This window comes from Ranitomeya imitator, chromosome 1 (assembly GCF_032444005.1).
Source record: "Ranitomeya imitator isolate aRanImi1 chromosome 1, aRanImi1.pri, whole genome shotgun sequence".
NCBI classification, from domain to species: Eukaryota; Metazoa; Chordata; class Amphibia; order Anura; family Dendrobatidae; genus Ranitomeya; species Ranitomeya imitator.
In genome coordinates, this window is record NC_091282.1 from 855,096,708 (window position 1) to 855,240,886 (window position 144,179).

A 144,179-nucleotide genomic window follows, 5' to 3' on the forward strand; every position below is an offset into this window, starting at 1 on the left:
GACCGGCAAGGGCAAAAGCAACCCACTGGCACGAGAACAGCAGGGCTTAGCCCGAGCACAAATCCCACAGGACTGCACAAAAGTACGCACATCCCGCGACAGAGATGGCCACCAAAAGGATCTAGCCACTAACTCTCTGGTACCAAAGATTCCAGGATGACCAGCCAACACCGAACAATGAACCTCAGAGATAACTTTATTCGTCCACCTATCAGGGACAAACAGTTTCTCCGCTGGGCAACGATCAGGTTTATTAGCCTGAAATTTTTGGAGCACCCGCCGCAAATCAGGGGAGATGGCAGACACAATTACTCCCTCTTTGAGGATACCCGCCGGCTCAGATACACCCGGAGAGTCGGGCACAAAACTCCTAGACAGAGCATCCGCCTTCACATTTTTAGAGCCCGGAAGGTATGAAATCACAAAGTCAAAACGGGCAAAAAACAACGACCAACGAGCTTGTCTAGGATACAACCGCTTGGCGGACTTGAGATAAGTCAAGTTCTTATGATCAGTCAAGACCACCACGCGATGCTTAGCTCCTTCAAGCCAATGACGCCACTCCTCGAATGCCCACTTCATGGCCAGCAACTCTCGATTGCCCACATCATAATTTCGCTCAGCAGGCGAAAACTTCCTGTAAAAGAAGGCGCATGGTTTCATCACCGAGCAATTAGAACTTCTCTGCGACAAAACAGCCCCTGCTCCAATCTCAGAAGCATCAACCTCGACCTGGAACGGAAGCGAAACATCTGGTTGACACAACACAGGGGCAGAAGAAAAACGACGCTTCAACTCTTGAAAAGCTTCCACCGCAGCAGAAGACCAACTGACCAAATCAGCCCCTTTCTTGGTCAAATCGGTCAATGGTTTAGCAATACTAGAAAAATTGCAGATGAAGCGACGATGAAAATTAGCAAAGCCCAGGAACTTTTGCAGACTTTTCAGAGAAGTCGGCTGAGTCCAATTATGGATGGCTTGGACCTTAACAGGGTCCATCTCGATAGTAGAAGGGGAAAAGATGAACCCCAAAAATGAAACCTTCTGAACACCAAAGAGACACTTTGATCCCTTCACAAACAAAGAATTAGCACGCAGGACCTGAAACACCGTTCTGACCTGCTTCACATGAGACTCCCAATCATCCGAGAAGATCAAAATGTCATCTAAGTACACAATCAGGAATTTATCCAGGTACTCTCGGAAGATGTCATGCATAAAGGACTGAAACACTGATGGAGCATTGGCAAGTCCGAATGGCATTACTAGATACTCAAAATGGCCCTCGGGCATATTAAATGCAGTTTTCCACTCATCGCCTCGCTTAATACGCACAAGATTATACGCACCATGAAGATCTATCTTGGTGAACCAACTAGCCCCCTTAATCCGAGCAAACAAATCAGATAACAATGGCAAGGGGTACTGAAATTTAACCATGATCTTATTTAGAAGGCGGTAATCTATACAAGGTCTCAGTGAACCATCCTTCTTGGCTACAAAAAAGAACCCTGCTCCTAATGGCGACGATGACGGGCGAATATGCCCCTTCTCCAAAGACTCCTTCACATAACTCCGCATAGCGGCGTGCTCAGACACAGATAAATTAAACAGTCGACCTTTTGGGAATTTACTACCAGGAATCAAATCGATAGCACAATCACAATCCCTATGCGGAGGTAGGGTATCGGACTTGGGCTCATCAAATAAATCCCGGTAATCAGACAAGAACTCAGGAACCTCAGAAGGGGTGGATGACGAAATAGTCAGAAATGGGACATCACCATGTACCCCCTGACAACCCCAGCTGGACACAGACATGGATTTCCAATCTAATACTGGATTATGGACTTGTAGCCATGGCAACCCCAACACGACCACATCATGCAGATTATGCAACACCAGAAAGCGAATAACCTCCTGATGTGCAGGAGCCATGCACATGGTCAGCTGGGTCCAGTACTGTGGCTTATTCTTGGCCAAAGGCGTAGCATCAATTCCTCTCAATGGAATAGGACACTGCAAGGGCTCCAAGAAAAACCCACAACGCCTAGCATACTCCAAGTCCATCAAATTCAGAGCAGCGCCTGAGTCCACAAATGTCATGACAGAATATGATGACAAAGAGCAGATCAAGGTAACAGACAGAAGAAATTTTGACTGTACCGTACCAATGGTGGCAGACCTAGCGAACCGCTTAGTGCGCTTAGGACAATCAGAGATAGCATGAGTGGAATCACCACAGTAGAAACACAGCCCATTCAGACGTCTGTGTTCTTGCCGTTCAACTCTGGTCAAAGTCCTATCGCACTGCATAGGCTCAGGTTTAAGCTCAGGTAATACCGCCAAATGGTGCACAGATTTACGCTCGCGCAAGCGTCGACCGATCTGAATGGCCAAAGACATAGACTCATTCAGACCAGCAGGCATAGGAAATCCCACCATGACATCCTTAAGGGCTTCAGAGAGACCTTTTCTGAAAATAGCTGCGAGCGCACCTTCATTCCACTGAGTGAGTACGGACCACTTTCTAAATTTCTGACAATATACCTCTATTTCATCCTGACCCTGACACAGAGCCAGCAAATTCTTCTCTGCCTGATCCACAGAATTAGGCTCATCGTACAGCAATCCGAGCGCCAGGAAAAATGCATCGATATTACTTAATGCAGGATCTCCTGACGCAAGAGAAAATGCCCAGTCCTGAGGGTCGCCACGCAAAAAAGAAATAACGATCCTAACTTGTTGAACTGGGTCACCAGAGGAGCGAGGTTTCAAAGCCAGAAATAGTTTACAATTATTTTTGAAACTCAGAAATTTAGTTCTATCTCCAAAAAACAAATCAGGAATAGGAATTCTCGGTTCTAACATAGAATTCTGAACCACAAAGTCTTGAATACTTTGTACTCTTGCCGTGAGCTGATCCACACATGAAGACAGACCTTTAATGTCCATTGCTACACCTGTGTCCTGAACCACCCAAATGTCTAGGGGAAAAAAAGGCAAAACACAGTGCAAAGAAAAAAAAATGGTCTCAGAACTTCTTTTTTCCCTCTATTGGGAATCATTAGTACTTTGGGCCTCCAGTACTGTTATGAAAGGTAATTCAGTACCACAATGGACATAGAGGTCAGCGCACATACAGTAACCTGGCAATAACCCAAAAAACAAGAACGAGCTCTGAGACGTGGGAACTCTGTTGACCGCAATCCCTAATCCTCTCCAACCACAATAAAGGCAGCCGTGGATTGCGCCTAACGCTCCCTATGCAACTCGGCACGGCCTGAGAAACTAGCTAGCCTGAAGATAGAAAATAAGCCTACCTTGCCTCAGAGAAATACCCCAAAGGAAAAGGCAGCCCCCACATATAATGACTGTGAGTTAAGATGAAAAGACAAACGTAGAGATTAAATAGATTTAGCAAAGTGAGGCCCAACTTTCTGAACAGAGCGAGGATAGGAAAGGTAACTTTGCAGTCAACACAAAACCCTACAAAAACCACGCAAAGGGGGCAAAAAGACCCTCCGTACCGAACTAACGGCACGGAGGTACACCCTCTGCGTCCCAGAGCTTCCAGCAAGCAGTAAAAAAACAAATTGACAAGCTGGACAGAAAAAAACAGCAAACAAATAGCAAAGAGGAACTTAGCTATGCAGAGCAGCAGGCCACAGGAACGATCCAGGAAGAAACAGGTCCAATACTAGAACATTGACTGGAGGCCAGGATCAAAGCACTAGGTGGAGTTAAATAGAGCAGCACCTAACGACTTCACCACATCACCTGAGGAAGGAAACTCAGAAGCCGCAGTACCACTTTCCTCCACCAACGGAAGCTCACAGAGAGAACCAGCCGAAGTACCACTTGTGACCACAGGAGGGAGCTCTGCCACAGAATTCACAACAGAATCCAGGATGGGATTCCAATTACGGCAATCCTGGAATTTCTGCAGGAAGGGTTAGAATGAGGCCTGGTGACCAGCACCTTAAAAGTCCGGGTGGCAGCTCTAGGGGCCCCATATAATCGACATAGCAGGCAATCCATGGGTAGCGCAATTTATTAGAGCCTCTGCAAGATCTAGGCCCATTGTTAGCCAGAAATTAGCGCCATGGGATCTAAATCTAGTCCTATCTGCCCTAACAGGTTCTCCATTTAAAGGGACACTGTCACCTGAATTTGGAGGGAACAATCTTTAGCCATGGAGGCAGAGTTTTTGGGTGTTTGATTCACCCTTTCCTTACCCGTTGGGTGCATGCTGGCTGCAATATTGGATTGAAGTTCATTCTCTGTCCTCCATAGTACACGCCTGCGCAAGGCAAGATTGCATTGCGCAGGCGTGTACTACGGAGGACAGAGAATGAACTTCAATCCAATATTGCAGCCAGCATGCAGCCAACGGGTAAGGAAAGGGTGAATCAAACACCCAAAAACTCCGCCTCCATGGCTAAAGATTGTTCCCTCCAAATTCAGGTGACCGTGTCCCTTTAAACGTCTGGATTCGGTCCCTCTCAAGGTCCTGTCAGTTAAAATGGTTAAAGCCACATGGAGGACATCAGCCCAGAGGGTAAGCGACATACAGGACTTATCTGCATGGCTCCCGTTCACTACAATCCTAGAGGATAGAGTTATTTTAAGACCTGACCCTGCTTACTTACCCAAGGTAGCATCTCGATTCCACAGATCCCAAGATGTAGTCCTTCCTTCCTTTTGTTCTAACCCCAAGAATATATAGGAAGAAAAATTCCACACCTTAGATGGTAGAAGATGTTTGGTTTAGTACCTAGAGTCCACCCAGCGGTGTAGGAAGGAAGGATCTCTGTATGCATTCAGCGGCTTAGGAAGGGACTCAAGGCATTCAAAAGTACCTTGGCGAGATGGATAAAAGATGCAATTGCTTTGGCCTACTCATCTAGTGAGAATATCGCACCAGAGCATCTGAGAGCTCATTCTACAAGAGCGGTGGCAACCTCCTGGGCAGAAAGGTCGGAGGTATCAGTAGAGCAGATCTGTAAGGCTGCCACTTGGTCATCACCTTCTACCTTTTTCAAGCACTATCGGCTAGACCTAGCCTCTTCTTCTGACCTAACCGTCTGGAGAAGGGTTCTTCAGGCTGTGGTCCCTCCCTAAGTTACAATTCTCTGTAATTCCATGATGCTGTCATGGGGGAAGGAGAAAGACATAGTTACTTACCGGTAACAGAATTTCTCAGAGCCCATGACCGCACCCGTTTATTCCCTCCCATCACGTGTGGGTGAGCACGTTTCCACTGATTGTATTGTGATTCATGTATAGACATGGTGTGTTTTTCTGATAAACAGTATGATAAAGATATATACAATGGGGAAAAAAGTATTCAGTTGGCCACCAATTGTGCAAGTTCTCCCACTTAAAAAGATGAGAGAGGCCTGTAATTGACAACATAGGTAGACCACAACTATGAGAGGCAAAACTGAGAAAACATCCAGAAAATCACCTTGTCTAATTTGGCAAGATTTAATTTTCAAATTATGATGGAAAATAAGTATTTGTTCATCTAAAAACATGCAAGATTTCTGGCTCTCACAGACCTGTAACTTCTTCTTTAACCCCTTTACCCCCAAGGGTGGTTTGCACGTTAATGACCGGTCCAATTTTTACAATTCTGACCACTGTCCCTTTATGAGGTTATAACTCTGGAACGCTTCAACGGATCTTGGCGATTCTGACATTGTTTTCTCGTGACATATTGTACTTCATGATAGTTGTAAAATTTATTCGATATAGCTTGCGTTTATTTGTGAAAAAAACAGAAATTTGGTGAAAATTTTGAACATTTTGCAATTTTCCAACTTTGAATTTTTATGCCCTTAAATCACAAAGATATGCCATGTAAAATACTTAATAAGTAACATTTCCCACATGTCTACTTTACATCAGCACAATTTTGGAACCAAACTTTTTTTTGTTAGGGAGTTATAAGGGTTAAAAGTTGACCAGCAATTTCTCATTTTTACAACACCAATATTTTTTAGGGACCACATCACAGTTGAAGTCATTTTGAGGGGTCTATATGATAGAAAATAACCAAGTGTGACACCATTCAAAAAACTGCACCCCTCAAGATGCTCAAAACCACATTCAATAAGTTTATTAACCCTTCAGGTGATTTACAGGAATTTTTGGAATGTTTTTTAAAAAAAATAACAACTTTTTTCACAAAAAATTTACTTCAGCTCCAATTTGTTTTATTTTCCCCAAGGGTAAGAGAAGAAATTGGAAGCCAAAAGTGCCATTTGTTCTGAGTACCCCGATACCCCATATGTGGGGGTAAACCACTGTTTGGGCGCATGGCAGAGCTCGGAAGGGAAGGAGTGCCATTTGACTTTTCAATGCAAAATTGACTGGAATTGAGATGGGACACCATGTTGCGTTTGGAGAGCCCCTGATGTGCCTAAACATTAAAACCCCCCACAAGTGACACCATTTTGGAAAGTAGACCCCCTAAGGAACTTATCTAGATGTGTGGTGAGCACTTTAACCCCCCAAATGCTTCACAGAAGTTTATAATGCAGAGCCGTAAAAATAAAAAATCATATTTTTTCACAAATATGATCTTTTGCCCCCAATTTTTTATTTTCCCAAGGGTAAGAGAAAAAATTGGACCCCAAAAGTTGTTGTGCCATTTGTTCTGAGTACGCCGATACCCCACATGTGGGGGTAAACCACTGTTTGGGCGCATGGCAGAGCTCGGAAGCGAAGGAGCGTCATTTGGAATGCAGACTTAGATGGAATGCAGGCATCACGTTGCATTTGCAAAGCCGCTGAGGCACCTAAACAGTAGATACCCCCCAGAAGTGACACCATTTTGGAAACTAGACCCCCCAAGCAACTTATCTAGATGTGTTGTGAGAACTTTGAACCCCCAAGTGTTTCACTACAGTTTTTAACGCAGAGCCGTAAAAATAAAAATTAATTTTTTTCCCACAAAAATATTTTTTTAGCCCCCGAAATTTTTATTTTCCCAAGGGTAACAAGAGAAATTGGACCCCAAACGTTGTTGTCCAATTTGTCCTGAGTACGCTGATGCCCCATATGTGGGGAAGAACCACCGTTTGGGCGCATGGCAGAGCTCGGAAAGGAAGGAGTGCCATTTGGAATGCAGACTTAGATGGATTGGTCTGCAGGCGTCACGTTGCATTTGCATAGCCCCTGATGCACCTAAAAGAAACCCCCCAGAAGTGACACCATTTTGGAAAGTAGACCCCCTAAGGAACTTATCTAGATGTGTCTTGACCGCTTTGAACCCCCAAGTGTTTCACTACAGTTTATAACGCAGAGTCGTGAAAATAAAAATTAATTTTTTTCCCACAAAAATGTTTTTTTACCCCACAGATTTTTATTTTCCCAAGGGTAACAAGAGAAATTGGACCCCAAAAGTTGTTGTCCAATTTGTCCTGAGTACGCTGATACCCCATATGTTGGGGTAAACCCCTGTTTGGGTGCACGGGAGAGCTCGGAAAGGAAGGAGCGCCGTTTGACTTTTCAATGCAAAACTGACTGGAATTGAGATGGGACGCCATGTCGCGTTTGGAGAGCCCTGATGTGCCTAAACAGTGGAAACCCCCAATTCTAACTGAAACCCTAACCCCAACACACCCCTAACCCTAATCCCAACCATAACCCTAACCACACCCCTAACCCTGACACACCCCTAACCCTAATCCCAACCGTAAATGTAACCCCAACCCTAACTTTAGCCCCAGCCCTAACTTTAGCCCCAACCCTAACCCCAACCCTTGCCCTAATGGGAAAATGGAAATAAATACATTTTTTTATATTTTTTTTATGTTTCCCTAGCTAAGGGGGTGATGAAGGGGGTTTGATTTACTTTTCTAGCGGGTTTTCTAGCGGATCTTTATGATTGGCAGCCGTCACAAATTAAAAGACGCTTTTTAGTGCAAAGAATATTTTTTGCGTTACCGCATTTTGAGACCTACAGAGTCATGTGAGGTCTTGTTTTTTGTGGGACGTTTTTATTGGTAACATTTTCGGGCACGTGACATTTTTTGATCGCTTTTTATTCCGATTTTTGTGAGGCAGAATGACCAAAAACCAGCTATTCATGAATTTCTTTTGAGGGGGGCGTTTATACCATTCCGCGTTTGGTAAAATGGATAAAGCAGTTTTATTCTTCAGTTTAGTACGATTACAGCGATACCTCATTTATATCATTTTTTTAATGTTTTGGTGCTTTTTACACGATAAAAACTATAGAAAAAATAATTTTTGCATCGCTTTATTCTGAGGACTGTAACTTTTTTATTTTTTCGCTGATGATGCTGTATGGCGGCTCATTTTTTGCGGAACAAGATGACGTTTACAGCGGTACCATGGTTATTTATATCCGTCTTTTTGATCGCGTGTTATTCCACTTTTTGTTCGGCGGTATGATAATAAAGCGTTGTTTTTTTGCCTCTTTTTTTTTTCTTACGGTGTTTACTGAAGGGGTTAACTCGTGGGCCAGTTTTATAGGTGGGGTCGTTACGGACGCGGCGATACTAAATATGTGTACTTTTATTGTTTTGTTTTTATTTAGATAAATGTATTTAGGGGAACAATATTTTTTTTTCTTTATTTAGGATTTTTTTTTTTTAGACATCTAAAAAAAAATTTTTTTACTTTGTCCCAGGGGGGACATCACTGTGTAGTGACAGATCGCTGATCTGACACGTTGCAGAGCACTGTGTCAGATCAGCGATCTGGCATGCCCTGTTGCTTAGTTACCAGAGCCTGCTCTGGACCCAGAAGTAGCCCCGCGGCCATTTTGGAACCGGGGCCCGCAGGGAGGAGACGCTCGGTACAAGGTGAGCACATCGCCTTGTACCGAGGGAGCCCCCTTTCCTGCGCGATGCTTCACTATACGGCCGGCACACTGCGATCATGTTTAATCGCGGTGTGTCGGGGGTTAATGTGCCAGGAGCGGTCCGTGACCGCTCCTGGCACATAGTGCCGGATGTCAGCTGCGATAGTCAGCTGACACCCGGCAACGCTCCCCCCGTGAGCGCGGCCAATCGCGCTGGACGTACTATTCCGTCCTTGGGAATTAGGGCCCACCCCACATGGACGGAATAGTACGTCCAATGTCAGAAAGGGGTTAAGAGGCTCCTCTGTCCTCCACTCATTACCTGTAGTAATCGCACCTGTTTGATTTTATCAGCATAAAAGACACCTGTCCACAACCTCAAACAGTCACACTCCAAACTCTACTATGGTGAAGACCAAAGTGCTGTCGAAGGACACCAGAAACAAAATTGTAGCCCTACAACAGACTGGGAAGCAGCTTGGTGTGATGAAATCAACTGTGGGAGCAATAATTAGAAAATGGAAGACCTACAAGACCACTGGTAATCTCCCTTGAACTGGGGCTCCATGCAAGATCTCACCCCGTGGGGTCAAAATGATCACAAGAACGGTAAGCAAAAATCCCAGAAACACGGGAGGAATTAGTCAATGACCTGCATAGAACTGGGACCACTGTAACAAAGGCTACCATCAGTAACACTACACCGCCAGAGACTGAGATCCTGCAGTGCCAGATGTGTCCCCCTGCTTAAGCCAAGACATGTCCAGGCCCATCTGAAGTTTGCTAGAGAATATTTGGATTATCCAGAAGAGTATTGGGAGAATGTCATATGGTCTGATGAAACCAAAGTAGAATTGTTTGGTAGAAACAAAACTCATCGTGTTTGGAGGAGACAGAATGCTGAGTTGCGTTCAAAGAACACCATACCTACTGTGAAGCATGGGGGTGGCAACATCATGCTTTGGGGCTGTTTCTCTGCAAAGGGACCAGGATTCTAACAGTCCACAGAGAAACAGTCAATGGGTCCCATAAAAATGACTTTATTAGATATATATTTAAAACTACACAGAGGGATAAGGTACATAGGAAAAAGTGGGGCTAGTGAAACACTATACGGCGGTACCAATAATACACATAGGGCTACAAGGTACCACCCACCGCATAAACACCGCATATTACTGGCATAAACCACTAAAAGTGGATGGAATCACAAGGAAAAACACCCACCCGGTAACATCACATAAGGCCGAAAGATAATATATTATATATAGTGCAAGAAAAGAATACAGTCACTGGAAATCAGCCATTTACCGCGGTGGTACATGATAATGGAGTACATTACCTGGTGTGCACTAACGGTGAGGGACCCTGAGCCCACCCCGACGCGCGTTTCGGAGCACAGCAAGGCTCTTTCCTCAGGGGGTGTCACCGTAAAACGCGCAAAAAATACGGCACAATTATTCTCTATGCCCCTGCTCCTTTCTGTCGTATTTTACTGATCAGTATTATACGGCTTTCTACGGCCGTAGAAAATCGCAGCATGCTGCGTTTGTCACCGTACTGCGCAAATAAAACGCCAATGAAAGTCTATGGAAGCCCCAAAAATACGGATTACACACGGACCAGCAGTGTGACTTGCGAGAAATACGCAGCGGTGTTACAGAGAAAAGCCGGTAATTCAGTGCGCTGTACAGTAAAATCACACTGACAGCTTACAATAGAATAGGTAGAATAAATGTGTACACATAGAATAGGTATATATATATATATGTCAGTAGACACATATATGTATATATATTCTTACTTCATACAGCCGCGATATAGCAGAAAGCTGGTAATACAATTACCGGCTTTTGCTTTCTCCTTCCTAAACCCGACATGATATGAGACCTGGTTTACATACAGTAAACCATCTCATATCACCATTTTTTTTGCATAATCCACAATGACCTATATTTACCTGCATTTGCGGTGAGGTGCCCTCTGCTGGCTGTTCATAGATCGTGGGAACTTTCCTAGAAAGCCTGGGAGTTTTTAGCCGGGGGGGGGCCAATAACCGTGGACCCTCTCCAGGCTATTAATATCTGCCCTCAGTCACTGGCTTTACTACTCTGGCGGAGAAAATTGCGCGGGAGCCCACGCCAATTTTTTCCGCCATTTAACCCTTTATTTTAAGAGCTAGAACGGCCAAATTTTGCATAGGCACACTACTAACATTAGTGGTGTGGAATATGCAAAAAAAATGGTGATATGAGATGGTTTACTGTATGTAAACCAGGTCTCATATCATGTCGGGTTTAGGAAGGAGAAAGGAAAAGCCGGCAATTGAATTACCGGCTTTCTGCTATATCGCGCTGGATGAAGTAATAATATATATACATATATGTGTCTACTGACATAGATAGATAGATATATAGCTATATATAGACAGTATATATGTTTTTTTTTTTTTTTACACATGGATCCCTTGTATAGCCGTATGTCGGTTTTGCAAGCCTGCGATAAAACCACGCAGTACGGATGCCATACGGATTACATACGGAGGATGCCATGCGCAAAAAACGCTGACACACCCTGCCTACGGAGGAGCTACGGACCACTATTTTGGGGACTTTTCAGCGTATTACGGCCGTAATATACGGACCGTATTTTCATACGCTGTGTGTGACGCCGGCCTTACAGAAAATGTTTGACCTCTGTCATTGCCAACAAAGGATATATAACAAAATATTGAGGTGACCTTTTGTTAATGACCAAATACTTATTTTCCACCATAATTTGAAAAATAAATCTTGACAAATCAGACAAGGTGATTTTCTGGATTTGTTTTCTCAATTTTGCCTCTCATAGTTGTGGTCTACCTCTCATCTATTTAAGTGGGAGAACTTGCACAATTGGTGGCTGACTAAATACTTTTTTCCCCACTTTATATAGTGTAATCACTTATTATGTATAGCTCAATTCCTTAGTATATAGTATACTCACATATAGCACAGTCTCTCAATATATAGTGTACTCCTTATGTATAGCACAATCCCTCAGCATGTAGTGCACTCACTTATTATGTATAACACAGGCCCTTAGTATACTCACTATGTATAGTACAGTCCTTAGTTAGTTTCCTCTTTTATTATGTAGATCACCGTCCCTTATTACGTACCATCCTCTCTAGTTATATATGATGCCGTCCCTTATTATATAGCTTCCTCTGCTGTTATGTACAGTGCTGATTCTTACATAGTTTATTCTTGTTATTTTTGTTATTAACAGCGCCCTTTTTCATTACATAGTCCCCTCTCTTGTTGGATATAAAATAACTGCTGATGGAGCAGCCGGGGACCAGACTACCAGTCCATCAGCTCCTCCACTAGAAAAGAAGCTTTCCCATGCTCCATCAGCCATCATTGCATTATGAATCTAACAAGACAGGACAGTATATAATAAAGACAGGGTTCTATATAATCCAATATGGGACGGTGCTGTACATAACACAAGAGGGCACTGTGTAATAAGGGCTGGCAATATGCATAATAAAGGAGACTATGTAAGATATATACATGTATATATGTAATATATATATGTAGCCATAATAGGAGGGGGCCTAGACCCATTTCCTGCACAGGGGCCCCAAGCTGTCAGTGTCCGCCCCTGTCTGAGATCTTCGATCACGGATCTCGGCGGTTTGCGTCGTCTACATCGGAGATTGGCAGTGGATTGCTGAGATCAGTAATGACGTCACGGCTGCAGCCTGCCATCATCGGAGCAGGGACGGAGAGACCGCGATGGTTGTGGGAGGTTGCGTAACAGGTTTTATTCTTTTTACTAAATGCTGGCTATTGGAGTAACTTCCTGCTGTAGTCAGAGGGGTCTCATTCCTAATCCCAGACTATCCCCTCAGTCACAGCAGACGCCCCCTTCTATCCTCCCCCTGTGGTCAGTGCAGCACCCATTCTGCTGTCACAATTTCCCCCATTAGATACATGGCCGCAGGACAATGATTGTAGGCTGGTGGAACACTGACTGTTCAGGATCTGACCACTAGAGGGCGAGCCGCGCTCCTGCAGTGACGGGACAGGCCGGAAGTGGCGCTCCTTCCCCGCGCCGTATCCTCCTAGCAACTGGGCCGTCACTTCCTCTACGTCACAGCTTTCCCTCAGTGTAAAATGGCGGCGCCCAGCGACACCCAGGTGGCGAGTGTCGGCCGGCTGCTGCTGGACACGGGTGTAGCGTTACCAGCCCGGTTCCGCGCTCTCTTCACTCTTCGTAACCTGGGCGGACGGGAAGCTGTGGAATGGATCGGCCGCGGCTTTGGCGATAAGTCGGCGCTTCTAAAGCACGAGCTGGCTTACTGCTTGGGGCAGATGAGAGATCGGAGCGCGGTGCCCATACTGTGCTCGGTGCTGAGGGACCGGAGCCAGGAGCCCATGGTGCGCCACGAAGCAGGTAGTCGCTGGCGACATTACCGCCCATTACAGCGCTGTGTAGTCGGGAACTCCTGTAATGAGGCTTGTAACCGCTAGAGGGCGACAAGTATTCATTGTGGGTAGCCTGGAGAGACAGGAGTGACTGTGGGCGGGGCTGTGCCCAAAGGGACGTAACCCTGTGTGACTTTATATGTCAGTGCCTGGTTCATTGGAAGTTGATGACGGAGCTGAGGTTGGTTTCTAAGCTACTTTCACACTAGCGTTAACTGCAAACCGTCACAAAAACGTCTTTTTCCCGTAAAAACGGATGCGTCAAAAAACTGCAAAACGTATTCAACAGCATTTCGACGGATCCGTCGCAAATCCGATAAACGGTTGCGTTGAAATGCTGGATGCGTTGCATCCGTTTTTACGACGGATCCGTTGTTAAAATGGGAGGCACCAAAATTTGAATACTGGAAACTAAGGGAAATCTATATACTGACTGTATTTACAGCCCATCTTTGAGGGTTTTAGTTTAGTGGCAAGGATGTATGGTGTAATAATAATAATAATCTTTATATAGCGCTAACATATTCCGTAGCGCTTTACAGTTTGCACACATTGTCATCACTGTCCCCGATTGGGCTCACAATCTAGAATTCCTATCAGTATGTCTTTGGAATGTGGGAGGAAACCGGAGTACCCGGAGGAAACCCACACAAACACGGAGAGAACATACAAACTCTTTGCAGATGTTGTCCAAGGTGGGATTAGAACCCAGGACCCCAGTGCTGCAAGGCTGCTGTGCTAACCACTGCGCCACCGTGCTGGTGTACCTGGGAGGATTGCGAGTTTGGTTACTGAAGTTATATTTGAGACGAATCGCCTGGATATCATAGTGCGGGAGAAGGAGGCGGCAGCAGAAAGACGGAGGATGCAACGGAGAGTGAGACGATTCTGGATACATCCAATCAATGAGCTGCGGATGACCAGGGGTGTCCAGTCCACTCTCTATCTGGAGTTGCGGTGCAACCCGCAGAAATTCTTTAATTATGTACGGATGAGGATGGAACATTTAGATTATTTGGTTGGAAAACTTGAGGATGTCATCCAAAGGCAGGACACAAGGATGAGGCTTGCCATCACACCGGCGGAGCGGCTCCTGGTGACACTGCGGTAAGCATCTTTTTTTTATGTGATTGGTCATATTGAATGTTATTACATGCTGCAGAGAAAACTGCGCTGACACATTGCGCAGCATTTTCTGCAGCATGTAATTTTTTGGTTTGTTTGAGGCCATTCCACTGCTTTTTTTTGGTTGATGGTCTGTGCAATTTTTTTTTTTTTCTGCAGCTTCCTAGCTACGGGTGAGTCTCTGACTTCACTTCATTCCAATTCAGGCTGGGGATTTCCACTATTGGCGGAATTGTGAAGGACACATGTCGTGCGATTTGGGACACTTTACAGCTGGAGTATATCCCACAACCAACAATGGAAATCTGGTTGAGAAGTTCTGAACAATTTGAGAGAATTTGCAATTTCCCAAATTGTGTTGGTGCCGTGGACGGCAAACACATAAGGATTGCTAAACCGGCAGGAACAGGATCAGAGTACTATAATTATAAAAAATACTTCTCTATTGTACTCATGGCTATTGCTGACGCCAACTGCCGATTCCTTGCTGTGGACATAGGAGCGTATGGCCGGTCCAACGACTCCCAAGTTTTTAAAAACTCTCCGATGGGTCGCTGCCTGTATGGAGATACCTACAATTTCCCGCCAGCCAGACCGCTCCCAGGAACAAGTGAACCAGCCATGCCCTATGTTTGTGTAGGTGAAGAAGCCTTTCAACTGTCGCCGCACCTACTGAAACCATACAGCAGCCGTGAATTACACCGTACCAAGCGTGTATTTCATTACCGTCTTACCAGAGCAAGAAGAGTGGTAGAGTGCTCTTTCGGTATATTGACGGCAAAGTGGAGAGTTCTGCTGACGGCAATAAAACTGGATACAAAAACTGTAGACGATGTTGTCAAGGCATGTGTGGTGCTCCATAATTTTGTTATTTCAAAGGAGCCCGTTACCTTGGATGAAGAAGAATTGGAGACAACCTTGTGGGATTACCGCAGTGCTTCTGTTCGCTCCACCGGTTCTGTTACTAGGATGAGGGACCAGTTTGCGGATTATTTTTTGTCACCTGTTCTGCGGATTCCATGGCAAGACATCATTGTGTGACATGTTTTTCACGGCTTTTGTTGTTTGTCAAAATTGTGTTTGTAGCAACAAAACAAATAAAATAAAAAATCCCAAAGTGTGATTTGCTTGGTAATATAAAACCATTTTGTTATACCTTTTAAAACGTCTGGTGTTTCTTTTCACTTAACCTTTAATATTTACCTTATTGAATCAACACACAGAGTAGATTTTAAACCAGAAAGATTTTTATTTAAAACCTTGTTTTGTATTTTTTATCATTGTCAAAAAACATTTTTTTTTTTTTTTTATTTGCAAAATAAAGTTTTTTTTTTTTTTTTTTTTTTAACATTTCTAAAATTTTAAATTTGTGGATTACAAGTCCTGGTAGTGTTGGGTGGAGTAACTATGGGAGGAGGGGCTGGAAGGTTAGACCACATCGGTAGGTGGGATTGGGGAAACCCTACTTGTTTGTTCTGCAGTGGAAGGGGGGTGAAAAGCAGGAGGCTGACCAGAGGAGGGTTGTGTTGGGGTAGTTGTGAAACTGAATGGGGAAGAAAAGCTGGGCAAGGAAGACGAAAACACTGGGGAATACATTTGGGTTGGGGGCCTGGTATGGTATTGGGACTGACGTTGATATTGGGGGGCATGGTGTGGAAATGGTGACTGGGAGGTGTGGGGGTAGATTGGTGTTCGTTGAGGACCGTGAGAAGAGCGTTATGGCAGCTATTCATTACCCGCATCTGCTGATCAAAAGAAGGCTTTTCCATGCTCCTGAGCATGGATTGAAAAAAAAAAAAAGATTTGCTGGAGCTTGACTTACATCTAAATGCAGCCTATCCAAGCGACTGCTGACTTCATGGTGGGTTTCACTGATGCGTGATTGCACCATGTTGAAACCAGCAGTCACTTGTTCTCCCAAAATTTTAAAAGAACTTTGGAAGCCTGCATTTAGATGTAAGAACTCAGGAGCATAGCTCCTTTCCTGACCCCTCTGATGCTGCCGCCACGAACCTAACGGTGGTGTAGAGGTGGCAGGGTCAGAGGGGTGGGGTAAAGGGAACGCTATCTGTTGACCATCAGATGCGATTAACGAAGGCTGCGCTCCAGTGCCTGAGGTGGATGAAGTGGAGGGGTCAGAGGTGTGGGGCCTACCGACGTGGTCCCCGGTGGCGGACTCAGGATGGATCGCTCCAGAGGGCGCAGAGGAAGATGCAGGCGCACGGTGGCTGGAGAAGGTGCTGTGAAAGAAAAAAAATAAATAATATATTGATATGAAAAAGCCCGGACTGAAACAAAAGTTTTGTGATTAGACAGGTTCTTACTGGGATGTTTAATACTTACACTCTACTCAGCATGGTTCACCTCAGGAAGGAGAGGGCAGGGGCATACAGGTCCTTCTCAAAAAATTAGCATATAGTGTTAAATTTCATTATTTACCATAATGTAATGATTACAATTAAACTTTCATATATTATAGATTCATTATCCACCAACTGAAATTTGTCAGGTCTTTTATTGTTTTAATACTGATGATTTTGGCATACAACTCCTGATAACCCAAAAAACCTGTCTCAATAAATTAGCATATCAAGAAAAGGTTCTCTAAACGACCTATTACCCTAATCTTCTGAATCAACTAATTAACTCTAAACACATGCAAAAGATACCTGAGGCTTTTATAAACTCCCTGCCTGGTTCATTACTCAAAACCCCCATCATGGGTAAGACTAGCGACCTGACAGATGTCAAGAAGGCCATCATTGACACCCTCAAGCAAGAGGGTAAGACCCAGAAAGAAATTTCTCAACAAATAGGCTGTTCCCAGAGTGCTGTATCAAGGCACCTCAATGGTAAGTCTGTTGGAAGGAAACAATGTGGCAGAAAACGCTGTACAACGAGAAGAGGAGACCGGACCCTGAGGAAGATTGTGGAGAAGGACCGATTCCAGACCTTGGGGAACCTGAGGAAGCAGTGGACTGAGTCTGGTGTGGAAACATCCAGAGCCACCGTGCACAGGCGTGTGCAGGAAATGGGCTACAGGTGCCGCATTCCCCAGGTAAAGCCACTTTTGAGCTACAGAGAAGCAGCACTGGACTGTTGCTAAGTGGTCCCAAGTACTTTTTTCTGATGAAAGCAAATTTTGCATGTCATTCGGAAATCAAGGTGCCAGAGTCTGGAGGAAGACTGGGGAGAAGGAAATGCCAAAATGCCTGAAGTCCAGTGTCAAGTACCCACAGTCAGTGATGGTGTGGGGTGCCATGTCAGCTGCTGGTGTTGGTCCACTGTGTTTCATCAAGGGCAGGGTCAATGCAGCTAGCTATCAGGAGATTTTGGAGCACTTCATGCTTCCATCGGCTGAAATGCTTTATGGAGATGAAGATTTCATTTTTCAGCACGACCTGGCACCTGCTCACAGTGCCAAAACCACTGGTAAATGGTTTACTGACCATGGTATTGCTGTGCTCAATTGGCCTGCCAACTCTCCTGACCTGAACCCCATAGAGAATCTGTGGGATATTGTGAAGAGAAAGTTGAGAGACGCAAGACCCAACACACTGGATGAGCTTAAGGCCGCTATTGAAGCAACCTGGGCTTCCATAACATCTCAGCAGTGTCACAGGCTGATTGCCTCCATGCCACGCCGCATTGAAGCAGTCATTTCTGCAAAAGGATTCCCGACCAAGTATTGAGTGCATAACTGAACATTATTATTTGTTGGGTTTTTTGTTTGTTATTAAAAAACACTTTTATTTGATTGGATGGGTGTAATATGCTAATTTATTGAGACAGGTTTTTTGGGTTATCAGGAGTTGTATGCCAAAATCATCAGTATTAAAACAATAAAAGACCTGACAAATTTCAGTTGGTGGATAATGAATCTATAATATATGAAAGTTTAATTGTAATCATTACATTATGGTAAATAATGAAATTTAACACTATATGCTAATTTTTTGAGAAGGACCTGTATCTGTACCTCCTCTTCTTCCTTCCTGCTGAGCCACTCGGGGGGCCTGCATCTCCAGGTTAAATTCCCTCTTAAAGCGATCCCTCAGTGACCGCCACCGCTTCCTAACCTTGCCACCTGTGAAGACAGGAATGAAGGAAAAAAAAAAAAAAAAAAAAGGTAAATACAAGACATTACATTCAGCGCTAAACATCACTGAAAACTGAATACTTACATAGTTTGCTCTGCTGCTGTGGAAGAAGGTCCTCCCACCTCGCAAAGATGTTCCGGCATACTTCCTCCCAGAGCCGACGGGTGACACTGGTATCAGCATGCCTGCGGTCAGCCATGTTCCACAGCGGCTCCCGCTCGCGAACCTCCTCGATAAGTGCTTCTATTTCTATGTCTGATTCTTCTGCGGGAGCACACTGTGAAGCCTGTGAGAAAAAAAAAATAAAAAAATAAAAATTAGTAGACTGAAACAAAATAATTACCAATCGAAGCCCCCCAAAAACCAACTCACTGATGGCCGACCGCGGCGTCGATTCCGCCGACTCTGGGAGCGCCTGGGAGAACCTTCATGCTGTGCTGGAAGTTCAGCAGCAGGAGACTGAAATAAAGGATAACAAAAATTATCTTTAATGTATGTATATGTTTTCTGTGTTTACGTTATATATGAAATTCTGTTTTGTGTATGGTGCAGTGTGATGTGTGAAGCAAGTGTTTCACCACTACTTACACTTGGTTCCTCCTCCACTTGTATGTCTCCACCCGTCTCGGTCCCTTCTGACAGCTCCTCATCGGATTCTGATTCCTGTTTAAACATAATAAATGCATGTAGTGAATAAAAATGATGTAAATAAAAAAAAAAAAAAAATAGTTTACTTACCGATACCCGCTGTTGCTGTGGAGGAGGGCTGTCAGAAGAGGACATTGTGTGGCTGTGGTCCTGGTGGCTGTGGACCTGGTGGCTGTGGTCCTGGTGGGTCTGTAAGTTAAGACACTTGCAATCTGCTCTACACATTGAAGTAGCAGATTTGGGGTCTTCAAAACTTACAGGAATAGCTAAGGCCTATATAGAAACTTGCCTCGTCTGTATCCTCAGGGAAAGATGTAGGAATAGCTATGGAGGATATCCACTAAATTAAAACATAACTTTTAATAAATGTAAGTAAAAACTCGGATCCTAATAAGACACATACATAAACAAAACAAAAAGTGCTCAAGTGAACCAGTGCTCAAGATAAAAAATTGGATCAGTCTTACCAATTCAGACGGACATACGGAAAAAATCCCTCAAAATCCATGAGGGTGGTGGTTCCAAAAACTGCTAAGGGCCAAGGGTAGGGAAAGATACCTAAGCTGCAGACACAGCCAGAATCCTCCAGTTTTCTGAGATTTCCCAGCCACTGCGGGGCTCATGCTGTACGGACTTTTATGCATACAGACTTATATGAAGCATTTGGATTGTCCCATGTAGGACCTTGAGGGGGCCCACTGGCACCTCTTCTGACTATAATACTCCCCTGATGCTCCCCCATTGGAGTTGAAACGCGTAGGGAGAAGAGAGACATTTAGGGCTACACTGTGGTTGGTGGTTTCCCATAGTAGGGCTCACTTGGGGCCTGTCCTTGTTAGGACAGGAGCTCTTCTAAAGGGTCTACAGGGAAGACAGTGGCGGTGTATCTTTCCCTACCCTTGGCCCTTAGCAGTTTTTGGAACCACCACCCTCATGGATTTTGAGGGATTTTTTCCGTATGTCCGTCTGAATTGGTAAGACTGATCCAATTTTTTATCTTGAGCACTGGTTCACTTGAGCACTTTTTGTTTTGTTTATGTATGTGTCTTATTAGGATCCGAGTTTTTACTTACATTTATTAAAAGTTATGTTTTAATTTAGTGGATATCCTCCATGTCTTCAAAACTTACTTTTAAGAATTTGAGGATGCGGTCCTGGTGGCTACGGCCAGTGGCTGTGGTCCTGGTGGCTACGGCCGGTCGCTGTGGTCCCTACTCTATCTGCAATATAATAAGTATAATGGATTTATAGTTAGACCACCGCAGAACTAGGTAATGTTTAACAATAAACACCCTGTAAAAATGTGAGAAATGGGTGAACACCAAAACCCAAAAACAGGTGCACGTTATACCATTCTTTTCCATGTCCCAAAAAAAAAAAAGTTTAAAATGTGAGACACCTTTAAAAATATTTTTAAGTTATTTTAAAAAAAATAAATAAATAACCTCCCCCAAAAAACCTTTCAAAGGATAACCTTTAGTAAAAAATGAGCCCTCAACCAACTCTGTATTGCATGTGTAACCATTGGTACATACACCTGTTTTAAATTTACCTTTATGAAATTATACTACGGACAATTTTTTAATAAACATTTTATTCATTTTTTTTTTTTTTTAAATCACAATGGAGTAGAAATGCTCTTTATTTTAAATACAAGTACATCAACTGGGAATGGTTTCAACAGTAAATTAAAAAAATCAACACTTTTAAAAAAAAAAAAAAAACACACATTCTATTAACAAGCTGCAGACCACTAGGCTTAGCAATAATACATCCAATTAAAAAAAAAAAATTTCACACATGCTGCACAAACCACTATACTAAAGGTACCGTCACACTGAACGATATCGCTAGCGATATCGTTCAGTTTGACACACAGCAGCGATCAGGATCCTGCAGACATCGCTGAATCGCCGTGTGTGACGCCGATTCAGCGATGTGTTCGCTGGTAACTAGGGTAAACATCAGGTTACTAAGCGCAGGGCCACGCTTAGTAGCCCGATGTTTACCCTGGTTACCAGCGTAAAAGTAAAAAAAAAAAAACTTCATACTTCGGCTGTCCTCGGCGCTGTGCTTTCCTGCACTCACTGTGAGCACAGTGGCCGGAAAGCAGAGCGGTGACGTCATCGCTCTGCTTTCCGGCCGCTGTGCTCACAGCCAGAGCAGAGAAGCAGAGTGCCGAGGACAGACAGCGGAAGGTAAGTATGAAGCGTTTGTTTTTTTTACTTTTAGGATGGTAACCAGGGTAAACATCGGGTTACTAAGCGCGGACCTGCGCTTAGTAACCTGATGTTTACCCTGGTTACCGGCATCGTTGGTCGCTGGAGAGCTGTCTGTGTGACAGCTCTCCAGCGACCAAACAGCAACGCTGCAGCGATCCGGATTGTTGTCGGTATCGCTGCAGCGTCGCTCAGTGTGACGGTACCTTTAGTAAATAAATCAAAAATCAACATTAACCAATATAGCATTGACAAATGCACATGCAACCAACAAGACGCACCCAAACATACCTGCAAGCAGAGTCATAACGCAAGCATAACACATGAACAGGCGTAATATTGACGAAGGCATAATAAGGTGCAGGCACATGAACACATACATACAAAAGCACACAGCAGTACAAAAATACACACACACACACACACACACACACCCCCATCAGTCCTCCGGCTGGAGCTTGATGTCTTCACAGTGGCAGGCCTCGGGGTGGATCTGGACTGTAGCAGGGCACTGGCTGTTGCAGGACGACGGCAGGCCTCAGGTTGGATTCAGGTTATAAAAGCTCTTGCTGTAGTCAGTACGGCATACACAAATGCGCACACACACACACACACACACACACACACACACACACACACACACACACACACACACACCCCAATATACTCACACTGTTGGAGTGTGTCTGGTCCTTGCTGCCAGGCTGGGGTCTTGGTGTCCGGCTGGGGTCTTGGTGTCCGGCTGGCTGGAGGCTTCTTCTTTCTTCTCTCTGGGTCTTGCTGGCATATGTGGGGTTGAAGGCCCAGACCAGGTTTATATAGATTTGGGGATGTCTGGCCAATTAGATAAAAAATCCTGATTCTGAGCATGCTCAGTAGAAAAAAAGGTATTGCAGCGCTGCATTGCGTCGTACGACGTGTCTCGACGCATCCGTCGCTCATAGACTTTCATTGTAGCAAAAGACGCATGCCGCAGGATGCGCTGAGACACATTTTATTGTCGGAGCCAAAAAACGTTACAATCTACGTTTTTCCAGACGACGTGTCGCCTAATTTCTACGCATCCGTCGAAAGACGTATACCGACGTATGCAAATTCGTCGCAATGCATCGCCAATACAAGTCTATGGAGAAAAAACGCATCCAGCAAAATATTTTGCTGGATGCGTTTTTTCGGCAAAACGACGCATTTTAGCGTATTGCAGTTAACGCTAGTGTGAAAGTAGCCTTAGGGTATGTGTCCACGTTCAGGATTGCATCAGGATTTGGTCAGGATTTTCCATCAGTTTTTGTAAGCCAAAACCAGGAGTGGGTGATAAATACAGAAGTGGTGCATATGTTTCTATTATACTTTTCCTCTATTTGTTCCACTCCTGGTTTTGGCTTACAAATACTGATGAAAAATCCTGACCAAATCCTGATGCAATCCTGAACGTGGAAACATACCCTTATTCGGCAATTTTCTGTTTTTTATAGGTTTAACAACAAAAAATAATCATCACAATAATAACATACAATGCAGCGAGGTTCCCTGATGTGAATACACTTAAAAACAGCTACAAAAATTATAAATCTGGCACAAAAAATGGGTATCAAAGTGGGCACCGCAGGGTGTTAATGAAAGGATTAAATGACTTTGGGCGACTGATTCCACACCACCATTACATACATACATCAGTGATGCGGGGACTCTGGCGACATTTTGTGAAAGCTCGGAGCCCCGCACTTCCGTTGCTGAGATCTCAATCTGCGCATGTGCCGCCTCCGCCCGGCAGCCATTTTCCCTGAGGCCACAGCATCGAGGCAATGTAAGTGCGGGGCTCTGAGCTTTCACAAAATGTCGCCGGAGCCGCCCGCACCACCAAGCGCTGCGGAACTGAAAGTCTGCAGTATCTCTGTGAATCCATAGGCTATGTGCACACGCTGCGGAATGGTGTGCGGATTTTTCCGCACTGTTTTTGGTATTGAGGAACAGGTGTAAACCGCTGCGGAATCCGCACAAAGAATTGACATGCTGCAGAAAATAAACCGCTACATTTCCGCGCGGTATTTTCCCCAGCATGTGCAGTGCGGATTTTATCTTCCATAGGTTTACATGGTACTGTACACCGCATGGAAAACTGCAGGTCAACAGCAAAATCGTCGTTGCATACAGGTGCTGATTAGATGGGTGCGGCTTTGCTCAGTACAAGCGAATTGAGCGAGGCCACACACTTCTAATCAGAATGTGGCCGAAAGTATGGAAATCGCATGCCCGCGTCTCATGGCGCCAGCAGCAGAGAATTCTCACATTATGTAAAGGTGGTGTGAAATCAGTGGCCCAATGTCACTTAACCCCTGAAAACTTATGGAAATCATCAGTCTACTGTCTGCCCACATTGATACCAGTTCTGATGTCCATAACCCCTTTTGGGCCAGGCTGGAGTGACCTGAATGTGATGTGGGGCACTCTGATCTATGTGTCTGCAGTGTGAGATCAGTGATCCAAAGTCATTTAACCCTTTCAATAATGCCCTTCTGTGCCCAATTTGATGCCCATTTTTGTAGCGGTTTTTAATTGTGTTCACATCAGGACACCTTGCTGAATTGTATTTTATTTTCTCCACAGGAGGTTGCCTCCCTGTCCTAATTTGGGAACAGGAAACACTAGTGTTTTTCCAGTCCCTAAGGGATTATCTGTGGGGTGCTGTGGTCGGTGGACAGTCTCCCCTGAGAGTTATCTGGCAAGCAGAACTGCAGAGGTCGATCGCTCTACCTTCCTTCTCTGGCAGTTCCCACATCTTCGGTAGCAGGACCTCGCCACTCTCCTGACCTGTGGGTAACACGGAGTGGTGTCCAGGGCTGGGGCCTCCCTTATCCTCAGAAGCAATATACCGTACATCCCTTGGAATGGAGCTTGAATGCAGAAATAGTTCACAGGCTCACAGAGATGGGGTGATCCAGAAGAGTAGGAAGTCGATCACTAATGCCATCTATGCTAAGATCTGGAAGACTTCCAAGTTATGATATGGCTCCCATTTGCTAGACCCTTTCCATTGCTAAAATACTGGATTTTTTGCAGTAAGCCTTGTCAAAAAAATTAAGACCAAGTACCCTCAAGGTCCAGGTATCTGCTTTGAGCACAGATGGATAAAAAGATTTGACAGCCAACTCTGAAATAAATCCTAGAAGATCAAATAGAATCCCATCTTGGGATTTGAGTATCGTGCTTAAGGCTCTCACTTATGCTTCCCTTTGAACCAATGTCTGCGATACATATAAACTGTCAAGAAAGCGGCATTTCTAGTCGCCATAACAGCCAGAAGAGTGAGATCCAAGCGCTCTCTATCAGGGAATCTTATCTAAAGAACCTGGAAGATAGGATAGTTCTCCAGCTGGATCCATTTTCTTTGCCTAAAGTTACAACAGACTTTCATATGTCTCAGCAGACCAGTCCTCCCTTCCTCTTGTCTAAATCTGACAGAGAAGAATTATTCCATGCTTTGGATGTCAGAAGGATTATGCTCTTTTACTTGCAACAAACTGAAGCCTTGAGGAAAAATCAAAATCTTTGTGCAGCATGGTGGTCCCAATAAAGGAAAGATCTACAAAAAAAATATGTTGGCAAACTAGATCAAGAAGACTATCTGCGAAAGATGCAAAAGTTAAGATCTCTCCCCTTCGGAATCATTAAAAGCTCATTCTGCCAGATCTACAGGTGCATCTCACAAAATTTAGAATATAATCAAAAAGTTAATTTATTTCAGTTCTTCAATACAAAAAGTGAAACTCGTATATTATACAGTCATTACAAACAGAGTGATTTATTTCAAGTGTATATTTCTGTTTATGCTGATGATCATGGCTTACAGTCAGTGAAAACCCAAAAGTCATTATCTCAGTAAGTTAGAATGCTTTATAACAGCTTGAATAATGATTTTAAAATCTGAAATTTTGGCCTGCTGAAATGTATGTTCAGTCGATCTACTTAATACTTGGTCAGGGCTCCTTTCGCATCAGTGCGGCGTGGCATGGAGGCGATCAGTCTGTGGCACTGCTGAGGTGTTATGGAAGCCCAGGTTACTTTGATAATAGCCTTCAGCTCATCTGCATTGTGGGGTCTGGTGTCCCTCCTCTTCCTGTTGACAATACACCATATATTCTCTATGGGGTTAAGGTCAGGTGAGTTTGCTGGCCAATCAAGCACAGTGATACTGTCGTTTTTAAACCCGGTATTGGTACTTTTGGCAGTGTGGACAGGTGCCAAGTCCTGCTGGAGACTGAAATTTCCATCTCCAAAAAGCTTGTCGGCAGAGGGAATTATGACGTGCTCTTAAATTTCCTGGTAGACTGATCACTGATGGTGAAAACTTCACACTACACCTCAAGCAGCTTGGGTTGTGTGCTTCTCCACTCTTCCTCCAGACTCTGGGACCTTGATTTCCAAATGAAATGCAAAATTTTCATCTGACAACAAAACCTTGGACCACTGAGCAACAGTGCAGTTATTTTTCTCCTTGGCCCAGGTAAGACACTTTTGGCGTTGTCTACTGGTTATGGGTACCTTGACACAAGGAATGTGACACTTGTAGCCCATCTAGATACATCTATGCGTGATGGCTCTTGAAGCAATGACTCCAGCAGCAGTCCACTCCAAATTTTTCAATGGCCTTTTCTTTACAATCCTTTCAAGGCTGTGGCTATCCCGATTGCTTGTGCACCTTTTTCTACCACATTTTTTTTTTCTTCCCCTCAAGTTTCCATTAATATGCTTAGATACAGCACTCTGTGAACAGCCAGCTTCTTTAACAATGATCTTTTGTGGCTTAAGCTACTTTTTACACTGGCGTCGGTGTGGGGCCGTCGCCATGCGTCGGCCCGACGTACCGATGCAAACTGCGGAAAAAAAATGAACAACGGGGGCAGCGTATGCAGTTTTACAATTCATCCGCTGCCCCATTGTAATGTCCAGGGCGGAGTTCCTGCTGCGCATTTGCGGTCGGAAATGGCGGACACAACACACAAAAAAAACTTTACATGCAACGTTTTTTTGTGCCGACGGTCTGCCAAAATACCACGCATCCGTCGTACGACGGATGTAACATGTGGCCATACGTCGCAATGCGTCGCTAATGCAAGTCTATGGAAAAAGAACGCATCATGCGGGCAACTTTGCAGGATGCGTTTTTTTCTCCAAAACGACGCATTGCGGCGTAAGTCACACAACGCTAGTGTGAAAGTAGCCTTACCCTCCTTCTGGAGTGCGTTAATGATTATCTTCTGGACATCTGTCAAGTCAGCAGTCTTCCCCATGATTGTGGAGGGTACTGAAACAGGGTAAGGGACCTTTTTAAACGCTTAGGAAGCCTTTGCAGGTGTTTTGTTAATCTAATTTACTGCAATGTTGTAAGGGATCTCACAGGTAAAGGGGGGCATCAACTTCGCTCACCTCTGTGGAGGAGAGAGAAGGACCCGGCGGGGATCGGCTATCTGGCGCCACCACTTGCCTCAGGTCAGACAGGGAACTGCACCAAGGGCAAATAGTCACTGGAAAGGCTTCCTTTATAGGTATGAGTTAGTGAGGCGCTCCCAGTGAGGGGGGATATATATCATCAGTCCAGCCTGGGGATATATATCTAAACCTCCCGGCCGTCACTGCCAGAGTTCCTCACTAAAACAGTACGGTATTCTGCCACCAGTTCCTCATTTTAAAATAAGCCCCGTCCGACAGCAGGCTTATATTGGGTCAGGAACCAACCCTGCTGTTGCGTATAATATAGCCAACGGTGCGTGCGGACATGGGGATTCGTGGATTGAGATAAAAGAGCAGCCCAAGATTAATTTTATATTTAATCGCCGAGGAGGCGCACTAGAAAATACAGCTATACATACAACAGCAAATATATACAGTCAGGAGTGTAGTACAAGGATGGGTATATATAGGTTGCAATTACTGTGTTATGTAGCATGTGACCACAGGGAGGTGCTGATGGATCACAGGTCCAAATCTTAGCTACAGGCTTTTCAGACTGTCAGCAAACGTATCCTCCGGTCATCAGAAAACCCAGTCCAAAATGAGGGGCTGCCTTATATCTTTTAGGCTGCTACCTCACACATCTGCTCCTACCTCTGGGTGGAGCAGGCTCTCTCCTCCCACGTCTGAGAAAATGATTGTCTGCCTAGAACTGTGGCTGGCCCATAACTTTGCGCCCGAAGCTCTGAATGGGTTGGTTGTACTGCTACTGGATTCCGTTGGATTTTATCTGTGCATAGAGACTAAATATGACTACCGTGTGTAAATACTGCTAACTATGCTTTATAACTCCATAATCCAGAGTGCTACAGGTGGCTAAATAATATGGGCACGTGGGGAAAGGAATGCCGATTCGGAATATGTGCTCAGCTTATCTTAGAGATATTGCATTCTGTTATTATAGGTAATTTTCCAGATTCCATACCTCCTAGCCTTGCTGTGCCATGTGCTTGGTCACACAAAGAGGTTCAGGTTTCTATAGCTGCAGAAGAGTTCGCACCCTCGTGTTACAAGCTTCAGAAGAGCTTGTCCTAGCTCTTTTAATTAAAAGAAAACAAGGAGCCTGTGGAATCCCAAGGGTGGGACCACAATTCAGGAGTGGAAGGAGATGTCCTGAACTTAAAAATCCAAAATGGATTCTCCCTTGTCCCTCACAGATGTCTTAAGTTTTCATTGGCTGTAAGCCATAATCAACATTAACAGAAATAAACATTTGAAACAGATCACCTTGTTTATAATGACTTTATATGATGAGTTTCACTTTTTGTATTGAAGAACTGAAATAAATTAAGTTTTTGATGTTCTAATTTAGTGAGAAGCACTTGTAGTTTCTCTAAACTTCTGTAATTTTTATGATTATTGCAGGTAACGCCCTTATGCTGAAAAGCTAGTGTGAGCATCAATGTAATTCTCACTGTCTCCTCTCCCTAGGTGAAGCTCTGGGGGCTATTGGAGATCCGGATGTTCTGGAGCTGCTGAAAGAGTATAGCCAAGACTCAGTTATAGAGGTAATATGGAATATAGATTACCAGACGTGTATTCAATAGTGGCTAGAATGCTTTTCTTTCTGCTGAAGGACCTCCAATTATCTCTCTAATATCTAATCTCATGTTAAAATCGCACTGCATTTGGATGTAAATCGGATGCTAGGTGTGAGAAACCGGATTGTACTCGCATGACTCAAGCCTAATAGTCATCACAGTCTGAGTGTAGATATCCAAACTGTGATCAATACATAATAGGAGAAAAAAATAGATGTGGGGTAAGTAATCAAACCTGTAGTCGTCATCTCTTGCTGGAATGGTGCCAGGTCCAAGAATATATTAATGAAGACCTCAGAATGCATAGACTCTTGTTAGTGAAAACATTCAAATATATTGGCTCCTACTGTAGTAGGTTGATACAGTGGGGAAAATAAGTATTTGATACACTACCGATTTTTGCACATTTTCCTACCTACAAAGAAAGGAGAGGTCTGTAATTTTTATCGTAGGTACACTTCAACTGTGAGAGACAGAATCTAAATTTAAAAAAAAAACACAGAAAATCGCATTGTATGATTTTTACATAATTAATTGGCATTTTTTGCATGAAATAAGTATTTGATCACCTACCAACCAGCAAGAATTCTGGCTCAGACCTGTTATTTTTTTCTTTCAGAAACCCTCCTGCTCTGCACTCATTACCTGTATTAATTGCACCTGTTTGAACTTGTTTCCTCTATAAAAGACACCTGTTCACAAACTCAAATCACACTCCAACCTCTACACCATGGCCAAGACCAAAGAGCTGTCTAAGGCCTCCTTCACACTTCCGTCAGTACGGTTGCGTCGTATCAACGGACGTTGTGAAAGTTTTGCATGACGTGGGCAGCGGAAGCAGTTTTTCGACGCATCTGCTGCCCATTCTGCAGTCCGGTGAGGAGGGGGCGGAGTTTTGGCCGCGCATGCGCGGTCGAAAATGGTGGACGCGACGGACAAAAAAAATGTTACATTGAACTTTTTTTTTGTGACGACGGTCCGCCAAAACACAACGGATCCTTCGCACGATGGGCGTGACATGTGGCCATCCGTCGCTAAAACAAGTCTATGGGCAAAAAACGCATCTGGCGAGCACATTTGCAGGATCCGTTTTTTGCCCAAAACAACGGATTGCGACGCATGCCAAAAGACGGAAGTGTGAAAGAGGCCTAAGGAGACCAGGGACAAAATGGTAGACCTGCACAAGGCTGAGATGGGCTACAGGACAATAGGCATGCAGCTTGGTGAGAAGGCAACAAATGTTAGCACAATTATTAGAAAATGGAAGAAACACAAGATTATTGTCAATCTTCCTTGATTCGGGGCTCTATACAAGGTCTCTCCTCGTGGAGTAAGGATTATTCTAAGAGAGGTCCGGAATTAGCCCAGCGCTACACGGGAGGACCTGATCAATGACCTGAAGAGAGCTCAGATGACACTCTCAAACATTACCATTAGTAACACACTACGCCATTATTGATTAAAATCCTGCAGGGCACGCAAGGTCCCCCTGCTCACACCAGCAGATGCCACACCCATTTGAAGTTCGCCAATGACCATCTGGATGATCAGGAGGAGGCATGAAAGAAGGTCATGTGGTCAGATGAGACCAAAATAGAACTTTTTTTTGGTATCCACTCGCTGTGTTTGAAGGAAGGAGGGGTACAACTCCAAGAACACCAACCCATCTATGAAGCATGTTGGGGGGGGTGAACAGCATACTTTGTTTTTGTTTTTTATATACAGTGTTTTTGACACATAGTGTGCGTATGTAGCATGCACTTATAAATCCCTGCTGCACAGACAAGAGTTCATAGGTGTTAACTAGTGATGAGCGAGTATACTCGTTGCTCGGGTGGTCTCCGAGTATTTTGTAGTCCTCGGACATTTAGTTTTCTTCACCTCAGATGCATGATTTACGACTGCTAGCCAGGCTGAATACATATGAGGAATGCCTGTTTCTTAGGAAATCCCCTCATGTATTCAGCCTGTCCAGCAGCCGTAAATCATGCAGCTGGGGCGATGAAAACTAAATTTCCAAGCACTAATAAATACTCGGAGATCACCTGAGCAACGAGAATAGTCGCTCATCACTAGTATTAGTTTGTTGGGTGATTGCCAACATGTTATCAAAATGCTGCTCATTCATCGGGTGATTGAATTGTTTATGCTGGAACAAAAATCCATTGATTTTCAGCAGTACATCGCCTGTGTAAAACTGCAGATGTGACGCTGGTATCGTGATGCTGTATGGGGACAGACTGATCTATTAGTTGTCATTTTTCGTCAGCTTATGTAAAGCGGGCTTGTAAACGAGCACATTCAATATAGTAGATCGCCCTTTGTTTAAGGGTCTGAACTCGGCGCATGTAAGTGCAACCTAAATGCTTGACTGTGTAATATATGTTAGCACTTAGAGCCCCATTTTAAACTTTTGCTCAGGTCCCCATTTTGTCTAAAACCGACCCTGCAAAGGAACTTCTTAATGACAAGCACTGAGGTCTTCAACAGACCCCTTGCTGTCAAAGCAACCCATCGGCAACCTGCGATCATGTCATGGGCATCCTGATGGGTGAGTGTAATCTCGTTCCCTATGCCGATGTATCTTAATAATTCCTATCAGAGTTTGACAGCGGCATTTAATAGATTAACAATTCTGGGTGGCACTCTGCTCCACCCACGATTGTTAGAGGCAAGGCCTGGTTGTAACACCCGCTTTTGACTTGTATGGCAAATGTCGTGAAGGGCCAAAACTAATATTCGAGTTCGAAGAAAAAACGCAACCAAGGTGTTTTATTTCTGGGGTACCCAAGGTTGAGTTAATCAAAAACTAAATGTTTAGGGTTCTTCTTTTTTTCGTACCAGAAATGTGGCGTAACATACTTTTAAAGTTGCAAAAATTTGGGAATTTGTGTCGTGTTCACAACAATTTTGGTCAGCCAAAATGGGCAAAGCTGGAATGGGGTTCCGATGATGCCTGCTCATCTTATTCATTATGAGCTGTGGCATATCCTGACTGGAGTGATATTTGTGGCAAACCATATGCCACTTCTATGTCACTTCTGAATTTCAGTCTTGTCCTGCATGACATCCTGTATATCTGCTGTAGCCTTGACCCAATTTCATATAAGAAATCTTCAAAGATTCCTTCTTTTTCTACTGGAACGAAAGTCAGTCCTCCTTGGGTAAGAGGGTTATATTAGCAGGATTTCTAGAGGTGTTCTTTGACTTCTGAATCAACTTTATTCTATCACTACTGATGCAACAGATGATGCTGGTTATAACATTCTGTACATCTATCTCTTCGGGAAAGATGGCTCCATTGTGTGAGGCTTCAATTTAGCAATATTTAAGGCCCTCCAAAGTGCCAATACTTGACCATAAACCATCCATCACCAGGGAAGAACCAGACACGGTCAACTACAATCTGCTGCAAACAGAATATTTTGTTGAGCAGAAAAATTGCATCTCGCGCTATCTGCAGCAGAGCTGTGGAGTTTGAGCCCATTTTGGTGAAGTCGGTGTCATGGAAATTGAGGAGTCAGAAGTTTTGTTTACCGACTCAGCCCTGATCTGCAGTTCATCTCAATGTTTCTGAGAACTCAAGTAGTCTTCCTGTTTTGTAGATGATTTGGGTCCAGAAGACTTGTCCATCACCAAAGATATTTTGTCAGTTTAGGTCAAGATGAGGTCTCCCTCAAATGCACCTCTTTGCGACCCGGTCAAACATGAAGACAGTTACTTTTCTCCCTAAATCCAATAAACTTTAAGACTGCAGTAGATGTCTTAAATCTGCATTGGAATTTCCATACGTCCTACAGTTTCCACCAATTTCTCTGATTCTGAAGGTCTTGCAAAACATTCTAACTGAAGTCTGCACCATAATCCTGGTAGTCCCATACTGCGCCAAGAAAAGCTTGTTTACTGAAGAAAACTAGTTTTCAGGGACCCGTTCCACCTATGAAATGTCCCATATCTCCTGTTGCATGATTGAGTCTATCACCCCAATCTTAAGATTTTCATCTTTCTGCCTGGGTACTGAAAAGTCTATTCTACTTTGAAAGAGACCTTTTAGAAATGGTGATATCCACAATGCTTTTCAGTAGAATGGCCACTGCTTCCAAAATGTTAGTTTGGAAGACATTCTTGTTTTGATATGGTCTTGGTCTGAATTTAGAGCATCCAGATAAGCCTCTCATTAGACTTTCTGCTGGAAGGTTTAGATTTAGGGCATTCACCTTGTACTCATAAGATGCTGTTCTCAAGTCTCTGTGCTTTATTTAGGCATTTTTCAGCGCAAAAAAAGTGCTGAAAAACTCAGCTTATACACAAGTATATATGGTAACTAATTTGTGAGCAGTGTCGAACTTCAACTGATGTTATATTGATGACCTACAGTGTGGATAGGTCAGCAATATGTTATGACCGGACATCTTTTATAAGGTGGTTCCGCATACTTAATGACTACGTTGGCTACATATGTTTTCTCATTGGTTTGGGGGGTGGAATTGAGTTCTCCTAACCAGATTCTCTGACTGGTACCGCCCAATCTGCATGTCCTGCTTTCCAAAAAAACTGTTTTCTTTTAAACTATGCAGTGTCTTAGAGTAAAATATGACCTGCCAGTATTTTACAGCCTGCGGCAAGGGCAGCTTGAATCTCCTGACAGGTTCCCATTCCTCCCACTCTGTTCTGGTTGAAAAATCACCTTGTCTACATGCCACAATTGGTCTATCAAATCACCTGACCGGTCAATCACTGGTGACTATCTTTTTTTGCTTATAACGCACAGTACATATTGTCTAAAATCTGCTGCGGGCTACACTAAACTAATCATTGTCCTTTTCCTGCTGCTAGGCTACCCCCATCGGTGTGGAAGTAAGCGTCCTAAGATTTATGGCGTTCACTCCCTCTCCGACAGGCAGTTTAATGTAGTCTGCAGTACAGACTTCGGGCGGTCTGTACTTATCTTCAAAAATTGCTAATACCACAATTTTGAAAAATAATTATACTGCAGAGTCCTGTTGTGCGTATTTTTTTTTGTTTGTTTGTTTTTTTTGGGGGGGGTTTGTATAAAACTGAAGGTTCACGTCAACCCTTCTAGGACTGTACAGCGCAGCGCTTTGATCAGTATCGCTGCTGATCAGAGATTGCACCACAGGAATTTTTAGTTTTTTAGCTAGTTAGCGTAGCCGACTTCACAGTCTAAGCGACGTCCGATTATTTATTTTAGAAACAAATAATAATCGTAGTTAGTACTGTTTAGTTTAAGACATAGCAAAGTAGCGTAACCAGCATCCGTGTTTGAAGTCCCATTTTCCAGTTCCCCATCCCTGTTCCAGTACCCCCCTCCAATTGAATTTTTAGCACACTTTTTTTGTGCTTTAATCCTGTGCACGGCGTCCCGCGCAGAGCATTTGTACTCTTCCTGTGTCTGCAGCACTTTGATCAGTATCGCTACTGATCAGAGACTGCGCTACGGGAATTTTTTTTTTTTTTAGCTAGTTAGCGTAGCGGACTTCAGTCTACGCGACGTCCAATTATAATTTTTTTTTATTTTAGAAAAAAATAATCTTAATTAGTACAGCGTAGTTTTAGACATAGCAAGGTAGTGTAGCTGGCGTCACATTGTGAGTAACGACCGATCTTCTTTTAGAGGAAAAAAAAAATTGTAAAGCGTAGTTTTAGGCTGCCGTCACACTAGCAGTATTTGGTCAGTATTTTACATCAGTAGCCAAAACCAGGAGTGGAACAATTAGAGGAAAAGTATAATAGAAACATATGCACCACTTCTGCATTTATCACCCACTCCTGGTTTTGGCTTACAAATACTGATGTAAAATACTGACCAAATACTGCTAGTGTGATGGCAGCCTTAGTGGTAGCGTGTTGGTATAGCCGGCGTCACAGAATCAGTGACGACCGATCTTGTTTTAGAAAAAAAAAAAAGTACAGAGTAGTTTTATAGGTAAGGAGGTAGGTTTTTTTTTTCCTTCCATAAAAAGTGCATTAGGGGAGCGTACGTTACATTGTTGGTGACGTCCGTTTTTCTTTTGTACAAAAAGAAAATGCGTCGGCTAAATTTATAGGGAGGGCATTAGTGTAGGGAACTTCTGTATTATATTTTTTTTTTTTTTTTTTTTTATACAAACTTTTTTTTACATCTGATTTTTCTTTCCATTTTTTTTTTTTTCTTCTACATTTTATCTCTCTACTTTTTTTTTTTTCCCTCTCCGTTTTGTTATAATTTGTAGTATTTTCCAAAATGGGGTCACTTGTGGGAGATTTCCACTGTTTAGGCACATCAGGGGCTCTGCAAATGCAACATGACGCCCGCAGACTATTCCATCAAAGTCTGCAATCAAAAACGTCACTCCTTCCATTCTGAACCCTGCCACCTGCCATACGCACTAACAGTGGTTTTCCCCCACATATGGGTTATCGGCGTACTCAGGAGAAAAAGTGAAACAACTTTATTGGTCTACTTTCTCCTGTTACCTTTGTGAATATAAAAAAAAATTGGGGCTAAAAGATCATTTTTGTGGAAAAATGTTTTTTATTTTATTTTCACAACTCAACGTTATAATTTTCGGTGAGGTTACATAAGTTCCTTAAATGGGGTCACTTGTGGGGGGTTTCCAATGTTTAAGGCACATCAGGGGCTCTTCAAACGCGACATGGTGTCCGCTCTCAATTCCAGCCAATTTTGCATTCAAAAAACACTACTTCCCTTCCGAGCCCTGCCGTGCACCCAAACAGTGGTTTTCCCCCACATATGAGGTATCCGCGTACTCAGGAGAAATTGCACAACAACTCTGTGGACCATTTTCTCCTTTTACCCTTGTGAAAATAATCAAATTGTTGCAGATCATTTTTGTGACTAAAAAGTTAAATGTTCATTTTTTTCCTTCCGCGTTGCTTCAGCTCCTGAGAAGCACCTGAAGGGCTAATAAACTTCTTGAATGTGGTTTTGAGTACCTTGAGGGGTGCAGTGTTTGGAGTGGTCTCACTTTTGAGAATTTTCTGTCATACAGACCCCTCAAAGTGACTTCAAATGTGAGCTGGTCCCTTAAAAAAAAATAAAATAAAATGGTTTCTCCTACGCCTCATTGGGGGACACAGGACCATGGGTGTTATGCTGCTGCCACTAGGAGGACACTAAGTAAACAAAAAGATTAACTCCTCCTCTGCAGTATACACCCCTTCACTGGCTACAATTTCAACCAGTTCTTGCTTAGTGTCTGTAGGAGGCACTTGGGTCTGTTTTCAGACCCCAACTTTTTTGTTTTAATTTTTAATTTTATGTAAATTTTTATTTTTTCTCCAACGGAGTGAAGGGGGCGACGGATCCCTTTTTATAGGGCCCGCTCTCCCCTGAACCAGCAACAGGAGCGTATACCTCCCCGTCCCTCTCCTGCGACACTGGAGCACGCCAGTTTTTACTGGGGCGACGGTTCCCATCTTGGTCCCGATCTCCCTTTCCCCCCCCCCCCCCCCCCCCCCCCCCGCTGGACGGCGAGCACACAGAATCCGCTCTGTATCTCTCCGAGGGCCCCACAGACATGGCCCACACTATGGCGTTGCACAAGGATTGCAGCACCTGCAAGATCTTCAGACAGGCGCCGGCGTTACTGAAGAGGATCTGAATGGGAGTGGAGCGCACAGGTGACAGGGGGACCGCCGACCGGAGGGCACTGTAAGTACACATCTCTCCTGCCCCCGAAGCTCTAGGGAGGCGCCGATGTTACCTGCGGGAGTCCCTGGGGAGAGGGGTCGGGGGCCTGCGGTGTCAGCGACGCTCCTTACGGCCGCGCATCGCCGGGCAGGCCGGAAATTTAGTCCCTGGCTTTTCAGCCGGAGTAGGCTGCAGTGGGCAGGTCCCTCCCACGGCCGTAACCCACCCCCTATATCGGCGCTTCTCGTCTGGGACGAGAGGCGCCCTGCAGATCTCGGGGGCCATATTGCTCTTTCTCTCTGCAAGGAGTCCACGCGTCCACCAGCACTCCAGGAACCGCCACGGCTAATTCCTCCCCGGAGACACAGGCACAGGACCGTGGGTAAGCTGCTTCTAGAAAGCTTAACCCCTTCCCTGCGTATACTGCCCGCTCTGTCTCTAAAGACACTCTCAATCCAAGGAGACTAAAAAGGGTAACAAGAAGCACACAGTGTTTTTCACTGTATGTGCCACTTGCAATGCGGCCCTGCCCCGAGCTCACACTAACCCGTTGTGTGCGGATTGTGTCCCGGCATCTGCAGCCGCCTCCCGCCGATGCCGCCAACCCTGCGGAGTCTAGTCTCCCTGAGTGGGCAGCTTCTCTGTCACGATCTATGGATTTTCTAGTCAGGGCGGTTGACTTCCTCCGGGGCCCCCCTTCAGGTCAGTCCACGGTGGATTCGGGCGACGGTACGGATCCGTCCACCAGCAGGGGGCGTACTCTATCTTCCCATTCTCGGGGTTCCAGAAAACGAGTCCATGTTCCATCCCCTGACCATGGGCCAGTTGGTTTTTCAGCGTCGGCGGCCTCCGTTTCCCGGTCCCCTTCTCCAGACAACCCAAACAATTCTGAATGTGAGTCCGACGATTCCTGTGTTCAGGATTTTTCCCCCTCCGAAGAGACACTCGACTCTCATCGAGGCGGTCAACCAGACCCTGAAGGTGACTGAGGAATCCGTATCTGCGCCCGAACACTTAGTGTTGTTCAAAAAGACTAAACGTGTCCAAAAGGTTTTTGTCACTCATCCGGAGTTCAATGAAATTGTACAAAAACATAGGGACCGTCCCGATAAACGCTTCATGGGTCAAAAGCCCATAGAGGCCAAATATCCCTTTTCTCAGGAACCAATCAAGGACTGGCTGCAGTCCCCCTCAGTCGACCCTGCTGTGTCACATCTCGCTTCCAGAACCATCCTGTCCCTGTCAGACGGCTCCTCTGTTAATCAATCTGGCGGTCAGAGGGGTTCTTATCTGGCTCGCTCCGTCTTTGAGGCCACAGGAGCCTCTCTCTTCCCATCCTTCGCTGCCTCCTGGGTGGCTAAGGCTATGGTCGCTTGGGCCGAGACACTTTCCACGACCAAGTTAGCAACTTACCTCCAGAAGCGATCAACCTGGCTAACCAGATAGCCCAGGCTGGGGACTTCGTAGTCAACGCCTCCAATTGCGCTGCACAGGCAGCCGTGAATGCAATCTCCATTAGAAGAGCCCTGTGGCTCAGGGATTGGCGAGCAGATTCGGCCTTCAAGCGCTCTTTGACGTCTCTGCCCTACCAGGCTGGTCGCTTGTTTGGAGAAAAATTAGACCAAATGATCTCCGGATGCCACCGGGGGAAAAGTAAATTTCTTCCCCAGCAAAAGCCTACCCGGCCGTTTCGGTATCAACAACAACAACAACCCCGATTTCGGCCTTTTCGTAACAATACCAACTGGTCTTCTACTCCCTCTACCTCCGCATCAGGACGTGGCCCGCGCGGTGACCGAGGCTCCCAGGTCTCTTACAGACCTAACCGTAATTGGAAACCCAGACAGAGACCTCCGGGGTCTAAGGGAGCCACTTCCCTTAGATCCTCCTCGCAATGACTACTTGCAGCATCCAGGGGGCACCAACAGCGTAGGAGGGTGGTTACTTTTGTTCCGCCAAGCCTGACTCTGTCGTTTCCGACGAGTGGGTCAGGGAACTGGTGTCCACCGGATACAAAATAGAATTTTCTCTCACCACCCCCCCCCCCCCCCCACGTGCTTCTTCCAGTCTTGCCCTCCAAAATCAAAGACAACAGCTCTTCTCCAGGCCATACGGGCACTTCAAAGGGACGAAGTCATCCCGGTTCCCCTAGACCAAAGGGTTCTGCTCGAACCTATTCGTGGTCCCAAAGAAGGACGGATCGCTCCGTCCGATCCTGGACCTGAAGCTGCTAAACAAATTTGTGAAAATCCGTCACTTCAGAATGGAGTCCCTACGGTCTGTGGTCGCGTCCATGGAAAAAGGAGAATTCCTGGCGTCCATAGACATCAAGGATGCTTACCTTCCACATCCCAATTTTTCCTCCACATCAACAGTTCCTCCGCTGCGCATGTCGCGGAGAACACTTCCAATTTGTGGCCTCGCCTTTCGGTCTCGCCACCGCCCCCAGAGTCTTCACGAAGGTCATGGCGGCTGCCATGGCCATTCTTCATTCCAGGGGAGTGGTGGTACTTCCGTACCTGGACGACCTACTGATAAAGGGTCCTTCTTACCCAGCCTGCGAAGAGTCTGTCGCTCTCACAGTGGATACTCTTTCTCGCCTGGGTTGGAAGATAAACTTCGAAAAATCCTCTCCGATTCCGGCCTAGCGGATCTCCTTTCTTGGGATGACTCTTGACACTTCTCGTGGTCTGGTCATCCTCCCTCAAGACAAGGCCTTGGCCTTGCAGCAGGGAGCTCAGTCTTTCCCGTCCAGTCTCCCACTCCATCCAATTCAGCATGCGCATTCTCAGGCAGATGGTAGCAGCCATGGAATCGGTTCCATTTGCGCAATTTCACCTCCGTCCCCTTCAGCATGCTCTTCTGTCGGCGTGGGACGGCAATCCGTCCTCCCTCGACCACCGCTTCATTCTGCCCCCATGGGTCAGAAAGACCCTCAGGTGGTGGACGTTGAAGTCTTCCCTAACCCAGGGAAGATCTTTTCTCCCTGTGCGGTGGCTGGTGGTGACCACCGATGCCAGCCTCATAGGCTGGGGGGCGGTTTTCAACCATCACACAGCTCAGGGGCGGTGGTCCACTCACCTTCCCATCAATCTCCTGGAGATACGAGCCATCAGACTAGCATTGTTCCAGTTTCACCACCTTCTGGCGGGTCATCCAGTCAGAATCCAGTCTGACAACGCCACGGCCGTGGCATACATCAATCGTCAAGGGGGAACCCGTAGCAAGACGGCTATGCTCGAGGTGTCCCACATCCTGCTCTGGGCGGAATCCAACCATTCGCCCATATCGGCGATCCACATTCCAGGTGTGGAGAATTGGGCGGCGGACTTCCTCAGCCGCCAGGGCCTCGCCTCGGGCGAGTGGTCTCTTCACCCGGAGGTTTTCCAGCAGATCTGTCATCGCTGGGGGACCCCGGATGTGGATCTCATGGCATTCAGGTTGAACAACAAGGTTCCACAGTTCTTTGCACGGTCACTCGACCCACGGGCCATTGGAGCAAATGCCCTGGTCTTGCCTTGGCACCAATTCCGCCTCTCATATATTTTTCCCCCTCTTCCCCTGCTGCTGAGGGTCATCAAGAAGATCAGGGCAGAAGGGGTACCAGTGATCCTCGTCGCGCCGGATTGGCCGCGCCGGGCATGGTACGCGGAACTAGTTCAGCTGGTCGCCGACGTTCCCTGGCGTCTTAAAGATCGCGTGGATCTTCTCTCACAGGGCCCGATTTACCACCAGAACTCAGGGGCCCTGTCTTTGACGGCCTGGCCGTTGAATCCTGGATTCTAGGCCAAGCGGGTTTCACTCCCAAGGTGTCTTCCACCATGATCAGGGCTAGGAAACCCGTATCCATGCGCAGTTACCACCGTACCTGGCGAATTTTCTTCTCATGGTGCGACGCACAGGGGTGATCTCCCCTGGTATTTTCTATCCCTGCCATATTGGATTTTCTCAAATCTGGACTAGAGTCGGAACTTGCTCTTAGCTCTCTAAAGGGTCAAGTTTCGGCATTGTCAGTCCTTTTCCAGCGAAAGATTGCCAATAGATTGCCGGTGAAGACTTTTTTCCAGGGAGTCTCCCATGTGGCGCCTCCCTACAAAATGCCCTTGGATCCGTGGGATCTTAATTTAGTTCTCGGAGCCCTTCAGGAGACTCCCTTCGAACCGCTACAGGACGTTTCCCTGACCTTCCTCTCCTGGAAGGTAGTTTTCCTAGTGGCCATTACGTCCATCAGGCGAGTTTCGGAGTTGGCTGCACTCTCCTGCCGCCCTCCGTTTCTAATTTTTCATCCGGACAAGGCGGTATTGAGGACCTCTCCCGCTTTTCTGCCCAAGGTAGTTTCTTCTTTCCACCTCAATGAGGAGATTGTTCTGCCTTCGTTCTGTCCGGCACCGGTCCACCGCATTGAAAAGGCTCTGCACTCTTGATGTGGTAAGGGCTCTTCGTCGGTACGTCTCGCGGACGGCTCCCTTCCGCATGTCGGATGTCCTGTTCGTACTTCCAGAGGGGCCAAGGAAGGGTTCTCCCGCTTCCAAAGCTACTCTAGCTAAATGGATTCTGTCGACCAGTGAAGAATCCTATCGTGCCAAAGGTGTTCCTATCCCAGCTGGGATCAAGGCCCATTCTACCCGGTCGGTGGGCACCTCGTGGGCCATTCGGCACCAGGCGTCAGCACAGCAGGTCTGCAAGGCTGCGACATGGTCCAGTTTGCACACTTTTACCAAACATTACCACATTCATGCTCTCTTCTGCAGACGCCGCCCTTGGCAGGCGCATTCTGCAAGCGGCAGTTCCTTAGCCGTAAGCCAGTGGTACATGGGGTATTAATAATAATAATAATAATAATAATAATAATCTTTATTTTTATATAGCGCTAACATATTCCGCAGCGCTTTACAGTTTTGCACACATTATCATCACTGTCCCCGATGGGGCTCACAATCTAGAATCCCTATCAGTATGTCTTTGGAATGTGGGAGGAAACCGGAGTGCCCGGAGGAAACCCACGCAAACACGGAGAGAACATACAAACTCTTTGCAGATGTTGTCCTGAGTGGGATTAGAACCCAGGACCCCAGCGCTGCAAGGCTGCTGTGCTAACCACTGCGCCACCGTGCTGCCCGTATTAGCATATTGCTCCCCACCCAGGGACTGCTTTTGTACGTCCCATGGTCCTGTGTCCCCCAATGAGTCGTAGGAGAAAAGGAGATTTTTGTAACTCACCGTAAAATCTTTTTCTCTGAGCTACTCATTGGGGGACACAGCACCCACCCTGTTAGCCTGTTTGGCTTGTTGTTACTTCTTGGTTTTTGACATAGTTTGTCATTTGTTCATGCTCCTACTGCTTTACTACCAAACTGGTTGAAATTGTAGCCAGTGAAGGGGTTTATACTGCAGAGGAGGAGTTAATCTTTTTGTTTACTTAGTGTCCTCCTAGTGGCAGCAGCATAACACCCATGGTCCTGTGTCTCCCAATGAGTAGCTCGGAGAAAAAGATTTTATGGTGAGTACACAAAAATCTCCTTTTCGTAAATTTTATTGAAAAAATGAAAAATCGCTGGTCAACTTTTAACCCTTTATAACTTCCTAACAAAAGAATATTTGGTTCCAAAATTGTGCTGATGTAAAGTAGACATGTGGGAAATATTATTTATGAACTAATTTTCGTGACATACCTCTCTGATTTAAGGGCATAAAAATTCAAATTTCAAAAATTGCAAAATTTTCGCCGAATTTCCACTTTTTTTCACAAATAAACGTAAGTCATATTGAAGAAATTTTACCAGTATTATTAAAGTACAATATGTCACAAGAAAACAATCTCAGAATCACCAGGATCTGTTAAAGCGTTCCAGAGTTATGGCCTCATAAAGTGACAGTGGTCAGAATTGAAAAGAAAAAAAAAATGGCTCGGTCAGGAAGTTTGAAAAAAGGCTTTGGGGTGAAGGAGTTAAAACTGGAAAAAGTGGGGGTGAGTAACTTTTTTTTTTTTTTTTAAGTTGCCCGTGGGACATAAACGTGCGATCATTTTAAGTGTGATTTCATTTGATTCTATAGCTGATCTTAAGAAAGAAAAAAAAAAAAGCAAGATGGTAACAGGGGCCATCAGGTGCTCCTGGCTGCCAGTGTAACTTATTGGTCCCCCATTGGTTGCCAGTGTGCACATTTGATGGCGATTGCGCTGTTTAACCCCTTCATGACCTTGGGATTTTTCGTTTTTCTGTGTTCGTTTTTTCACTCCCCTCCTTCTTCCCAGAGCCATAACTTTTTTATTTTTCCGTCAATTTGGCCATGTGAGGGCTTATTTTTTGCGGGACGAGTTGTACTTTTGAATGACCTCATTGGTTTTAGCATGTCATGTACTAGAAAACGGGAAAAAAATTCCAAGTGCGTTGAAATTGCAAAGAAAGTGCAATCCCACACTTGTTTTGTTTGGCTTTTTTGCTAGGTTCACTAAATGCTAAAACTGACCTGACATTATGATTCTCCAGGTCAGTATGAGTTCATAGACACCTAACATGACTAGGTTATGTCATGACTAGGTTATGTCTTACCTAAGTGGTGAAAAAAAATTCCAAACTTTGCTAAAAAAAAAAATAAATAAATAATGCGCCATTTTCCGATACTCGTAGCGTCTCCATTTTTCATGATCTGGGGTCGGTTGAGGGCTTATTTTTTGCATGCCGAGATGACGTTTTTAATGATAGCAGTTTGGTGCAGATACGTTCTTTTGATCGCCCATTATTGCATTTTAATGCAATGTCGCAGCGACCAAAAAAACGTAATTCTGGCGTTTCAATTTTTTTTTTCTCGCTACGCCATTTAGCGATCAGGTTAATGCTTTTTTTTTTTTTTTAATTGATAGATCGGGCGATTCTGAACGCAGCGATACCAAATGTGTAGATTTGATTTTTTTTTTTTTTTTTTTATTATTGATTTATTTTGATTGGGGCAAAAGGGGGGTGATTTAAACTTTTATATTTTTTTCACTTTATTTTTTTCACTTTTTTTTTTTACTTTTGCCATGCTTCAATAGCCTCCATGGGAGGCTAGAAGCAGGCACAGCACGATCGGCTCTGCTACATAGCATCGATCTGCTATGTAGCAGAAAATCAGGTGTGCTGTGAGCGCCGACCACAGGGTGGCGCTCACAGCTACCGGCGATCAGTAACCATAGAGGTCTCAAGGACCTCTATGGTTACAATACTGAAGCATCGCCGACCTCCGATCATGTGACGGGGGTCGGCGATGACGTCATTTCCGGCCGCCCGGCCGGATGCGCGAGTTAAATGCCGCTGTCTGCATTTGACAGCGGCATTTAACTAGTTAATAGGTGCGGGCAGATCGCGATTCTGCCCACGCCTATTACGGGCACATGTCAGCTGTTCAAAACAGCTGACATGTCACGGCTTTGATGCGGGCTCACCGCCGGAGCCCGCATCAAAGCGGGGCTTCTGACCTCGGACGTACTATACCGTCTGAGGTCAGAAAGGGGTTATACAGGTCCTTCTCAAAAAATTAGCATATAGTGTTAAATTTCATTATTTACCATAATGTAATGATTACAATTAAACTTTCATATATTATAGATTCATTATCCACCAACTGAAATTTGTCAGGTCTTTTATTGTTTTAATACTGATGATTTTGGCATACAACTCCTGATAACCCAAAAAACCTGTCTCAATAAATTAGCATATCAAGAAAAGGTTCTCTAAACGACCTATTACCCTAATCTTCTGAATCAACTAATTAACTCTAAACACATGCAAAAGATACCTGAGGCTTTTATAAACTCCCTGCCTGGTTCATTACTCAAAACCCCCATCATGGGTAAGACTAGCGACCTGACAGATGTCAAGAAGGCCATCATTGACACCCTCAAGCAAGAGGGTAAGACCCAGAAAGAAATTTCTCAACAAATAGGCTGTTCCCAGAGTGCTGTATCAAGGCACCTCAATGGTAAGTCTGTTGGAAGGAAACAATGTGGCAGAAAACGCTGTACAACGAGAAGAGGAGACCGGACCCTGAGGAAGATTGTGGAGAAGGACCGATTCCAGACCTTGGGGAACCTGAGGAAGCAGTGGACTGAGTCTGGGGTGGAAACATCCAGAGCCACCGTGCACAGGCGTGTGCAGGAAATTGGCTACAGGTGCCGCATTCCCCAGGTAAAGCCACTTTTGAACCATAAACAGCGGCAGAGGCGCCTGACCTGGGCTACAGAGAAGCAGCACTGGACTGTTGCTAAGTGGTCCCAAGTACTTTTTTCTGATGAAAGCAAATTTTGCATGTCATTCGGAAATCAAGGTGCCAGAGTCTGGAGGAAGACTGGGGAGAAGGAAATGCCAAAATGCCTGAAGTCCAGTGTCAAGTACCCACAGTCAGTGATGGTGTGGGGTGCCATGTCAGCTGCTGGTGTTGGTCCACTGTGTTTCATCAAGGGCAGGGTCAATGCAGCTAGCTATCAGGAGATTTTGGAGCACTTCATGCTTCCATCGGCTGAAATGCTTTATGGAGATGAAGATTTTATTTTTCAGCACGACCTGGCACCTGCTCACAGTGCCAAAACCACTGGTAAATGGTTTACTGACCATGGTATTGCTGTGCTCAATTGGCCTGCCAACTCTCCTGACCTGAACCCCATAGAGAATCTGTGGGATATTGTGAAGAGAAAGTTGAGAGACGCAAGACCCAACACTCTGGATGAGCTTAAGGCCGCTATTGAAGCATCCTGGGCCTCCATAACATCTCAGCAGTGTCACAGGCTGATTGCCTCCATGCCACGCCGCATTGAAGCAGTCATTTCTGCCAAAGGATTCCCGACCAAGTATTGAGTGCATAACTGAACATTATTATTTGATGGTTTTTTTGTTTGTTATTAAAAAACACTTTTATTTGATTGGATGGGTGAAATATGCTAATTTATTGAGACAGGTTTTTTGGGTTATCAGGAGTTGTATGCCAAAATCATCAGTATTAAAACAATAAAAGACCTGACAAATTTCAGTTGGTGGATAATGAATCTATAATATATGAAAGTTTAATTGTAATCATTACATTATGGTAAATAATGAAATGTAACACTATATGCTAATTTTTTGAGAAGGACCTGTATGCTAAACACCACTGTCAGTGATGACAGGGGCATATTAATAGGAGATGGCAGGAATCATGGCGATCTCTGTTCATTGCTGTTATGGGCAAATGCCAGCTAAGTATTACAGGTAGCTCCTGAGCCCGCGACCTACTGCTGATGTGTGCTATGTTGAGGAGAAACAGAAGAAGTTGGCATCTGAAAGAAGTATAGTAATTTATTGACTTTTTTAATTTTTTTTTCTCCCCTTTAGGTTGCTGAGACGTGCCAGCTTGCCATTCAAAGGATAGAATGGCTTCAGAGTAACCCGGATGCTCCTGATGATAATCCTTTTCTGTCAGTGGACCCTGCTCCTCCTGCTGAGGAAAGAGATGTACCTAAACTGCGGGCCATCTTGTTAGATGACAACTTACAGCTATTTGAGCGCTATCGGGCCATGTTTGCTCTACGAAATATTGGAGGAAAGGATGCAGTTCTGGCATTGATAGATGGTAAGCCATTTCAGAAAAAAAAATTATTTTACTTTTTTCATTTTTACATTTTTTATTTACTTCTATTTTTAACATGCATAAAAGGGGGAGCAAACCCCTTTCCGACATTTGATGTAGTATTCCATCATATGTTTGGTCTCTATCTTCAATGCAAGCTCGGAAAACAAGTTTACATGCATGCCTTTCAGAGCAACAAGTGGAGCAAAACTCCTGGTAACCTTTTAAATGCAGTGGTGAATATCTGACAGCAGCATTTAAAGCTCACGGGGCTAAGTATTCACACGATAATCTGTCACCCTGCAGTCACGATGCGAGTTGCTATGAGATACCTGCCAGAACTGTGCTCCTGTATTATTCATTTAAGTTTTTAAAAATTAATCTGACTCCTTTTACATCACATTAAAAAATAATAAAAAAATAAGTATGACCGCTTTTGTAACAGTCCAGTGTATTAATCTCTTCGACCTGGGCTATTCCCTGCTTTTGCACTTTCGTTTTTTGCTCCCCGAGCCATAATTTTTTTTTTTTTTTTTTATTATTATTATTTTTCCGTCACTATGGCCATGTGAGGGCTTGTTTTTTGTAGTTGTACATTTGAATGGCACCATTGATTTCACAATATAATGTACTGGAAAGCGGGGAAAAAATCCAAGTGCCATAAAATTGCAAAAAAAAAAAAAGTTCAATTCCACAATTGTTAAGTTGATTATTTTTTTATTTTTTTTTTTTATTTACCATGTTCACTAAATGCTAAAACTGACCTGCCATTAATTCTCCAGGTCATTCCGAGTTTGTAGAGATACTGAAAATATATACAATATATACTCAAGTATAAGCTGAGATTTTCAGCCCATTTTTTGGGGGCTGAAAGTCCCCCTCTCGGCTTATACTCGAGTCAGGGTCGACAGGGAAGGGGGAGCGGGGGCTGTCTAATTATACTCACCTACTCCTGGCACGGTCCTTGCAGTTCCCTGGCGCCCCAGCTTCTTCCTGTACTCAGCGGTTACATGGTACCGCTCATTACAGTAATGAATATGCTGCTCCACCTCCCATAGGGGTGGAGCCGCATATTCATTACTGTAATGAGCGGTAAGGTGACCACTCAGTACAGGATGAAGCAGCAGCGCCGGGGAAGCAGGGACTGCACTGCACCAGGAGCAGGTGAGTATAATGGGGAGGTGGAGCGCAGCGCGATATTCACCTGCTCCCCGTTCCGGCACCGCTCCGTCTAAAGCGTCTTCTGCAGTGACGCTCAGGTCAGAGGGCGCTATGACGTGGTTACTGCGCACCCTCTGCCTGAACGTCAGTGCACAGGACGCTGAAGATGGAGCGGCGCCGGAATGAGGAGCAGGTGAATATTGAAAGTGCCGGGGGCCTGAGCGACGGAGAGGTGAGTATGTGATTTGTTTTTTGTTTTTGTTTTTTTATCGCAGCAAAGGCAAATGGGGCAAGTGCCTGTATGGAGCATCTATGAGGCCATAACGTTTGTGCAGCACTATATGGGGCAAGTGTCTGTATGCAGCATCTTATGGGGCAAATGTGTCTATGGCGCATCTTATGGGGCCATTATTAACCTTTATGCAGGATTATATGGGGCATATTTTAATATGGAGCATCTTATGGAGACATATTAAACTTTATGGAGCATTATATAGGGCTCCTGATTCAATATGGATATTCAAAAACACAACATACTGATGTCTCAATTAATTTTTCTTTTATTGGTATCTATTTTTACTTTTGACATTTCCCACCCTAGGCTTATACTCCATTAAGTTTTCCCAGTTTTTTGTGGGAAAATTTGGGGTCTCGGCTTATTCTCGGGTCGGCTTATACTCGAGTATATACGGTCGGTTCTTTATTTTTTTTTAATTTTTTTGTGGTAATTAAAAAACAATCCAAAGTTTGTTAAAAAAAAAATAAAATTGCAATTTTTGGTGCTGGGCGAGGGCTTATTTCTTGCGCCAAGCTGACGTTTTTATTATTTGGGGTAGATACGATGTTTTGAACTCTTGTTATTGCAGTGTTGGAGCAACCAAAAAAAAACACAATTCTGTCTTTTTTTTTTTTCTTTTGTTTGTTTTTCTCTCGTTGCGGTGTTTACTGATCGGATTAATTTATATTTTGATCGGATGTTTCTGAATCTGGTGGTACCAGTGTTTTTTTTTTTTTTTAAACTTCGCTTGCTTTAACCCCTTCATGACCCAGCCTATTTTGACCTTAAAGACCTTGCCGTTTTTTGCAATTCTGACCAGTGTCCCTTTATGAGGTAATAACTCAGGAACGCTTCAACGGATCCTAGCGGTTCTGAGATTGTTTTTTCATGACATATTGGGCTTCATGTTAGTGGTAAATTTAGGTCAATAAATTATGCGTTTTTGTGCTAAAAACTGAAATTTGGTGATAATTTTGAAAATTTCGCAATTTTCACATTTTGAATTTTTATTCTGTTAAACCAGAGAGTTATGTGACACAAAATAGTTAATAAATAACATTTCCCACATGTTTACTTTACATCAGCACAATTTTGGAAGCAAAATTTTTTTTTTGCTAGGAAGTTATAAGGGTTAAAATTTGACCAGCGATTTCTCATTTTTACAACGAAAATTACAAAACCATTTTTTTAGGGACCACCTCACATTTGAAGTCAGTTTGAGGGGTCTATATGGCTGAAAATACCCAAAAGTGACACCATTCTAAAAACTGCACCCCTCAAGGTACTCAAAACCACATTCAAGAAGTTTATTAACCCTTCAGGTGCTTCACAGCAGCAGAAGCAACATGGAAGGAAAAAATGAACATTTAACTTTTTAGTCACAAAAATTATCTTTTAGCAACAATTTATTTATTTTCTCAATGCTAAAAGGAGAAACTGAACCACGTAAGTTGTTGTCCAATTTGTCCTGAGTACGCTGATACCTCATATGTGGGGGTAAACCACTGTTTGGGCGCACGGCAGGGCTTGGAAGGGAAGGAGCGCCATTTGACTTTTTGAATCAAAAATTGGCTCCACTCTTTAGCGGACACCATGTCACGTTTGGAGAGCCCCCGTGTGCCTAAAAATTGGAGCTCCCCCACAAGTGACCCCATTTTGGAAACTAGACCCCCCAAGGAACTTATTTAGATGCCTAGTGAGCACTTTAAACCCTCAGGTGCTTCACAAATTGATCTGTAAAAATGAAAAAGTACTTTTTTTTTTTTCACAAAATTCTTTTCGCCTCAATTTTTTCATTATCACATGGGCAATAGAATAAAATGGATCATAAAATTTGTTGGGCAATTTCTCCCGAGTACGCCGATACCTCATATGTGGGGGTAAACCACTGTTTGGGCACTCGGCAGGGCTCGGAAGGGAAGGCGCGCCATTTGACGTTTTTAATGGAAAATTAGCTCCAATTGTTAGCGGACACAATGTCGCGTTTGGAGAGCCCCTGTGTGCCTAAACATTGGAGCTCCCCCACAAGTGACCCCATTTTGGAAACTAGACCCCCAAGGAACTTATCTAGATGCATATTGAGCACTTTAAACCCCCAGGTGCTTCACAGAAGTTTATAACGCAGAGCCATGAAAATAAAAAATAATTTTTCTTTCCTCAAAAATGATTTTTTAGCCTGGAATTTCCTATTTTGCCAAGGGTAATAGGAGAAATTGGACCCCAAATGTTGTTGTCCAGTTTGTCCTGAGTACGCTGATACCCCATGTGTGGAGGTAAACCACTGTTTGGGCACACGTCGGGGCTCAGAAGGGAAGTAGTGACTTTTGAAATGCAGACTTTGATGGAATGGTCTGCGGGTGTCACGTTGCGTTTGCAGAGCCCCTGGTGTGTCTAAACAGTAGAAACATCCCACAAGTGACCCCATTTTAGAAACTAGACCCCCCAAGGAACTTATCTAGATATGTGGTGAGCACTTTGAACCCCCCAGTGCTTCACAGACGTTTACAACGTAGAGCCGTGAAAATAATAAATCATTTTTCTTTCCTCAAAAATGATGTTTTAGCAAGCATTTTTTTATTTTCACAAGGGTAACAGGAGAAATTGGACCCCAGTAATTGTTGCGCAGTTTATCCTGAGTATGCTGGTACTCAATGTGTGGGGGTAAACCACTGTTTGGGCACACGTCAGGGCTCGGAATTGAGGGAGCACCATTTGACTTTTTGAATACGAGATTGGCTGGAATCAATGGTGGCGCCATGTTGCGTTTGGAGACCCCTGATGTGCCTAAACAGTGGTAACCCCTCAATTCTACCTCCAACACTAACCCCCCCACACCCCTAACCCTAATCCCAACTGTAGCCATAACCCTAATCACAACCCTAACCACAACACCCCCCTAACCACAACCCTAACCCTAAGGCTATGTGCCCACGTTGCGGATTCGTGTGAGATTTTTCAGCATCATTTTTGAAAAATCCGCGGGTAAAAGGCACTGCGTTTTACCTGCGGATTTTCCACGGATTTCCAGTGTTTTTTGTGCGGATTTCACCTGTGGATTCCTATTGAGGAACAGGTGTAAAACGCTGCTGAATCCACACAAAGAATTGACATGCTGCGGAAAATACAACGCAGCGTTTCCGCGCGGTATTTTCCGCACCATGGGCACAGCGGATTTGGTTTTCCATAGGTTTACATGGTACTGTACACCTGATGGAACACTGCTGCGAATCCGCAGCGGCCAATCCGCTGCGGATCCGCAGCCAAATCCGCACCGTGTGCACATGGCCTAATTCTAAAGGTATGTGCACACGCTGCGGAAAACGCTGCGGATCCGCAGCAGTTTCCCATGAGTTTACAGTTCAATGTAAACATATGGGAAACAAAAATCGCTGTACACATGCTGCGGAAAAACTGCACGGAAACGCAGCGGTTTACATTCCGCAGCATGTTACTTCTTTGTGCGGATTCCGCAGCGGTTTTACAACTGCTCAAATAGAAAATCGCAGTTGTAAAACCGCAGTGAAATGCGCAGAAAAAACGCGGTAAATCCGCCGCGGTTTAGCACTGCGGATTTATCAAATTCGCAGCGGAAAAATCCGCAGAGGACCAGAATACGTGTGCACATACCGAAACCCTACCCCTAACCCTACCCCTAACCCTATTCTAACATTAGTGGAAAAAAAAAAATTCTTTATTATTTTTTATTGTCCCTACCTATGGGGGTGACAAAGAGGGGGGGGGGGGGTCATTTATTATTTTTTATTTTGATCACTGAGATAGATTATATCTTAGTGATCAAAATGCACTTTGGAACGAATCTGCCGGCCGGCAGATTCGGCGGGTGCACTGCGCATGCGCCCGCCATTTTGGAAGATGGCGGCGCCCGGGGAGAAGACGGACGGACCCCGGCAGGATCGGTAAGTATGATGGGGTGGGTGGGAGCACGGGGGGTGGGATCGGAGCACGGGGGGTGGAACGGAGCACGGGGGGGTGGAACGGAGCACAGGGGGGTGGATCGGAGTGCGGGGGGGGTGATTGGAGCACGTGGGGGTGATTGAAGCACGGGGGGAGCGGACAAGAGCACGGGGGGGAGCGGAGCACAGGACAGAGGGGAGCCGGAACAGTGTACCGGACAGATCGGGGGGCCGGGGGGGGGGGCGATCGGTGGGGTGGGGGCACATTAGTATTTCCAGCCATGGCCGATGATATTGCAGCATCGGCAATGGCTGGATTGTAATATTTCACCAGTTATAATAGGTGAAATATTACAAATCGCTCTGATTGGCTGTTGAAAGTGAAACTGCCAATCAGAGCGATCGTAGCCACGAGGGGGTGAAGCCACCCCCCCTCGGCTAAACTACCACTCCCCCTGTCCCTGCAGATCGGGTGAAATGGGAGTTAACCCTTTCACCCGATCTGCAGGGACGCGATCTTTCCATGACGCCACGTAGGCGTCATGGGTCGGATTGGCACCGACTTTCATGACGCCTACGTGGCGTCATGGGTCGGGAAGGGGTTAATAGTCATCTTATCAGACCTAAAGTCTCAATCGTCTGATCGCTTGTGCTACACATAGCAGAATTGATCATCTGCTTTGAGTTGCGGCCACAGGGCAGCTATAATAGATCGGGAATGACAACCATAGGGGTCTCTTGCAGATCCCGGGTTGTTATGCCAACCCATTGGCGCCCCGCGATCATGTGATGGGCAACGATGGGCACATCTTATGACACGCTTCCAACACGGGCATGTTAAATTTAACAGCCACCGGTGGATCGCGATTTCACCTGCAGCTATTTCGGGCACAACTGATCTGATCAGCTGTTATACTGCTTGAAAAGATGCCGTCTCGGCAGCATGTAAAGTATATCCACACAATCGGTAAACGCCGTGAGGAGAAAAGTAATCAAAACTCTAGAATAGAAATTTTTTTGGGGGGTGGTGGGGATGTTGCTTTAGGCTAGTTTCACATTTGCGGTTATGTCCGCAGCGTATCGTCCGCAACCGAAAACGCATGAAAAAACACATGCAGACGTCTGATAATGCAGCATTTATTTTCCGCATCAGCTTACATATAATAAGAAAAATAATGCAGCGTTTGCATGCGTTTTACATGTGCTTTTTATGCGTTTGGAATTTCCAGGAGGGTGTGTCTTTAATGGGCATGTCTTAATCAGATCCCAGACATGCGCAGTCTGAAGTACGCAAGCACATCAACGCATGCGTACACAAAGACATGTGTATGCATGCGTTCCCATAGACAGTAATGCATTTTTTTTTATTTTATTTATTTATTTTTTTTGCCGCATTCCTTGTTTTTGGACCATTTACGCTCGTGTAAAAAAAAAAAAAGCCTCAAACACATCGTGTGCACATAGTCTGTGTTCCCTTTATTTTTTGAGCAGTGTATATACAGGTGCTTCTCACAAAATTATATCATCAAAAAGTTAATTTTTCAGTTCTTCAATACAAAAAGTGAAATTCATATATAGTCATTAAAAACAGAGTGATCTATTTCACGTGTTTTTCTGTTAATGTTTACGGCTTACTGCCAATAAAAACCAAGTCATTATCTCAGTAAATTAGAATACTTTATAACACCAGCTTGAAAAAAGGTTTTGAAATCCGAAATGTTGGCCTACTCAAATGTATATTCAGTAAATGCACTCAATACTTGGTTGCAGGGTGGATTTGATTTAAATCAGTGATTTAAATCAAAGTTTCTACCTAAACTAGTTCTTGCTACTTTAACATGCAAGTAGATGAAGATTTTTAGAATTTACTTTTTTCTCCCCAGTTTAATGGGTTAATCATTCATATTTGGACACCACTGTTCTGTTGTACTTAGGAAGGAGAAAAATAATCCTGACCTTAATAACAATTTAAATAGATTTATTCAACTGAAACAATAACAACATTACAGCACAAGTTATTTGCTTAAACAAACATCCGTGTTTGTTAACTAATTTGGCTAAACAAAATATATATATACTATAAGAAACTTAGACTGTCATCCCAGCCGACACATGAAAAACTTAAATACTACTGTCCCTGCTGTCCTCTGTAGCTCACTTGTCGTCATCTTCATCATCATCTTCTTCTTTGTTCCTATTCATAATCTGGAAAAGAAAAACAAGCTTTCCTGCTTTATTGGGTCCCAACCGATTTCTCAATTTAGAATGAATGAGTCCAAAGGAAGAGAATATTCTTTCAACGCCTGCAGAAGAAGCTACTGCTGTTAAAAGTGAAATCATTACTTGAACAGTCTCTAAATCCAAGAGCTTAAGTGACTTCCACCAGTTTACTGGTGTGACCTTCCTTAAAATATCTTCAGCAAACATATATTTCTTGAATGGTTCCCCCTTAGCTCTGAAGTTTATTATAGTTGGCATTAAAGATGGATGATTGCTGGATACCCATGTCATAGCTAACTCCTCTTCCTCAGCACTTAGGTTTTGACCCTGATATTGGATATTGACAATATTTGCCAAAAAATGAGCTGGAGTCAGTGCTTGTCCCATTCGTTTGTTTACTGCTTGTAATTTAATTCTGTCCATGTGTAGTTCTGTTTTTAAGTGTTCACTCAGTTCCTTCCAAATTTCAACAGCATCCGCAATTAAACAGCTATTTTTCTGTATTTTGTTTAAAGCTTGAGAGATGGGTTTCAGGAAGCTCAGCATATGTTCAACATTTCTCTTAAGCCCAATGTTGAGGATTTTGGCCGTGACAGTGCCATCTATTTTATCTCGATTTTCTTCACAAAGTGTTATCAGAATAGGCCAGTTTTTGATATACTGCTCAAAACAGTCCACCACAGAGTTCCATCTAACATCTTGTGGGAGCGTTAGCTTGGTTCCACCCATCCTTTTCAGAGCTGCTGCAGCAAAATGATTATTACGGAAGTATTTAGCAATTTCAACAACATTAGCCTTTATTTCTGGAACACTTAAGTCTTTGGCTAAGAGGTGTAACAAATGAGCACTGCAACCATATGTTATTAGCAGCTTTGTATTCCCTCCCTGCTCTTCTAAATCTCTTCTCATCTTGGATACGTTTGCAGCATTGTCAGTGACCAAACTGCGTACTAGACATTTGAATTTTTGTTCACATGTCGTTATAGCTTTTACTGCCACTTCTTGTAAGTATTCTGCTGTGTGCATTTTCTGACGTATCAGTTGTTTGTGCAAGGAAGACTTTACCTTCTTCTGTTGTTATACAAGCACATACGATAGGATCATTGTGGACATTACTCCACCCATCAATACTTAGGTTAACAATTTTACCCTCCAGAGCTGTTGCACATTGCTCCATTTCTCTGTCATACACTTGATCCAGCAGTTTCCCTGCAACATCAGCTCTGCTTGGTGGACTGTATCCTGGTCTCAGTGACTGAACCATATTAATGAAATGTGGGTTCTCAGTCAGACGAAAAGAGTTCGTTGCATAAATAAACTGGGCAATTTTTTCATCAATCAACTCTTTTTCTAATCTGGTAGTTCTTATCACAAACCAGTACCATGCAGTAATAATAAGAAATATAATTTTTCTCACACATGACAGTTCAGTCTTTAGAAATAGGATTCAATGAAAATGTTTACCAACCTGAAGATCCTGCCTGTTCAGAAGTTTCTTTGGTCCTCTTCATCACCGCACTTCTCATGATGTTGCCTCATTCGCGCCACCAGGCCTTGCATCTCTTTGTTGCATCGTTTGCATTTTGCACGCATGCCTGCCTTACCGATAGGCGAAGGAGCTTCATTAAAATATTCCCAAACTGGGTCTCTTTTACGGCCTGCTGCCATTATAAGGAAAGAATGTAATAAACCTCAGATCGTACACACAAACAGTCTGTCTGTGGCTATGCTGCAGTATTGTGCTCAAAGTTTCACTTTAATTTTCTTGTCTGCTTGCCCTTCCTCCTCCTCACACTTAGATTCACATTCTTCTTGTGTTGTGCAGATCTATTCCACTCCAAACAATCAGAAACATATTGTCTAACTTCTTGGACTTGGCACTGAAGGGGTTGATTCTGTATTCATAGGTTTGTAGAACAATAGGATTAAGGTCTTTTTCTCAACTCTGTTCATGTTGAAACATTTTTGCCGCGAAGAAGAGGCTGGGACCTCTGCGGAGTCAAATTCAGTTTTGAGAACTGCGTAAGTAAAGCGAGCGTCTGTGATAATATAGGAGAGAAACTGCCCACTAATCCTACAGAAACCTCTGGAAGAGCATGGCATTGTGAATGTTACACATATGCAGCCTTTATTCTACTGAGTTAAACAACTCAGCTTTATCTCATGATGGAAGAACCATGTAAAATATTTTCCTCAAAAAGCAGTCTATTGAAAAAAATCTGATTTGGATATTGATGAGCTACTCTTATGATCGGTCATCAATATCAGATCAGTGGGGGTCTGACAGCTGGTAACCCCACTGGTCAGCTGTTGGGCCTGTGGTAGCCATAAATAGTGTACAAAGCCAGGGAACCACAGCGCCATACATTATATGTAGTGGTAGTACTGGGAAAACTACCACTACAGTGTTGTGTACTCCTGCTAGCTACCCAGCCACAGGACCTACAAAGCGCTGATTAGTGAGGGGGGCCTGGTGTCACATCCCACCAGTCTGATATTTGTATATGCATGTAAAGAAGCTGCGGAGACACCATCACGTGTTTCTCGACGCAAGCAGTGAATAGCCAGGCCTTTCCCCGGGAAGGAACAACCACGGGAAGGGCAGCATCCTATGAAGGAAAGCCACCTATGCCAAGCATGGTATCCATCCACAGACAGCTGTTTCGGGGTTTTTGCCCCTCATCAGTGTGGAGTAGGAATCTGGCTATTAGGAGCAGTGCCTAGTAAAAAGGCTATAAAGGCACAGATGATTGGCCTCAGGGAGACCAAAACATCCAACACCGCGGAGACACCATCACGTGTTTCTCAACGCAGTGATTCCAGAACACTGCCCCCATCCCTTATGGGAAATATGCAGATGCATGTAAAGAAGCTGCGGAGACACCATCACGTGTTTCTCGACGCAAGCAGTGAATAGCCCCGAAACAGCTGTCTGTGGATGGATACCATGCTTGGCATAGGTGGCTTTCCTTCATAGGATGCTGCCCTTCCCGTGGTTGTTCCTTCCCGGGGAAAGGCCTGGCTATTCACTGCTTGCGTCGAGAAACACGTGATGGTGTCTCCACAGCTTCTTTACATGCATCTGCATATTTCCCATAAGGGATGGGGGCAGTGTTCTGGAATCACTGCGTTGAGAAACACGTGATGGTGTCTCCGCGGTGTTGGATGTTTTGGTCTCCCTGAGGCCAATCATCTGTGCCTTTTATAACCAGTCTGATATTGACGGCTTAGCCTTAAGGTACCGTCACATTAAGCGACGCTGCAGCGATATAGACAACGATGCCGATCACTGCAGCGTCGCGTCGCTGTTTAGTCGTTGTGTGGTCGCTGGAGAGCTGTCACACAGACAGCTATCCAGCGACCAACGATGCCGAAGTCCCCGGGTAACCAGGGTAAACATCGGGTTACTAAGCGCAGGGCCGCGCTTAGTAACCCGATGTTTACCCTGGTTACCAATGTAAAAAAAAAAAAAAACACACACTACATACTTACTTTTCGGTGTCTGTCGCGTCCCCAGGCGTCAGCTTCCCTGCACTGTGTAAGCGCCGGCCGTAAAGCAGAGCGGTGAAGTCACCGCTGTGCTCTGCTTTACGGCCGGCCGGCGCTGACACAGTGCAGGGAAGCTGATGCCGGGGGACGTGACAGACACCAGAATGTAAGTAGTTTTTTTTTTTTTTTTTTTTTTACATTTTACAATGGTAACCAGGCTAAATATCGGGTTACTAAGCACGGCGTGCACTTGTAACCAGGGTAAACATCGGGTTACTAAGTGAACACATCGCTGGATCGGCATCACACACGCCGATTCAGCGGGTGATCCAGCGACAAAATAAAGTTCTGGCTTTCTAGCTCCGACCAGCGATGTCACAGCAGGATCCTGATCGCTGCTGTGTGTCAAACACGATATCGCTATCCAGGACGCTGCAACGTCACGGATCGCTATCGTTCTAAAGTTGCTCAGTGTGAAGGTACCTTAAGGCTCCTGGAAAACTCCCAAAAGCTGGTTGGCAGTTGGGTCTTACACTTCAGTCAAACAAGGGATGAATTTGCCTCCGTTTGATTGTATGTATTCTCTATGCAGTGCTGCATATATATAATACATTTTTCTTTATTTCAGGTCTACAGTGTGGCGGTTCACTTTTCCGTCATGAAATTGGCTATGTCTTGGGTCAAATGCAGCATGAAGCAGCAGTTCCAGGGCTTGCGGCAGCATTGGATCGATTGCAGGAGAATCCAATGGTCCGCCATGAGTGTGCTGAAGCTTTAGGATCTATTGCTCAAGAAGACTGTCTAAAAGCACTTCGAACACACGTGGGGGACCTAGAACAGGTGGTTAGGGAGAGCTGTGAAGTGGCCTTGGATATGTATGAATATGAGAACAGCGGAGACTTCCAGTATGCAAATGGTCTGAGCCAAATCCAGGAGCTGGCCTCCTAATCGGGGATACCAAATATTTATAGAGAATGCTACTTTTAAAAGCCTTGAACTTTAAAATAAAAAAATGGACTATGGTTTCCAGTACAGGATTAGTTTATTAAATTAAATATTGGACTTTGTTTGGGACACTATCCTACTGAAGCTTCACTAATATTTATGTGCTTAATGCATAATGACAAAGCATTGTTATCCAATATTCATATATAGCAATGGAATATCTTGATTTTGTCCTGTCTGATCTATTCTTTACACACAATGAACTTAAATAAATGCCTACACTGTTTTACAATGGTTATTGATTTAATTCCATACTTTGTGTACCACCATAGAACTCTGGTGTCTGGGCAAGGCTAGCACAAGGTTTGGCATTTGCTTGCCATGGGGGGGAAGGTTGGATTGCTTTTCAATGCCACTGGAGTACATAGCTAAATTTATTTGCCTGCTTAAAATGCACATCATTTTGCTTTTTTTTTTTTTTTTTTTCTTGGAGTGGAATTTCCTAGGTCCCTGCGGAGTTTAACAATTTGCAGTTTGTTTGGCAAGGACTGAAAGAGTAGTAATAAAAATATCTGGTGCCGTTTCACACCTTCTGAAAATTGAAGCAGCCTCTCTGGGTCAGACAGACCACGTGGCCAGATGGGGTCCCACCGACGCTAGAGTGGCTCTGAGAGAGACTTTGTCAGGAAGAAGTGCGATTAGTCGCAGAGGTACCTCAGTGACTGTTCCCAACAATACAACGCTTGTCACCTCCATGCCAGGCAGAAGTTGACCTATGAATCCTGAACTGCCGTTGAAGACCTATTTCATGTTTTCCATTCACTAATGTATCTCTGTATATATGACTGTATATAGTATTGTGAATGCTTTGTTCATGTGATTTACTTGCGATAATCTTTCTTGTATTAACCCTGTTAAGTAATATTATAAATAATAAGCCTGGTCTTCCCCGTAATGTTCTGCATTTATCACATGGTTGAGTGCAGCCTAGCAGTGGAGACTCACAATCACTTTAAAAAGATGAGATCTAGCTAAGCCGTGGCCATTTTAGGATTTTACAGCTTAAGTGATCAAAGCACAACTCATTACACATAAACATAGACAAAGGCCTACATTTCATTATGGTGAATTGTTAGAGCAAATTAATTGTAGCCCGTATCTGAGTAATAATCCAGTTATGCAAATGATCGGGAAGTGATGGACCTGCAGAGTCTGTGTGACCGTGAATTAATTGATCTGTATTATCCTGCAGTAGCAATAGCTCTAATACTAGCTGTTTTTGTTTTATTCTTTATACACTGCAAACAAGGAGTGCTGCTTAACCCCTTCACGACCTTCGACATTTCCATATGGCCAGGTGATTCTGCCAGCAATATAAACTTTGTGGTATTGTTGCAATTCCACTGACCCGAAGAATAAAGCTGCCTTATCAATTTTACCACACATGAAACAGCATAAAAATAAAACTAAAAAAATTCCTGAATTGCTGGTTTTTTTTTTTTCATTTTGCCTCAGATTCATCTCCGTTCAGATTCATCTCAACTAAAATCCTACATCCTTAGATCAGGAATAGAGCAGACATCTACAGCACATACTGCATTTTACTACTGAACCTAATTTATATATTTTCAGAGTCTGTCCATTTTATACCGACTCTATAGCCCTGACTAGGCTTGAGCGAAACGGATCGGACAAATTCAAAAGTCGCCGACATTTGGCAAAGTCGGGTTTCATGAAATTCGATCCTAGTGTGGGATCGGCCATGCGGTCGGCGATCTTCGTGCCAAAGTCGCGTTTGGCGCCATTTTTTCAGCCAATGAAGGAGCGTGGGCAGAGTGATGACATAGGTCTTAGGGGCGTGCACGCCTATCGCCGTCTTCTCGCTTGTGCGCTGTAGCGATTTGCAATGTGTAACACCAGCTTTTCTGTTGAGAGAGAGAGACTTGCATTGGGTTTCGTGTTTCGGTCGATCCCCGACTCGACCCTAAAAAAGTAAAAGTTGCTCAACTCTAGCCCTGACTACTACAACTGCAGTTTTCAATTTTCTCTCACCAACATCCACTGCTGCTTGTTTCTGGAAAACACCCATGGAGTCAAAATCGTCACTACACCTGTATATAAATTCCCAAAGGGTTATCATTTCCAAAATGGGGTCACTTCATAGTGTAAAATCTGCACTACAATATGGTGCTGCTTCTGAGCTTTGCACTGTGCCTGAAAAGTATTTCCCAATTACATGTATGGTATTGGCGCACTCAGGAGACATTTTTACAACAAACTTAGGTCCATTTTTTCCTGTTAGCCCTTAGAAAAATTAAAAACTTAGTGCTAAAACTACATTTGTGGTAAACCTGGAATTCTTTACCACCCAATTCTAAAAAAAAAAAAAAAAAAATTATTTGAGGCACATATGGTGTTAATATGATTACTGCACTCCTCGATTAATTCATTGGGGGGCATAGTTTTGTAAAATTAGGTCACATATGGGGGGTTCTGCTGTTCTGGAACTTCAGGGTCTCCACCTATGTGACATGGCACCCTCAAACCATTTCAGCAAAATTTGAACTTCAATATGGCACCTTTTCCCTTCTGAATTTTGCAGTGTGCCTCAACACTAGTTTTCCTCTAAATATGGGGTATCTGTGTACCCAGGAGAAATCGCACAACAAATTTTGGGTCCATTTTCTCCTGTTACCCTTGTGAAGATAAAGAAATTTGTGTCTAAAGTAAAGTTTTTGTAAACCAAAAAATTGAATCTTCACTTTTTTCCTTTCACATTGCAAAAAATTCTGTGAAGGGTTAATAAACTTTTTTAATATGGTTTTGAGCACCTGTAGTTTTGCTGTTTTTAGAATGGGGTTAGTTTGGGGCATTTTTGTCATATAGTCCCCACCATGCCACTTCAAATGTGATGTGGACTCCCTAAAAAAAAAAATATATATATATATATATATATATATATATATATATATATTATATATTCATGGCCAAAAGTATTAACACCCCTGCAATTCTGTCAGATAATACTCAGTTTCTTCCTGAAAATGATTGCAATCACAAATTCTTTGGTATTATTATCTTCATTTAATTTGTCTTAAATGAAAAAAACACAAAAACTGTCCTAAAGCCAAATTGGATATAATTCCACACCAAACATAAAAAAGGGGGTGGACAAAAGTATTCACACTGTTTGAAAAATCGTGTGATGCTTCTCTAATTTGTGTAATTAACAGCACCTGTAACTTACCTGTGGCACCTAACAGGTGTTGGCAATAACTAAATCACACTTGCAGCCAGTTGACATGGATTAAAGTTGACTCAACCTCTGTCCTGTGTCCTTGTGTGTACCACTTTGAGCATGGAGAAAAGAAAGAAGACCAAAGAACTGTCTGAGGATGTGAGAAACCAAATTGTGAGGAAGCATGAGCAATCTCAAGGCTCCAAGTCCATCTGCAAAGACCTGAATGTTCCTGTGTCTCCCATGCGCAGTGTCATCAAGAAGTTTAAAGCCCATGGCGATGTGGATGGAAAAGAAAAATTGACAAGAAATTTCAACGCAAGATTGTGCGGATGTTGGATGAAGAACCTCGACTAACATCCAAACAAGTTTAAGCTGCCCTCCAGTCCGAGGGTACAAGTGTCAACCCGTACCAGCCGTCGGCATCTGAATGAAAAGGGACTGTATGGTAGGAGACCCAGGAAGACCCCTATTCTTACCCCGAGACATAAAAAAGCCAGGCTGGAGTTTGCCAAAACTTTCCTGAAAAAGCCTAAAATGTTTTGGAAGAATGTTCTCTGGTCAGATGAGACAAAAGTTGAGCTTTTTGGGCAAAGGCATCAACATAGAGTTTACAGGAGAAAAAAAGAGGCATTCAAAGAAAAGAACACTGTCCCTACAGTCAAACATGGTGGAGGTTCCCTGATGATTTGGGGTTGCTTTGCTGCCTCTGGCACTGGACTGCTTGACCGTGTGCATGGCATTATGAAGTCTGAAGACTACCAACAAATTTTGCAGCATAATGTAGGGCCCAGTGTGAGAAAGCTGGCTCTCCCTCAGAGGTTATGGGTCTTCCAGCAGGACAATGACCCAAAACACACTTCAAAAAGCACTAGAAAATGGTTTGAGAGAAAGCACTGGAGACTTCTAAGGTGGCCAGCAATGCGTTCAGACCTGATTCCCATAGAACACCTATGGAGAGATCTAAAATGGCAGTTTGGAGAAGGCACCCATCAAATATCAGGGACCTGGAGCAGTTTGCCAAAGAAGAATGGTCTAAAATTCCAGAAGAGCATTGTAAGAAACTCATTCATGGTTACCGTAAGTGGTTGGTCGCAGTTATTTTGGCTAAAGGTTGTGCAACCAAGTATTAGGCTGAGGGTGCCAATACTTTTTGTCTGGCCCATTTTGGGAGTTTTGTGTGAAAAGATCAATGTTTTGCTTTTTGCTTCATTCTCTTTTGTGTTTTTTCTTTTAAGACAACTTAAATGAAGATAATAATACCAAAGAATTTGTGATTGCAATCATTTTCAGGAAGAAACTGAGTATTATCTGACAGAATTGCAGGGGTGTTAATACTTTTGGCCATGGCTGTATGTGTGTGTGTGTGTGTGTATATGTGTGTATATATATATATATATATATATATGTATATATATATATATATATATATATATATATATATATATATATATATATATATATATATATATATGTGTATGTATATATATGTATATGTATGTGTATATATATATAGTTTTTTAAATTGTTGGTCAACTCTTAACCCTTCCAATGTAACAAAAACAACATAGTTTCCAAAATTGTACTGATGTAAAGTAAATATGTGGGAAATGTTATTTATTAAGTATTTTGTGTGACATATCTCTTTGGTTTAAGGGAATAAAAATTATGTTTGAAAATTTTTGCCAAATTTCAAATTTTTTTTCACAAATAAACGCAAGATTAAAGAAATATCATTATCATGATGCACAATATGTCGCGAAAAATAGTCTCAGAATCAGTAGGATCCTTTGAAGCATTCCAGAATTATTCCCACATAAAGTGACACTGGTCAGAATTGTAAAATTTGTCGTGGTTATGAATTTGAAAACAGGCTTGTGGGGTAATACCCCTGTGTCCTAATTTTGCTACTGAAGAAAACCCTGAAACCACAGCTTGTCAGAGAAAGTATGCATCCTCATTTGTGAGATGGGTCCAATGTAATTTTTTTTTTTTTTCTTTTATCTTAAAAGACATTTTTTTTTTGTTTTTTTGAGAGGCCAGATCATCAGGTTATGGTAATCACAGATCGTAAGAATTTTGTTTATCTAGAGTCTGCAATTTGTCTAATGCCTCGACAGGCAAGTTGGCCATTGTTCTTCACCAGGTTTAACTTTTTTGCTGCATATATGCCAGGGAACAAGATCATTTAGGTGGATGCCTTATCTCGTTGTTATCCTGGGGGTGTAGATTATTTTGAACCGGATCCTATACTATAAAAAAGGGGTAGTTATTGCATCTATATGCTCCAATCTTGAGAAGGAGGTTGTTCAGGCTCACTGGGACATCCCTGCTACCTGTCCATTAGGGAAACTTTGTAACTGCGACTCTCCGACTGAGAGTTCTTAGTGAACATGATTCGGTTTTGTCCGGACATCCCGATAATAAAGCCACTACAGATCTTCTTACTCAGTGTTTTTGATGGTCAGGGGTACATCAGGATGTCTGGAAATATGTAGCCGCCTGCACTGTCTGTGCACATTATAAAACTGCTCATACTCTTCCGTCTGGGTCTCTCCAACCATTGGCGATTCCCAGTAGACCTTGCACTCATTCATCGGTTGATTTTATCACTGATATACAGTATAGAGCAAGTTTGGACACACCTCATTTAAAGATTTTTCTGTATTTTCAGGACTATGAAAATTGTAAATTCACACTGAAGGCATCAAAACTATGAATTAACACATGTGGAATTATATACTTGGCAAAAAAGTGTGAAACAACTGAAAATCTGTCTTAAATTCTAGGTTCTTCAAAGTAGCCACCTTTTGCTTTGATGACTGCTTTGCACACTCTTGGCATTCTCTTGATGAGCTTCAAGAGTTAGGTCACCGGAAATGGTCTTCCAACAGTCTTGAAGGAGTTCCCAGAGATGCTTAGCACTTGTTGGCCCTTTTGCCTTCACTCTGCGGTCCAGCTCACCCCAAACCATCTCGATTGGGTTCAGGTCTGCTGACTGTGGAGGCCAGGTCATTTGGCGTAGCACCCCATCACTCATTCTTGGTCAAATAGCCTTTACAGCACGGTGGCGCAGTGGTTAGCACTGCAGCCTTGCAGCGCTGGGGTCCTGGGTTCCAATCCCACCCAGGACAACATCTGCAAAGAGTTTGTATGTTCTCTCCGTGTTTGCGTGGGTTTCCTCCGGGCACTCCGGTTTCCTCCCACATTCCAAAGACATACTCTAGATTGTGAGCCCCATCGGGGACAGTGATGATAATGTGTGCAAACTGTAAAGCGCTGCGGAATATGTTAGCGCTATATAAAAAATAAATAAATAAAATAAATGTACTCAGGCTAGCTAGCAGCCGTAAATCATGAAGCTGCATTGACAAAAAATAAATCACCGAGCACTCACAAATACTCAGAGATCACCCGAGCAACAATGCTACTCGCTCATCACTAGCGGTCTCCAATTTAAATATACGGTGTCATATATTTTTTATCTGTATAAATCATATGTTATTATTTGTGCGGGCACCTCTTGTGCTTGTAGTGCTATGTACAGCTACTAAATAAAGGTAATTTAACCGTATTCTCTTTTATTGTCCAATTTTCTTTGACCTTTTTGTTTGGGTTTCTCTCTTTCGGTTTGCTGTTGCTCTCGTCAGCATTTCACTCGCAGTCTAATGAGTAAACTGAATGGGTTAACCAGAATCTTGAGAATTATCTTAGGTGTTTTATGTCTGAGAACCAGGAGGATTGGGTTACCTATTTACCTCTAGCTGTGGGTCCAATTTTCTTTGACCTTTTTGTTTGGGTTTCTCTCTTTCGGTTTGCTGTTGCTCTCGTCAGCATTTCACTCGCAGTCTAATGGGTAAACTGAATGGGTTAACCAGAATCTTGAGAATTATCTTAGGTGTTTTAGTCTGAGAACCAGGAGGATTGGGTTACCTATTTACCTCTAGCTGTGCGGTAAAAAATCGTTGTTATGAGTCTACTGGTAAGCCCCATTTTATTCGGACTCCCATGACGGCACCACGAGAGAGGGGATCCGCCCATTAGGAACAGGAAACCTACAGATACAAAAGGGCACCTCTCCCACATATCAGTTGGTTTCCTGTTCCTAAAGGGACGTGATCCTACAGAAAAACCTTAGGAATCCCAGGCCGGCCGGTTCAGGTAGCGGGGGGGTCTCCTACCTCGGCCAGTGCGGAGTTCCTGAAGTGCTCACGGTGGTCCTGGAAGGACTGCATGGCGGTGGCATATCCAGTAGGGAGCGGTCACCAGGGGGTGTCCTATCTCCAGGGCCAGCGCGGGGTAAGTATTCCGGTCCCCCTCTCATGCGGTGCCATACAGGGCTCTGTTGGGGCAGCAGTGTCATGGTGGCACCACCCGGGGGTGTAGCTGGCTCCTTCGGCATCCCACGTTGCTCACAGTGCTGACAGGGAAGTGCTGCGGGCCGGGGTGATGTTGGTGGGCGGAGCCGGCGGTTACTTCTGGGTCGCAGGGGTTCTGCGCATGTGCAGTAACTCCAAGATGGCGGCACCCACCGGAAAATAACACGCCGCTCACCCTTAAGCCCTGGGACGGTCTCTTGCAGCTGGGGGGGTGGATAATGTTCCGGAAGGAGCGCTGAGCAGATCTGACCGGAGGAGGGGCTATATAATGGCGCTCCAGGTGTGTGTTCCTTGCCTCTGGCCTCCAGTTAAGGATGGAATCTGAGCTGGAAGAAGTATCGCAGAAGCCCAAGGATGTGGAACACAGTAGAAGGAGCAATGGATCTGGCCGCAAAAGCTCCTCCAGACAGGGGTCTGGAGCATCAGCCAGAAAGGATCTCCCTCGTACTCCGGTATCTCTCTGATTTTGGGCAACCACTGATAAGTGATCTTCGAGAAAGTTCACCCAGTGACTGGTCTCCCCTCGTATGGTTTTTTATAGGGGAAGAAGAGCGTCAGTAAAGCGAAACATAGGGAATGTGCCATCTGCCGGGTTCCCTTAACTGACTCATGCCTTAAAAAACTATGTGACCCCTGTGTCCAGCAGACGGTGAGGTCCTGGAAAGGGGGAGGGGATAGCAGCATAGATCTATATAGACTAGATTGCCTTGCTTGCCCCCTCAGGTAGCGGCAGAATCCTCTTCTATTGCGGCCAGCCTGAAAGAAATGGTCAGGATGGAGATTAAACAGTCCATTAAAGACCTATCTCATGCAGGAAGCTCTAGGCAAAAAGGCCAGTGGATATCAGATTCGTCTGTGGACGAAGACAAGGGTGACATCTCCAGCGATTCGGCTGCATCATCCTCTTAGGAAGAAGACGCTGCCTGTTTCTGCTTACCCCTGGAAAGGATAGACAAATTAGTAAAAGCATTCAGAGGAACAATGGGTATAACAGAACCCAAGCCTCAACTATCCAAAGAAGACATGATGTTCAGTGGACTAGAACAAAAGAAACGCAGAGTTTTTCCTTTAAATGAAAAAATACAGCAACTTATCAACAGGGAGTGGAAAAAAACAGAGAAAAAAGGTTCCTTGCCACCAGCACAGAAGCGTAGGTATCCCTTTGATGACCCAACAGTCAGCAATTGGGAAAAAGCCCCCAAGTTAGATGCAGCAATTGCCAAAGTGGCAAAACGAGCCTCTCTCCCGTTTGAGGATATGGGATCCCTCAAAAAAACCCTGGACAGGAAGGAAGACACCTTTCTAAAGGGTACCTGGGAGATGGCAGCAGGCGCCTTAAGACCTGCAGTAGCATCGACCTGTACTGCAAGGTCAATGATGGTTTGGCTGGACCAGTTAGAGACCCAGTTGAAGCAGGGGGCTTCTAGAGACTCTATACTAGCGGCGTTACCAGTGATTCAGGAGGGGGCTGCTTTCTTGTCCGGCGCTTCCATTGATTCTGTTAAGTTGGCAGCTAGAGCAGCAGGACTCTCCAATGCCGCTAGAAGAGCCCTATGGTTAAAGTGCTGGCCGGGGGATATGCAAGCAAGAGCAAAGCTCTGTGCTATCCCTTGCAAGGGAGAATATTTATTTGGGCCCACCTTAGACGAACTCCTGGAGAAAGCAGGGGATGACAAAGAAATTTCCTAGTTTATTTGGGTCATATCGTCATCCCTTCAACAAAAGGAAGTTCAATCGGGGATGGAAGCACACCTTTTCACCAGTCAGAGATTGGTCCAGATGGGATGATAGAAGGAAATGAGGTACAGGATTCATGTTCCGCCATTCTTCGAGAAAAAGAAAAAAACAGACCAATTACTAGAAAGACCAGTGGGGGGGGAGATTGTTACACTTTACTGCAGAGTGGTTAAAAATTACAAATAGTGTTTGGATACAAGACACTATTTCCCAGGGACTCAAACTAGAGTTTATTCATACCCCACGGGATAAATTTAAGTTAACCCCCTCACGTTCTTCTGCCTCTGAACAAGCTGCTTTAGAGGATGAAGTGATGACTCTCTGTTCTAAAAACATCCTGATAGAGGTCCCACGCTCTGAGAGAAGAAAAGGTTTTTACTCTCCCTTATTCTTGATTCAAAAACCTGACAAAACTTATAGGACTATTATAAATCTTAGAGGTCTCAATAAATTTTTCGTTAAGCATACTTTCAAAATGGAGTCCATCAACTCAACAATAAAAATGCTTTTTCACAACTGTTTCATGGTAGTAGTGGACTTAAAAGATGCCTCATGTACCCATTCATGTGGGTTTCCAAAAATACCTGAGTGTAGCGGTATTAATGGGGGGAATGATTAGACATTTTCAGTACTGAGCACTTCCCTTTGGCATAACTTCGGCCCCCAGGGTATTTACAAAAATAATCACTGAGGTCATGGCACATTTGAGGGAATCAAATGTCCTTATAATCCCCTATTTAGATGATTTCCTCGTCATTGGAAATTCAGAACATCACTGCCTGTCACAATTGGAAATAACTAAGACTAAATTGGAACGCCTAGGTTGGGTCATAAACTACGAAAAATCTAAGTTACAGCCCCTAAACATTCAAAAATGTTTGGGGTTAATATTGGATTCGAAAACACAACAGTGTCTTCTCCCTATAGAGAAATTAGACCAAATTCAAAGTCATGTCTTAAAAGCGATTAATACACCCTCTATGACGCATTCCAGTGAGCGCAGTCTCAGTTGCACCCCTTTCAGAAGGAATGGGATTGGAACGCTATGCGCCGCTGAGCCTGACTGACTTTGGTAGCTACTCCGCCCATTATGACGTGCCGCTACTCTATTGGTGGCACGTCATATAAGAAGCTGTCTTTTCTCTCACTGGGTCACGCCCCCGGAAGAAGCTTACTGGCGAAACGCGTGTCGGGGCGCACCTGGAGGGTTCGGTGGGCTCAAAACTGCTGGTCACAGTCTCCTAGGAATACCCGTGTCTGCGAGTAAGTGCCACATGTGATATAGTTATTTTGTAGCGATGTGAGTATAGAACTATCATAGTCTGAGAACACCTTCGTTATATAGGCTATTCACGCTTGCATAGGTTCTGGGATAGAGGGATTGAAATGCACGGCTAACCGGGATAGGTGAATTTTCACCATTAGGATTTTCAATAGGTGGGTTTTGTGCATATCACCCCTTATTAGACTGTTGCTGAGACATACTTTGATCAAATAATCAATAGATATGTAATATATATTGGTTTTGAGCTCCACTCTTTTCCATTCCTTTGGACATTTTTTGTTGATTTATGTGATATCTGCCTGTGGATAGTTTTAAAATTTTGTGTTAATAAAGTTAAATTTGGTTTTAATACAAGTGTATGGATCTCTTCATGCGGCAGTGGAATATAAGTCCGCAAATTGGTAAAAATAGTTTTGGAAGTGCCATAGTTTATTGATTTGGTGGACTATTGTGGTGGTTTGTATAACGTTTACTGTTGTATCAACAGTTTGTCCGGAATTATGGATTTAAAAGCCAGGGAATCCGCCTGGCGTTCGAAGGCAGTAGACATATTTAAACAAGGTGTCCCAGTCGTTTCGCAAGATGCCCCACATGAAATTAAGGATGGGATATTCCAATATAGAAATGCTTTACAAAGAAAAATAAGACTATGGTGGAATAAAACCACTCTAGAGAATTATCATAGCAAAAAGATCATCCCACGAGGATTAAGGATTCAATTATTCCCCACATATGATCTAGGAGAGCCGGAGTTTATTAAAAGATGGATGGCAGCAGCTTCTGTTTGCTCCTTGGAATTTATCCAGATACTAATAGACCACAATATGGTATCCCTGGAGGAGGTGCATAATAGGTTGGAGGAATTGCAGAAAACCCTCCAGAAGGATATGCCAAAAGAGCAATTTGAAAAATGGTCGAAGGATTTAGATATGGATATTACTAAATGGGAGGATAATGTGAGCAAGGAGAAGCTGAAGAAATTTCAAAGGGACATTGCAGATTATGAGTCTAATAGCATTTTTAGATGGCAAAATCCCAGGAGGAAAAAATCACAAGTAAGGATAAAAAAGCATGATGAATCCATTACACCAAGTACATCAAATATGGATAGCAATACATCTGCAAGCGTAAGTGAACCCACACGGGATTTTCAGCTACGGAGTGGCAGCCAAAAAAGAAGACTACCGGATATCTAATATATAATTGCCTAGAATACTACTTCCTGCAATTTGTGCCAACTTCCTGTCCGGAGCTAATGTCCGGAGCTAATGTCCGGAGATAAGTGACGTCAACAGTGTCCAGTGTCTGATTGGTTGCCGCCTGCTGCGAGCGACCAATCAGAAACGTGCCGTACTGTGACACACTCCGCCCGCCATTTTGGTGTGATTTTTGAATTTTTACCTCACAGCAAGTTTCTACTGCGTGGAGGCGGGCCCAGTGATGTTGCTCTTCAAGCTCCTGCCGAATTTCGTCAAAAAAATGATAATACCATTTACCAAAACTATATATATTTAGTTGTGAAGTGGTTCAGTGACATTTTCACACCAATTTTGAACTTTTGTTTGGTGTTTTCTCCATATACTGCCTATTATTCATTGACTGTTATACTGAGAGACTGCCGTTTATTAACCTCTTCTTTGCCACATTGGGTATATTGCTCTATTATTTGCCACATAAGGACATTGTCCATTATTGCCCAGCAATTTCTTAAATAACAAGAATTGTCAAGAGCTGGTAAGTGCAGCCATTTTTTGTTCTTTCTTACTATTATTTATTAATTGTATTATTCTTACATTTGAATAAATAAAGTATATATGGATTCTAGACTCCCGATTCTTTAGAATCGGGCTGCCATCTAGTGTTTAATAAAAACCAAAAGGGCAAGAGGATGAAAGATCGCTTTCAGGTAATAAACTTATCCCAACATGAACTCTCAGCAGTACAACTAAATGTTTTGGAAAGAGGTTTGACATTTTCTCCATCTCGCCCCATAGACGCATTTACGTGCATAAAGGACACTCACCTGTTTGCTAGAAAGCTTATTTTAAAGAAACTGCACGCTAGAAATGTGATGCCGGATCAACAAATCACTAAGGATGAACAAGAGGCCCTGGAGGCACTACTATCATTGGAAGAAGAGAATTTGGGTTCAACATCGGAGGTTAGTGCAATACCCTCACACCTGGGGTCGAAATCTATGAAATTCCCACCTTTGGGACTATGTCCTGCCATAGACATCTTTACCAAACTGGTCACGGCAGATATAGAGTCCCTAGCAAATTCACAAAAGGGAGGTTCCAATCTTACTAGATTGGAAAGAGAGGCAATAGAGGAATTGAAGACATGGGATGATGTTATCTATAAGCCAGCGGACAAAGGGGGCAATCTAGTGGTGTGGCCAAGGGAATTGTATGAAAAACAGGCCAATAAATTATTGGAGGACAGAAATTTGTTGTGAATTCTGTGGCAAAGCTCCCTCCTGTGGTCACAAGTGGTACTTCGGCTGATTCTCTCTGTGAGCTTCTGTTGGTGGAGGGAAGTGGTACTGCGGCTTCTGAGTTTCCTCCCTCAGGTGATCTGGTGAGGTCGTTAGGTGCTTCTCTACTTAACTCCACCTAATGCTTTGATCCTGGCTTCCTGTCAATGTTCCAGTGTTGGACTTGCTTTTCCCTGGATCATTCCTGTGGCCTGCTGCTCTGCATAGCTAAGTTCTTCTTTGCTATTTGTTTGCTATTTTTTCTGTCCAGCTTGTCTAATTTTTTGCTGGAAGCTCTGGGACGCAAAGGGTGTACCTCCGTGCCGTTAGTTCGGTATGGAGGGTCTTTTTGCCCCCTTTGCGTGGTTTTCTTTAGGGTTTTGTGTAGACCGCAAAGTTACCTTTTCTGTCCTCGCTCTGTTAAGAAAGTCGGGCCTCACTTTGCTGAATCTATTTCATCTCTACGTTTGTCTTTTCATCTTAACTCACAGTCATTATATGTGGGGGGCTGCCTTTTCCTTTGGGGTATTTCTCTGAGGCAAGGTAGGCTTATTTTCTATCTTCAGGCTAGTTAGTTTCTCAGGCTGTGCCGAGTTGCATAGGGAGCGTTAGGCGTAATCCACGGCTGCCTCTAGTGTTGTTTGGAGAGGATTAGGGATTGCCTTCTGCAGAGTTCCCACGAATCAGAGCTCGTTCTATGATTTTGGGTTATTGTCAGATCACTGTATGTGCTCTGACCGCTATGTCCATTGTGGTACTGAATTGCCTATCATAACAGAAATTGCTACCGCAAGTTGTGTTACAACCCATTGTCTTCAGGCGGAATTAATAGAGATAATGTAACATGCATTTGATCAGAATATCATATCAAAGGCCTTTTTGGATAATATGAAGAAATTTAAGCCTAAACTGCCGACATTTTGTTTAATACCTAAGCTGCATAAAAACCCAGAGGACCCTCCCGGACGCCCGATTGTTGCAGGTAATGGGGGTTTGTGTGAACTTATCTCAGACGTGGTGGACTATTTTCTGAGACCTCTTGTAGTCTCTCTCCCTTCGTATATTAGGGACACCACGTCGGCCCTACAACGACTAGATCAGCTGTCCTTAGAGGATAGCATGATTATGGTCACGGCCGACGTGGAGTCCCTATATACCTCCATCAGACATCGGGATGGTTTGGAAGCGGTGAAATTTTTCCTCCAAACCAGTAACCTGGATGGGCCCCTGGCCGCCTTTATACTTACCTTGTTGGAATTTTTGTTGCATCATAATGCTTTTGTTTTCAATTCACAAATTTTCATTCAAAAACAAGGTACGGCAATGGGGGCCTCATGTGCCCCAGCTTATGCCAACCTTTTTCTGGGGGCATGGGAAAGGGGGATTTTTCAAGATGGCCTCACCCAGGAAATGAACTGTGTTCATAACTGGATGAGGTATATCGATGACATTCTATTCATCTGGGAGGGTGACATGGATGGTCTACAGTGTTTGATGTCCAAGCTGAACAATAACAACCTGAACATTAAACTTACCTTTGTCTCTGGTAGGCACATCGATTTTTTGGACATCAAAATTGAAACGGACATCAGGGGCAGGATTCAAACTGATATATACAGAAAACCGTCAGCTACTAATTCTCATCTTATGGCTGACTCATCACATCCTAGATCTACGATACAAGGGATTCCAATTGGACAATTTCTAAGAGCAAAAAGAATCTGCTCAAACGAACAAAAGTTTGAAAAACAATCGATGGACTTGATGGAAAGGTTTACCCAAAGAGGCTATAGTAAGAAAATGATTAAGAGAGGTTATCTTAGGGCCAAAAGGACCCCACGGGATCAGTTGTTGTATGGACCCTATAATCGACGGGAAGCTAATGAGAAAAATGATCAGGTACGTTTCATATCCACGTTTAACAACAGCTGGCAAGATTTAACACAAATTGTTTTGAAACACTGGGGAGTTCTGAAGAGTGACCCTACGTTGAAGGCCATTTTACCTGAAAGACCTTCATTTGTAGCGAAAAGGGCAGCTAACTTAAAAGATATTTTGGTGCATAGCCATTATGATCCTTTGCAGAACACTAGGACAACGAAGAAAAACAAAAGCAGGGCTGGATTTTTTCCTTGCGGCTTATGCACGGGGTGTCTCAATCATGAGAAAACTACGACTTTTACTAACCATGATGGCACCCGTAATTATGATATACGTAGCTACCTTGATTGTTCATCTAAGGGGGTCATATATCAGGCCAAATGTACCTGCGGTAAAATCTATGTGGGATTAACAACAAGGGAACTTAAAATCAGAACCCGTGAACATGTAAGAGACATACAAAAGGCCAGAACCACAGAGGATATGAGTACCCTCAAGTCTCTCCCCCGACATTTCAAGAAGTACCATGGATGCTCTAGTAATGACCTTACCATCAGAGCTATAGATCAAATTGACTTGGGGATTAGAGGAGGAGATTTGGGTCGATCGTTGGCTCAACTAGAGAGTAAGTGGATTTTTCGATTGGGAGCAATGAGTCCACAAGGACTAAATGAGAACCTAGGCTTTGCAGCATTTCTATAATTAGGTTGTAGGAGGGCATCTTTTTAAGTTTTAGTGAGAGTATCATAATTTACTTATCTCTTTTTAAATTTGTATTTATATTTTAAGTATGTATTTTAATGTTTATTAATTTTTCATTTTTTTCTCTCTTATTAGATGGTTTCTTATGGGGTATTAATTGGGGGTCATACATGAGAATTGGTTGTAGCTGAGAATATATATCCCATATCGTGTGCAACTAGAAGCTTCCAAGGACTCTGGATGAGTGAAAATCGTATGGATGGAAGCAATATGATAAGAAGAACAAGAACAGAACCCATATAGGAGGAAGAGCCAAGAATTTGTGTTTGTTTTTCCTAGCATGTTATAGTATATATTGGATCATTTATTAATTCTCCATTTGTATATTTGCGTAGTATGGTAGAAAGTATTGGTTGCATATCTGTATGGGATGGGACTTATGGATTTCCAGCTTAGGATCATGCGGTACAATATTGGAGAATATCTAAACATATTATGGGATCAACCTTATTAGACGATAGCAAGGATTCAGGGTTGTGGTATTAATTTTGTGGGGGGTATTTATTGTATTTTGTTAATATATATGAGGAGTTTTTTACACATGGCCTTTGGGTAGAATAGATATCATATCCTAGTATTGGTATTTCTCTATAAGTGATGGGGGATAGAGTGGTGCAATATAGAATTTCATGCACTTTATTATATGCTGCACTGGCACTTTAAGTATATACACTGATGTTAAGGGGCATCAGTTATTAGAAATCATTATCGGCACTTTTCTGTATGTAATGGGGTATAGAGTGGAGCAATATAGAATTCCATGCACTTTATAATATGCTGCACGAGCACTTTAGATATATATATTGACGTTAAGGGGCACCAGCTATTAGAATGATTAGTCATGATAATATGGTCAGGGTGGTGTGTAAGGATATTCTCCCCAGTCAGTAGTGTATAATAACCATGATCCGTCAAACTCAATCTGACAGGTGCCCCGCCCCTATCAAAGTGTATCAAAGTGTGTAACCCCTCCCCTCCTCCTGTCAGCCAGCTGTCCCTGAGGCTGGCTGATTTCCCCTTTTGATATCGCTTGATATACTTTAATTTGTTGCAGTTTGATATTATTCACGTATTTGTTTTATATTTTTATACGTAGCTCGAGTTTGATTCTGTAAGCTGTATTTTATTCACAGTGTATCCATATAGTTCAGAACTTAAAGCTGTTTATTTGTATCTCTACACGTATTTGTTTTATATTTTTATACGTAGCTCGAGTTTGATTCTGTTAGCTGTGTTTTATTCATGTATCCATATCGTTCAGAACTTAAAGCTGTTTATTTGTGGCTCTACTGAACACTAGTACTAAATGGTGAACATTAACTAAATGTTTATTTTCACAAACAGAAAAATCTGCTGTGGGTCAGAGGTTTATAACACCTAGGCCAATTGTTGTTGTATTTGCTTTCCCAATAAATGCTTATTTACACAAACCGAAAAGACAGATTTTCTGTTTGTACCTGTATTGTACCTGAAGGTTATGTAGGGTTATCTGCGGGTCATGTGCCCAGGCATTGTGTATTATTTATGTTTTTATAACGCAGAATGTTTGATATTTGCTTCCTCTTTTTTGTGTCTGTAGATGTCATCTGAGAAGTTATTTGTGGTTCTACTGAGCATTAACTAAATGATTGTCACCTTGATTCTGTAAGCTGTGTTTATTCACAGTGTACCAGATTTTCTCTTTTGTGCCTACATATATATATGTATATATATATATATATATATATATATATATATATATATATATATATATATATATAATATGACCCAATGTTACAACACAAGCAAGTAAGAAGCGGTATGTTTTATACGAATATAAATTTTATTTCTCACAATAAAACAGCATCTCAAATTTTAAGTTAGCTAACAGCATGATGTTGACAAATGCTATTTGTGTATATATAATATGCCACAATGTTACAACACAAGCCTGCAGCATGTTATTTAGCGTGTTTTATTCATGTTTTATGTTTGATATTGTTAATTTGATTCTGGGATAACATTTCTCTTTGTGCATTTCTGTCATATCAATTAGATACTCATTTTTATATGAAGTTGTTATGAGTTTACGGCAGTTATCAGAGCAATGTATTTATTTTACATAAGTCACACAGGCCATAATGATAGTGTATCTGCAGCATGTTATTTAGCGTGTTTTATTCATGTTTTTGTATTTATTTTACACAACAGTCACACAGGCCATAATGATAGTGTATCTGCAGCATGTTATTTAGCGTGTTTTATTCATGTTTTATGTTTGATATTGTTAATTTGATTCTGGGATAACATTTCTCTTTGTGCATTTCTGTCATATCAATTAGATACGCATTTTTATATGAAGCTGTTATGAGTTTACGGCAGTTATCAGAGCAATGTATTTATTTTACACAACAGTCACACAGGCCATAATGATAGTGTATCTGCAGCATGTTATTTAGCGTGTTTTATTCATGTTCTATGTTTGATATTGTTAATTTGATTCTGGGATAACATTTCTCTTTGTGCATTTCTGTCATATCAATTAGATACTCATTTTTTATATGAAGCTGTTGAGTTTACGGCAGTTATCAGAGCAATGTATTTATTTTACACAACAGTCACACAGGCCATAATGATAGTGTATCTGCAGCATGTTATTTAGCGTGTTTTATTCATGTTTTATGTTTGATATTGTTAATTTGATTCTGGGATAACATTTCTCTTTGTGCATTTCTATCATATCAAATATCCATTTTATATTGAATTACTAACATTTTTCTATTTTAGCGCTGCCACATCCATTTACTGAAAATCTTTGATCTCCCCCTTTTGATATAGTTTGATATATTTTAATTTGTTGCAGTTTGATATTATTCACGTATTTGATTTATATTTTATACGCAGCTCGAGGATCTGTACGATTATCATCCTGGTATTATTTAAATCACACACACTAATATTGTTTTGGACTCTAGCAAGTGGTAATGCAAAATTCTGAAAATAGCCATTTTATATTGAATTACTAACATTTTTCTATTTTAGCGCTGACACATCCACATATATTATTCCAGCTTTCTTTAAATCTGCATTATTTTATCACATGATGAAAATAGCCATTTTATATTGAATTACTGCAGATCGCTGAGCGGTACCACCGGACTCGTTTCTCAATTAATTTCCCAGCTGACTGCGCTATCTATAATTATGCTTATACCTTAGGCGTGTATTTACATGGCACTGTAATTCGCACTTTTACACACTATATGTGGATTACAGCCGGTATACAGTAACAGTCGGCATGACTGAGTGTAATATTGCACTCAATACTGTGCAAAGGGTCTGAATACTTATGTCCGTGTGATATTTCAGTTTTTCTTTTTAATAAATTCGCAAAAAATCTACATTTCTGTTTTGTTCAGGCATGATGGAGTGCAGAGTGTACATTAATATATATATCTCAGAATGCATCTGAATAGTATTGCTAATTAGTCCATATAAATAGAAAATTATGTAGAAACCCAAAGTTTTGATAAGTGTATGAAAATACACCAATATTAACTATTTGTGCTATTTTAGGCGTAAATTTGGTCTATATGTATAACAGTCAGGAGTTGGGGCGATGAAATATGTGTTACAAGCGTAGTGAATTGCAGATATATTCTGCAGTGTATGTCATTTTGAGAAATGTGTGGCATAACCAATTACCTATCACGGCCACTAGATGGCAGAATATCATATTAATTATACATTGGGGTTTACTTTTGGAAACTTACAAATTCATTGGAAAATTTTTAACCCATTATTGCTTAGGCAAATACAGAATATAAAAAGTAAAAACATTAAATAGTACAAAAATGTTTTATTGTCAGAACTAATTGGAAATAAAGAACACATTTTAAGCTAACCGCACTCACTTTACACAATCAGAAAAAAGGAAACACCATTGGAAATTATAAATTTATTGTACTAACTACATGCACTCATATTGATAAAACTTTACCTCAGCCTCTATGATTGTTATTTTTGCACATGTATTACTGTTTTTCTTATTTTTTGTGTAAAATCTCGGTCAGGCAGGCACGAACACACACAACAAACACACATAACATACAAAACACACGACAAACATACAAACACAACATACAGAACACATACAACACATGCGACACACACAACACACACAACAAACACACAGAACACACACACACACAAGAAATAGGCATTTAGGCCTTATTTATGTTATTATGTTTATGCACTTTGCCTGTGCTGTCTATAATTTGACTCCTTTTTATTCAAAGACAGCTAACATATGCAGACTTTTAAAGCTTTTTTACATTTCTATTGGTGTCTGGCACACAGGTATATTGAGGGGGTCTATGGGTGACCACATACCCTCGGAGAGCTGTCCAATTTCTCTGTTTTCAGGAGTAACTTGTGGTATGGCGACTGCGCTATTGGCGTCCCGAGTTATGCAGGGACTAGCGTTCCGCGATGCACGTCTCTCTCTTGAAACGTTCGTATATTTCTGATGTGGAATCTTGGGGCTTGGATTCCCGGGTTGTTTTGGTGATGCGTAGCATTCATCACGATCCTCAACACAGATGGGCGAAAGAGATGTTGTTCTCACCGCCGTATTAGCTCTTTGTGGATGATTCTCTGCAGCGCCGTAATTACGCCGTTGCAAAACGCGTTGCTGAAGATTCGGCGTATCTAAAAGAAAAGAAACAAGCGGCGGTTAGCCGCGAAACGGGGCAAAATTGGAAAAGCTAAACGGCGACGCATAGCTATGATCATGCGTAATATTTGAAAAGTTAACGGTGCCAGTTACCCATGAAATCATTGTAACAATATTTACATAAACCTGTATAGAGCAGCCCAGATATATACTTACAAGTATGAAGCGGGAATTGCCCAACAACAGCTCCTGGTTTAACGGTCGGAGCAATGCTCAAACTCGCCGAGATGGGAATATTCTCTTTTTCAAGCTGTATTTTCCTGGCAACTAGATTAGCGGGTGTAGGTAAAAATATAACGATTAGCTAGCACAGAATTGATTTTCTACACAAAACTGCAGCGTTGAGACGGATATATATATATTTTTTCAAAATGAATTTTCTGACAGTTAGTTAGCAGCTGTAAGTAAATATGAGCATTACACAAAAGTGAGAATCGCCTGTATTTCAAGTGAACAGATACCTTTTCTATTCTTGAGACACCTGCGTAACGAGCGGCCGCGTCTTTTAGGCGCATCGGGTATCAATGAAATTGCAGGGTTCATGACATCTATGATCTCCACGTCTGAATCCAGCGTATCGCACGGCTCGGGAACACAACAGTTTTCAGCCATATCGGCCGATGTCTTCGTGTCAGTATCTGTATGAGAAATTGCGCGTAGTTCGTGTTTACATACAGAGGATTAAAGCAACTGACATAGTATAATATAGTTTTACGGCATAAACATATTTGCGGTGTAAAATTAATATAGCAAGACTTATGCCGCTATATATTAATAATTCAGTATTATATTGGTGGCTACCGCTATTATTTGTTTTATTAATCTAATCATATATTTATTATGCCATAATTTGTGTAATCCAATAGTTAATAGCTGCTATAGTTTTACGCCATAAACAGTATATATTAACATAGATAATATATATATATATATTTAGCTTTCTTACATGTGATACATGAAAGATAAATATCTTTGTACCGTGTTACAATGACATTTTTCCCTATCTAAAAGCAAAAAGGCGCGCCTAATTACCCATGATGAGGTGAAGAGCAGGGCCATTATCGGCTATCGGCTCCACGGCTTCAATGCACTCATAATTCTGCGTTATGAAATTATTGCGCCAATCGGGCGACATACACGGCTCTTAAATAAGAAAGAATGCATGAATATATAATTAATATAAATTACTTATAATATAATGACTCAATCAGAATGAGTCAATACTCTGTACATTATACGCGTATAATACTGAGTTAATACATGCATTAATTGCATGTATGCCTGTGTTCTGGGTGTTAACAGAAGGCGTGTGGTGGTGCGTAACTGGGTGTGTTTCTGGGTGTTAACAGCTGGCTTGTTTTCTGACACTCAGGATAAATACAGCTGACTGTACCACTATAGTACAGCAGACATACACCAGAAGCCAGACTAGACTAAAAGAAGAACTATTCTAAATGTAAGTATATAAGACAGTTGGCTTATTATTCGCAAATGCTTAATTATATTTAACTATGCATCTCTAAAACCATAATTAAGGATGTTATTTGTTTAATAAGTTAGTGTTATACTGGCAGCTAGATGCATTGGCGGGGGCATAACCACCATTGCTATCTGACATGTGTTAGCAATTAGTCACGGGTGCCGTATAATGCGGATTCCCTGTAGGTGTGGTCACGGTGGGTGGTAATTTCTCTTTAAATACATGGATAGTTCCTCCAAGCTTGAGAAGCAGAATCTTAAACACCATTTTTCTGGTCCTCTGAACAGCTGCGCTACTCTCTGAAAAAGTAAGTGTTTACTGTTTTATTTGCGGCCTAATATTATCATTGCCTGTAACGCATATTTTTGTAACGTAGTTTTAAACTGTATTTATTGGCTGCGCAGTTATAGATAAAACTTTTCCCCCTATTTATTTAAGATGGAAGCACAATACCCTCGCGATCAATGCAGCCCTCTTCTTGCAAGCACACAATTAGGTATTATACGCGCATAATGTACAGAGTATTGACTCATTCTGATTGAGTCATTATAAGTAATTTATATTAATTATATATTCATGCATTCTTTCTTATTTAAGAGCCGTGTATGTCGCCCGATTGGCGCAATAATTTCATAACGCAGAATTATGAGCGCATTGAAACCGTGGAGCCGATAGCCGATAATGGCCCTGCTCTTCACCTCATCATGGGTAATTAGGCGCGCCTTTTTGCTTTTAGATAGGGAAAAATGTCATTGTAACACGGTACAAAGATATTTATCTTTCATGTATCACATGTAAGAAAGCTAAATATATATATATATATATTATCTATGTTAATATATACTGTTTATGGCGTAAAACTATAGCAGCTATTAACTATTGGATTACACAAATTATGGCATAATAAATATATGATTAGATTAATAAAACAAATAATAGCGGTAGCCACCAATATAATACTGAATTATTAATATATAGCGGCATAAGTCTTGCTATATTAATTTTACACCGCAAATATGTTTATGCCGTAAAACTATATTATACTATGTCAGTTGCTTTAATCCTCTGTATGTAAACACGAACTACGCGCAATTTCTCATACAGATACTGACACGAAGACATCGGCCGATATGGCTGAAAACTGTTGTGTTCCCGAGCCGTGCGATACGCTGGATTCAGACGTGGAGATCATAGATGTCATGAACCCTGCAATTTCATTGATACCCGATGCGCCTAAAAGACGCGGCCGCTCGTTACGCAGGTGTCTCAAGAATAGAAAAGGTATCTGTTCACTTGAAATACAGGCGATTCTCACTTTTGTGTAATGCTCATATTTACTTACAGCTGCTAACTAACTGTCAGAAAATTCATTTTGAAAAAATATATATATATCCGTCTCAACGCTGCAGTTTTGTGTAGAAAATCAATTCTGTGCTAGCTAATCGTTATATTTTTACTTACACCCGCTAATCTAGTTGCCAGGAAAATACAGCTTGAAAAAGAGAATATTCCCATCTCGGCGAGTTTGAGCATTGCGCCGACCGTTAAACCAGGAGCTGTTGTGGGGCAATTCCCGCTTCATACTTGTAAGTATATATCTGGGCTGCTCTATACAGGTTTATGTAAATACAAAAGAGAATAGTAAAACCAAAAACACTCAGTTTGAAAAAATGTTGCAGTAATCCGCAAGTGCTAGTAAAAGATGTAAAAAACAGGGTATTTGGTTGATACGTTTTTTGCAAAAAATGTATACTAAGCTGCTCTACCAATCTTCACGGTATACCCTTATCAGAGCAGTCCTAACTAATGTATGCAATCCCTATCTGATGTATTTAAAAACCTGATCATCTGTATATAACCTGTGTGAACAGGGTTCAGAGAGGAAAAATCCATGTGTGCATACAGGGTAGAACAGCTTTTGTGCAGATAGCCCAAGAGGAGTGGTGGAACTCCCCAGTCTTGTAGACACAAGAGAACAATTATGTCTTCAGGTTTCTTGGTGGTGTGTGAACATGATCATACAGACTTGTTCACTGTGCAAGTAGCCCATGTGTTCCTGTTTCCAGGTTTATGTAAATATTGTTACAATGATTTCATGGGTAACTGGCACCATTAACTTTTCAAATATTACGCATGATCATAGATATGCGTCGCCGTTTAGCTTTTCCAATTTTGCCCCGTTTCGCGGCTAACCGCCGCTTGTATCTTTTCTTTTAGATACGCCGAATCTTCAGCAACGCGTTTTGCAACGGCGTAATTACGGCGCTGCAGAGAATCATCCACAAAGAGCTAATATGGCGGTGAGAACAACATCTCTTTCGCCCATCTGTGTTGAGGATCGTGATGAATGCTACGCGTCACCAAAACAACCCGGGAATCCAAGCCCCAAGATTCCACATCAGAAATATACGAACGTTTCAAGAGAGAGACGTGCCTCGCGGAACGCTAGTCCCTGCATAACTCGGGACGCCAATAGCACAGTCGCCATACCACAAGTTACTCCTGAAAACAGAGAAATTGGACAGCTCTCCGAGGGTATGTGGTCACCCATAGACCCCCTCAATATACCTGTGTGCCAGACACCAATAGAAATGTAAAAAAAGCTTTAAAAGTCTGCATATGTTACCTGTCTTTGAATAAAAAGGAGTCAAATTATAGACAGCACAGGCAAAGTGCATAAACATAATAACATAAATAAGGCCTAAATGCCTATTTCTTGTGTGTGTGTGTGTTCTGTGTGTTTGTTGTGTGTGTTGTGTGTGTCGCATGTGTTGTATGTGTTCTGTATGTTGTGTGTGTATGTTTGTCGTGTGTTTTGTATGTTATGTGTGTTTGTTGTGTGTGTTTGTGCCTGCCTGACCGAGATTTTACACAAAAAATAAGAAAAACAGTAATACATGTGCAAAAGTAACAATCATAGAGGCTGAGGTAAAGTTTTATCAATATGAGTGCATGTAGTTAGTACAATAAATTTATAATTTCCAATGGTGTTTCCTTTTTTCTGATTGTGTAAAGTGAGTGCGGTTAGCTTAAAATGTGTTCTTTATTTCCAATTAGTTCTGACAATAAAACATTTTTGTACTATTTAATGTTTTTACTTTTTATATTCTGTATTTGCCTAAGCAATAATGGGTTAAAAATTTTCCAATGAATTTGTAAGTTTCCAAAAGTAAACCCCAATGTATAATTAATATGATATTCTGCCATCTAGTGGCCGTGATAGGTAATTGGTTATGCCACACATTTCTCAAAATGACATACACTGCAGAATATATCTGCAATTCACTACGCTTGTAACACATATTTCATCGCCCCAACTCCTGACTGTTATACATATAGACCAAATTTACGCCTAAAATAGCACAAATAGTTAATATTGGTGTATTTTCATACACTTATCAAAACTTTGGGTTTCTACATAATTTTCTATTTATATGGACTAATTAGCAATACTATTCAGATGCATTCTGAGATATATATATTAATGTACACTCTGCACTCCATCATGCCTGAACAAAACAGAAATGTAGATTTTTTGTGAATTTATTAAAAAGAAAAACTGAAATATCACACGGACATAAGTATTCAGACCCTTTGCACAGTATTGAGTGCAATATTACACTCAGTCATGCCGACTGTTACTGTATACCGGCTGTAATCCACATATAGTGTGTAAAAGTGCGAATTACAGTGCCATGTAAATACACGCCTAAGGTATAAGCATAATTATAGATAGCGCAGTCAGCTGGGAAATTAATTGAGAAACGAGTCCGGTGGTACCGCTCAGCGATCTGCAGTAATTCAATATAAAATGGCTATTTTCATCATGTGATAAAATAATGCAGAATTAAAGAAAGCTGGAATAATATATGTGGATGTGTCAGCGCTAAAATAGAAAAATGTTAGTAATTCAATATAAAATGGCTATTTTCAGAATTTTGCATTACCACTTGCTAGAGTCCAAAACAATATTAGTGTGTGTGATTTAAATAATACCAGGATGATAATCGTACAGATCCTCGAGCTGCGTATAAAATATTAATCAAATACGTGAATAATATCAAACTGCAACAAATTAAAATATATCAAACTATATCAAAAGGGGGAGATCAAAGATTTTCAGTAAATGGATGTGGCAGCGCTAAAATAGAAAAATGTTAGTAATTCAATATAAAATGGATATTTGATATGACAGAAATGCACAAAGAGAAATGTTATCCCAGAATCAAATTAACAATATCAAACATAAAACATGAATAAAACACGCTAAATAACATGCTGCAGATACACTATCATTATGGCCTGTGTGACTGTTGTGTAAAATAAATACATTGCTCTGATAACTGCCGTAAACTCATAACAGCTTTATATAAAAATGAGTATCTAATTGATATGACAGAAATGCACAAAGAGAAATGTTATCCCAGAATCAAATTAACAATATCAAACATAAAACATGAATAAAACACGCTAAATAACATGCTGCAGATACACTATCATTATGGCCTGTGTGACTGTTGTGTAAAATAAATACATTGCTCTGATAACTGCCGTAAACTCATAACAGCTTCATATAAAAATGAGTATCTAATTGATATGACAGAAATGCACAAAGAGAAATGTTATCCCAGAATCAAATTAACAATATCAAACATAAAACATGAATAAAACACGCTAAATAACATGCTGCAGATACACTATCATTATGGCCTGTGTGACTGTTGTGTAAAATAAATACAAAAACATGAATAAAACACGCTAAATAACATGCTGCAGATACACTATCATTATGGCCTGTGTGACTGTTGTGTAAAATAAATACATTGCTCTGATAACTGCCGTAAACTCAACAGCTTCATATAAAAAATGAGTATCTAATTGATATGACAGAAATGCACAAAGAGAAATGTTATCCCAGAATCAAATTAACAATATCAAACATAAAACATGAATAAAACACGCTAAATAACATGCTGCAGATACACTATCATTATGGCCTGTGTGACTGTTGTGTAAAATAAATACATTGCTCTGATAACTGCCGTAAACTCATAACAGCTTCATATAAAAAATGAGTATCTAATTGATATGACAGAAATGCTCAAAGAGAAATGTTATCCCAGAATCAAATTAACAATATCAAACATAAAACATGAATAAAACACGCTAAATAACATGCTGCAGATACACTATCATTATGGCCTGTGTGACTGTTGTGTAAAATAAATACATTGCTCTGATAACTGCCGTAAACTCATAACAACTTCATATAAAAATGAGTATCTAATTGATATGACAGAAATGCACAAAGAGAAATGTTATCCCAGAATCAAATTAACAATATCAAACATAAAACATGAATAAAACACGCTAAATAACATGCTGCAGGCTTGTGTTGTAACATTGTGGCATATTATATATACACAAATAGCATTTGTCAACATCATGCTGTTAGCTAACTTAAAATTTGAGATGCTGTTTTATTGTGAGAAATAAAATTTATATTCGTATAAAACATACCGCTTCTTACTTGCTTGTGTTGTAACATTGGGTCATATTATATATATATACATATATATATATGTAGGCACAAAAGAGAAAATCTGGTACACTGTGAATAAACACAGCTTACAGAATCAAGGTGACAATCATTTAGTTAATGCTCAGTAGAACCACAAATAACTTCTCAGATGACATCTACAGACACAAAAAAGAGAAAGCAAATATCAAACATTCTGCGTTATAAAAACATAAATAATACACAATGCCTGGGCACATGACCCGCAGATAACCCTACATAACCTTCAGGTACAATACAGGTACAAACAGAAAATCTGTCTTTTCGGTTTGTGTAAATAAGCATTTATTGGGAAAGCAAATACAACAACAATTGGCCTAGGTGTTATAAACCTCTGACCCACAGCAGATTTTTCTGTTTGTAAAAATAAACATTTAGTTAATGTTCACCATTTAGTACTAGTGTTCAGTAGAGCCACAAATAAACAGCTTTAAGTTCTGAACTATATGGATACATGAATAAAACACAGCTAACAGAATCAAACTCGAGCTACGTATAAAAATATAAAACAAATACGTGTAGAGACACAAATAAACAGCTTTAAGTTCTGAACTATATGGATACACTGTGAATAAAATACAGCTTACAGAATCAAACTCGAGCTACGTATAAAAATATAAAACAAATACGTGAATAATATCAAACTGCAACAAATTAAAGTATATCAAACGATATCAAAAGGGGAAATCAGCCAGCCTCAGGGACAGCTGGCTGACAGGAGGAGGGGAGGGGTTACACACTTTGATACACTTTGATAGGGGTGGGGCACCTGTCAGATTGAGTTTGACGGATCATGGTTATTATACACTACTCCAGTCACTTAATATAATCTTTATTATAATGGTTAGTACATCTTTGTGATGCACTTTATATCATTTTTTCACTAATAAATGACACTTTTTATCTATAGGTTCACGCTTTATTTATTATTCATATATTTTCCTTGGGCACATCTTTATTTATTATTAAAATATATATCTTTATTAATTTATTTATTGCTTATTCACCATATGTCCGTAGTAATAATAGGAACGTTTGATATATCACAGTTGAAATATATCCTACTAAATTTATTAATTTTTCACTCTTTTATTTGGCACTGGTCATTGGTTTAAATATCATGGATATTGGTTACAGTACACTTCAATTCACCGGTCCTCGGTCTATTGCACTTTTTCCCTAATAGTTCTCCTGCTGGCGTCCGTCTTGCGGTGCGCATGCGCAGTAAATCCCAGGTCCCGGCGCACTAAGATGCTCTCTGCACTGGTTACGCTTGCGGTTCACGCAGCGTTCCAGTGAGCGCAGTCTCAGTTGCACCCCTTTCAGAAGGAATGGGATTGGAACGCTATGCGCCACTGAGCCTGACGGACTTTGGTAGCTACTCCGCCCCTTATGATGTGCCGCTACTCTATTGGTGGCACGTCATATAAGAAGCTGTCTTTTCTCTCACTGGGTCACGCCCCCGGAAGAAGCTTACTGGCGAAACACGCGTCGGGGCGCACCTGGAGGGTTCGGTGGGCTCAAAACTGCTGGTCACAGTCTCCTAGGAATACCCGTGTCTGCGAGTAAGTGCCACATGTGATATAGTTATTTTGTAGCGATGTGAGTATAGAACTATCATAGTCTGAGAACACCTTCGTTATATAGGCTATTCACGCTTGCATAGGTTCTGGGATAGAGGGATTGAAATGCACGGCTAACCGGGATAGGTGAATTTTCACCATTAGGATTTTCAATAGGTGGGTTTTGTGCATATCACCCCTTATTAGACTGTTGCTGAGACATACTTTGATCAAATAATCAATAGATATGTAATATATATTGGTTTTGAGCTCCACTCTTTTCCATTCCTTTGGACATTTTTTGTTGATTTATGTGATATCTGCCTGTGGATAGTTTTAAAATTTTGTGTTAACCCCTTAGTGACAGAGCCAATTTGGTACTTAATGACCGAGCCAATTTTTGCAATTCTGACCACTGTCACTTTATGAGGTTATAACTCTGAAACGCTTCAACGGATCCCGCTGATTCTGAGACTGTTTTTTCGTGACATATTGTACTTCATGTTAGCGGTAACATTTCTTCGATATTACTTGCGATTATTTATGAAAAAAACGGAAATATGGCGAAAATTTTTAAAATTTTGCAATTTTAAAACTTTGTATTTTTATGCCCTTAAATCAGAGAGATATGTCACGAAAAATAGGTAATAAATAACATTTCCCACATGTCTACTTTACATCAGCACAATTCTGGAAACAAAATTTTTTTTTGTTAGGGAGTTATAAGGGTTAAAAGTTGACCAGCAATTTCTCATTTTTACAACACCATTTTTTTTTAGGGACCACATCACATTTGAAGTCATTTTGAGGGGTCTATATGATAGAAAATAATGAAGTGTGACACCATTCTAAAAACTACACCCCTCAAGGTTCTCAAAACCACATTCAAGAAGTTTATTAGCCCTTTACGTGCTTCACAGGAACTGAAACAATGTGGAAGGAAAAAATGAACATTTAACTTTTTTTTGCAAACATCTTAATTCAGAACCATTTTTTTTATTTTCACAAGTGTAAAAACAGAAATGTAACCATAAATTTTGTTATGCAATTTCTCCTGAATACGCCAATACTCCATATGTGGGGGTAAACCACTTTTTGGGCACACCGCAGAACTTAGAAGTGAAGGAGCGCCGTATTACTTTTTCAATGTAGAATTGGCTGGAATTGAGATCGGACGCCATGTCGCGTTTGGAGAGCCCCTGATGTGCCTAAACAGTAGAAATCCCCCACAAGTGACCCCGTTTTGGAAACTAGACCCCCCATGGAACTTATCCAGATGTGTGGTGAGAACTTTGAATGCCCAAGTGCTTCACAGAAGTTTATAATGCAGAGTCGTGAAAATAAAAAATATTTTTTTTTTCCACAAAAAAGATTTTTTAGCCCCCAAGTTTTTATTTTCACAAGGGTAACAAGAGAAATTGGACCCCAAAAGTTGTTGTCCAATTTGTCCTGAGTATGCTAGTACCCCATATGTGGGGGTAAACCACTGTTTGGGCGCACGGCAGAGCTCGGAAGGAAGAAGCGCCGTTTTGGAATGCAGACTTTGATAGAATGGTCTGCGGGCATTATGTTGCGTTTGCAGAGCCCCTGATGTACCTAAACTGTAGTAACCCCCCACAAGTGACCCCATTTTGGAAACTAGACCCCCCAAGGAACTTACCTAGATGTGTGGTGAGATCTTTGAATGCCCAAGTGCTTCACAGAAGTTTAGAATGCAGAGTCGTGAAAATAAAAAATATTTTTTTTTCACAAAAAAGATATTGTAGCCCCCAAGTTTTTATTTTCACAAGGGTAACAGGAGAAATTGGACCACTAAAGTTGTTGTCCAATTTATCCTGAGTATGCTGATGCCCCATATGTGGGGGTAACCCACTGTTTGGGCGCATGGCAGAGCTCGGAAGGGAAGGAGCGCCGTTTTGGAATGCAGACTTAGATAGAATGGTCTGTGGGCGTTATGTTGCGTTTGCAGAGCCCCTGATGTACCTAAACAGTAGTAACCCCCCACAAGTGACCCCGTTTTGGAAACTAGACCCGCCAAGGAACTTATATAGATGTGTGGTGAGAACTTTGAATGCCCAAGTGCTTCATAGAAGTTTATAATGCAGAGTCATAAAAAAATATATATATATATTTTCACAAAAAAGATTTTGAAGCCCCCAAGTTTTTATTTTCACAAGGGTAACAAGAGAAATTGGACCCCAGAAGTTGTTGTCCAATTTATCCCGAGTACGCTGATGCCCCATATGTGGGGGTAACCCACTGTTTGGGCACACGGCAGAGCTCAGAAGGGAGGGAGCACCATTTGACTTTTTGAGCGCAAAATTGGCTGTCGTGTTTGGAGACCCCCTGATGTACCTAAACAGTGGAAACCCCCCAATTCTAGCTCCAACCCTAACCCCAACACACCCCTAAACCTAATCCCAACTTGATCCATAATCCTAATCACTAACCCTAACCATAATCACAACCCTTACCCCAAAACAACCCTAATGTCAACCCTAACCATAACCCTAATCAAAACCCTAAATCCAACACACCCCTAATCCTAATCTCAACCCTAACCTCAAACCTAACCCTAACCCTAATCCCAAGCGTAACCCTAATGCCAACCCTAACCCTAATACCAACCCTAATCCAAACCCTAACCCTAATCCCAACTCTAACCCTAACTTTAGCCCCAACCCTAGCCCTAACTTTAGCCCCAACCCTAACCCTAGCCCTAAGGCTACTTTCACACTTGCGTCGTTTGGCATTTGTCGCAATCTGTCGTTTTGGACAAGAAACGGATCCTGCAAATGTGCCCACAGGATGCGTTTTTGCCCATAGACTTGTATTGCCGACGGATTGTGACGGATGGCCACACTGTTGTGCATTCTGTTGTCGAACTCCCTCCTGTGGTCGTGAATGGTACTTCAGCGAGTTCTGTCTATGGGCTCCCTCTGGTGGCTGTGAGTGAAGCTGCTGCTTCTGAGGTTCCTTACACAGGTGACGTGGTTTATCCTTTGGTTGACTGCTCTATTTAACTCCTCTCAGATCGTTACTCCATGTCAGCTGTCAATGTTTTTGCATTGGTTCAGTTCGCTCCTGGATCTCTCTGGTGACCTGCCTTCTCCTGTAGAAGCTAAGTTCCTGATAGTCATTATTTGTTCACTGTTTTCTTGTCCAGCTGGTTTTCATGATTTTGTCTTGCTAGCTGGAAGCTCTGGGATGCAGAGTGGCCCCTCCGCACCGTGAGTCGGTGCGGAGGTCTTTTTTGCACACTCTGCGTGGTCTCTTGTAGGTTTTTGTGCTGATCGCAAAGTTACCTTTCCTATCCTCTGTCTATTTAGTAAGTCTGGCCTCCCTTTGCTGAAACCTGTTTCATTTCTGCGTTTGTGACTTTCATCTTTACTCACAGTCAATATATGTGGGGGGCTTTCTTTACCTTTGGGGAATTTCTCTGAGGCAAGGTAGGCTTTATTTTCTATCTCTAGGGCTAGATAGTTCTTAGGCTGTGACGAGGCGCCTAGGTCTGGTCAGGAGCGCTCCAAGGCTATTTCTAGTGTGTGTGATAGGATTAGGGCTTGCGGTCAGCAGAGCTCCCACATCCCAGAGCTCGTCCTGTATGAGGTATAACTATCAGGTCATTCCGGGTGCTCCTAACCAAAGGTCATAACAGTACAGCTGGCCCAAGGTATTAATGCATCTCAATAGAGGGATAAGAGAACTTCTGAGACCATTTTTTTTCTTTGCACTGTGTTTTGTCTTTCTTTTCCCCTAGACCTTTGGGTGGTTCAGGACACAGGTGTAGATATGGACATTCAAGGTCTGTCCTCTTGTATGGATCATCTCTCTGCAAGGGTACAAAACATTCAAGATTTTGTGGTTCAGAATCCTATGTTAGAGCCTAAAATTCCTATTCCTGACTTATTTTCTGGGGATAGATCTAGGTTCTTGAATTTCAAAAATAATTGTAAACTGTTTCTAGCTTTGAAACCCCGCTCCTCTGGTGACTCCGTTCAACAGGTAAAAATCATTATTTCTTTGTTGCGTGGTGACCCTCAAGACTGGGCATTTTCCCTTGCACCAGGAGATCCGGCATTGCGTGATGTTGATGCGTTTTTTCTGGCGCTTGGATTGCTTTATGATGAACCAAATTCAGTGGATCAGGCAGAGAAAATCTTGCTGGCTTTGTGTCAGGGTCAGGATGAAGCGGAGGTGTACTATCAGAAGTTTAGAAAGTGGTCTGTGCTTACTCAGTGGAATGAATGTGCCCTGGCGGCAATTTTCAGAAAGGGTCTTTCTGAAGCCCTTAAGGATGCCATGGTGGGATTTCCCACGCCTGCTGGTCTGAATGAGTCTATGTCTTTGGCCATTCAGATCGATCGGCACATGCGTGAGCGCAAAGCTGTGCACCATCTGGCGGTATTCTCTGAGCATAGGCCTGAGCCTATGCAGTGTGATAGGACTTTGACCAGAGCTGAACGGCAAGAACACAGACGTCGGAATGGGCTGTGTTTTTACTGTGGTGAATCCACTCATGCTATCTCCGATTGTCCTAAGCGCACTAAGCGGTTCGCTAGGTCTACCACCATTGGTACGGTACAGTCTAAATTTCTTTTGTCCGTTACTCTGATTTGCTCTCTGTCATCCTATTCTGTAATGGCATTTGTGGATTCAGGTGCTGCCCTGAATTTGATGGACTTGGAGATTGCCAGGCGCTGTGGTTTTTTCTTGGAGCCCTTGCAGTATCCTATTCCATTGAGAGGAATTGATGCTACGCCTTTGGCCAAGAATAAGCCTCAGTACTGGACTCAATTGACCATGTGCATGGCTCCTGCACATCAGGAGGATATTCGCTTTTTGGTGTTGCATAATCTGCATGATGTGGTCGTTTTGGGGTTGCCATGGCTACAGGTCCATAATCCAGTGTTGGATTGGAAATCTATGTCTGTGTCCAGCTGGGGTTGTCAGGGGGTACATGTTGATGTTCCATTGCTCTCAATTTCACCTTCCACTCCTTCTGAAGTCCCTGAGTTTTTATCAGATTACCGGGATGTATTTGAAGAGCCCAAATCTGGTGCCCTACCTCCTCATAGGGATTGCGACTGTGCTATTAATTTGATTCCTGGTAGTAAGTTTCCTAAGGGCCATCTGTTTAATTTATCTGTGCCAGAGCACACCGCTATGCGGAGTTATATAAAGGAATCCTTGGAGAAGGGTCATATTCGTCCGTCGTCGTCACCATTGGGAGCAGGGTTCTTTTTTGTGGCCAAGAAGGATGGTTCTTTGAGACCTTGTATTGATTACCGCCTTCTTAATAAGATCACAATCAAATTTCAGTATCCTTTGCCGCTGCTGTCTGATTTATTTGCTCGGATTAAGGGGGCTAGTTGGTTCACCAAGATAGATCTTCGTGGTGCGTATAATCTTGTGCGAATTAAACAGGGTGATGAATGGAAGACGGCATTTAATACGCCCGAGGGCCATTTTAAGTACCTGGTTATGCCATTCGGGCTTTCTAATGCTCCATCTGTGTTTCAGTCCTTTATGCATGACATCTTCCGAGAGTACCTGGATAGATTCATGATTGTATATTTGGATGACATTTTGGTCTTTTCGGATGATTGGGAATCTCATGTGAAGCAGGTCAGAATGGTGTTTCAGGTCCTTCGTGCAAATTCCTTGTTTGTGAAGGGGTCAAAGTGTCTCTTTGGAGTTCAGAAGGTCTCATTTTTGGGTTTCATTTTTTCCCCCTCTACTATCGAGATGGACCCTGTTAAAGTTCAGGCCACTTACGATTGGACTCAGCCGACATCTGTGAAGAGCTTGCAGAAGTTCCTGGGATTTGCTAATTTTTATCGTCGCTTCATCGCTAACTTTTCCAGTGTTGCTAAGCCGTTGACTGATTTGACCAAGAAAGGTGCTGATGTGGTCAATTGGTCCTCTGCGGCTGTTGAGGCTTTTCAGGAGTTGAAGCGTCGGTTTGCTTCTGCCCCTGTGTTGTGCCAGCCAGATGTTTCGCTCCCTTTTCAGGTGGAAGTTGATGCTTCTGAAATTGGAGCAGGGGCTGTTTTGTCGCAAAGAAGTTCTGATGGCTCGGTGATGAAACCCTGTGCCTTCTTTTCTAGAAATTTCTCGCCTGCTGAGCGCAATTATGATGTGGGCAATCGGGAGTTGTTGGCCATGAAGTGGGCATTCGAGGAGTGGCGACATTGGCTTGAAGGAGCTAAACATCGCGTGGTGGTCTTGATGGATCACAAGAATTTGACTTATCTCGAGTCTGCCAAACGGTTGAATCCTAGACAGGCTCGATGGTCGCTCTTTTTCTCCCGTTTTGATTTTGTGGTTTCATACCTTCCGGGATCTAAGAATGTGAAGGCTGACGCCCTTGTCAAGGAGTTTTGTGCCTGACTCTCCGGGTGTTCCGGAGCCGGCGGGTATTCTTAAAGAAGGGGTAATTTTGTCTGCCATTTCCCCTGATTTGCGGCATGTGCTGCAAAAGTTTTAGGCTGATAGACCTGACCGTTGTCCTACGGAGAAACTGTTTGTCCCTGATAGATGGACTAGTAGAGTTATCTCGGAGATTCATTGTTCAGTGTTGGCTGGTCATCCTGGAATCTTTGGTACCAGAGATTTGGTGGCCAGATCCTTTTGGTGGCCTTCTTTGTCACGGGATGTCCGTTCTTTTGTGCAGTCCTGTGGGATTTGTGCTCGGGCTAACCCCTGCCGTTCTCGTGCCAGTGGGTTGCTTTTGCCCTTGCCGATCCCGAAGAGGCCCTGGATGCATATTTCCATGGATTTTATTTCTGATCTCCCTGTTTCTCAAAAAATGTCGGTCATTTGGGTGGTTTGTGATCGCTTCTCTAAGATGGTCCATTTGGTACCCTTATCTAAACTGCCTTCCTCCTCTGATTTGGTGCCATTGTTTTTCCAGCATGTGGTTCGTTTGCATGGCATTCCAGAGAACATCGTCTCGGACAGAGGTTCCCAGTTTGTTTCGAGGTTTTGGCCGTCCTTTTGCGCTAAGAAGGGCATTGATTTGTCTTTTTCTTCGGCTTTCCATCCTCAGACTAATGGCCAAACCGAACGAACTAATCAGACTTTGGAGACATATCTGAGATGCTTTGTTTCTGCTGATCAGGATGATTGGGTGTCTTTCTTGCCTTTGGCTGAGTTCGCCCTTAATAATCGGGCCAGCTCGGCTACTTTAGTTTCTCCTTTTTTCTGTAATTTTGGTTTCCATCCTCGTTTCTCTTCAGGGCAGGTTGAGCCTTCGGACTGTCCTGGTGTGGATGCGGTGGTGGACAGGTTGCAGCAGATTTGGACTCATGTGGTGGACAATTTGACATTGTCCCAGGAGAAGGCTCAACGTTTCGCTAACTGCCGGCGTTGTGTTGGTCCCCGACTTCGTGTTGGGGATTTGGTTTGGTTGTCATCTCGTCACGTTCCTATGAAGGTTTCCTCTCCTAAGTTTAAGCCTCGTTTCATTGGACCATATAAGATTTCTGAAGTTCTTAATCCTGTGTCATTTCGTTTGGATCTTCCAACTTCTTTTGCCATCCATAATGTGTTCCATAGGTTGTTGTTGCGGAGATACGTGGCGCCTATGGTTCCCTCCGTTGATCCTCCTGCCCCGGTGTTGGTCGAGGGGGAGTTGGAGTATGTTGTGGAGAAGATTTTGGATTCTCGTGTTTCGAGACGGAAACTCCAGTATCTGGTCAAGTGGAAGGGTTATGGTCAGGAAGATAATTCCTGGGTTTTTGCCTCTGATGTTCATGCTGCCGATCTTGTTTGTGCCTTTCATTTGGCTCATCCTGATCGGCCTGGGGGCTCTGGTGAGGGTTCGGTGACCCCTCCTCAAGGGGGGGTACTGTTGTGAATTCTGTTGTCGAACTCCCTCCTGTGGTCGTGAATGGCACTTCGGCGAGTTCTGTCTATGGGCTCCCTCTGGTGACTGTGAGTGAAGCTGCTGCTTCTGAGGTTCCTTACACAGGTGACGTGGTTTATCCTTTGGTTGACTGCTCTATTTAACTCCTCTCAGATCGTTACTCCATGCCAGCTGTCAATGTTTTTGCATTGGTTCAGTTCGTTCCTGGATCTCTCTGGTGACCTGCCTTCTCCTGCAGAAGCTAAGTTCCTGATAGTCATTATTTGTTCACTGTTTTCTTGTCCAGCTGGTTTTCATGATTTTGTCTTGCTAGCTGGAAGCTCTGGGATGCAGAGTGGCCCCTCCGCACCGTGAGTCGGTGCGGAGGTCTTTTTTGCACACTCTGCGTGGTCTTTTGTAGGTTTTTGTGCTGATCGCAAAGTTACCTTTCCTATCCTCTGTCTATTTAGTAAGTCTGGCCTCCCTTTGCTGAAACCTGTTTCATTTCTGCGTTTGTGACTTTCATCTTTACTCACAGTCAATATATGTGGGGGGCTTCCTTTACCTTTGGGGAATTTCTCTGAGGCAAGGTAGGCTTTATTTTCTATCTCTAGGGCTAGATAGTTCTTAGGCTGTGACGAGGCGCCTATGTCTGGTCAGGAGCGCTCCACGGCTATTTCTAGTGTGTGTGATAGGATTAGGGCTTGCGGTCAGCAGAGCTCCCACATCCCAGAGCTTGTCCTGTATGAGGTTTAACTATCAGGTCATTCCGGGTGCTCCTAACCACCAGGTCATAACACCACACGTCGCGTCCATCGTGCACTAGATCAGTTGTGTTTTGGCGGACCGTCAGCACAAAAAAACGTTCAATGAAATGTTTTTTGTACGTCGCATCCGCCATTTCTGACCGCACATGCGTGGCCGTAACTCCGCCCCCTCCTCCCCAGGACATAGATTGGGCAGCGGATGCGTTGAAAAACTACAGCCGCTGACCACGTTGTGCACAATTTTCACAACGTGCGTCGGTATGTCGGGTCGACGCATTGCGACGGCCCCGTACCGATGTAAGTGTGAAAGAGGCCTAACCCTAAATTTAGCCCCAACCCTAACCCTAAATTTAGCCCCAACCTTAGCCCTAACCCTAACCCTAGCCCTAGCCCTAACCCTAGCCCAAACCCTAGCCCTAACCCTAACCCTAGCCCTAGCCCTAACCCTAACCCTAGCCCTAACCCTAGCCCTAACCCTAACCCTAACCCTAGCCCTAACCCTAATTTTAGCCCCAACTGCTGTTCTCCTGCCGGCCAGCAGATGGAGACAGATGGCGGGCGCACTGCACATGCGCCCGCCATTTTCTTTTGCTGGCGGCCAGGAGGAGCAGCAGGAGGATCCAGGGACACAGGTGAGTATGATAGGGTCCCCGAATCCCCCTATTTCTCTGTCCTCTGATGTGCGATCACATCAGAGGACAGAAAATTACACTTTACTTTTTTTTTTGCGGTCGCCGGTAAACAGTTAATTACCGGCGATCGCAAAACAGGGGTCGGTAAAACAGATTCTCGCGGGGCCGGCCAGTGGGCGCACTGCGCATGCGTCCGCCATTTTGAAGATGGCGGCGCCCACCGGGAGCCACGAGGAGCACCAGGGGAGATAGGTGAGTATTGGGGGGATACCAGGGACCCCTTTTCTCTGTCCTCCAATGTGCGATCACATCGGAGAACAGAGAAATTAAAAAGATTGCGGTTTTGTTTTTTTTGCGATCGCCGGTAAACGGTTAATTACAGGCGATCGCAAATGCGGGGTGGGTAAAAAAAACCCCGAATCATGTTCTCCGGGGTCTCGGCTACCCCCGGCAGCCGAGACCCCAGAGAAAATCCGACTCTGGGGGGCGCTATTTACTTTTTCCACAGCGCCGTTAATTTACGGCGCTGTGGTTTAAGTACCCTTAGCGGCCGCCGTTAAAAGGCGTATCAGCGGTCGCTAAGGGGTTAATATTGTTAAATTTGGTTTTAATACAAGTGTATGGATCTCTTCATGCGGCAGTGGAATATAAGTCCGCAAATTGGTAAAAATAGTTTTGGAAGTGCCATAGTTTATTGATTTGGTGGACTATTGTGGTGGTTTGTACCCTCTATGACACATCAACAAGCCATGTCCCTACTCGGGTCCCTTACGTCATGCATCCCAGCAGTTAAATGGGCTCAATTTCACACCAGATCCCTGCAAAAAGAAGTCTTGTTCCATGACAGAGTTTTGGGGGGCGCGTTAAATAAAAAATTAACGTTGGGATCAATAACATTAGAATCCCTTAGATGGTGGCTACATAAAGAAAATTTATCAGCGGGGTTTCCCTGGATAAAGGATATTACTCGGGTGATAACCACAGATGCTAGCTCTTCAGGGTGGGGAGCCTACATGGAGGACATGGTGGTCCAGGGGCAATGGGAACCCTTCACAACATCCTCATCCAATCAAAGGGAATTATTGGCGGTTGAGTTAGCTGTTAAAAAATTCCTCATATCTGCAGGGCCAGCACGTCAGAATCCTATCGGACAACCGAGTTGCAGTCACTTATATGAACCGTCAAGGGGGAACACGTTCAGAGGCCTTAATGCAGATCACGGATCGTCTATTTCAAATAGCAGAGACAAATTTTAGATCTTTGACGGCGCTCCACATCAAAGGGAAAGAAAACGTAACAGCAGATTTCCTCAGCCGTAATACACTAAAACAAGGAGAATGGTCTCTAAACAAGGACGTTTTCAATCATATCGTCCGCAGATGGGGTCAGCCAGTGGTGGATCTGTTTACCACCAGAGGCAACAAAAAAGTGCAAAGTTTCTGCTCACTGAACCCCACAGAGAATCCCCCGGTAGTGGACGCATTTCTAATAAAGTGGGATTTTCCACTGGCCTATGCTTTCCCACCATTGAACCTGTTACCTCTAGTGGTGAGGAAAATCAGGGAAGACCGAGCAAAAGTCATTCTTATCGCCCCTTTCTGGCCCAGAAGAACCTGGTTCCCCTGGCTCAGGACAATGTCGGTGTCGGCTCCCTGGGTGTTGCCGGAGATTCCGGACTTACTTTCTCAAGGACCGATCTGCCATCCACAAGTGGCAGCACTCCATTTAACGGCTTGGAGTTTGAGCCGTCATTATTAGAACATAGAGGCTTCTCTCCAAAATTGGTAGACACACTCCTGAAGAGTAGGAAGCTGATAACAACGAGAATTTACTCCAAAACCTGGAGGAAGTTCTTGTCCAGTTCAGATTTTAATATCCAGGAAGGAGTGCCGATACATCAAATCTTGGAGTTTCTACAGAGAGGGCTAGATTTAAATCTCTCTACCAGTACCTTGAAAGTGCAGGTTTCAGCCCTGGGTGCCCTGTTTTCCTGCAACTAACAACTATTGGGTGGCAAGATTCATTAAGGCAGCCCATAGAACTAGACCATTACATAAAGACAGGATGGTTCCGTGGGATCTAAATTTAGTTCTTTCATCTAATAATAATAATAATAATGATCTTTATTTATATAGCGCCAACATATTCCGCAGTGCTTTACAGTTTAACAGTTTCAAACACAAAAGTCATAAGTAACGAAACCCCCTTTTGATCCTCTACAAGAAGCCTAAATCAAAATGTTGTCCTTCAAGACAGCTTTTCTAGTGGCCATAACATCAGCTCGCAGAATAGGGAACATCCAAGCGCTTTCCAGACTGCCCCCATACATGGAATTCTTATCAGACAGAGTAATCCTTAGGCCAGACCCTGCGTACTTGCCGACGATAGTAACACAATTTCATAGATCACAAGAGATAATTCTACCATCATTTATACCTAATCCTTCTAATCCTAAAGAGGAAGAGCTTCATACACTGGACGTTAAAAGATGTCTTCTACAGTATATCTCAGTCACCAATGGTTGGAAAAGAGATAATGCACTATTTCTTTCCTTCCAAGGTTCTAGTAAAGGGGGTAGAGCATCGAAGTATACACTAGCTAGATGGATTAGGGAGGCTATCTCTCTCGCCTACACAACAGGTGGGGGTCCAGCTCCACAGAATCTGAAGGCACATTCCACCCAGGCCATGGCGTCGTCTTGGGCGGAAAGGTCTGGAGCGTCACTAGATCAGATATGTAAGGCAGCCACATGGTCATCCCCTTCCACCTTTTTTAAACATTATCGGTTGGACTTGGGGTTCTCTTCTGATCTCACCTTCGGGCTAAGGGTGTTTCAGGCTGTAGTCCCTCCCCAAGATGGTTTACGTCTCTGTAAAATCTCTAGTGGTGCCGTCATGGGAGTCCGAATAAAGCATTAAGCTACTCACCGGTAGCAGGTTTTTTCGGAGGCCCATGATGACACCCTTAGTTCCCTCCCTTTTCACGTGGGGGTTGCACGCCTTTAAAAGTTTAAAGGTTTCTTTTCCACCGGGTGATATCTGGATTAATTTATTAAAAAATGTCATATTGTATATTATGCTTATCATTAACTGCGGTAGTCCTCTCAGGCTCTGTAAAACAACTGATATGTGGGAGAGGTGCCGCCCTTTTGTATCTGTAGGTTTCCTGTTCCTAATGGGCAGATCCCCTCTCTCATGGTGCCATCATGGGCCTCCGAAAAAAAACTGCTGCCGGTGAGTAGCTTAATGCTTTTCGGGGCATACGGGTTTCATCCTCAATCCAGCTCATTTAATAGGAATCGTTCTTCTGGAATACCTGAAGAATGATTTTCATCAATAATTACGTTTGTGTGACAAGGGGTTATTAATAATTTGATGAAGATAAGATCCAAATATAAGTGTGGCTGATCGGAGACGTTTGGTGGGTCTGGACCTGTGTGTTTTTGACTTGGCACGGTTGTCCTCGAGGAGCATTAAGTTGAAGGTTCCCTCTTGGAAACCTTATCCCAGGTTTATCGATCCTTATAAGATTATGACCATCATTAATCCTCTAGTATTCTGCCTTGCAGCCAACTTTTAGGATCCATAATGTGTTTCATCAATCTCTGCACAAAAATACGTTGTGTCCTCTGAACCATCACCACTATCGCCATCTCCTGTCATTGTGGATGGAAATTTTGAATTTCAAATAGCCAAGATCATAGATTCTCGCTTAGTTCGTTGGTCGATTCAGTATCTGGTACACTGAAAGGGATACGGTCCTGAAGAGGGAATGTGGGTACCAGTATCTGATGTCCACGGATCTGATGTCTAGGCTGATCCATTTTTTTTTTCATGTAGCACACCCTGTTAAAACCGGTTCTAAGGTTCCAGGTAAATATCTTTTAGCATGCAAGGGATAATCTCAGTTGAGAGCTCCTGGAAGCTTTCCTGCATTAAGGCTCTCAGCTGTGCACTGTTTGCCACTCCTGTCTCCTATATAAATTGGGTCTTGGTTAGCACTCATTGTCAGAGTAACTTTTGCTGCATGGCTGGAGGTTTTTGGTGGTTGTTGGGGACAGCATTTGGTGCATTTATCTGTGACTGTTGCTAGATTTTGAGTGTGATTCATTTCCTATTTTGGTTTAACCCCATCCTCCACTCTCCAGTGTTTACCTCTGTTGTTTGTGTGTTTATATTTGTATGATTGGTATTTTCCTTTATCCATGTTCATATTACCTTGTTAGTCTGGTTGGAGTATTACGGTACACTACTACTCCCCTGTTCCCTGGGTGGGGGAGGGGTACAGACGGTGGGCAGATTCAGGCACTAAGGCAAGGTACGTGGTCCTGGCATATTCACCATCGGAAGTAATCTGGGGAACAGGGCAAACTATGGAATGAGGTCCTGGGTCACCCGACAACTCCGTTATGACAGGCAGACTCTGGTAAACCTTCACAAGATGACCCCTTATCTAAATAAATATCCAAATCGGGAGATGGTTTTGTTGTTGGGAAATGGTTTTCAGTTCGGTTTTAGGATTCTTGTACTGGCTCACAAGGTTCCATTTGAGGTCTGCTTATCAGCATCCCTCAGTGGAAACTCAAAAACTTCAGTTTGAGGTTGATTGCGGTTGAACGGCGGGTTCTTTCATATCCCCTCCATTGTCTTAATTTAGTGGTCTCTGTTGAGAGTAGTGCATAAGAAGGAGCCAAATAAATTTTGGCTCATCATTTAGCTTTCCCAAAACGTGCTTCGGTGGATGATGGTATTCATCCGGAGCTTTGCTCTGTGATCTAGATCTCATTTGATGAGGCAGTCAAGTGGGTTAGGAGTTATGAAACCGGTGCACTATTAGCAAAAGCGGATATTGAATCTGCTTTTCGCTTACAACCAGTGCATCTTGATAGTTTACATTTATTAGGTTGTTTTTGGTACAGCAGGTATTTTGTTGAAAGATGTCTTCCAATGGGGTGCTCATTGTGATGTGCATTGTTTGAAGCATTTAGTTCCTTTTTGGAGTGGGTGATATTTGATGTGGCGAGCGTTTCATCAGTTATTCATTACTTAGACAATTTTTTATGTGTCGGTTCACTGGTTTTTCAATTGTTGTTGAGGTAGATGGAATGGGTGGCTTAGCATTTTGTGGTTCCTTTAGCTCAGTGGAAGACAGAAGGTCCCACTACTTTGAATCACTATAGACACAGTTTGAATGGAGTGGAGGTTGCCTGAAGAGAAAATTGTGGCACTGCAGATAGAGGTTCATAGGACATTCAGCTCAAAAAAAGTTTGATTGAAGGATTTTCAGTCACTGCTGTGGAAACTTAATTTTGCCTGCCGGATTATGCCAATTGGTAGGGTTTTTTCCAGGCATTTGGCAGCAGCCACGGCTGGGGTTACCGCCCCTTATCCTTTCATTCGCCTAACAAAAGAATCTCAGTGATGATTTGTTAGCTTGGGAAGGTTTTCTGGAGAAGTTTAAATGTCAGTCACTAATGATTACTGAGTTGGTTGAACATTTCGATTGTGACTTGTTTACTGATGCAGCAAGTAGCACAGTTTTTTTGTGCAAATTTTAAAGGGCAATGGTGCATCAGCGAATGGCCAAAATGTTGAGTGGAAGCGGGATTCACTAGGAACCTTACTTTCTGGAATTCTTTCCAATTATCGTGGCATTATCAATTTGGGGATAATTTTTCCACAATAAGGTCATCAAGTTCCATTGCGACAATCTGTCAGTAGTGATGGTGATAATTTATCTGCATCGTCGCCTCCTGTGGTTCGATTGCTGCGACATTTTGTCTTGCACGGCTTATGTCTTAATTCATGGGTGGTAGCAGTGCACGTGCGAGGGGTAGAGAATGCTATAACTGATTCTCTTTCTTATTTGCAGTGGGATCGTTTTTAAACCTTTGCACTTAGTACAGAGTTCATGGGTTGCAAATGGCCGGTGAAGCTCTGACAGTTGGCTTGCAAGCATCAGGGCGAATATTAAGGGCTTGGTCAGTGTGCCTGGAATACAGTTATTGACAGCTCAGCAATCCAATCTGGTACAGGGACTGTTGTGAATTCTGTGGCAGATCTCCCTCCTGTGGTCACAAGTGGTACTTCGGCTGGTTCTCTCTGTGAGCTTCCGTTGGTGGAGGAAAGTGGTACTGCGGCTTCTGAGTTTCCTTCCTCAGGTGATGTGGTGAAGTCGTTAGGTGCTGCTCTATTTAACTCCACCTAGTGCTTTGATCCTGGCCTCCAGTCAATGTTCTAGTATTGGACCTGTTTCCTCCTGGATCGTTCCTGTGGCCTGCTGCTCTGCATAGCTAAGTTCCTCTTTGCTATTTGTTTGCTGCTTTTTTTCTGTCCAGCTTGTCAATTTGTTTTTTAATGCTTGCTGGAAGCTCTGGGACGCAGAGGGTGTACCTCCGTGCCGTTAGTTCGGTACGGAGGGTATTTTTGCCCCCTTTGCGTGGTTTTTGTAGGGTTTTGTGTTGACCGCAAAGTTACCTTTCCTATCCTCGCTCTGTTCAGAAAGTTGGGCCTCACTTTGCTAAATCTAGTTCATCTCTACGTTTGTCTTTTCATCTTAACTCACAGTCATTATATGTGGGGGCTGCCTTTTCTTTGGGGGTATTTCTCTTAGGCAAGGTAGGCTTATTTTCTATCTTCAGGCTAGCTAGTTTCTCAGGCCGTGCCGAGTTGCATAGGGAGCGTTAGGCGCAATCCACGGCTGCCTTTAGTGTGGTTTGAGAGGATTAGGGATTGCGGTCAACAGAGTTCCCACGTCTCAGAGCTCGTTCTTGTTTTTTGGGTTATTGCCAGGTCACTGTATGTGCGCTGACCTCTATGTCCATTGTGGTACTGAATTACCTTTCATAACAGTACTGGAGGCCCAAAGTACTAATGATTCCCAATAGAGGGAAAAAAGAAGTTCTGAGACCATTTTTTTTTCTTTGCACTGTGTTTTGCCTTTTTTTCCCCCTAGACATTTGGGTGGTTCAGGACACAGGTGTAGCAATGGACATTAAAGGTCTGTCTTCATGTGTGGATCAGCTCACGGCAAGAGTACAAACTATTCAAGACTTTGTGGTTCAGAATTCTATGTTAGAACCGAGAATTCCTATTCCTGATTTGTTTTTTGGAGATAGAACTACATTTCTGAGTTTCAAAAATAATTGTAAACTATTTCTGGCTTTGAAACCTCGCTCCTCTGGTGACCCAGTTCAACAAGTTAGGATCGTTATTTCTTTTTTGCGTGGCGACCCTCAGGACTGGGCATTTTCTCTTGCGTCAGGAGATCCTGCATTAAGTAATATTGATGCATTTTTCCTGGCGCTCGGATTGCTGTACGATGAGCCTAATTCTGTGGATCAGGCAGAGAAGAATTTGCTGGCTCTGGGTCAGGGTCAGGATGAAATAGAGGTATATTGTCAGAAATTTAGAAAGTGGTCCGTACTTACTCAGTGGAATGAAGGTGCGCTCGCAGCTATTTTCAGAAAAGGTCTCTCTGAAGCCCTTAAGGATGTCATGGTGGGATTTCCTATGCCTGCTGGTCTGAATGAGTCTATGTCTTTGGCCATTCAGATCGGTCGACGCTTGCGCGAGCGTAAATCTGTGCACCATTTGGCGGTATTACCTGAGCTTAAACCTGAGCCTATGCAGTGCGATAGGACTTTGACCAGAGTTGAACGGCAAGAACACAGACGTCTGAATGGGCTGTGTTTCTACTGTGGTGATTCCACTCATGCTATCTCTGATTGTCCTAAGCGCACTAAGCGGTTCGCTAGGTCTGCCACCATTGGTACGGTACAGTCAAAATTTCTTCTGTCTGTTACCTTGATCTGCTCTTTGTCATCATATTCTGTCATGACATTTGTGGACTCAGGCGCTGCTCTGAATTTGATGGACTTGGAGTATGCTAGGCGTTGTGGGTTTTTCTTGGAGCCCTTGCAGTGTCCTATTCCATTGAGAGGAATTGATGCTACGCCTTTGGCCAAGAATAAGCCTCAGTACTGGACCCAGCTGACCATGTGCATGGCTCCTGTACATCAGGAGGTTATTCGCTTTCTGGTGTTGCATAATCTGCATGATGTGGTCGTGTTGGGGTTGCCATGGCTACAAGTCCATAATCCAGTATTAGATTGGAAATCCATGTCTGTGTCCAGCTGAGGTTGTCAGGGGGTACATGGTGATGTCCCATTTCTGACTATTTCGTCATCCACCCCTTCTGAGGTTCCTGAGTTCTTGTCTGATTACCGGGATTTATTTGATGAGCCCAAGTCCGATACCCTACCTCCGCATAGGGATTGTGATTGTGCTATCGATTTGATTCCTGGTAGTAAATTCCCAAAAGGTCGACTGCTTAATTTATCTGTGCCTGAGCACGCCGCTATGCGGAGTTATGTGAAGGAGTCTTTGGAGAAGGGGCATATTCGCCCGTCATCGTCGCCATTAGGAGCAGGGTTCTTTTTTGTAGCCAAGAAGGATGGTTCACTGAGACCTTGTATAGATTACCGCCTTCTAAATAAGATCACGGTTAAATTTCAGTACCCCTTGCCATTGTTATCTGATTTGTTTGCTCGGATTAAGGTGGCTAGTTGGTTCACCAAGATAGATCTTCGTGGTGCGTATAATCTTGTGCGTATTAAGCGAGGCGATGAGTGGAAAACTGCATTCAATACGCCCGAGGGCCATTTTGAGTATCTAGTAATGCCATTCGGACTTGCCAATGCTCCATCAGTGTTTCAGTCCTTTATGCATGACATCTTCCGAGAGTACCTGGATAAATTCCTGATTGTGTACTTAGATGACATTTTGATCTTCTCGGATGATTGGGAGTCTCATGTGAAGCAGGTCAGAACGGTGTTTCAGGTCCTGCGTGCTAATTCTTTGTTTGTGAGGGGATCAAAGTGTCTCTTTGGTGTTCAGAAGGTTTCATTTTTGGGGTTCATCTTTTCCCCTTCTACTATCGAGATGGACCCTGTTAAGGTCCAAGCCATCCATAATTGGACTCAGCCGACATCTCTGAAAAGTCTGCAAAAGTTCCTGGGCTTTGCTAATTTTTATCGTCGCTTCATCTGCAATTTTTCTAGTATTGCCAAACCATTGACCGATTTGACCAAGAAAGGTGCTGATTTGGTCAATTGGTCTTCTGCTGCGGTGGAAGCTTTTCAAGAGTTGAAGCGTCGTTTTTCTTCTGCCCCTGTGTTGTGTCAGCCAGATGTTTCGCTTCCGTTCCAGGTCGAGGTTGATGCTTCTGAGATTGGAGCAGGGGCTGTTTTGTCGCAGAGAAGTTCTGATTGCTCGGTGATGAAACCATGCGCCTTCTTTTCCAGGAAGTTTTCGCCTGCTGAGCGAAATTATGATGTGGGCAATCGAGAGTTGCTGGCCATGAAGTGGGCATTCGAGGAGTGGCGTAATTGGCTTGAAGGAGCTAAGCATTGCGTGGTGGTCTTGACTGATCATAAGAACTTGACTTATCTCGAGTCCGCCAAGCGGTTGAATCCTAGACAAGCTCGTTGGTCGTTGTTTTTTGCCCGTTTTGACTTTGTGATTTCATACCTTCCGGGCTCTAAAAATGTGAAGGCGGATGCTCTGTCTAGGAGTTTTGTGCCCGACTCTCCGGGTGTATCTGAGCCGGCGGGTATCCTCAAAGAGGGATTAATTGTGTCTGCCATCTCCCCTAATTTGCGGCGGGTGCTGCAAAAATTTCAGGCTAATAAACCTGATCGTTGCCCAGCGGAGAAACTGTTTGTCCCTGATAGGTGGACGAATAAAGTTATCTCTGAGATTCATTGTTCGGTGTTGGCTGGTCATCCTGGAATCTTTGGTACCAGAGAGTTAGTGGCTAGATCCTTTTGGTGGCCATCTCTGTCGCGGGATGTGCGTACTTCTGTGCAGTCCTGTGGGATTTGTGCTCGGGCTAAGCCCTGCTGTTCTCGTGCCAGTGGGTTGCTTTTGCCCTTGCCGGTCCCGAAGAGGCCTTGGACACATATCTCTATGGATTTTATTTCAGATCTTCCCGTCTCTCAAAAGATGTCAGTCATTTGGGTGGTCTGTGATCGCTTCTCTAAGATGGTCCATTTGGTACCCTTGTCTAAATTGCCTTCCTCCTCTGATTTGGTGCCATTGTTTTTCCAGCATGTGGTTCGTTTACATGGCATTCCAGAGAATATCGTTTCTGACAGAGGTTCCCAGTTTGTTTCGAGGTTTTGGCGAGCCTTTTGTGGTAGGATGGGCATTGACTTGTCTTTTTCCTCGGCTTTCCATCCTCAGACAAATGGCCAGACTGAACGAACCAATCAGACCTTGGAAACATATCTGAGATGCTTTGTTTCTGCTGATCAGGATGACTGGGTGTCCTTTTTGCCTTTGGCTGAGTTCGCCCTTAATAATCGGGCCAGCTCGGCTACCTTGGTTTCACCGTTTATCTGCAACTCTGGGTTCCATCCTCGTTTCTCTTCAGGGCAGGTTGAGTCTTCGGACTGTCCTGGTGTGGATACTGTGGTGGACAGGTTGCAGCAGATTTGGACTCATGTAGTGGACAATTTGACTTTGTCCCAGGAGAAGGCTCAACGTTTCGCTAATCGCAGACGCTGTGTGGGTCCCCGACTTCGGGTTGGGGACTTGGTTTGGTTATCTTCTCATCATATTCCTGTGAAGGTTTCCTCTCCTAAGTTTAAACCTCGTTTTATTGGTCCGTATAGGATTTCTGAGGTTCTTAATCCTTTGTCTTTTCGTCTGACCCTTCCAGATTCTTTTTCCATACATACCGTATTCCATAGGTCATTGTTGCGGAGATACGTGGCACCTATGGTTCCATCTGTTGATCCTCCTGCCCCGGTTTTGGTGGAGGGGGAGTTGGAGTATATTGTGGAGAAGATTTTGGATTCTCGTGTTTCAAGGCGGAAACTCCAGTATCTGGTTAAGTGGAAGGGTTATGCTCAGGAAGATAATTCCTGGGTCTTTGCCTCTGATGTCCATGCTCCCGATCTTGTTCATGCCTTTCATATGGCTCATCCTGGTCGTCCTGGGAGCTCTGGTGAGGGTTCGGTGACCCCTCCTCAAGGGGGGGGTACTGTTGTGAATTCTGTGGCAGAGCTCCCTCCTGTGGTCACAAGTGGTACTTCGGCTGGTTCTCTCTGTGAGCTTCCGTTGGTGGAGGAAAGTGGTACTGCGGCTTCTGAGTTTCCTTCCTCAGGTGATGTGGTGAAGTCGTTAGGTGCTGCTCTATTTAACTCCACCTAGTGCTTTGATCCTGGCCTCCAGTCAATGTTCTAGTATTGGACCTGTTTCCTCCTGGATCGTTCCTGTGGCCTGCTGCTCTGCATAGCTAAGTTCCTCTTTGCTATTTGTTTGCTGTTTTTTTTCTGTCCAGCTTGTCAATTTGTTTTTTAATGCTTGCTGGAAGCTCTGGGACGCAGAGGGTGTACCTCCGTGCCGTTAGTTCGGTACGGAGGGTCTTTTTGCCCCCTTTGCGTGGTTTTTGTAGGGTTTTGTGTTGACCGCAAAGTTACCTTTCCTATCCTCGCTCTGTTCAGAAAGTTGGGCCTCACTTTGCTAAATCTAGTTCATCTCTACGTTTGTCTTTTCATCTTAACTCACAGTCATTATATGTGGGGGCTGCCTTTTCCTTTGGGGTATTTCTCTGAGGCAAGGTAGGCTTATTTTCTATCTTCAGGCTAGCTAGTTTCTCAGGCCGTGCCGAGTTGCATAGGGAGCGTTAGGCACAATCCACGGCTGCCTTTAGTGTGGTTTGAGAGGATTAGGGATTGCGGTCAACAGAGTTCCCACGTCTCAGAGCTCGTTCTTGTTTTTTGGGTTATTGCCAGGTCACTGTATGTGCGCTGACCTCTATGTCCATTGTGGTACTGAATTACCTTTCATAACAAGGGACATGCTGAACTGTCAGTGTGTTAACAACTCGACTATCTAATCTGAGACTGCGAGGCGCTAGCTGTCTCCAAATGTTCATTATCCCAAGTGATTGTCATGCTACTTAACTGAGCTGTTTCTCCCAAACCTTTGCTAGACACGTACATTTAGTTAAGTGAGTGTGTTTCCTCTATGCCTTGAATTCTGTATTTTGATCTTTTGTTGCCTGACTTTGGACCTTGTTCCGACCATCTGTTTAACCCCTTCTGCTCTGATCTATTATCCTCCTGGTATTCTGACCTCAGAACGTTTCCTGACTACGATTTTGTCTCTTCCTTCTGTTTATGAATATGTGATGTTTCAAGACTTGTATCTACTACAAAAGATTCATATCTATCACCCTGCTAATATAGTGAATGTATATATATATATATACTAGCTATTGAACCCGTTCTACGCCCGGGTGGCGAGCATTTATATTGGTATATGGTCTCCATCCTGTCATGCGCTGCTCCATCCTGCGTCCCCATCCTGTCATGAGCTGCTCCATCCTGCGTCCCCATCCTGTCATGCGCTGCTCCATCCTGCGTCCCCATCCTCACATGCGCTGCTCCCATCCTGCGTCCCCATCCTGTCATGCACTGCTCCCATCCTGCGTCCCCATCCTGTGATGCGCTGCTCCCATCCTGTGATGCGGTGCTCCCATCCTGCATCCCCATCCTGTCATGTGCTGCTCCATCCTGCGTCCCCATCCTGTCATGTGCTGCTCCATCCTGCGTCCCCATCCTGTCATGCGCTGCTCCATCCTGCGTCCCCATCCTGTCATGTGCTGCTCCATCCTGCGCCTCCATTCTGTCATGTGCTGCTCCCATCCTGCGTACCCATCCTGTCATGCGCTGCTCCATCCTGCGTCCCCATCCTGTCATGCGCTGCTCCCATCCTGTGTCCCCATCCTGTCATGTGCTGCTCCATCCTGCGCCTCCATTCTGTCATGTGCTGCTCCCATCCTGCGTCCCCATCCTGTCATGCGCTGCTCCATCCTGCGTCCCCATCCTGTCATGCGCTGCTCCCATCCTGCATCCCCATCCTGTCATGCGCTGCTCCCATCCTGTCATGCGCTGCACCCATCCTGCGTCCCCATCCTTATGTGCTGCTCCATCCTGCGTCCCCATCCTGTCGTGTGCTGCTCCATCCTGCGTCCCCATCCTGTCATGTGCTGCTCCATCCTGCGTCCCCATCCTGTCATGTGCTGCTCCATCCTGCGTCCCCATCCTTATGTGCTGCTCCATCCTGCGTCCCCATCCTTTCATGTGCTGCTCCATCCTGCGTCCCCATCCTTATGTGCTGCTCCATCCTGCGTCCCCATCCTTTCATGTGCTGCTCCATCCTGCATCCCCATCCTTATGTGCTGCTCCATCCTGCGTCCCCATCCTTATGTGCTGCTCCATCCTGCGTCCCCATCCTTATGTGCTGCTCCCATCCTGCGTCCCCATCCTGTCATGCGCTGCTCCATCCTGCGTCCCCATCCTGTCATGCGCTGCTCCCATCCTGCGTCCCCATCCTGTCATGTGCTGCTCCATCATGCGTCCCCATCCTTATGTGCTGCTCCATCCTGCGTCCCCATCCTTTCATGTGCTGCTCCATCCTGCGTCCCCATCCTTATGTGCTGCTCCATCCTGCGTCCCCATCCTTTCATGTGCTGCTCCATCCTGCGTCCCCATCCTTATGTGCTGCTCCATCCTGCGTCCCCATCCTTTCATGTGCTGCTCCATCCTGCGTCCCCATCCTTATGTGCTGCTCCATCCTGCGTCCCCATCCTTATGTGCTGCTCCATCCTGCGTCCCCATCCTTATGTGCTGCTCCCATCCTGCGTCCCCATCCTGTCATGCGCTGCTCCATCCTGCGTCCCCATCCTGTCATGCGCTGCTCCCATCCTGCGTCCCCATCCTGTCATGTGCTGCTCCATCCTGCGTCCCCATCCTTATGTGCTGCTCCATCCTGCGTCCCCATCCTTTCATGTGCTGCTCCATCCTGCGTCCCCATCCTTATGTACTGCTCCATCCTGCGTCCCCATCCTTTCATGTGCTGCTCCATCCTGCGTCCCCATCCTTATGTGCTGCTCCATCCTGCGTCCCCATCCTTATGTGCTGCTCCATCCTGCGTCCCCATCCTTATGTGCTGCTCCATCCTGCGTCCCCATCCTTATGTGCTGCTCCATCCTGAGTCCCCATCCTTATGTGCTGCTCCCATCCTGCGTCCCCATCCTGTCATGCGTTGCTCCATCCTGCGTCCCCATCCTGTCATGCGCTGCTCCCATCCTGCGTCCCCATCCTGTCATGTGCTGCTCCATCCTGCTTCCCCATCCTTATGTGCTGCTCCATCCTGCGTCCCCATCCTTTCATGTGCTGCTCCATCCTGCGTCCCCATCCTTATGTGCTGCTCCATTTTGCATCCCCATCCTTTCATGTGCTGCTCCATCCTGCGTCCCCATCCTTATGTGCTGCTCCATCCTGCGTCCCCATCCTTATGTGCTGCTCCATCCTGCGTCCCCATCCTTATGTGCTGCTCCATCCTGCGTCCCCATCCTTATGTGCTGCTGCATCCTGCGTCCCCATCCTTATGTGCTGCTCCATCCTGCGTCCCCATCCTTATGTGCTGCTGCATCCTGCGTCCCCATCCTTATGTGCTGCTGCATCCTGCGTTCCCATCCTTATGTGCTGCTCCATCCTGCGTCCCCATACTGCCTCTGACCTGCTCGGCGCCGAGTGCTGGGGGGCCTGAGCAGGCGGGGACAACGGCACGCTGTGGGGGTCAGGTGCCGGTATCGCCGCCAGCTCAGGCCCCCCAGAACTTACTATATTCACCTGTCCTGCGTTCCAGCGCTGGGCGCCGCCATCTTCCCGGTCTCCTGGCTGTGACTGTTCAGTCAGAGGGCGGCGCCGGCGCGCATTAAGCGCGTCATCGCGCCCTCTGAACTGAAGGTTACAGGCCGAAGACCGGGAAGATGGCGGCGCTCAGCGATGGAACGCAGGACAGGTGAATATAGGCGATACTCACCCTCCTGGCGGTCCCTGCTTCTCTGTTGGAGATCGCGGTGTGCGTTCAGTGTGAACGCACACCGCGGTCTCCCGGGAGCGTCACTCTGTGAGGCCCAGACTGCGCCGGCGCTTGCGCCTGCGCAGTCTATAAAGGCTTCGGACAGAGTGACGCTCCCAGCGTTATATTATAGATATATATATATAACAATTCTGCTGTCATACAAATGAAAATAAGAACTTAAACCTGTACTATAGGTATAAGAAAAAGTAATGACTGTAAAAAACTGGACACACTTGTTAAATAGCCGTTATACATTCATACATCACTTTATATTGTTAGATGATTTTTACACATTTTTCCCAAGAGATAAACTTCATCCTATATAACACTATATAATACTCTTCATCATACATAACACATGTAAGTATCATTATCTTGTACCCCAAGTTTGTGTCACTATTCAGGATCCCATTTGTCAGGTTCTCTTTTATCCTATACCTCCAAGTGTCATCGTCAATCACTTCTACCCCAAAATATTGAAGAAATTGTTCTTTACTTATTGTAGGCGTTTCATAAATCTAGTAAGACAGGGAGATATAGAACAAGTAACAGACCAGTTATATAGCATAGATAAAAGAATAGATATGAGATATTGATACAGATTTCAAGCAGATGATGTCATTTGTCACTTACTGTTAGGGCTGGCGGAACGCACCGAGTAAATATAGAGATGTTATTTGGTGCGTTCGCAGTCCGGGGTCCACTGTGCAGGAAAAGAACCTGCTGCTGGCAAACAGCGGCACAATATGGCGGTAGAAGCGAACTCTGTTGCTTCACGGAGTCGCTATAAGGAAAGGACTGTGTCCAGTTAAACTCCACAGGAATACACAGTAACTGCTGAGCAGATAGCAGCTTGTGGTCACGCAGTCCAGGAGGCAAACATACAATCTCCTCACCGGAGGAGCCGGTATTCTAGTGGCTTATTTCAGCCGGGGCCCTGAAACCAAACACACAGTCTCCTCACCGGAGGAGCCAGTATTCTAGTGGCTTATTTCAGCAGGGTCCCTGAATACACACAAGCGTGACCACACTGGTGCAAAACTCATGTCATACATTGATACTAGCGCATGGCCGTGCGGCCATGCGAACCTTATATAGCTGCAGCACATACAGGACCTTCCAAGAAGGACCAATGAGAGGCTGCCACAGAGCCTGAGGAACAACAGGACCTTCCTGGAGAACCAATGGGTCTTGCTGCAGTATCTGAGCATGTGACCCTCGATCTCCAATGAGAGATCTTACCCTGGGCATGCTCAGGAGGGGAAAAGCAGGACTTAGTCCCAAAAGCATCTGCTCGCCGCTGCCCAACACTGGCTTCAATGGCAGAAGCTGGAAAAGCAGCAGTAACCCTTTGCACAGAGTCAGACTGAGCGAGACGCTGGGACCGACGTCTCCACTGAGCAGTCTCCACTGTGGCAGGAGAAGAATGGGAGACTGCAGCGGAGATGGCCCGGGATTCCCCTTGTGCAGAGGCGGGAACTCAACCCCTAACAATACCCCCCCCTCCTTGGACCTCGCTATGCTCAAAGGCAGCAATGAGCTGCGGAGCCCGAATGTGCTCAGCAGGCTCCCAGGACCTGTCCTCAGGACCATAACCCTTCCAGTCCACCAAATAAAAATTTTTGCCACGTACCACCTTGCACCTCAAAATAGCGTTCACCTCGTAATCGTCCGTAGACGAACCCGATGTCCCAGCAGATGACTCGGAAATCCGGGACATGTATCATGTATACGGGTTTCAAGAGGGACATATGAAAGGTGTCGGTGATACCCAGGCGTGGTGGAAAGACTAAACGATAGACCACATGGTTAACCTGTTCGAGGACCTTGAAAGGACCCAAGTAGCGAGGTGCAAACTTAGTGGACTCAACTCGCAGCCTGATGTTACGGGCGGAGAGCCACACCAGGTCGCCAGGAGCAAAGGTCGGAGCGGGGCGCCGATGTGCATCGGCGGAGGACCTCATTCTCTCCTTGGAGGCCCGAATGGCATCCTGAGTGTGGTCCCAAATCCCGTGCTTCCACAGCCCAGTCTGCCACCCTAGAGTCGGCGGAAGACACGGGCATAGGCACAGGTACCCACGGATGCTGGCCATAATTAGGGAGGAATGGGGTTTGTCCAGTGGAGTTGACCACGGCGTTGTTCAGCGCAAACTCTGCCCACAATAGCAAGAATGCCCAGTTATCCTGCCTGGCTGAGACAAAATGTCACAGATATGTGACCAAGGTCTGGTTTGCCCTCTCTACCAACCCATTTGTCTCAGGATGATATGCGGAAGAGAGATTTAACTCAATGCTGAGAAGATGACAAAGCTCTCTCCAGAACCGAGATGCAAACTGGGGACCCCGGTTACTGACAATTTTGTCCGGCATACCGTGTAGGCGGAAGATGTGTTTCATAAACAACGCTGCCAAGGCCCGTGCAAAAGGTAACCGTGGAAGCGGGACCAAATGCACCATTTTAGAAAAATGATCTGTGATAGCCCAAATGATGGTACAGCCACGAGACTTGGGCAAACCCACCACAATGTCCATCCCGACCATCTCCCAGGGCCTGTCTGCCACCGGCAAGGGATAGAGTAACCCTGCTGGCCGTTGTCGAGGAGACTTATTTATTGCGCAGGAGACAACACGCCTGAATGTAATCTCTGACATCATGGACCATATGTGGCCACCAGTATGACCTCGCCAGCAGCTCAGATGTCCTCTTTGTCCCAAAGTGTCCTCCCACCCTGGACGAATGAGCCCAAGAGAGAACCTCATGTCGCAAATTAATGGGTACAAAAGTCTTATCCGGAGGCACAGACTCTAGCGAAACCGGAGCTACGGTTCTCAGACTCTCAGAAGGGACAATAAGCCGAGGCTCCCCTTCCTCCTCCTCAGATGACACAACAGAGCGAGAGAGGGCGTCAGCACGAATGTTCTTCTCCCCAGCGAGAAAATGGAGGGTGAAGTGGAACCGGGAGAAGAACAAGGACCATCTGGCCTGGCGAGAATTTAGCCGCTGGGCTGTTTGCAAATATAACAAATTTTTGTGGTCCGTGAAGACTTGAAAGGGAAAGCTAACCCCCTCCAAGAGATGTCTCCACTCTGAGAAAGCCAACTTCATCGCTAGCAACTCCCTGTCCCCGATGGAATAATTCCTCTCCGCTGGTGTGAAGGTCTTGGAGTAGAAGAAGCAAGGATGCTTCCGACCTTGAGCATCTTTTTGGAAGAGGACTGCTCCTGCACCAACGGATGAGGCATCCACCTCCATTATAAACGGCTTATCTACATCGGGACGATGTAGAATGGGAGTGCTAGCAAAATGAGACTTAATAGAAGAGAAGGCCCTGGAGACCTCTTCAGACCACAATTTGGGATTTGCTCCCTTCTTGGTGAGGGCTACCAAGGGAGCTACCAAAGTTGAGAAGTGGGGGATGAACTGGCGGTAATAATTAATGAACCCCATAAAGCGCTGCACCGCTTTAAGAGAATGGGGTTCTTGCCAGTCCATCACAGCCTGTAGTTTGGCAGGATCCATAGCCAATCCCTGGGCGGAGATGATATAGCCCAGGAAAGGTAAAGACTCCTGCTCAAACATACACTTCTCCAACTTTGCATAGAGGGAATTTGCCCGTAAGAGGTCGAAGACTCTGCCAACATCTCTCCGGTGGGAGTCAATATCTGGAGAGAAGATGAAAATATCATCCAGATAGACTACGACCGAGGTGGAGAGCATATCCCGGAAGATGTCGTTGACAAAGTCTTGGAAGACGGCTGGGGCATTACAGAGCCCGAAGGGCATCACCAGATACTCATAGTGCCCATCCCTGGTATTAAACGCCATCTTCCATTCGTTCCCCTCACGGATGCAAATCAGGTTATAAGCACCCCACAGATCTAATTTGGTAAATACCCTTGCTCCCCGTAGCCTATCAAAGAGCTCAGAAATCATGGGCAACGTGTACTTATTCTTAACGGTGATGGCGTTAAGACCCCTGTAATCTATGCAAGGACGTAATTCTCCATTCTTCTTCTGCACGAAGAAGAATCCCGCCCCTGCAGGTGACACTGACTTCCTAATGAACCCACTTGCCAAATTTTCCTGGATGTATTGGGACATTGCCTCTGTCTCCGGGAGTGAGAAGGGATAGACCCTTCCCCGAGGAGGTTCTGCTCCAGGCAAGAGATCAATAGGACAGTCATAGGGGCAGTGAGGCGGAAGGGTCTCCACAGCCTTTTTGGAGAATATGTCTGCATAGGACCAATAGCATTTGGGAAGGGAAGAAAGATCTGCGGGTATCTCGGTGGTAGAAACCTGAACGCACTCTCTCACACATCTGCCCTTACATGAATCACTCCAACCCAATATCCTCCCAGAGGTCCACTCAATATGTGGGGAGTGAAAACAGAGACAGGGTATTCCCAGCAGAATTTCGTCCATTCCCTCGGGAAGGACAAGAAGGGAAATAATCTGGTGGGAAGGGGACATGGATAATGTGAGAGGGACAGTCTGGTGTGTGATCTGAGATGGAAGTGTCGACCCATTTACTACCCTGACAGTCACCGGTTTGGCAAGCATCACCAGAGGTATTGCATGGCGCAAAGCAAAAGCCGAGGACATGAAATTCCCCTCTGCTCCAGAATCCACTCTAAGCTCGACTGTTAGAGAGTAAGAGCCTAATATGAGTGTCCCTTTGAAGGACAGCTTGGAGGAAAATGCTGCTGTGTGAACCTCCTCCAATGGTTACTAGACGCGATCGTTTACTCGACCGCCGTGGACATTTATTGGCATAATGTCCATGTTGGCAATTTCTGCAAACCATGGGTACTCGAGCGGTCCGAGACTTAGGTCCCACTCGAGAAACCTCCATGGCCTCATGGGAGTCGGACGCCTGAGCGGAAGATTCTAGAGGTTTGGCGAAGGTGGGAGCCAGCCAAAATCTCTGCCTACACTGGGCCCGCTCCAACCTCCGCTCGTTAAAATGAAGGTCGATGCGGGTAGATATAGAAATAATCTCTTCCAGTGTGGCGGGAATCTCCCTGATGGCCAAGGCGTTTTTCACATGGTCTGCCAGTCCTCTCCAGAACACCAGAATAAGGACTTTATACGGCCATTACAGCTCAGAGACAAGAGTCCGGAAGTGGACGCGAACTGGCTGACCATGGACGAACCCTGTGTTGTTGCCAACAATTGGAGCGCGGTATCGTGGGTGACACGAGGTCCCAAAAAGACCTGTTTCAGAGCATCCAGGAAGAGAGGAGCACTCTGCGCCACACGATCATTGCGCTCCCATAGCGGCGTTGCCCACTCAAATGCCCTGCCTGACAAAAGGGATAAAATAAATCCCACGTTCGCCCGTCCCGTAGGAAAACGTGCAGCCAGGAGCTCAAGATGTATGGAGCACTGACTCACGAATCCCCGACATAGTTTACTGTCACCAGCAAACTTGTCTGGAAGCGGGAGACGGGATAAAGTCGGAGTAGGGGTGGCAGAGGACAAACTGGCTGCAGCTACACTTGTAGCCTGAACAGGGACTGCGGTAACATCCACAGCTGAGGTTGTGCGCTCGAGAGCCGCCAACCTACCCTCCAGCTGCTGGATGTACTGCTGTAAACGCTGATCGTCTGCCATTTACCAGCCAGACTCTGGCGCTAGCATACTGTTAGGGCTGGCGGAACGCACCGAGTAAACATAGAGATGTTATTTGGTGCGTTCGCAGACCGGGGTCCACCGTGCAGGAAAAGAACCTACTGCTGGCAAACAGCGGCACAATATGGCGGTAGAAGCGAACTATGTTGCTTCACAGAGTCGCTATAAGGAAAGGACTGTGTCCAGTTAAACTCCACAGGAATGCACAGTAACTGCTGAGCAGATAGCAGCTTGTAGTCACGCAGTCCAGGAAGCAAACATACAATCTCCTCACCGGAGGAGCCGGTATTCTAGTGGCTTATTTCAGCCGGGGCCCTGAAACCAAACACACAAGCGTGACCACACTGGCGCAAAACTCATGTCATGCATTGATACTAGCACATGGCCGTGCGGCCATGCGAACCATAGCTGCAGCACGTACAGGACCTTCCTAGAAGGACCAATGAGAGGCTGCCACAGAGCCTGAGGAACAACAGGACCTTCCTGGAGAACCAATGGGTCTTGCTGCAGTATCTGAGCATGTGACCCTCGATCTCCAATGAGAGATCTTACCCTGGGCATGCTCAGGAGGGGAAAAGCAGGACTTAGTCCCAAAAGCATCTGCTCGCCGCTGCCCAACACTGGCTTCAATGGCAGAAGCTGGAGAAGCAGCAGTAACCCTTTGCACAGAGTCAGACTGAGCGAGACGCTGGGACTGACGTCTCCGCTGAGCAGGCTCCACTGCAGCAGGAGAAGAATGGGAGACCGCAGCGGAGATCGCCCAAGATTCCCCCTCTGCAGAGGCGGGTACTCGACCCCCAACACTTACTTTTTAATAAATAAATCTATATATCAGAGTGATAAATAAAGATATAAAATATTATATTTCTCTATTGTTTATTATTATTATTATTATTACTACTACTATTATTATTTATTTATATAGCACCATTAATTCCATGGTGCTGTACATGAGAAAAGGGGTTACGTACAGGTTTATAGATATTGTTTACAGTAAAAAAATTTACAATGACAGACTGATACAGAGGGAAGAGGATCCTGTCCTTGCAGACTTACATTATACGGTATTAGGGCTAGTGGAATGCACCAAATAATTAGAAAGATAGTGTAAAGTGTGTTCGCAGCCTGTGGTCCACCGTGCAGAGATGGAACCTGCTGCTAAGTAATGACGGACTTTATGGCAGTATAATATGAATTCACACATGGGTTAACTTCACCCAGTATGAAGAAAGTGAACCCTGTTGCATCACAGGGCCGTGGTAATGCACAAAGAGCGCAAGCAAGAAGTCACAGAACTCTACCACAAGTAGAGCTGCAACAGGACCCGAGCATGTGACCCCCGACCTCCAATGGGAGGTCGTTCCATGGGCATGCTCAGTATGTGAAAAACAGGACTTCGTCCCAGAAACACCTGCTCACTGCTGAACATTGCTGGCTGCAAGGACAGAGCCTGGAAGGGCAGTAGTAACCAGTTATCCAGTATCAGCCTGAGCTAGACGCTGGGACCGATGTCTCCGCTGAGCAGACTCCACTGCGGCTGGAGAAGACTGGGAGACCGCAGCGGAGATGGTTTAAGATTCCCCCTGTGCAGAGGCGGGAACTCGACACCTAATATTACCACTCTCAATGAGCTGCGGAATGGCACTACTCCTCTCAATGAGCTGCGGAACCCGAATTTGCTCAACAGGCTCCCAGGACCTATTCTCTGGGCCATGACCCTTCCAATCCACCAAATAGAATTTTTTTACACGTACCACCTTACACCCCATGATGGCATTCACCTTGTATTCGTCCGTGGATGAACCCGATGTCCCGGCAGATGGCTCAGAAAACCGGGACATGTGGACGGGCTTTAGGAGGGACACATGAAAGGTTTAAGTGATGCCTAGGTGTGAAGGAAGGGCCAAATGGTAGACCACAGGATTAACCTGTTCCAGGATCTTGAAGGGACCTAGTTAGTGAGGCGCAAACTTAATGGACTCAACTTGCAGCCTAATATTACGGGTGGAGAGCCACACTAAATCGCCAGGAGCAAAGGTCAGAGCGGGGAGCTGATGTACATCGGCAGAGACACTCATTCTCTCCTTGGAGGCCCGGATAGCATCGTGTGTGCGGTCCCAAATGTCAAGTGCCTCCACAGCCCAGTCTGCCACCTTGGAGTCAGCGTTAGACATGGGCATGGGTACAGGAACCTGCGGATGCTGGCTGTAATTAAAGGGAACCTGTCACCTGAATGTGGCGGGGCTGGTTTTTGGTCATCTAGGCGGAGTTTTCGGGTGTTTGATTCATCCTTTCCTTACCCGCTGGCTGCATGCTGGCCGCAATATTGGATTGAAAGTCATTCTCTGTTCTCTCTGTAGTACATGCCTGCGCAAGGCAAGATTGCCATCACAAAGTCCATCCCGACCATTTCCCAGGGCCTGTCCACCAACGGCAGGGGGTAAAGTAGCCCAGCAGGCTGTTGTCGAGGAGACTTATTCTTGTCGCAGGAGACAAGCTGGCGGCGAAACGCGCGTTGGGGTGAAGGGACGCCTAGGGGAAGCTCTGTGCCAGGTAATGTGTACACGGTTCTTATTTTATCCCCCCGATTCTATTGAGGCGGCTATGTCCTGCATATTGGCCCATTGATTGTGGCATATATATATTATCTGGGGCGGTTAAACATTGAGTTAGGGTCCTGATGCTATAGGATCCTGGGTATTGATCTATACATGCTGCCCATCTTCTGTAAACTTTGAGTAGGTATTGTGTCAGCATTCCTTTTGACATAGAATTATTGTGTCAACCACTAGCAGGTATTTGCAGATGGTTGCTGTATATACATATATATACCTATATTGTATTTATCAACTGTTTTGTTTTTATATTTATTTATAATAAAATATGATTTTATACCTTTATTGTGGGATCTCTTCTTGGTCCATTGATACTTACATGGGATTTTGTGTTATAGTCTGTAAATAAAGCAAATTTTTGTGGTCGGCACCAACGGATGAGGCATCCACCTCCATTATAAATGGTTTACCTACATCGGGCGATGTAGGATGGGAGTGCTAGCAAAATGAGACTTAATAGAGAGGAAGGCCTTGGAGACCTCCTCCGAACACAATTTGGGATGTGCTCCCTTCTTGATGAGGGCTACCAAAGTTGAGTGGTGGGGAATGAATGAATAGTTAATGAACCCCATAAAGCTCTGCACCATAGCCAATCCCTGGACGGAGATGATATAGCCAAGGAAAGGCAAGGACTCCTGCTCAAACACACTTATCCAACTTGGCATAGAGGGAGTTTGCCTGTAGGAGGTCGAAGACTTTGCAAACATCTCTCCGGTGGGAGTCTATATCAGGAGAGTAGGTGGGAATATCATCCAGGTAGACTATGACCGAGGTGGAGAGCATATCCATATCATTCATAAAGTCTTGGAAAACGGCAGGAGCTTTACAGAGCCCGTAGGCTCTGTTTTGGGGGTATTTGGGGTCGAGCTGAACAGGGACCCTCAAAATGTCCTTGTTTAACATGGGCGCCTATGCTGGAGTTTCCATAAATGTGGTCATTTTTGGGGGGTCACTGTTCAGCCCGGTTTGAGGCAAACGACCCCAAACTTTTAGGGGGGTAGAGGCAAAATCACTATAGGGGTCCAGGGGTGTGAAAGTTTTGGGGAGCTCATTGGGGCCCCCCAAATGTGTCAAAACTCAAGCAACACCCCCTTGGCCCCATTGACCCCAAAACTTCTGAAAATCTTAACCCACAATTGTGAAGTGCTCCTCTAACACCCCTGAAAATTTGGGGTCGATACCCCAAAACCGGGGTGAAGAGTGACCCCCCCAAAGTGACCCTGTTTAACATGGGCACCTAAGGCACAGTTGGCTCAGTTTGGGGTCTCACCACTCAGCCACGTTTGGGGGTATCAACCCCAAATTCTTATGGTGTCTGTAGATGGACTTCAAGAGTGTGGGGTAATGTTTGCAGAATTTTGGAGGTCAACGGGGGCTCCCAAAATTTTGACACCCTTGGCCCCCTAGAGTTAGTGTTCCTCTACGCCCCTGAAAGTTTGGGGTTGATTGCCCCAAACCAGGCTTAACAGTGACCCCCGATAAATGATAAAATTTGTGGAAACTCCAGCATAGGTGCCCATGTTAAAAAGGGTCACTTTGAGGGGTCACTGTTCAGCCTGGTTTTGGGGTATCGACCCCAAACTTTGAGGGAGGGGGCCCATCAAGAGTTACCCCACACTCTTGAAGTGTTCCTCTAACTCCCCTGAAAATTTTGGGTCCATACTCCCAAACCGGGCTGAACAGTGACCCCCAAAGTGACCCTATGTGAAGAACCTTTGAACACATGTAGTGTTCTGACATGTACAGAGAACCAGAGCAGCTCACATATAGATTATATAGCTGGGAGAATGAATGAGTTAAAAACTATTATTTGTTTTATACTTGTAAAATGTATACTCATAATAGACAGGGAGTATTCATGCACCCATCAGTGCACCCAAGTTGATTATAACCCAGAAACACCAAAACATCAATTTTAACTTTAAAAGACACAGGTTTGGAGAAACCGGACTTACAATGAGAACAACTTTTCCCTTTTAGATGAATATTAAGATGACACAAGAAAGAAAAAAATTTTCATTAAATTCAAGTTTTATTGAAGCAACAAGTTTGACTAAATCATCAAAATATACAGTGGATTAAAGTGTCTTCGGTTTCATCCCACGGTACTAAGTCCAGGTGCCGATGTGATGATAAAAAAGTTGTTTCAAGGAAAACTGGCAAAGAGAGTTCATACAAATCAGATCCAGAATTAGTTTTCAAATTCAGTTGCCACTGGTTCTTCTGTCATCTCCACCAGCAAGGAAATCATTATTTTTTCTGTGGGAAAATAAGGATAAAATATAGATATTACACCATAATGAAATGAAACAATAGACAATACATTGTCAAATTTATCTGTTTGTATAAAATATACTGGAAAACCCCAAGTTTTTTGGAAATGGTCCCATTTTAGATATTTGTCTCAATAATAAAGAAAGTAAGATATATTCTGCCCCAAACTCATCCCGCTCAATCCTGGCTCAAATTGTGTGCAGTAGATTATAAGATTTCAAGCTTGCAAGAACTATCACAATAAATAAAAGTCTGTCTGACATTAAATTAATTGTCACCAAATTGTCCCAAAAGCAGATTTGTCCAAGGTGTGGAGACCCTACATGGATTGAGGAGTGCATTGTCACCTTACCTGTTACGCTTCTTCAGAAGCTTCTTGACCTTGGATCTCCTCTCCAGGTCTTCCGGGATGTCAGGACAGTCCACAAAATCATGGCCTAGTCTGAGGCAACTTTCACAGAAAGGTGTTTTTTTGCCCTTCTTGTGATTCACATTCTCCTCACTCGATGAAGTGTCTGAGTAAGAAATGATGGCATCTGAGCTTCCCAATGTGCATCTGTCTGGTAGATGCCAAAGTCCATCAAATGAGGAATCATCTTTCCTCAGTCTGACCAGCAAAGACAAATTCCCAGTCCAAAATCCAAAAGTATTGAGGGCCTTGGTGGGACCTTTCAAGACAGTGCAGAGTTGTCCTAGGTCTTCAGCAATCTCCTTCTCTGGTGTTTGTGGATTTCACATGGTTACAAATATTTCCATTTCATCAGTACTAGCTGGACAGTTGGCTGAGAGGGTGTTAGGAGTCGAGTTTCCTCTGCTGCACAGGGGGATCTTGATCCGTCTCCGCTGCAGTCTCCCATTCTTCTCCAGCCGCAGTGGAGTCTGCTCAGCAGGGACGTCGATCCCAGCGTCTCGCTCAGTCTGACTCTGTGCGAAGAGTTACTGCTGCTTTTCCTGCTTCTGCCATTGAAGCCAGTGCTGGGCAGCGGCGAGTGGACGTTTCTGGATCTAAGTCCTGCTTTTCTCTGTCTGAGCATGCCCAGGGCAGGATCTCCCGTTGGAGATCGAAGGTCACATGCTCAGGTATTGCAGCACATCCCATTGGTCCTCCTGGAAGGTCCTGAAAGGGCAAAACTTCGGTAGCAGCTTCCTGTGCTGCAACTATATAAGCTGCGCATGACCGCACGGCCATGCGCTAGTATTGTCTTGTAATTATGTGTGTGTGTTGTGAGTGAAAGTCGCTCTTTAAATAACCCTCCCTATTGAATGACTGTTCGCGGAAGGTGTATGTTTGCTATCTAGCGCCCGACTTATCCAACAGCACGTAACACACATTACAGCTACCAGTTGCTGTGTCCGCCAGTACGGCGCTGTGCGCTTGCTCTGCGCTTTCCTGACCCAAGCCAGGGTGGTTAGTGGCGTCCGTCAGTGCGGCACCGCACGCACTCTTGTGCCTTTATATTATTATTTATGTTCCTCTGACACCCCAGTTGTGGTGTCCAGCGCATGGGGTCTTCTGAACTCAAATCCTCAGTCTCGGGTTTGAGATTAGTGACTCCTTGCTTGCGCTCTATGTGCGGTACCGCGGTCCTGTGACGCAACAGGGTCGCTTCCTTCACACAGGGTGAAGTTAACCCATGTGTGTATTCTTATAGTACCACGATATAGTCCGTCTTTACTAGCAGCGGGGTTTTTACCTGAACGGTGGACCTCGGACTGCGAACGCACCTAGTTCCACTTCATCTTGTACTTGGTGCGTTCCGCCAGTCCTTAACAGAGGGATTCAGGTGTTGTAGACTTCTCCATTATTTTATCCCTTCTGATTGTAGCTGCAGGATGTGAAATAGTAGAGTGCAGGAGAATAATCTTTAGGAGAATGTAAGAGGGTAGAGAGAAGACCCTCCTTTTATATCAGTCTGGGAAAGGGGAGGGCTTTTCCTATCATTGTTTACACCATCTTAGGTGTCAGGTAGATTTAATCTGATTTATGTAATACAAGTCTATTCAATAGGAGAAGACCCAAAGAAAACACCTATATAAGGAGCTTCCCTCCAAGTATCTCTCCATGGTCTTAAGGTACCGTCACATTAAAGGGAACCTGTCACCCCGTTTTTTCAAGAAGAGCTAAAAATAGCGTTAAATAGGGGCAGAGCTTGGCTTTACATTAGTGTATTTTGGAGCCTTTATTCCCCACCTATGCTGCCGAAATACCTTTGTAAAGTCGCAGTTTTGGGCTGTCACTCACGCTGGTCAGGTCATATGGGCGTGGTGACAGCGCTGTTTCTCCCCCAGATCTCCGTTGGTGGCGTAGTGGTCTGTGCATGCCCAACAGGCGAATCCAGTGCGCAGCTTGAAGGAAAATAGCGCAATCTGCGCTATTCAGCCGTTTATCGGTGGGCGCGGCCATCTTTGTGAGGCCGCGCGTGCGCAGATGGTTCTTCTCGGCTTCCCGGGGCTTTAGGAAAATGGCCGCGGGATGCCGCGCGTGCGCAGATGGAGATCGGCTTCAGGAAAATGGCCGTTGAGATCGCCATCTGCGCACGCGCGGCATCCCGCGGCCATTTTCCTGAAGCCCCGGGAAGCCAAGAAGAACCATCTGCGCACGCACGGCCTCACAAAGATGGCCACGCCCACCGATAAATGGCTGAATAGCGCAGATCACGCTATTTTCCTTGAAGCTGCACAGTGGATTCGCCACTTGGACATGCGCACACCACTACGCCACCAACAGAGATCTGGGGGAGAAACAGCGCTGTCACCACGCCCATATGACCTGACCAGCGTGAGTGACAGCCCAAAACTGCGACTTTACAAAGGTATTTTGGCAGCATAGGTGGGGAATAAAGGCTCCAAAATACACTAATGTAAAGTCCAGCTCTGCCCCTATTTAACGCTATTTTTAGCTCTTCTTGAAAAAACGGGGTGACAGGTTCCCTTTAAGCGGCACTGCAGCGATATAGACAACGATGCCGATTGCTGCAGCATCGCTGTTTGGTCGCTGAAGAGCTGTCACACAGACAGCTCTCCAGCGACCAACGATGCGGAAGTCCCCGGGTAGCCAGGGTAAAACATCGGGTTACTAAGCGCAGGGCCGCGCTTAGTAACCCGATGCTTACCTTGGTTACCATTGTAAATGTAAAAAAACAAACACTAGATACTTACATTCCGGTGTCTGGTCACGTCCCTCGCCTTCAGCTTCCCGCACTGACTGTGAGCGGCGCGCCGGCCAGCCGTAAAGCAGAGCGGTGACGTCACCGCTGTGCTCTGCTTTACGGCCGGCCAGCGCTCACAGTCAGTGTGGGAAGCTGAAGGCGAGGGACGTGACCAGACACCGGAATGTAAGTATGTAGTGTTTTTTTTTTTACATTTATAATGGTAACCAGGGTAAACATTGGGTTACTAAGCGCGGCCCTGCGCTTAGTAACCCGATATTTACCCTGGTTAAAAGTGAAGACATCGCTGAATCGGCGTGACACACACCGAGTCAGCGATATCAGTGGGAGATCAGCAACCAAAATAAAGTTCTGATCATTCCCCAGAGACCAACGATCTCCCAGCAGGGGTCTGATCCTTGGTCGCTGTCACGCATAGCGATTTCGGTAACGATATCGTTGCTACGTCACAAAAAGCAACGATATCGTTAACGATATCGTTATGTGTGACGGTACCTTTATGTCTAGACATATATTATCTATTTATCCGTCATCTATCTTGTATTTTATTAATCACATTTCACTTTCCTGTTAACTCTTTACTAAATAGTCATCTACCTGTGTTTATCTGTCTAATATAATTCATTTGGATTTCCCTCTGTTGTTCATCTGTATTTAGGCAATTTATTGATTCATATTTTCATAAAAAAAGTGTACAGATAGATCTAGAAAAACAGACTTATTCCCAAGATGTGCAATACTTTTAATAAAATAACAATAATTTGATTTATTTCAATCAATTGTCAAAAACAAACAAAATAAACCTGTAAATTAGAAGGAAGAAGAAAGAGATGCAGAAAATATTATATTTGTCTATCATGTATTTATAATTAATCTCCAGATCAAAATATATTTGTCTCCATTGCTCTTTCCAGAAACCAGTCAGCCTTTAGGTGCATTGCTCTGGGATAAAGCTATTAATTTACTTGAATAATAATGGAGGCCGCCTTTATTACTATCCAACTGAACTAATAGAATTGTCCCTGAGAAACAATGGATTCTGCAGGGGTTACACTTTTCCAGAACTTTGTACATTTTGCAGCTTTTCAGCAAGAGAAGAGCCAAGCACATGACCAGCATCCACCCAAGCAGACTGTATACATAGGGCATTTCATATATAAGTGACTAAGTTTATTTCCTCAGGAATATTCATATAGGAAATGTGATAGATGTGAAATAGATACAAAATATATAGAAAAAAAAACCCATACATGTTATATAATCGTTGTCCAAACCCAATGAATTTTGTCACCATATAACGTTAACTACGGTGTCCTAACTCTTCTTTGGCAAGAAACATGATAATTTGGGGTAGATAAATATGACATACAAAAAGACAATTACAAAAAAGTTTGTTTATACAAACGATCCATTGCTAATGATTCTCTTCCATTAAAGTAACTCACTAAAAAGATTAAAAAAAAGTTTTAATAACTCAGTAATGGCAGTTACTGCAAAGCAAGCGATTATCACTGTCAGTAAGCTTGATATAAAAGCAAGTATTTTACTTATTGTAACAAATTGATATATTTATACCTAAAAACATGGTGGAATTAAGAACAAACATCAGTTTTTTTCCCATTTGGTCTCTAAAATTGGGGTAAGTATAGAACTCATTCTGTTCTTCAAAGGAGCCTATCCATATGACAAAACTATTATCTATAATTCATGACCAGCTCAGAATCAGGTGACATTTTGGGATAACCACCACATTTGACCCCATGGCGGTTCCTCTTTGTTTAACCCCTTCATGACCCAGCCTATTTTGACCTTAAAGACCTTGCCGTTTTTTGCAATTCTGACCAGTGTCCGTTTATGAGGTAATAACTCAGGAACGCTTCAACGGATCCTAGCGGTTCTGAGATTGTTTTTTCATGACATATTGGGCTTCATGTTAGTGGTAAATTTAGGTCAATAAATTATGCGTTTATTTGTGATAAAAACGGAAATTTGGCGAAAATTTTGAAAATTTCGCAATTTTCACATTTTGAATTTTTATTTTGTTAAACCGGAGAGTTATGGGACACAAAATACTTAATAAATAACATTTCCCACATGTTTACTGTACATCAGCACAATTTTGGAAACAAATTTTTTTTTTGCTAGGAAGTTATAAGGGTTAAAATTTGACCAGCGATTTCTCATTTTTACAACGAAATTTACAAAACCATTTTTTTAGGGACCACCTCACATTTGAAGTCAGTTTGAGGGGTCTATATGGCTGAAAATACCCAAAAGTGACACCATTCTAAAAACTGCACCCCTCAAGGTACTCAAAACCACATTCAAGAAGTTTATTAACCCTTCAGGTGCTTCACAGCAGCAGAAGCAACATGGAAGGAAAAAATGAACATTTAACTTTTTAGTCACAAAAATTATCTTTTAGCAACAATTTATTTATTTTCCCAATGGTAAAAGGAGAAACTAAACCACGAAAGTTGTTGTCCAATTTGTCCTGAGTACGCTGATACCTCATATGTGGGGGTAAACCACTGTATGGGCGCACGGCAGGGCTTGGAAGGGAAGGAGCGCCATTTGACTTTTTGAATCAAAAATTGGCTCCACTCTTTAGCGGACACCATGTCACGTTTGGAGAGCCCCCGTGTGCCTAAAAATTGGAGCTCCCCCACAAGTGACCCCATTTTGGAAACTAGACACCCCAAGGAACTTATCTAGATGCATAGTGAGCACTTTGAACCCCCAGGTGCTTCACAAATTGATCCGTAAAAATGAAAAAGTACTTTTTTTCACAAAAAAATTCTTTTAGCCTCAATTTTTTCATTTTCACGTGGGCAACAGGATAAAATGGATCCTAAAATTTGTTGGGCAATTTCTCCTGAGTACACTGATACCTCACATGTGGGGGTAAACCACTGTTTGGGCACATGGTAAGGCTCGGAAGGAGCGCCATTTGACTTTTTGAATGAAAAATTATCTCCATCGTTAGCGGACACCATGTCGCGTTTGGAAAGCTCCTGTGTGCCTAAACTTTGGTGCTCCCCCACAAGTGACCCCATTTTAGAAACTAGACCCCCCAAGGAACTTATTTAGATGCCTAGTGAGCACTTTAAACCCTCAGGTGCTTCACAAATTGATCTGTAAAAATGAAAAAGTACTTTTTTTTCACAAAAAAATTATTTTCGCCTCAATTTTTTCATTTTCACATGGGCAATAGGATAAAATGGATCATAAAATTTGTTGGGCAATTTCTCCCAAGTACGCCGATACCTCATATGTGGGGGTAAACCATTGTTTGGGCACTCGGCAGGGCTCGGAAGGGAAGGCGCGCCATTTGACTTTTTGAATAGAAAATTAGCTCCAATTGTTAGCGGACACCATGTCGCGTTTGGAGAGCCCCTGTGTGCCTAAACGTTGGAGCTCCCCCACAAGTGACCCCATTTTGGAAACTAGACCCCCCAAGGAACTTATCTAGATGCATATTGAGCACTTTAAACCCCCAGGTGCTTCACAGAAGTTTATAACGCAGAGCCATGAAAATAAAAAATAATTTTTCTTTCCTCAAAAATGATTTTTTAGCCTGGAATTTCCTATTTTGCAAAGGGTAATAGGAGAAATTGGACCCCAAATGTTGTTGTCCAGTTTGTCCTGAGTACGCTGATACCCCATATGTGGGGGTAAACCACTGTTTGGGCGCACGGTAGGGCTCGGAAGGGAAGGCACGCCATTTGGCTTTTTAAATGGAAAATTAGCTCCAATCATTAGCGGACACCATGTCACGTTTGGAGAGCCCCTGTGTGCCTAAACATTGGAGATCCCCCAGAAATGACCCCATTTTGGAAACTAGTCCACCAAAGGAACTAATCTAGATGTGTGGTGAGGACTTTGAACCCCCAAGTGCTTCACAGAAGTTTATAACGCAGAGCCATGAAAAAAAAAAAAATTATTTTCTCAAAAATGATCTTTTAGCCTGCAATTTTTTATTTTCCCAAGGGTATCAGGAGAAATTTGACCCCATAGGTTGTTGTCCAGTTTGTCCTGAGTACGCTGATACCCCATATGTGGGGGTAAATCACTGTTTGGGCACATGCCGGGGCTCGGAAGGGAAGTAGTGACGTTTTGAAATGCAGACTTTGATGGAATGCTCTGCGGGCGTCACGTTGCGTTTGCAGAGCCCCTGATGTGGCTTAACAGTAGAAACCCCCCACAAGTGACACCATTTTGGAAACTAGACCCCGAAAGGAACTTATCTAGATGTGTGGTGAGCACTTTGAACCCCCAAGTGCTTCATAGAAGTTTATAATGCAGAGCCGTGAAAATAATAAATACGTTTTCTTTCCTCAAAAATAATTATTTAGCCCAGAATTTTTTATTTTCCCAAGGGTTACAGGAGAAATTGGACCCCAAACGTTGTTGGTCAGTTTCTCCTGAGTACGCTGATACCCCATGTGTGGAGGTAAACCACTGTTTGGGCACACGTCGGGGCTCAGAAGGGAAGTAGTGACTTTTGAAATGCAGACTTTGATGGAATGGTCTGCGGGCGTCACGTTGCGTTTGCAGAGCCCCTGGTGTGCCTAAACAGTAGAAACCCCCACAAGTGACCCCATTTTAGAAACTAGACCCCCCAAGGAACTAATCTAGATATGTGGTGAGCACTTTGAACCCCCAAGTGCTTCACAGACGTTTACAACGCAGAGCCGTGAAAATAAAAAATCATTTTTCTTTCCTCAAAAATGATGTTTTAGCAAGCATTTTTTTATTTTCACAAGGGTAACAGGAGAAATTGGACCCCAGTAATTGTTGTGCAGTTTATCCTGAGTATGCTGGTACCCCATATGTGGGGGTAAACCACTGTTTGGGCACACGTCAGGGCTCGGAATTGAGGGAGCACCATTTGACTTTTTGAATACGAGATTGGCTGGAATCAATGGTGGCGCCATGTTGTGTTTGGAGACCCCTGATGTGCCTAAACAGTGGTAACCCCTCAATTCTACCTCCAACACTAACCCCCCCACACCCCTAACCCTAATCCCAACTGTAGCCATAACCCTAATCACACCCCTAATTCCAACACTAACCCTAAGGCTATGTGCCCACGTTGCGGATTCGTGTGAGATTTTTCAGCATCATTTTTGAAAAATCCGCGGGTAAAAGGCACTGCGTTTTACCTGCGGATTTACCGCGGATTTCCAGTGTTTTTTGTGCGGATTTCACCTGCGGATTCCTATTGAGGAACAGGTGTAAAACGCTGCGGAATCCGCACGAAGAATTGACATGCTGCGGAAAATACAACGCAGCGTTTCTGCGCGGTATTTTCCGCACCATGGGCACAGCGGATTTGGTTTCCATATGTTTACATGGTACTGTAAACCTGATGGAACACTGCTGCGGATCCGCAGCCAAATCCGCACCATGTGCACATAGCCTAATTCTAAAGGTATGTGCACACTTTCGGAAAACGCTGCGGATCCGCAGCAGTTTCCCATGAGTTTACAGTTCAATGTAAACATATGGGAAACAAAAATCGCTGTACACATGCTGCGGAAAAACTGCACGGAAACGCAGCGGTTTACATTCCGCAGCATGTCACTTCTTTGTGCGGATTCCGCAGCGGTTTTACAACTGCTCAAATAGAAAATCGCAGTTGTAAAACCGCAGTGAAATGCGCAGAAAAAACGCGGTAAATCCGCCATAAATCCGCAGCGGTTTAGCACTGCGGATTTATCAAATCTGCAGCGGAAAAATCTGCAGACGACCAGAATACGTGTGCATATACCGAAACCCTAGCCCTAACCCTAGCCCTAACCCTAGCCCTAACCCTAGCCCTAGCCCTAACCTTAGCCCTAACCCCAGCCCTAACCCTAACCCTAGCCCTAACCCTAACCCTACCCCTAACCCTAACCCTATTCTAACATTATTGGAAAAAAAAAATTCTTTATTTTTTTATTGTCCCTACCTATGGGGGTGACAAAGGGGGGGGGGCCATTTATTATTTTTTTTATTTTGATCACTGAGATATAATCTATCTCAGTGATCAAAATGCACTTTGGAACGAATCTGCCGGCCGGCAGATTCGGCGGGCGCACTGCGCATGCGCCCGCCATTTTGGAAGATGGCGGCGCCCGGGGAGATGACGGACGGACCTCGGCACGATCGGTAAGTATGATGGGGTGGGGGGGAGCACGGGGGGGGGATCGGAGCATGGGGGGGTGAATCGGAGCGCGGGAGGGGTGGAACGGAGCACGGGGGGGTGGAACGGAGCACGGGGGGGTGGAACGGAGCACGGGGGGTGTAACGGAGCACGGAGGGGGTGGATCGGAGTGCAGGGGGGGTGATTGGAGCACGGGGGGGTGATTGGAGCTCGGGGGGATCGGACAAGAGCACAGGGGGAGCGGAGCACAGGACGGAGGAGAGCCGGAGCAGTGTACCGGACAGATCGGAGGGCTGGGGGGGCGATCGGTGGGGTGGGGGCACATTAGTGTTTCCAGCCATGGCCGATGATATTGCAGCATCGGCCATGGCTGGATTGTAATATTTCACCAGTTATAATAGGTGAAATATTACAAATTGCTCTGATTGGCAGTTTCACTTTCAACAGCCAATCAGAGCGATCGTAGCCACGGGGGGGTGAAGTCACCCCCCCTGGGCTAAACTACCACTCCCCCTGTCCCTGCAGATCGGGTGAAATTGGAGTTAACCCTTTCACCGGATCTGCAGGGACGCGATCTTTCCATGACGCCACATAGGCGTCATGGGTCGGATTGGCACCGACTTTCATGACGCCTACGTGGCGTCAAAGGTCGGGAAGGGGTTAACAAAAAAATTATTTAATTGCAGTGACATTTTCATAAAAAAGACAACTATTAGGGAACGCAAAAAAATATTGCTGGAAAATGGAATGTGTTGGTAGTGAGGGTGCCCCTGGCCTTAGCCAAAAATATAATTCAATGACGTGTTAAGAGTTAGTATGTCAAATGATATTAGATTGCCATTGTAAAAAGTAATTAGACCAGAGATCATAATAAGAAAGTCAGATATGTCCTTAATAAAGAAGGATATAATAATAGTGGAAAAGATGTGCAGGATTCTATTCAGGTAAATGGTTATACAGGAAAACATGGACCCCATCCAGGACACAATGGGATGACTTGGTGGGTGGATTGTGTAATGTCCCAGGTCTTGTATTTTGTACCAAATGTCCATAACCATCTAGCTATTGAACTTATCATTATTTTTCACATGGAGTACTGTGTCCAGTTTTGGGCACCGGTGCTCAGGAAGGATATAATGGAACTAGAGAGAGTACAAAGGAGGGCAACAAAATTAATAAAGGGGATGGGAGAACTACAATACCCAGATAGATTAGCAAAATTAGGATTATTTATTCTAGAAAAAAGACGACTGAGGGGCGATCTAATAACCATGTATAAGTATATAAGGGGACAATACAAATATCTCGCTGAGGATCTGTTTATACCAAGGAAGGTGACGGGCACAAGGGGGCATTCTTTGCGTCTGGAGGAGAGAAGGTTTTTCCACCAACATAGAAGAGGATTCTTTACTGTTAGGGCAGGGAGAATTTGGAATTGCTTGCCTGAGGAGGTGGTGATGGCGAACTCAGTCGAGGGGTTCAAGAGAGGCCCGGATGTCTTCCTGGAGCAGAACAATATTGTATCATACAATTATTAGGTTCTGCAGAAGGACGTATATCTGGGGATTTATTATGATGGAATATAGGCTGAACTGGATGGACAAATGTCTTTTTTCGGCCTTACTAACTATGTTACTATGTTACTATTTTTGAGTATCTCCTTTACAAATTGTCATCTATTAACCTAACTATTAAATCTGTCATTTAAAATTTGTGCACTCATAGTTGAAAATTGGAACTAAAACTTTGATTATAGTTATTTGAATCAGTAATTATTTCACCCAACTAAACCAAGGTGTTACATGTTATATGCTGCATGCAATATTTACTTATCAACTTTGATTTCCATCTGGATATCAAAAATATTGATATTGGCAATGTTTATGATATGAGAGAATTGAACAAGGGTTATAAAACATTGTGGCCATTTATTTATGTATTTTGTACCTATTTAGCTATAATTTTATCACACTTACAATATGTCTATTCCTGGGGTGATTAACCCATTCATCTATATATATAAATACCCTTTGTGTCCAGTTGGCTTAGTTGGGTCCTGGGTAAGTTCATGTTTCTTCTCATGCTGAGTTGCTGGAGTGATTACAAGGATCAGGACTAGTGTGACCTCTGCAGTGTCTATAGTGCCTCAATGTTAAGTCAACTGGATAATACTAAAAGTGCCATTATTATTATTATTTGTATTATTATTCCTGACGGGTTTATGGAGAGAAAAAAGGTGAACACATTCATTTTATATAGAATTTTAGTAATAAATGTATTTGTCTATATTTGCCTCGTATTCACATGTAAAGCGCCATGGAATAAATGGCGCTATAAAAATTGATAATAATAATAAATATTTATTTTTACTCTTTCTTCCTCATGTTTATTATACATATTTATTTTTTAAATTTAAGTTGTAGTGTGATACCAATAAGGAGCAATTTAAATGTCTGTTTTATGTCTGTTTTTCTAATATTGTCATAGATTTTGCGAATATTACATTTTGATATATGAAAATCAACATAGATGAGTAAGATGGGTTAATAGTGTATCATAAAACAAGTTATGTATTGATTTATAATAGCTATTTAACAAGTGTATCCAGTTTTGTGCAGTCATTACTCTTTCATATACCTACAATCGAAGTTTAACTTTTCATTTGTTTGCGTGCATAATCAATAGATAGAAGATACATTCCCTAAATGGGTAGGATGATAGAAATGAATATTGGGTAGAAAAGACAATACCAGAAACAACACAATCAGCTCATTCTATTTTCTCTTGGATGGGTTCCATATTTTCTGGTAAAGCAAATTACAAGTAAAGGGTCCTACACAAATTAATAGATGTCAACTTATCAAATACACATGTGGTGTTCTTACTATCATCTCTGGTGAAATAATTATTAGTAATGACATTAATTTATTTCAACATAATAACTTATTGCATGCTTATTGATTATGAAAGGGGATGGCTAAGGTCTGCCACCCAAACACTATCAGAACTTACAACAGTATTTTTCAGCAATAATTTTTATCTCTAGATAATTGTTGTTTTTAAAATATCTTTATGTTAGAAGTGATTTTTTGTTTAATAGAGAGGTACCGCAATGGGGTCTAATGTAAAGGCTAACCCACAATTTCAGCTGAGTTCTGATTTTTTTGCGATATACAGATAATATTTTACTCATAGTGATGGGCTCCACTGAAGAAGTCAATGAATTCCATACTTACCTCATTCATATAGACGCTAAGATGAAATTAAGCTTGGTTTCTGTCCCTCATTCCATCAAGTTTTTAAACATAACTTAGGTTAAGTACAATTTTGTTAAACTTACTGGAATAAAAACCACTAAGTTTTGAGAAAATGTTTATCCCTGTGGTCTGATACTTTGAGGAAGAAAATCGTTATTAGTCTTTGCTATTACCAGAAATGACATGAGTTGTGATAAGCTCAAACTCAATGTCTACAAAATTCTAGGGGGTGCAGGTGGTGTCCGGAACTGAGAATTATGTGGGCCAGGTCTGCGGACAGGAGTGCTGTGCATGGGCTCCTGTTGGTGTCCCCAATAAAAATGGGCACTGGGCTGACGGACGTCAATGCTCAACGTAGATGTGTCGCATAGTTTTCCTGCGGCTGCCGCGTTCATAACGTCAAACATTATTCTCTCCGCGTGAGATCGTTGGGTATCATCCAGTCTGTTTAAACGTTCCTCAACCAAGGATGCGAATGGGGAGAGTTTGGTTGTGACGTGCTTGGACAAGATGCTGTTGGCCACTGCCAGGAGATCCACAGGTGTGGCTGCTGTTGATTTTCTTTTTCTAGATGGGCGCAGTGGACATGTCTGCTCCTCGATAGACGGGCTACTGGAGGACTGAGGGGACTGGACATTGTTAGCTTCCGTTGTTTCCCGCTGTTGCAGAGGCACCTGCGATTACATGAAAAAGAAAAATTTAAAATAAATAACATACAAACGACTCTGCCACACAGCCCTAGAGAGCCCCCACCTCCCCAAACACCTCTATGCCCGTCCATTGGAACCTATGAGGAACAGTTACCTGGGTTAAAAAACAAAGGGGTTAAAGAGCTGTGCTGAACTACATTGGCCGGCAATACTGTACGAATGTGCGGAAGACACAATATGTAAATTACGGACACAGGAAGTGGCAGCTGTTATCATCAGGGGGATTAAACATGAAAAACGTGACTCAGTATTACTGGAAACCATGCAGTCTCATAAACATACAAGACACACGGCATGCTACAAGAAGGGAGGCTTGGGGGTACTTACTTGCTCGTCAGGAGACTCAGTCAAGATATCTTCGGGCGATGGCTCACAAAGGCTTGTCACAGTCTGGCACGGGCGAGGGATTTCTTGGTCTCTAGTGAATGCCATCAGGTCGTAATACCACAACCTGGGCACATAGACTTCGTCAGTTCCGGCTCCAGACTTCTTAGAATTTTCCACTTTGTTGACCTCTTTTTTGAAAACTGTGCGGAGAGCCTGGATCTTTTTCCTCACAATGTTTTCATCCACGGTCTCTGTGGGATGATACTCCCTGTAGACGGCCACCAGCTTCTCATACGCTTCTCTCTTCATGTAGCGGTTGCTATAATCCTTAGATTTTATCTTCCACAAACAGGGCAGGGAGCGGTACATCTCTATGAGTGCCCGAACACAGTCCTGCTCATTTGTAGACATCTGGAAAAAAGAAAAAAATAAAAGTTAAGAAACAGCAAAAATAAAAAGTTTGATGGGCCGTATGCCGTTCTTATTGTTATCAGTCATTTATTGTATGGGATGGTCCGTGGGACTATTTCCAATTGCAAGCCACCATTTAGGGGATGGGATGGGGGCCGTTTGTGTGTTTCCCCATAGCCACCATTTGGGGATGGGATGGGGGCCGTGTAACATAGTAACATAGTAACATAGTAACATAGTTAGTAAGGCCGAAAAAAGACATTTGTCCATCCAGTTCAGCCTATATTCCATCATAATAAATACCCAGATCTACGTCCTTCTACAGAACCTAATAATTGTATGATACAATATTGTTCTGCTCCAGGAAGACATCCAGGCCTCTCTTGAACCCCTCGACTGAGTTCGCCATCACCACCTCCTCAGGCAAGCAATTCCAGATTCTCACTGCCCTAACAGTAAAGAATCCTCTTCTATGTTGGTGGAAAAACCTTCTCTCCTCCAGACGCAAAGAATGCCCCCTTGTGCCCGTCACCTTCCTTGGTATAAACAGATTCTCAGCGAGATATTTGTATTGTCCCCTTATATACTTATACATGGTTATTAGATCGCCCCTCAGTCGTCTTTTTTCTAGACTAAATAATCCTAATTTCGCTAATCTATCTGGGTATTGTAGTTCTCCCATCCCCTTTATTAATTTTGTTGCCCTCCTTTGTACTCTCTCTAGTTCCATTATATCCTTCCTGAGCACCGGTGCCCAAAACTGGACACAGTACTCCATGTGCGGTCTAACTAGGGATTTGTACAGAGGCAGTATAATGCTCTCATCATGTGTATCCAGACCTCTTTTAATGCACCCCATGATCCTGTTTGCCTTGGCAGCTGCTGCCTGGCACTGGCTGCTCCAGGTAAGTTTATCATTAACTAGGATCCCCAAGTCCTTCTCCCTGTCAGATTTACCCAGTGGTTTCCCATTCAGTGTGTAATGGTGATATTGATTCCCTCTTCCCATGTGTATAACCTTACATTTATCATTGTTAAACCTCATCTGCCACCTTTCAGCCCAAGTTTCCAACTTATCCAGATCCATCTGTAGCAGAATACTATCTTCTCTTGTATTAACTGCTTTACATAGTTTTGTATCATCTGCAAATATCGATATTTTACTGTGTAAACCTTCTACCAGATCATTAATGAATATGTTGAAGAGAACAGGTCCCAATACTGACCCCTGCGGTACCCCACTGGTCACAGCGACCCAGTTAGAGACTATACCATTTATAACCACCCTCTGCTTTCTATCACTAAGCCAGTTACTAACCCATTTACACACATTTTCCCCCAGACCAAGCATTCTCATTTTGTGTACCAACCTCTTGTGAGGCACGGTATCAAACGCTTTGGAAAAATCGAGATATACCACGTCCAATGACTCACCGTGGTCCAGTCTATAGCTTACCTCTTCATAAAAACTGATTAGATTGGTTTGACAAGAGCGATTTCTCATAAACCCATGCTGATATGGAGTTAAACAGTTATTCTCATTGAGATAATCCAGAATAACATCCCTCAGAAACCCTTCAAATATTTTACCAACAATAGAGGTTAGACTTACTGGCCTATAATTTCCAGGTTCACTTTTAGAGCCCTTTTTGAATATTGGCACCACATTTGCTATGCGCCAATCCTGCGGAACAGACCCTGTCTCTATAGAGTCCCTAAAAATAAGAAATAATGGTTTATCTATTACATTACTTAGTTCTCTTAGTACTCGTGGGTGTATGCCATCCGGACCCGGAGATTTATCTATTTTAATCTTATTTAGCCGGTTTCGCACCTCTTCTTGGGTTAGATTGGTGACCCTTAATATAGGGTTTTCATTGTTTCTTGGGATTTCACCTAGCATTTCATTTTCCACCGTGAATACCGTGGAGAAGAAGGTGTTTAATATGTTAGCTTTTTCCTCGTCATCTACAACCATTCTTTCCTCACTATTTTTTAAGGGGCCTACATTTTCAGTTTTTATTCTTTTACTATTGATATAGTTGAAGAACAGTTTGGGATTAGTTTTACTCTCCTTAGCAATGTGCTTCTCTGTTTCCTTTTTGGCAGCTTTAATTAGTTTTTTAGATAAAGTATTTTTCTCCCTATAGTTTTTTAGAGCTTCAATGGTGCCATCCTGCTTTAATAGTGCAAATGCTTTCTTTTTACTGTTAATTGCCTGTCTTACTTCTTTGTTTAGCCACATTGGGTTTTTCCTATTTCTAGTCCTTTTATTCCCACAAGGTATAAACCGCTTACACTGCCTATTTAGGATGTTCTTAAACATTTCCCATTTATTATCTGTATTCTCATTTCTGAGGATATTGTCCCAGTCTACCAGATTAAGGGCATCTCTAAGCTGTTCAAACTTTGCCTTCCTAAAGTTCAATGTTTTTGTGACTCCCTGACAAGTCCCCCTAGTGAAAGACAGGTGAAACTGCACAATATTGTGGTCGCTATTTCCTAAATGCCCAACCACCTGCAGATTTGTTATTCTGTCAGGTCTATTAGATAGTATTAGGTCTAAAAGTGCTGCTCCTCTGGTTGGATTCTGCACCAATTGTGAAAGATAATTTTTCTTGGTTATTAGCAGAAACCTGTTGCCTTTATGGGTTTCACAGGTTTCTGTTTCCCAGTTAATATCCGGGTAGTTAAAGTCCCCCATAACCAGGACCTCATTATGGGTTGCAGCTTCATCTATCTGCTTTAGAAGTAGACTTTCCATGCTTTCTGTTATATTTGGGGGTTTGTAACAGACCCCAATGAGAATTTTGTTACCATTTTTCCCTCCATGAATTTCAACCCATATGGACTCGACATCCTCATTCCCTTCGCTAATATCCTCCCTTAAAGTGGACTTTAGACAAGACTTTACATAGAGACAAACCCCTCCTCCTCTCCGATTTTTACGATCCTTTCTAAACAGACTGTAACCCTGTAAGTTAACTGCCCAGTCATAGCTTTCATCTAACCATGTCTCGGTTATTCCCACTATGTCAAAGTTACCTGTAGATATTTCTGCTTCTAGTTCTTCCATCTTGTTTGTCAGGCTTCTGGCGTTTGCGAGCATGCAGTTTAGAGGATTTTGTTTTGTTCCAATCTCCTCACTGTGGATTGTTTTAGAAATGTTCTTACCTCCCTTCTGAGTATGTTTTCCTGGGTCGTCTTTGTTCGAGTCTAATGTTTTTCTTCCCGTCCCCTCTTCTTCTAGTTTAACGCCCTCCTGATGAGTGTAGCGAGTCTTCTGGCGAATGTGTGTTTCCCAGGTTTGTTGAGGTGTAGTCCGTCTCTGGCGAGGAGTCCATCATACCAGTAATTCACACCGTGGTCCAGGAATCCAAATCCTTGTTGTCTGCACCATCGTCTTAGCCAGTTGTTTGCATCAAGGATCCTGTTCCATCTCCTGGTGCCATGCCCGTCTACTGGAAGGATAGAAGAAAAAACTACCTGTGCATCCAGTTCCTTTACTTTCTTCCCCAACTCTTCAAAGTCCTTGCAGATTGTCGGTAGGTCCTTCCTTGCCGTGTCATTGGTGCCAACATGTATCAGAAGAAATGGGTGGACGTCCTTGGAGCTGAAGAGCTTTGGTATCCTATCGGTCACATCCTTGATCATCGCACCTGGAAGGCAGCATACTTCTCTTGCAGTTATGTCCGGTCTGCAGATGGCTGCTTCTGTGCCTCTCAGTAGTGAGTCTCCCACCACCACCACTCTTCGTTGCTTCTTGGCTGTACTTTTTGCTGTCACTTGTTGCTGTGTGCCCTTTTCTTTTTTGCTTGCTGGTATTGCTTCATTCTTAGGTGTGCCATCTTCATCCTCTACAAAGATTTGATATCGGTTCTTCAGTTGTGTGGTTGGTGATTTCTCCATGGTCTTCTTGCTTCTTTTGGTCACATGCTTCCACTCATCTGCTTTTGGAGGTTCTCTGACACTTTTTGCACCTTCTGTGACCAGTAGAGATGCTTCTGTTCTGTCTAGAAAGTCTTCATTCTCTTTGATGAGTTTCAAAGTTGCTATTCTTTCTTCCAGACCCCGCACCTTTTCTTCTAAAAGAGCCACTAGTCTACACTTCTGACAGGTGAAATTTAATTCTTCTTCTGGTCGATCTGTGAACATGTAGCACATGCTGCAGCTCACCTGCTGCAGGGTGTGCTTTACCCTATTATTTTCATCCATTTTGAGCATTGAAAAATTTGTAAATTCTATTGGTTGCTATTTTGTCAATGGCCAATTTCATGTTGGTGAAACACACCATACTACAAAATCGTTAGAATTACCACTAAACGGGAAATACTACAGCGCTAAAGCGTATTTGGTTATAAACTTGAAAGCTCTAAAAAAAATCACTGCTGAGATGTAGTATACATCTATTTTCTATACACATAAATTAGTATTGCTGCATGGCAAATGAATACAGCACAAGGATATACTCACCGTAGATGTACTAATTGAGAACGCTGCAGAGTTGAAGATCTACAAACAGGTCGCTCAAAAGTTACAGCCAAGACACCCACGAGATGATGGAGAAGGAACACGATGGATTTCGAACCAAGACGCACACGAGATGCTCGTGGATGGCAGAGTACGCACAAGTGATTGAAAAGTTGTAAAGTCGCGGTTTATATTTCGGAACGCAGCTACAGATGACCCCGATGTGACCTATCAGCGTTCTCAGTGAGACGTAACAACAAAGCCATTTGAAATCTATAACGTTATGGCGTCACCTTTTGTAATGTAATAATGAGATTTAAAGGGGTCTTCTTTTGAAATAGTGATGCATTGTAAATACGCCCTTATGTAAAGTTCACACCTACCTCCCAGGCTGTCGTGACAGTTGGCGTCTCCTTTTGTAATGTAATGTAAAGGGGTGCCTTTTTTAATGTAATAATGTAATGTAGGCGTCACCTTTTGCCAATATTCAAAAAGGGCTCTAAAAGTGAACCTGGAAATTATAGGCCAGTAAGTCTAAAGGTACCTTCACACATAACGATATTGTTAACGATATCGTTGCTATTTGTGACGTAGCAACGATATCGTTAATGAAATCGTTATGTGTGACAGCGACCAACGATCAGGCCCCTGCTGGGAGATCGTTGGTCGCTGAATAAAGTCCAGAACTTTATTTCGTCGCTGGACTCCTGCTGACATCGCTGGATCGGCGTGTGTGACACCGATCCAGCGATGTCTTCACTGGTAACCAGGGTAAACATCGGGTAACTAAGCGCAGGGCCGCGCTTAGTAACCCGATGTTTACCCTGGTTACCATGCTAAAAGTAAAAAAAAACAAACACTACATACTTACCTACAGCCGTCTGTCCTCCAGCGCTGTGCTCTGCTCTCCTCCTGTACTGGCTGTGAGCCGGAAAGCAGAGCGGTGACGTCACCGCTCTGCTTTCCGGCTCACAGACAGTACAGGAGGAGAGCAGAGAAGCAGAGCGCAGCGCCGGAGGACAGACGGCTGTAGGTAAGTATGTAGTGTTTGTTTTTTTTTACTTTTAGCATGGTAACCAGGGTAAACATCGGGTTACTAAGCGCGGCCCTGCGCTTAGTTACCCGATGTTTACCCTGGTTACCGGCATCGTTGGTCGCTGGAGAGCGGTCTGTGTGACAGCTCTCCAGCGACCAAACAGCGACGCTGCAGCGATCCTGATCTTTGTCGGTATCGCTGCAGCGTCGCTTAATGTGAAGGGGCCTTTACCTCTATTGTTGGTAAAATATTTGAAGGGTTTCTGAGGGATGTTATTCTGGATTATCTCAATGAGAATAACTGTTTAACTCCATATCAGCATGGGTTTATGAGAAATCGCTCCTGTCAAACCAATCTAATCAGTTTTTATGAAGAGGTAAGCTATAGGCTGGACCACGGTGAGTCATTGGACGTGGTATATCTCGATTTTTCGAAAGCGTTTGATACCGTGCCGCACAAGAGGTTGGTATACAAAATGAGAATGCTTGGTCTGGGGGAAATTGTGTGTAAATGGGTTAGTAACTGGCTTAGTGATAGAAAGCAGAGGGTGGTTATAAATGGTATAGTCTCTAACTGGGTCGCTGTGACCAGTGGGGTACCGCAGGGGTCAGTATTGGGACCTGTTCTCTTCAACATATTCATTAATGATCTGGTAGAAGGTTTACACAGTAAAATATCGATATTTGCAGATGATACAAAACTATGTAAAGCAGTTAATACAAGAGAAGATAGTATTCTGCTACAGATGGATCTGGATAAGTTGGAAACTTGGGCTGAAATGTGGCAGATGAGGTTTAACAATGATAAATGTAAGGTTATACACATGGGAAGAAGGAATCAATGTCACCATTACACACTGAATGGGAAACCACTGGGTAAATCTGACAGGGAGAAGGACTTGGGGATCCTAGTTAATGATAAACTTACCTGGAGCAGCCAGTGCCAGGCAGCAGCTGCCAAGGCAAACAGGATCATGGGGTGCATTAAAAGAGGTCTGGATACACATGATGAGAGCATTATACTGCCTCTGTACAAATCCCTAGTTAGATCGCACATGGAGTACTGTGTCCAGTTTTGGGCACCGGTGCTCAGGAAGGATATAATGGAACTAGAGAGAGTACAAAGGAGGGCAACAAAATTAATAAAGGGGATGGGAGAACTACAATACCCAGATAGATTAGCGAAATTAGGATTATTTAGTCTAGAAAAAAGACGACTGAGGGGCGATCTAATAACCATGTATAAGTATATAAGGGGACAATACAAATATCTCGCTGAGGATCTGTTTATACCAAGGAAGGTGACGGGCACAAGGGGGCATTCTTTGCGTCTGGAGGAGAGAAGGTTTTTCCACCAACATAGAAGAGGATTCTTTACTGTTAGGGCAGTGAGAATCTGGAATTGCTTGCCTGAGGAGGTGGTGATGGCGAACTCAGTCGAGGGGTTCAAGAGAGGCCTGGATGTCTTCCTGGAGCAGAACAATATTGTATCATACAATTAGGTTCTGTAGAAGGACGTAGATCTGGGGATTTATTATGATGGAATATAGGCTGAACTGGATGGACAAATGTCTTTTTTCGGCCTTACTAACTATGTTACTAATATGTTACTATGTTACTATGAATGCATTAGGGAGTATGGTGTTAATTACATTACTATAATAATGTTCACACCACCTCCCAGGCTATTATGAGAGATGGCGTCTCCTTTTCTATAATGTAATATAATGGGGTCTCCGAAATGTAACATAATTGCGTATCCTTTATTTTGGTAAAACTTAAATACTATGTCACTGTGCGGTTCTTAATACTTTCTGTCATTGCATTACGGTATTGTTTGCTATCAGGGCGCTGATATTTGGTAACAGAATTATGCTATTTGTCATATTGTATTGTCTACGAGCGACATTGCTAAATTTAAAGGCGTCTCCTTTTGCAATGTATAACGCCTACCTGGCCACAACAAGACGCTGCGACGACCCCTTTCCTCGTTGCTGGCGTCGTTGCTTTTCGTGTCAAACACAACGATTCAGGCTGATCTAACGACCAAATAATGTTCTGAACTTTCAGCAACGACTAGCGATGTCACAGCAGGATCCGGATCGCTGCTGCGTGTCAAACACAACGATATCGCTATCCAGGACGCTACAACGTCACAGATCGTTGTCGTTCTCGTTGCAATATCGCTCAGTGTGAAGGTACCTTAACCCCTTAGCGACCGCCGATACGGCTTTTAACGGCGGCCGCTAAGGGTACTTAAACCACAGCGCCGTTAATTAACGGCGCTGTGGAAAAAGTCCATAGCACCCCCCAGAGGCCGATTTTCTCCGGGGTCTCGGCTGCCGAGGGTAGCCGAGACCCCAGAGAACATGATTCGGGGGTTTTTTAACCCACCCCGCATTTGCGATCGCCGGTAATTAACCGTTTACCGGCGATCGCAAAAAAAAATAAAAAATACGCGATCTCTTTTTAATTTCTCTGTCCTCCGATGTGATCGCACATCGGAGGACAGAGAAAAGGGGTCCCAGGTGGCCCCCCAATACTCACCTAGCTCCCCCGATGCTCCTCGTGTCTCCCGGTGGGCGCCGCCATCTTCAAAATGGCGGGCGCATGCGCAGTGCGCCCGCCGGCCGGCACCGGGAGAATCTTTGGGGTCTCGGCTGCTGGGGGTAGCCGAGACCCCAAAGAGCATGATCAGGGTCGGTATTACCGACCCCTGTTTTGCGATCGCCGGTAATTAACTGTTTACCGGCGACCGCAAAAAAAAAAAAAAAAAGTAAAGTGTAATTCTCTGTCCTCTGATGTGATCGCACATCAGAGGACAGAGAAATAGGGGGATTCGGGGACCCTAGCATACTCACCTAGGTCCCTGGATCCTCTTGCTGCTCCTCCTGGCCGCTGGCAGAAGAACATGGCGGACGCATGCCCAGTGCGCCCGCCATCTGTCTCCATCTGCCGGCCGGCAGGAGAACAGCAGTTGGGGCTAAAATTAGGGTTAGGGGTAGGGTTAGGGTTAGGGGTAGGGTTAGGGGTAGGGTTAGGGTTAGGGTTAGGGTTAGGGGTAGGGTTAGGGGTAGGGTTAGGGTTAGGGGTAGGGTTAGGGGTAGGGTTAGGGTTAGGGTTAGGGGTAGGGTTAGGGGTAGGGTTAGGG

The 144,179-nt window shown here is 43.9% G+C and overlaps 1 protein-coding gene across 1 annotated transcript; it reads left to right on the forward strand.

Moving 5' to 3' along the window:
- Positions 1-12,986: 12,986 nt before the first annotated feature.
- Positions 12,987-57,989, forward strand: DOHH (deoxyhypusine hydroxylase). Its single transcript, XM_069741779.1, has 4 exons — positions 12,987-13,282; positions 28,349-28,425; positions 45,457-45,694; positions 57,381-57,989. Exons 1-4 carry the CDS (start codon positions 13,003-13,005, stop codon positions 57,698-57,700), a joined length of 915 nt encoding a protein of 304 aa, XP_069597880.1. The 5' UTR covers positions 12,987-13,002; the 3' UTR covers positions 57,701-57,989.
- Positions 57,990-144,179: the final 86,190 nt, after the last annotated feature.

Bases quoted from the DNA above. Each gene is read 5' to 3' on its own strand.
- DOHH (XM_069741779.1), top strand. From the start codon at position 13,003: ATGGCGGCGCCCAGCGACACCCAGGTGGCGAGTGTCGGCCGGCTGCTG. The intron at 28,426-45,456 runs GTAATATGGAAT...TCTCCCCTTTAG, and splicing joins GCCAAGACTCAGTTATAGAG to GTTGCTGAGACGTGCCAGCT. The intron at 45,695-57,380 runs GTAAGCCATTTC...TCTTTATTTCAG, and splicing joins AGTTCTGGCATTGATAGATG to GTCTACAGTGTGGCGGTTCA.